Source organism: Lethenteron reissneri, chromosome 56 (assembly GCF_015708825.2).
Source record: "Lethenteron reissneri isolate LAM-NWPU_2019-01 chromosome 56, ASM1570882v1, whole genome shotgun sequence".
NCBI classification, from domain to species: domain Eukaryota; kingdom Metazoa; phylum Chordata; class Hyperoartia; order Petromyzontiformes; family Petromyzontidae; genus Lethenteron; species Lethenteron reissneri.
Window position 1 is genome coordinate 2,400,421 of NC_083834.1, and position 105,715 is coordinate 2,506,135.

The 105,715-nt window shown below is 50.2% G+C and overlaps 1 protein-coding gene across 1 annotated transcript; it reads right to left on the reverse strand.

Annotated features, from left to right (window-relative positions):
• Nucleotides 1–21,390: 21,390 nt before the first annotated feature.
• Nucleotides 21,391–85,094, reverse strand: LOC133357015 (alpha-2,8-sialyltransferase 8E-like). The gene is made up of 10 exons (XM_061574756.1): nucleotides 84,997–85,094; nucleotides 66,680–66,757; nucleotides 65,298–65,384; nucleotides 38,661–38,802; nucleotides 33,841–33,953; nucleotides 26,811–26,903; nucleotides 25,552–25,669; nucleotides 25,288–25,422; nucleotides 21,637–21,720; nucleotides 21,391–21,534 (listed from the first exon to the last, which is right to left on the reverse strand). Exons 1-10 carry the CDS (start codon nucleotides 85,092–85,094, stop codon nucleotides 21,391–21,393), a joined length of 1,092 nt encoding a protein of 363 aa, XP_061430740.1.
• Between the last annotated feature and the right edge of the window lie 20,621 nt (nucleotides 85,095–105,715).

Consider the following 105,715-nt stretch of genomic DNA (forward strand, 5'->3'; position numbering starts at 1 on the left):
CGTTTTCAGCCGAACTTTTGAGGAGCACCTCCAGCGACTGAGGGCAGTGTTTCTCAGGATGCGTTCCGCGAAGCTTAAATTTAAACCGGCTAAATGTTTTCTGCTTCGGGAATCGGTCAGGTATTTGGGCCATATCGTTAGCCGTTCGGGGATCTCGACGGACCCTGCTAAGACGCAATGCGTCGGCTCATGGCCAACACCGACCTCTGTTACTGAAGTCCGCAGCTTCATAGGATTTGCCTCCTATTACCGTCGTTTTGTCAAACAGTTTGCCACCATAGCCAGGCCCCTGCACGCCTTGACGGCTAAAGGGGTGCGGTTTCACTGGGGGCCGGAGGAGGAGGCCGCGTTCTGCTCCCTTCGTGACGCCTTGGTGCAGGCTCCCCCCTTGTGTTACCCCGATTTCACGCAACCGTTTGTGCTCGACACGGATGCCAGTAACACGGGTATCGGGGGAGTGCTCTCACAGGTGGTCGGGGGGGTCGAACGGGTGGTCGCCTACGGTAGCAGGGTTCTGTCCCCCGTGGAACAACGCTACTGCGTGACACGGCGTGAATTGCTGGCGATTGTGTTTTTTATACAGCAATTCAGGCCGTATCTGTATGGCCGTCACTTTACGGTTCGCACGGACCATGCGGCTCTCCAATACGCTATGCGGGTGGCGCAGCCATCCGGCCAATTGTCCCGATGGTTGGAGGTCCTTCAGGACTACCAATTCACGACGATTTACCGCAAGGGGTTGCGCCACTCGAATGCGGATGCATTGTCACGGTTGCCGACGCGTACGGAATGCGCATGTCAGTTGGGATCGGCGCGGTGTAAACCTTCTGTCGATGTCCCCGCGGAAGTGGTGCTAGCCGCCACGGATACTACGGGGGTCGACGCCCCCACGGGGAGGGACTCACTGTTAGCATTGCCTCTCATCGAGTGGGGCCGTCTGCAAATGGCCGACAGCTCCCTACTCGCGCTACGTCGGAAGGTTAACGTTCCCGAGGGCGGGGAAACGCGGGTCGGTTCCTGGGTGTGCAGACAGGGCCTCTTGATGAAGTGGGACTCCATGTCCCGGCGTCACATGCTTGTGGTGCCGGTTGCTGTACGGGGTAAGGTCGTCCTGGCTGCCCATGAACGACTCATGCATCTGGGGTTTCACAAAACGCTCGCCCTCATTCAGCGAGACTACTATTGGCCTGGGATGGGCAGTGACGTGGCGAACATTCTTAAGGGGTGTGTAGGGTGCGCTAAAAGAAAACCGCCACCAATAGCGGCTAATCCGCCGCTTCAATCCATTCAAGTTTCGCGCACGAACGAATTGGTCGCGCTAGACATCTTGGGGCCCTTTCCCACTACACCTCGGGGAAATAAGTTCCTGCTGGTTGGCGTAGAGTACTTCACCCGCTGGCCCATGGCGTGGCCACTCGCCAACCAGTCGGCTGCGGCAGTGGCGGACGCCTTTGTCCAAGGTTACGTTTTGGACAAAGGCGCCCCCGAACGCTTGCTGACGGATCAAGGGAAAAACTTTTCGAGTGTTTTGTTGCGCGAGGTGTGCGACCTGTTGGGTACAAAGAAAGTACGTACCTCCCCGTACCACCCGCAGACTGACGGTATGGTTGAACGTCTGAACAGGACGATTACGTCTATGCTGTGCCAACAGGTATGCGACGACCAGGTGGATTGGGACTTACAGGTACCGGGGGTACTAGCGGCCTATCGGATGGCACCCCATGCGGCGACGGGGTTTTCTCCATTTTTTCTGATGTATGGGCGGGAGGCTGATCCGGCCATGGACGTCCAACTGGGGATTTCACAGCCACGTGCAAAATCTAAATTGGCAGACCACATTAAGTTTAACATCGCCAAATTGGCTGAGGCGCGAGAGGCTGCGAGATTGAATTCACGCTCTCGGCAGATCGCGAACGAGCGATTGCATGAACGGAAGGTGCATACGCACAATTGGGAACCGGGCGATAAGGCCTGGCTGCATTGTCCACACGCACCGTTGGCTACGTCCCCCAAACTGTTGAGACCATGGAGGGGACCGGTGGAAATTGTGCGGGTTGCACGACCCCAGAGTATACAGATTAAATGGGGAAAACGCCGTTGGTACGTGCACCCCTCCCGACTGAAACCCTACGCGGCGCCGCGTGACCCCGGGTTGTGCCGTGACGACCGAGCGTGTGATGTGACCGTCGACTCGGGGAGGGATGTGTCGCAGGTTGATCCTCACGTGTCTCCACCTGACCCACCCCCAGGTGTCTCGGACCTGACGGCTGTTGACCGTCGGGAACCGGAACCCCGCGGCTCGCGCGGAGCCCCGATGCCTGGCCCATGCCTTCCTGAACGGCCGGCGCCGCCGGATGGCCAACTGCGTCCTGTGCCGTACGACGGTCCGGCAAGGCGGACTCGGGCAAGGACGCAACACTTTTCATGAAAAAAAAAAAGAAAATTTTTTTTTTGTTTTTTTGTTAAAGCCCGACTTCGTTGCCGGCTTCCCCCTCTGCCGGGGTAATGTCCCGTTCAAGGGACGCTCGGACATTGGGACGCTGCATGAGTCGGAGAGAAAAGAAGAGAAAATGATTAAAGAAATTTTTTTTTATTGTTACTCTTTCCGCATACACAGTATCGTTGCCACTCGCCGGATTGTGCATGTTGTTCTTGTTGCGGGTGTGGCGGTTGCTGGGTTTTGCGGATTGCGGTGTTCATGTTGTGTTGTTAGGGTTTGTGTTATGTTACGGGGCACACATGGGAGTGAAGGGGTGTTGTATGTTTTATTAGCAGCCGGGTCGGCTGCGAGCTATGTGGTAGGGGGTGATGTAGTGGTGGTATTGACGTGCGCCGGCAGTGATGGATCACGGGGCACGGGGTTGGGCACGCGGTGTGGGCGTGGCATGGACGCGCGCGCCGGTGGTGAGGCGCGCTCACACAAGCTGGGAAAAGAGGATCGTAGCGAGTGCGCAGTGATTGGTCAGATAAGTGGGTACTCTCAGCGACGTCCGCAGGAGGGGTATAAAGGGGGACGCGCGAGAGCACTCGTGGTCAGTGTTAACCAGTGAAGACCGAAGATGGGGTGGAGGAGGTAGGGGCCCGAGACCCCTAGTCCCGCCGTCCTTGTGGGGACCGGGGCCCTGTGTGGCTCGGAGCCGAGACTGGGGGGACCGTAGTCCGACGCCCGTGTGGGTCGGGACGGTGGTACCCAGAGCCGAGACGGGCACCCCGGCTGGGTGTGTCCCGGAAGGCTACGGGGCGTAAGAGCCCGTGTCAGTACAGCTGAGTGGGTGTTGGTCACCCGTGTAGCTGAGTGGGTGTTAGTCACCCGTGTAGCTGAGTGGGTGTTGGTCACCCGTGTAGCTGAGTGGGTGTTAGTCACCCGTGTAGCTGAGTGGGTGTTGGTCACCCGTGTAGCTGAGTGGGTGTTGGTCACCCGTGTAGCTAAGTGGGTGTTGGTCACCCGTGTAACGAAGTTGTAGCTGAGTGGGTGTCCGTCACCCGTGTAGCTAAGTGGGTGTTGGTCACCCGTGTAACGAAGTAGGGTGTTAGTCATCCGTGTAACTACAAGTTGGTGAAAATAAAGAGTGTGCTACCCGTGAAGTCGTCTCCTGCCGAGTTACTACTTTACACTACTATACAGTCAGTAGATACTACTACGGTCAGTAGCTACTAAAGTCAGTAGACACTACTATAGAGTGAGTAGATACTGCTACAGAGTTAGTAGATACTACTATAGTCAGTGGATACTACTGTAGTGCTGAACTTTACGCGGACAACTTCTTCCTTTTCTGTCGTCACTTTATTTTATCCAACTCAGCACATTCGCCACCATTCTCCAGCGCGTTCTCGGCTCGCTCGCCGCGCTCCACCGGCCTCACTCGCTCCGTTCCTCCCTTTCTCTCTCCGTCTCTCCCGACTCCCCTCTCTGCTTCTCCGTCCCACTCCGACTGTCTCTCTCGTTCGGCTTCTCCGTCTCACTCCGACTGTCTCTCTCGTTCCCATTCCACTGCTAGCCTATCCATCCTCTCGTCACCTCCTCTTCCCTTGCTCCACCGCTACCCTATTCTACCTCCCATACCATCCTATACTTCCTCTCGCATCTTCTTCTTCTGCTCCGACCGTCTCCGTCCAGCTCCCAGCACAACTCCCCATCTCACTCTGACTCATACTCTTAGGTTTTTCGGTAAAGTCACATAGATAAAATAAATAAATAAAATAATAGAAATAATAATAGAAATAAAATTATAAATCACGACGTTTCGGAGGCAAAACAAGTCTCCATCATCAGGTGGGACCGTCACAGCTAGATTTATTTCTATAATTTTTATTTTTATTATTTATTTTTATTTACGTGACTTTACCGAAAAACCTAAGAGTATGAATCCTTGCAGTCAGGAAAGTTCCAAATCTAGAATGAATCACTCCGACTCCCCCGTATTTATCCCCGTCCCTATTAATTTCCAATTAAATAACTGGCATCCCCCCCAACGCCCCGCGCCCCCGGCCCCCGCCGCCACCTGTCCCCATTCCCAGACTTAAAGTCACCACCCTGTCCCTGACAACAACCGGCCAATCACTGCCCTGCATCCATAATTGCCTAACGGGCCGTCTCCGTCTTTCCCGTTGTCCCCCAGCAACACCAGCATGTCCCGATACGACCCCACTATTTCCAACCCGCACGTGTTTACAATTACCCCCCTTGGCGCGTGTTAAACCACTACACTACTATAGAGTCAGCATATACTACTATAGAGTTAGTTGTTACTACTATAAAGTCGGTAGATACTACTGTAGGGCGAGTAAATACTACTACGGTCAGTCGTTACTACAGTCAGTAAATTGTCGCTTCGCCAGCCTGTCGGCGATGAGCGGCGTCGGGGAGAGCAGCAGATGGAGGCAGAGGACCCGCAGCTCCCAGCAGTTCGTCCTCTTCCGCCTCAACCTCTTCCTTCGACGGAGGGTCCGGTGGCTTTCTCTTCTTGAGGTGCTTGGACATTTTAGTAGAATCGTCCAAACGGTCTCAAGAGATACTTCTGACACCAATGTAATAAAGGTCGTTGAGGCGACTTCTGGAATCCGGTCTTTTATTCACTTTTAATTACAGCTCTCCTTCACGCTGCTGACCGTTCAGTGTGAGAGGGATAGAGAGAGACGTGCAGCCACGTGGCAACTTGGAGCCCCGCTCTCGCGTGGCCTCCTCCTCCGTTCGTTCCAGTTCTGACCACGTATTGTTCGTCTGCACCCCTATTTAATACCCGGGTCACGTGGTACGTTTCCACCAATCCTGGTTAGCCTCTATGGAATATTCCAGACTCCCTCGTAGTCTCCCGGGACCACGCCCCTGACTCATCTCCCCATTGGCTGTGGCCAAAGCCAGCAGAACCAATCCTCTACAAACAGCTGTCACCTTTCCATTACGTCAGGGCCACGCCCCTAGGCTTCCCCCCATTGGCTATGGACCAGGACCGGCAGAGCCAATCATCATGAAGAGTTGTGATACGTCAGTGAGCCAGATATATCCTCACATTACAATAGTGTGCTGATCTGGTGATTTCGAAACATATGATTAAGCCATGTTTGTTTAAAGTACAGAGTTAGCCTGATAACTTTTATCTCAATTGTTTTACGGTTGTTATTTTGCATACAGCATTGATATACGGCGTTTTTTTCAGGAATATTTTGCTGTTTTTTCCTGGATGTTTCTGTCGCGCGTGGTCACTTTAAGATATTCTTTGTTCATGTTTTAGTTTGTTGCGATTGCACCTGAGTCAAGAGCTGCATGGCTCACAGGGCTATACCAAAATGAATGAAACTGAAAAACGCACTATATAAATGTTAACTACAATAACAGGACTTGCATAAGAGAGCTTATGCAAGTCTTGTTATTCCTCCATTGAAGAGACGGAGACCACACTGGTTTATTATGTGGTCCATCATTTGGGTTCACAGTTCCATTGCTTATTTAGTATTACAGTTTTTATTCTCCTAAACACGTTAAATTCATACACAAATACTTTTTACATACATTACACTTTTTTGTGTCTGTGTATATATATGTAAGGTTTTTAAGGGAAGTTTTGAAATATATTTTTCACCCGGGCAACGCCAGGTACTTCCCGCTAATTTTCTATAATTAGTAAGCTTAAGCAAATAAAAAATAACACTTACTACCCAGGGAAAAAAATCGTGGTACATCGTGAATATGTACGATCATCAAACATTGCTCAACCTCTATCATATTACCTAATAATTAATACAAATTAGTAAACAGTAATATCTATGTTTTAACGGAGCTATTAATCTGCGCAACTCACGTTGAAGCTTGTCCACGGGAATGAGATTCCCCCTCCCCCGCCGTCGCGTGTGTTGCCAGGGGCAACCCACGGTCAGCGTTTCGCGCATGCGCGCATGTGTGCTGTCGCGCTCTTAGCTGCGCGGGGAAATAATTAAATAACGTCGAATAGCACTAAATCGTGATTTTGACCACTTTAAAGGTGACGGATGGGTAAACGGAATGGCCTATTCCTCCCGCGGGGCTCGGGGCGTGCCGCCCAGCAATTTTTTTTTCTATGTAAACCCCACCGTCCGAGAGCCAAATCCCTCGCAAGCGCGCGTCCACACAGGGACAAACAGAGGGACAGACATAGAATGACGTTTATAGGTAAGACTAGCGGGAAGTACTTCTCTTAAAAACCTTACATCTACATACACAGATACTAAGTTATTGTGAAAGCCCGGTGGGCCGTTTGTCCATTTCTCCACCAACAAAATTATAAGATGCTTGCACAAGTCCAAAAAGTAATAGAAAGTTGGGGGGTAAATAGTTGATGTAAAAGGTTTCCGAAAATTGTGGACCCCCCCCCCCTCAAAAAATATATTTACCTCCACGCAGGCATATATACCTACACACCCTACATACAACAGAGGAAGTAGTATCTCTTGACTCTGTAGTAGTATCTACTGACTGTACAGTAGTATCTACTGAGCCAGAAGTAGCCACTGACTGTGTAGTAGTATTTAGTGACTGTAGTAACGACTGACCATAGTCGTATTTACGGCTAGTAGATACTACTAGTATCTACCGACTCTATGGTAGTAACAACTAACTATAAAGTAGTATCTGCTGACTCTCTAGTAGTATCTACTGACTGTACAGTAGTATCTACTGAGCCAGTAGTAGCCACTGACTGTATAGTAGTATATACTGACTGTAGCAGTATTGACTGACTGTAGTGATATATACTGACTGTTTTAGTATCTACTAACTATATATAGCAGTATCTACCAACTCGATAGCAGTATCTACTGTCACTACAGCAGTGCATACTGACAGTGGTGGCACCTGCTATGACTACAGCAGCGCATACCGACTTTGTTGGTACCTGCTTTCACTACAGCTGTGCATACTGACTGTGGTGGTACATGCTATGATTACAGCAGTGAATACTGTGGTGGTGGTACCTGCTATGATCACAGCAGTGCATGCTGTGGTGGTGGAACCTGCCATGATTACAGCAGTGCATACTGACTGTGGTGGTACCTGCTCTGATGACAGCAGTACATATTGTGGTGGTACCGGCTATGATTACAGCAGTGCATACCGACTGTGGTGGTACCTGCTTTCACTACAGCAGTGCATACTGACTGTGGTGGTACCTGCTATGATTACAGCAGTGCATACTGACTGTGGTGGTACCTGCTATGATCATAGCAGTGCATACTGTGGTGGTACCTGCTATGATTACAGCAGTGCATACTGACTGTGGTGGTACATGCTATGATTACAGCAGTGCATACTGACTGTGGTGTTAGCTGCTATTGTAGTAGAGTTCACGACTCTTGGACGCCGGAGTTGGAGGCACACGGGTTTATTACACACAGCACGGTTGTGGCATACAACACTAGAGGGGGTGTCGGCCCCCTCACCCGGCTAGCTGGGGATACACGCGCTAGCTACTTCTAGCCTGCCTCCTAGTCCTCCTCTAACGGGCTAGGGGAGGCTATCTGGCCCGACACTGGTAAGTCGGGCCCGGTACCCTGAGTCCCAGACCAGCTCTGACAAGAGCACCGGCTCTGGATCTCGGGACCACGCCGCTGGCTCGGTCCTATTCGGCCCTGATAAGGACGGCGAACCAGGGGAGTCCAGGGCTCTAGCTAAGACGTCTTCAGTCTTCACTGGTTAGCTTAACATAACTCCCGAGCCCTCTGACACATCCCCTTTTATACCCAACCCCCCGCTGAGGGGTGGGGCCCCAGGGGATCATAACTCCGAATCAGCCCCCCCAGTGTGCCTGGCGTGGACGTCGTAGAGAGCACCTCCCCGTGCACTCACGTAGCCCCGCCCACTGTGTTTGTTTGCCATAAGCTGCCATGCATAACGGGCTCTCTCTCTAACACCCCTACATCACCCCCCCCCCCCCCCCCCCCCGCTTAGCTTGCAGCCGTCCCGGCTGCCAACATACAAAAAAAATGACAATAAAAGTGCATTTACTCCCTGACCGCGCGTGTGCCTCACTATTTTTCAACAATAACAAGAACAACAACAAGAACACAACAAGAACGCAACAGCGAGAAGAGAAAACAACCCGACGCACCCCCCCCCCCCCCGAATAAATACGAATTCCGTAAAAACAGCCTATATACAATTTGCAGGGAACCCACCACACACACAACACATGGCGAACCCAACATATGTACATCCAATGAGCAGGGAACACACCACCCACACAACACACAATGAACACAACCTATGTACACATCTTCCGGCCTCACAACAGTCTGCACATTTTAGCGCGCGTCCTTGCAGCGGGCCCCTCACACGGGGTAACCCCGGGTGGCGGACCGTCAGGTGGCAACTGTCCGTCTCTGAGTGAGTCCTCATCCGACGCCGCGTGACCCTTGGCATCCCCAGGAGGGGTGATCGGGCGTGAGCCCATCACTCCTGATGCACCTGGAGGTGGCACAGCCGGCAAGGCATCAGGTGAGAGCGACGGAGACGGACCCAGTGAGTCAGTCGACCCCCCACATGTTTGGCCACGCGTGTGTGAAGTGGGGATGTGTACCGCAACGAAGGGTTTTAATCTAGAGGGGTGCACGAACCACCGCCGCTTCCCCCATTTGATGCGCACGCACTGCGGTCGCAAAACCTCGACCACCTCCACAGGGCCCCGCCACGGCCGCACCAGCTTAGAGGAGGTTGCAAGTGGCACCTGGGGACAGTGCAGCCATGCCTTGTCCCCCGGCTTCCACTGCAGCATGTGCGCCCGACCCAGTCTGAGCCGCTCATTTGCTTTCTGACGGAGGTCAGAGTTTTGCATGGCAGCATCCCGTGCCTCTGTTAATTTGGCCAGATTAAATTTTACATGGTCAGCCAATTTAGTTTTACCCTGCGGCGCGGGGATCTGCAGCTGGGCACGAACAGGCGGGTCAGGTTCGCGGCCGTACATGAGGTAGAAGGGGGAAAATCCCGTAGCTGCATGGGGGGCCATCCGGTATGCCGCCAAGACCCCTTGAATTTGCAGGTCCCAATCGGTCTGTGAGTCCGAAACCTGCTGTGACAACATTGACGTGATGGTGCGATGCAGACGCTCGACCATCCCGTCAGTTTGCGGGTGATACGGGGAGGTACGAATTTTATTCGTGCCCAGGAGCTCACAGACTTGTAGGAGTAGTTTGCCGGAAAAATTTCTGCCCTGGTCGGTCAGCAGCCGCTCCAGAGCACCTTTGTCCAGGACGTATCCCTGAACAAAGGCCTCCACGATGGCTGCTGCCGACTGGTTGGCAAGGGGCCAGGCCATAGGCCAGCGTGTAAAATACTCCACACCAGTCAACAAATATCTATTGCCCCTGGGGGTGGCGGGGAATGGGCCCAAAATATCCAGCGCGACAAGCTCGTTTATTCTGGACACTTTGATTTAATGCAAGGGTGGGTTAGACTCCCGTGCTGGCAGTTTTCGTTGCGCGCACCGAGGGCATGACCCCAATAAATCCCCGACATTCCTCGTCATGCCAAGCGAGGGTCTTTTGGGTCCCCAGGTGTAGGAGGCGCTCATGAGCGGCCCACACCACCTTGCCCCGCAACCCAGAAGGGACCACCAGCCGGTGTCGATGGGATTTCCCGTCCCAATGTATCAGCAGCCCTTGCACCATTTCCCATGCGTCGGTATCACCCCTCCCCCGCCCAGCACCGCCGACGCGACGACGCCACCCGAGGAGGGAGGTATCCTCCATCTGGAGGCGCCCCCATTCAGTGACGGGCAACCCCAACAGGGAATCTTTTCCCTGTTGTGCGATCGAATTAGTAATCAATGTTTCGTCGTTGTCGGCGGCCGCCAAGACCAGAACCGATATGTCCCCTGGAGGCCTGCAACGTCCAGACCCCAGGAGGCATGCACATTCGGAGGTGGTTGGCATGCGTGACAGAGCGTCCGCATTGGTGTGGCGAACGCCCTTACGGTAGGTGGTTTCAAAATCAAAGTCCTGGAGAATCTCCAACCATCGAGACAATTGTCCCGATGGTTGTTGAACTCGCAGGGCGTACTGTAGTGCCGCATGATCTGTGCGGACGGTGAAATGCCGACCGTACAAATATGGGCGATACTGTTGGATGAAATAGACAATTGCCAACAGTTCCCGATGGGTGACACAATATCTTTGCTCCGCAGGAGACAACACCCGACTACCGTACGCGACCACCCGTTCCACGCCGTCAACCACCTGGGAAAGCACGCCCCCAATACCCGTGTTGCTCGTATCGGTGTCAAGCAAAAAGGGCTTAGAAAAATCGGGGTAAACCAAGGGAGGAGCTTTTACCAGAGCGTCCCGAAGGGAGCGGAAAGCAGCCTCCTCCTCCTGTCCCCAGTGGAACCGAACCCCTTTTGACGTTAAAGCATGTAGGGGTTTCGCAATCGTCGCAAAATCCGTGACAAACCGTCGGTAATAGGACGCGAAGCCAATGAAACTCCTGACCTCTCCCACCGAGGTGGGAGTCGGCCAGGAGCTGACGCACTGCGTTTTGGCGGGATCGGTAACAATACCCGAGCGTCCCACGATGTGTCCCAAATAACGCACCGATTCGCGTAACAAATGACATTTTTGGGGTTTGAATTTCAAATTACCAGCCCACATCTTTTGGAAAACCGCCCGCAACCTCTGGAGATGTTCGTCAAATGTTTTACCAAAGACGATAACGTAATCCAAATAAATCAAGCACGAGTCCCATTGCAATCCAGCCAAAACTAATTCCATCAAACGCTGGAAAGTTGCCGGCGCTGAGTGGAGTCCCATCGGCAACCGGTTGAATTGGAACAGGCCGTGCGGTGTACGGAAAGCAGTTTTAGGCTTTGAATCATCGTCCAGAGGAAGCTGCCAGAATCCCGAAAGTAAATCTAATGTGGAGAAGAATCGTGCTCCCGCCAAGGCGTCAAGCGATTCGTCCATCCGTGGGAGCGGGTATGCGTCGGCCACCGAAATTTTGTTAAGGCGCCGAAAATCAACGCAAAACCGCAACGAGCCGTCCTGTTTCTTAACTAGGACGATCGGCGCTCCCCAAGGGCTGGTGGAAGGAGAAATTATGTCGGCGGCTAACATGTCATCAACAGCCGATTTGACATGGTCCTTTTCGGCGGGACTTAACCGAAAAGGATTCTGGCGTATTGGCGCGCTGTCACCCGTATCAATATGGTGACGCAGCAGGTGAGTGCAGCCCAAATCGTATTTGTCCCGACTGAAAACGTCGGAAAATTCCCGCAGTAGTGTTTTAAGTTGTTGACGCTCTGAATTTGACAGGTCCGTCGATCCCTGCACAAAGCGCCTCGAGCCACCCTTCATCGCTGTCTGAATGTGGTCGCGGCGCAGGGACAGCGCTCACGTGATTTGCGACGGGTTCCTCACAGGGCACCGGCGTTGCGTGAGCAAGCACGGTCCCCTGTGGGACCACCACCGTCTGCGAGCCCACATTGAGGACTGCGATGAAGGGGTCTCCGTCCCCTCTTACTATGGTCTGGGCCGGAAGTAAATGAGGTCCACTAACCCCGGCCCTAGACGGCCCCAGCAGAACCCCCTGGGCCCCAATGCCCTTAGGGAAGGGCCGCCGAAGTTTCAAAGGAATCAACATTTGTGCCCCCGGAGGAACGCGCACCGTTCTATCTACGAACGCCGGCACCGTCGCGAACGCCGTCCGACTCGTAACGGGGGATGGCAGAAACGCCATGCGTCGGCCCGACGGGAGCTCAATGCATCCCTGGTCGATTAATATCCTAATCGGCATTCTGGCCAGGAAGTAAGTGCCCAGCAGGCACGGAACCGCCAGCGAGGAGGAAACAAAAATCGGCCCAGACAATTTAATATCCCCGATACAAATTTGGGCTCGAATTTGTCCAATGATGCCAAGTGAGCCCCCTTTAGCAGCATAGAATGGCACGTTAACGGGCATCAAAGGACGGCTCTGGACAGGGAGAATATTGTAAATTAATTCCGAAATAATGGTCGCCGATGCTCCCGTATCGACCAGGATGCGCACCTCAACCCCGTCGATGTGCCCCACAACGGCAGACGACCCCGACGATGCGGCTACAACGCGATGGGCCAACACGGACCACTGGCTGGGTTCGATATGAGTACCCAGAGTGGTGCGTGTTGGTGCGATGGTGCGCGATATCGGCCCCCCATTCGCTGCGGTGTTTGAGTGTGTGACGGGCGTGTGCGTGGGCCAAACATGAGGGGTGCCGCGACTCGCCGGGTTATGATGAAGGAGGTTGGGAAAAGGGCCGGCGTCCCGTCGAGGTGTCGTCCCGCGCTGCCGAGGAGAGCGGCACCCCGAGGCGACATGGCCCCGGATGCCGCAGTTGTAACAGCGCGGGAGCGCTGGCGACGACGATGGATGGTCGAGATGGCTCGAACCGCCCCGGTCCGCCCGTACTCCCGCTCCCTGCTGCCGTTGATGGTCGATGGCGCAAATCTCTTCCGCCGGGAGGGTGGCTGCAGCCACGGCACGCCCGCTCGCTGCCTTGCTGGCCTTCCGTCGTTGTGAGAGCAGGTTTGCGTGGAGGAGCCATGCCGCTTGGAGGGAGCACATCTCCGCGTCGTCCTGTGCGACGATGACGATATCCAAGTCGTCTGCCAGTAGGAGTATCTTTTCCGTAACCATGGCGTCGACACCTTCGTTGTCCATCCGTGGAAAGGCCGCCTTCGCCAGTGCCAGGAGGCTTGTGCGGTACGCCAGGGGCGACTCCTTTGCCCCCCGCTGGCGATCGTAAAAGAGTTGCCGACAGTCCGACGGCGGACCGTAGACCGCAGCCAGCAGCTGCATCGCCGTCTGCAGCGTGGAGCGCCTCTCCTTCGGTGCCGATGTTAGAGTGGCGAGGGCGTCGCTGTCGAGGAGTGCCGGCAGCGCGCGGAGAGCCTCGGCGTCCGTCCACTGCGCCATCTCCTGGTGAGCGAGGAAGCGACGCTGGAAGCCGCCCCAGTCGCCTTCCTCGCCCACAAATTCTTTGAGTGGAGGTAGTCGCTGATGTAACGCAGCGGCTGCCGCGGAAGGTCGCACTCCCTCGTCCCCCTCACCCGGCTCTGCCTCGGCGCGAACAACCGATGGCATCGCCGGTCGCACCCGTGGTGACGTTCCGTCCATTGGTGATGACGCGGCAGGTACTGTACGGCCGCCGTTGGACGCGATGCTCAGACCGGCCACGCCCTCAACAGCAGCTGCGGCGATGGCGGGATTTTCAAAGTGGTGGTCTGTCGAAATGGCGGGAAGGCGCTGTGGTCGTCGGCTGCCATCGCCCCGTGGCGGTCCAGCAGCCCCCAGCTGTGTGATGTGGTCCAGCATGGTGGCAGCGGCGTACAGCAGCTCCACCAGCTTAGCGTGCGCCTGCCTCAGCCCCTCTGTCGACGGCTCCCCATTCTCCTGTTGCTGCGGTGTGGACGCATCCGGCCCCGACTGCTCTGTGCTTTCTTCAGCCGTCCCGGGCTCCCCGACTGCAACAGTGTCCTCCCCCTCCGGTACCCTGACTCGAGCTGTCCGGCGCGTGTCCATGTTCGTAGATTTTTTTTCTTCTGACACCAGATGTAGTAGAGTTCACGACTCTTGAACGCCGGAGTTGGAGGCACACGGGTTTATTACACACAGCACGGTTGTGGCATACAACACTAGAGGGGGTGTCGGCCCCCTCACCCGGCTAGCTGGGGATACACGCGCTAGCTACTTCTAGCCTGCCTCCTAGTCCTCCTCTAACGGGCTAGGGGAGGCTATCTGGCCCGACACTGGTAAGTCGGGCCCGGTACCCTGAGTCCCAGACCAGCTCTGACAAGAGCACCGGCTCTGGATCTCGGGACCACGCCGCTGGCTCGGTCCTGTTCGGCCCTGATAAGGACGGCGAACCAGGGGAGTCCAGGGCTCTAGCTAAGACGTCTTAAGTCTTCACTGGTTAGCTTAACATTACTCCCGAGCCCTCTGACACATCCCCTTTTATACCCAACCCGCCGCTGAGGGGTGGGGCCCCGGGGGATCATAACTCCGAATCAGCCCCCCCAGTGTGCCTGGCGCGGACGTCGTAGAGAGCACCTCCCCGTGCACTCACGTAGCCCCGCCCACTGTGTTTGTTTGCCATAAGCTGCCATGCATAACGGGCTCTCTCTCTAACACCCCTACACTATGATAACAGCAGTGCATACTGTGGTGATACATGCTATGATTACTGCAGTGGATACTGATTGTGGTGGTACCTGCTATGATTACAGCAGTGCATACTGTGGTGGTGGTACCTGCTATGATCACAACAATGCATGCTGTGGTGGTGGAACCTGCCATGATTACAGCAGTGCATACTGACTGGTGGTACCTTCTCTGATGACAGCAGTACATATTGTGGTGGTACCGGCTATGATTACAGCAGTGCATACCGACTGTGGTGGTACCTGTTGTCACGACAGCAGTGCATACTGACTGTGGTGGTACCTGCTATGATTACAGCAGTGCATACTGAGTGTGGTGGTACCTGCTGTCTTGCTTCACGGCAGATGTGGAGCGTACGTTCACAGGAAGTTCCTGTTTTTTTATGCTAATTTTGGTCACGTGACCAGGAAGTTACGATTTTAGATTTCCACTGTACCACGCGGGCGTCGGCCATTACACAGATAAGTCAAGATGGCGGCACGCATCGCATCTCAGTGAGACCACAGCCGCACTTGTCCATTTTAGGAGCTTAAGAAGCATTGTCTGTACGTTTTTATATTCCTATAATATTGGCAATGCTGTTGTAATGTTGGAATGACCGTTATAGTGATGTAAATGCCTTTATGGTGCCGTTAAGTTGTTGTAGTAAATACGAGGCCTAGTTAGTAACGAAGCCTGCGACTTTCCTTATTGTGGATGTTACTTGTGATTTAGTAGGTCGAGTCAGACTTGGGCCTATGTTGCGATCATGAGAGTAAACATGACGAAGTATCTCATCCACAGTTTAGTGTTATGTGTAATGCTGTACATTTGGGGTGCAGTGGGATGAATACACGATGTGCCTGTATGCAACGCACCGGCTTGTGCTATTGTCTATTTGTTCAGTGGTAATGTGGGGGCCTGGTCCGTCCAGGATCTATTGTTATCTAAGACAATGTTCTGATGCTGTGGTGTTCATTGTGTTGGTGTTTCCGGATTATAACAGATGCTGTATCTGTGTTTTCTCACCAGTTTTACCTTGTTACAATCAATAAATGACGATTGGAGTTGGACGTTCATCCTGGCTCCGAGGGTTTATTGAACGCAAGGTTATCTACTCGACTAGCGGTGCAACGCAGCGCACAGCGAGGCCGAGATACCTCCTATGATCATAGCAGTGCATACTGACTGTGGTGGTACCTGCTATGATTACAGCAGTGCATACGGACTGTGGTGGTAGCGTGCTATGATAGCAGCAATGCATACTGACTGTGGTGGTACATGCTATGATTACAGCAGTGCATAACGACTGTGGTGGTAACTGCTATGAATACAGCAGTGCATATCGACTGTGGTGGTACCTGCTATGAATACAGCAGTGCATACCGACTGTGGTGAGACCTGCTATGATTACAGGAGTGCATATTGTGGTTATACCTGCTAAGATTACGGCAGTGCATACTGCTGTGGTGATACCTGCTATGATTACAGCAGTGCATATTGAGGTCGTACCTGCTATGATTACAGCAGTGTGTATTGTTGTCATACCTGCTATGATTACAGCAGTGCATATTGTGGTGGTACCTGCTATGATCACAGCAATGCATGTTGTGGTGGTGGAACCTGCCATGATTACAGCAGTGCATACTGTGGTGGTACCTGCTCTGATGACAGCAGTACATATTGTGGTGTACCGGCTATGATTACAGCAGTGCATACCGACTGTGGTGGTACCTGCTTTCAAGACAGCAGTGCATACTGACTGTGGTGGTACCTGCTATGATCATATCAGTGCATACTGACTCTGGTGGTACCTGCTATGATTACAGCAGTGCATACTGACTGTGATGGTAGTTGCTATAACAGCAGTGTATACTGACTGGTGGTACATGCTATGATTACAGCAGTGCATAACGACAGTGGCGGTACCTGCTATGATATCAGCAGTGCATACTGCTGTGGTGATACCTGCTATGATTACAGCAGTGCATATTGTGGTCGTACCTGTTATTATTACAGCAGTGCATATTGTGGTGGTACCTGCTAAGATTACAGCAGTGCATACTGCTGTGGTGGTACCTGCTATGATTACAGCAGTGCATATTGTGGTCATACCTGCTATGATTAGAGCAGTGAATACTGATTGTGGTGGTACCTGCTATGATTACAGCAGTGCATACTGCTGTGGTGGTACCTACTATGATCACAGCAGTGCATACTGACTGTGGTGGTACCTGCTATGATTACAGCAGTGCATACTGCTGTGGTTGTACCTGCTATGATTACAGCAGTGCATATTGTGGTCATACCTGCTATGATTAGAGCAGTGCATACTAATTGTGGTGGTACCTGCTATGATTACAGCAGTGCATACTGCTGTGGTGGTACCTGCTATGATTACAGCAGTGCATACTGACTGTGGTGGTACCTGCTATGATTACAGCAGTGCATACTGTGGTGGTACCTGCTAGGATTACAGCAGTGCATACCAACTTACTACAGTGCCTTTGGCTGTAACGGTTCCACCTGAAGACAGAAGCTTGTGTTGCCTCCGAAACGCCGTGATTTAATTTAGTTCTTTTCATTTTTTTTTTACCTACGTCACTTTACCGAAAAAACTAAAGAATATCTATGGAGAGATTTGACTCTATGGGTATCAGTGTTGAGTCTATGAGTAGTGTTGAGTCTATGGGGAGTGTTAACTCTATGGCTAGCAGTACTGAGTCTATGTACAGGGGTAGTTGATTCCAGTGGAAGGGTACAAGAAGGGAGAAAGATATAAAACATATTACAGAATTGCCATATATATTTCCACCATGAAACAAAGATAACCGTGATCACACCGAAAAACAATCATCATCATAATCATCCTTTACACACCGCGAAGAAAGTAATAAATTACGTTTCTGTATATGCGCAAGTTGCACACCTACTTTGGAGATTGTAAAGTTTACATGTGAGAGAGGGCATTGAGGGGATTGTAAACAGAAAGACTAAATACCCTGGATCACAACTTTCGTGGTTGTTGTGGTTGTTGTGTCTATGTTCATATATCTGGATGGCTTCATTTACAAATCTCTCTCTCTCCCCCTGCCGCCGTTTTCCCCTCTTGTCTCACGAGCAGCCCCTTTCTTATTTATGCCCACCCCCTCTCTCTCCCCCTGCCGCCGATTATCGTTAATGCAGTCGTTTGTTTCTCAGTCCTTTGACTCTTGGGCTACGCCCATTTCTACCCTTTAACAGGTCCCTGCGGGGTGGGCTGGTAGGAACGAATAACCAAAGAATATAAACATAATGTATTATTACACTTGTTTAGCCAGGAAAGCCTCACTGAGTCTAAAGGTTTTTGTAGGGTCCTGCCAAGTGTTTGCAGTAGGGGGCGATGTTGCTACATAAAATGTTTTAATTATGAATGTAAAAGCTTTAAATTTAAATGTTTCTATTTTAAAACATCAGGGAATGTAACATTGTTAAACATTAACTCCCTTTCACACACGCGGGGGTACGATACGAAGAAAGAGTTTGAGGCCTAGTTCTAGGCTTTAGGCCTAGCTGTAGGCTTTAAGCCGCTGTGAATTAATTTTTAATTTAAATGTTTTAATTAAAAGCTATCTCAGGGAATTATAAGGGAATGTTACACTTTTTTAGCCAGGAAAGCCTCACTGAGTCTAAAGGTTTTTGTAGGGTCCTGCCAAGTGTTTGCAGTAGGGGGCGATGTTGCTACACGTAATCGGACATCGGACGGACGGACGATATAATCTATTGTAGGCTGGTTCACTTCGTTCCTACCAGTAAAAGCAGCCTGCATCATCAGCTTGCCTCCTCTTTTTTCTGCCTGAGGACGATTGCTTGCATTGCGATCAGAACGTCGTGATCTATTTTTATTCTGCCTACGAGACTTTACCGAACGAACCAAAGAGTATTTATATTCATATTTCTATTATTATTTAGTGATCGCTTTATTGATAATTATTCTGTGGTTTGTTAATTCATAAGCTATGTGCTGGATATCAGTAAATAATGTTCTATTGATTACCTGAAAGGTTCTATGACTTTCTTATTGGAATTGTTTTACTTTTATTATAATAACTTTATTTATTTAATTTAACAATTGTTCTATGTTTGATTGTTCTATTTCAATTAAATTATTTTAATAAATAGATGTTGGAAGCAATTCACATCGTTTAAGTTCTCATCCTTGCATTATAATATATAGAGCAGTTCATATTTTGATGGTATCATGTGGTAATACTCCATCACATTTTTTAAATCTATTACACAGTGAATATTGAACTGAAGCTTGACTTCAATCTCACATCAAATCGCAATCGCAATATCTGTCAGAAAAATCGCAAGTAGATATTTTCTCCAAATCGTTCAGCCCTACTTCATTCCGTCTGTCACACAAACTCCGCTCGTCATCCTCGCAAGCGGCGGCGGCTCCTGGCAAAGCCGTCGAACGAAGACGGCGATCATCGCATCGTCGCCACGTGGCGCTTTCAGACGCGCTTCTGGTGCCGTCTGGAACGCTCCTTCCTTGCGACATTAGGAAGCCACTGGGAGTTGTGGCACTTTCAAATCATCATCTAGATTGGCAAACTAATTTCTTTAGAAATTCTTGTTGTTGTGTTTAGTTTGCTGTCCTTCCTTCCCCCCTACACCTCCTATTAGCGCGGTTGGCTACGTACGGTGGTGGGAAAGAAGTTCAACATATTACGTACGAAAAATCAGAACAGACTTTACCCTTTCTGCCAATATAACAGGAGGTATCTATTTGGTGTTTGAACCAAATAGATACTTATCGCAAGGAATCAAGCACTGCATTAACCACAAACAGTACTTGTGGTGAATATGCAAACAAACGTGCTCTGATAATGCATGGGCGTTATCTTTGAAACTGATTGGCCTACACCAGAGACGGCAGCCTTCTGCTGTCTCTGATGTAGTCTCACCACCAGTGTCAGACCAGAGAACGCCAAAAAGTGAACAGCACAAAGAAAATGCACGTGTATTATAGTATGTATAGCTCGGGGTGATATGCTTTCTCATGGGATACCTTTTGTGCCAGTATCAAAGTATGAAAAATAATAAAAGATGTTGACCCTTTCTGGCAATAAAATAGGAGTTGTGTTAAGATGTTCAAACACCTCCTAAATAATCACCGAACGTCATTTATATGAGTCATGCTGCCAGACAACACGGCGGGAGGCAGTAGTGTTCCCAAAGAATGTCGCATTAAGGAAACATGGCGTTGTAATAAATAATATATAATGCAGGGGGTAAAGCATGGTCTGCGATAACGTGCGTGAGATGCGTACGCAGGGCCCAAGGAAGATTGAGGATGCACGGTGGGTAGCATCTAGAAGCATCCAGCAGCATCCCAATGCCTTGTTGTGACTCTAGGTAGCATCTCGAAGCATCCAGTAGCATCCCAATGCCTTGCTGTGACTCTAGGTAGTATCCAAAAGCATCCAGCAGCATCGCAATACCTTTATTGTGGGACACTAAACCGAGGCAACCATACGACCGCTTATCCCCACTCGCGCGACCGTAGTTCCGTTCGCTCGATTTCGTCATATATCCCATTCGCATCCACCCTATATCGCGTTATAGGGAGAATGGACTGTGCTTTAAAACATCGTAAAACAATTAGGTTAAACTCACGAACACTGGTTGCCTACTTCCCAGCCAAATGCCCACCACTCCTTGAGCCTCGACTGGTTTTATTGACCAGTATACATCTGTGAGCTTCATAGCTCATCGGATTCCTCCTCTGGTAAAAATACATTTTATGATTCTAGCAATGTCAGGGTCTTGTGAAATTTCACCCCGAGTGAAAACTGTCAGGCCGAAACGAATCTCAGTGTCATGGAGAATTCTTCGACCAGGCGATTGATATCTTAGGCCTGGCAAAACTCCTACGGCGAGTTCTCTTGGCAGCTGGCTGGCTGGTGACAAGAAGTAGGTGCGCATTGCTACGCCGTGTAAATGCAAACTACAAATTGTAAACTCTGATTTCCCTTCAGCCCTAGGTCCGAAGGAAGCCACAGATCAAAGCTAAACCCGCACACATTGAGTCCCTTCTAGGCCTGACGAAGACCTTAGACCTCGTAAACGTCTTTAAAAGCCTCGGAGAGAGAAATCGTAGCCCTCCCCCCCTCCCCCCGGCAGGAACGCGGGAGGGGCAATGTGGGTTCTGGTGGGCGAACGTGGGTTCTGGAGGAGGAACGTGGGTTCTGGAGGGAGAATGTGGGTTCTGGAGGAGGAACATGGGTTCTGGTGGGGGAACGTGGGTTCTTGGGCAGAACGTGGGTTCTGGTGGGAACGTGGGTTCTGGTGGGGGAAGGTGGGATCTGGAGGGGGAACGTTTGTTCCGGAGGGAGAACGTGGGTTCTGGAGGAGAAACGTGTGTTCTGGTGGGAATGTAGGTTCTGGAGGGGGAACGTGGGTTCTGGTGGAAACGTGGGTTCTGGAGGGGGAACGTGGGTTCTGGTGGGAACGTGCGTGCTTGGGGGGAACGTAAGTTCTGTTGGGGCAACGTGGGTTCTGGTGGGAACGTCGGTTCTAGTGGCAACGTGGGTTCTTGGGGGTATCGTGGTTTCTGGTGGGAACGTGGGTTCTGTAGGGGGAACGTGGGTTCTTGGGGGGTTCGTAGGTTCTGCTGGGAACGTGGGTTCTGGTGGGAACGTGGGTAACAACCAGCCCCCCCCTTCCCCCCGGGCGCTGCCACCACCGCCGCCACCACCGCCGCGCTATCACTGCCCCCTGCACGCGTTCACGTGCAGGCGGAGCACCCCGCGGCTGTGCAGCCTCAGCAGTTCCGCGAACTCGCTGGGCATGTAGTGCCCCGACTTGGGCTGCTGGTCATCGTAGTAGTGGTGGGGCAGCTGGCGGCCCAGCTGTCGGTCAACAGGGGCGGCCGCGGGGGCCACGGCGGCCTGTGCCCCCTTCTTCCTCTTCCTGCTCCTCTTCGGCTTCCTCCTTCTCTCGTCCTCCTTCACCTGCGCCGGGGTGGGCAGGTCGTGCACGAACGGCCAGAAGCCATAGACGTGCACCTCGTTGCATAGATCCATGGCCACACTCGTCTGGGGGGGGAGGTGTGTGAGTGAGGAGGGGGGAGATAGGGGAGGATGGGAGATGTTTTGGGATAATTTTATGGGAGTGTGCACATTATATTTAAACTATTAATCCATTTTTAGCTGGTAATAATAATGCGAATGTATAATGTGCATTACATCTGAGGATCCCAATGCGTAAGGAATCACTGAGATGTTACGTAGTTCTTCTTTCAGAAGCCACTTGGCTATCATGAATGATTTCTCAATGAAGTGGTTTATTATTACGTAGGTATAAATAAATTAAATCACGACGTTTGAGGTGCAACAAGGACTGAATCCAAATGTACTAACTTTGGTAAGGCACTGCCTTACCAACACATACTTCACTGGGAATGGTATATTCTACAAACAAAATTAGGGTACCCCAATAGGTTTTCCCTTACTGACAGTGGTAGCGAATGTTTTCATGGACAAATTTGAAACAGATGCCATCCAGACATCCACCCTATGTCCTTCCTTGTGGAAGAGATATGTGGATGACACGTTCATAATCTGGCCACATGGCCTGCCAGCACTTAACCAATTTCTCAACCACGTCCATTCCATACACCCGTCTATTAAATTCTCCATGGAAGTGGAAAAGGATGGAAAGCTACCATTCCTGGATGTTTTGATCGAGAATAGACCTGATGGCTCGTTGGGACATTCGGTCTACAGGAAAGCCACCCACATGGATGCCTATCTAAAGCCTGACTCCCACCACCATCCAGCCCAGAAGAATTCCCTCATCAAAACACTACACCATAGGGCCCGTTGCATCTCCGACCAGCACCACCTAGCCAGTGAGTTGGAGCACGTACACCAAGCCCTCAGGATGAACGGAAACAACCTTCTGAGGATCCAACCAAAACCATCACTTTACCATACATATCAGGGGTTACCAAAAGGATTTCCAAAATCTTAAACAAACACAAGATCCAGGTTCGTTTCAACACAGGACACAAACTGAGGTGTGGTTGCAGCAGCAGTTACATTGGGGAACCGAAACGACATGTCTCGGACCGAGTTCGTGAACACAAGGCAGATCTGGAAAACGGTAGGACCAATACTTCTACCGTTGCCGCTAATTGTTTTAACACTGTGGGCTCACACGAAATTGATTTTTCCAAGACAGAGGTACTCTGCAAACCTACCAGCTACCTTCAGAGATTTGTTCATGAAGCCATCCAGATATATAAATACAGACACAACTTTAACCGAGAGGATGGGTACAAACTGAGCAATCATTGGTAGGACGTTATTAACCAGGTAAAGTCTTAACTGACTGTGATGTTTCCATCCTACCTGCCTATGTCAGCTGTTATTTCCGACTGTCTGTGTCTCTCTCTCTCTATGCCTCTCTCTTAGTTCTCTCATGCTCACATGTCCTTTGCATTGCACTTTCATGCCTTTGGATTGCACTCTCATGCTCACATGTCCTTTGGATTGCACTCTCATACCCCCATGCCCTTTGGATTGCACCCGTTGGGTTGCACTCATGCCTTTGGATTGCACCACTCTTCGATTTTAAATTAACATGCTAATCTCTCACATTAACATAGCCACTTCCATGCCCTCCTCTAGGAGGCCGCTTTGGATTACACCTCTCTTCGATTTCACATTAACATGCTAATCTCTCACATTAACATAGCCACTTCCGTGCCCTCGTCGAGGAGGCCGCTCTCCTATCTTACAGTTACATGCTCATTTCTCACATTAACATCACTAGCCCTGGCAACTTCTTTATGACCCTTGGGCTACACCCATTTCAAACCTTTTAAAACCGTCTGCCTTAGCAGCAGACTATGCTTTCCCACCTGATGACGGACGCTTGTGTTGCGCCCGAAACGTCGTGATCTATTTTATTTTATACCTACGTGACTTTACCGACAGAACCAAAGAGTATGGATTCCTGCAGTCACGAAAGCTTCAAATCAAGATTGGCTTATTATTATTATCATCATCATCGTGTGGAACTTTACATCAGCAACTAAATTTTTGAAACGTGTGTTGTTGATTTATAATGTGGAGGGGAATACCCGGAGAACCCCGAAAAAAAATATTTGTGACCACGGAGAGGGAGAGAGGCACGCAAATTACGATTATACAGCAGGCGTCAGGATCAGGATCAAAGCCTCCTGTACAACAGGCGAGGTAGTTGGCTTCTCCTAGCCACCGTAGCGGTGGACTCATAAAGAAATGCTTAGACTTACTTAGGAGGGAAGATGCAAGGGGAAGTTGGGAGACAGGGGAAGACACAAGGATACACAGGGATATATAGGGAGACATGGGGAGACACGGGGAGACACATGCTGCTCCCTCTGCATCTGCCAGAGCTGCACCTTGACTCAAAACTAGTTGATCTTATATCTTGATTTGTGCTTTAGTATTAACCACTATCTGATTGTGCTACCACCACACCTGCCCGTTTTGGCCTGTGGTCGATATTTTGATACGCATGTTGATTTTATATGTGGCACATTAGGAATTGACCACTCTTTTAATTATCTCCTCGTTCAGCAATGGAGTAAAGTGTGGTTTTGTGAAGGTCCCTTATGTGCTGTGCAATACATCAATGCTCGTGTGTACACAAGCATGCGATACTGAGTCGGGCCTGTAGGTGGCTGTCAGGGTTATTGAGTAACGGGACCTGTCCACCAGTCACTCTGTTTGTGACGCACGTGCTGTTGCATTTTACAGGTAAAGGACCCAACTATGTTTTTTTACAGTACATATATAGTACAGATAATGGGTGTAAGATACCGATATAAGTGGATGGTATAGATAGACATACAGCTTAGGATTAAAGGAATATTCGAATAGGGCAGTGTAAAGGTTATGATTAAAGACAAAGATGGTTTATCAGTAGTGGAATTGGGTTTAAGGGAAACTGTTGTTGAGTAACCTGACCTGTACACCAGTCACGTGGTTAATGGCGACTCAGTATGACACACGTGCTTTTGCATTTTACAGATTATTACAATTAATGTGTTAGCCCTCGATTTGGACCACCTGCCCACGTCCTTAATTTCGAGTGTGCAATATGTAGGTAGGAGGACTACCTTCGTTGAATTTATACCATAATGTATTGCGATGCTCTCTCCAATTGGGGCGAGTTTTTACTCAAAAAATAAATTGAATGAATGAAACGAAAAGGGAGACGTGGGGAGATGCAGGGATACACTGGGAGACACGGGAGGCAGTGGTGTAGACACGGGGAGACACTGGGAGACACGTGAGGCAGTGGTATAGACACAGGGAGACACTGGGAGACACGGAAGACAGGGAGGCAGAGGTGTAGACACTGGGAGTCACTGAGAGAAATGGGAGACGCTGGGAGACACCGGGAGACACAAGCAGGCAGAGGTGTAGACACTGGGAGACACGGGGAGGCACTGGCAGACACTGGAGACCCTGGGAAGCACTAGGATTACACTGGGAGGCAGGGTGTAGACACTGGGAGAAATGTGGAGACGTGGGGAGACACTGGAAGAGACTGGGAGACACGGAAGACATTGGGAGACACTGGAGACTGTTCCTGTGGCGCATCGTTACCATAATGAGGCCCGAGGTGAGGTGCGACTCCTTGACGCCGCGTTCCATCCAGAAGCGGGAGATGGCCCTCATGTAGGAGGGGTTGAAGAAGGCCACGCGCTGCTGGGACTCAAAGTCTTCCAGGGTAAATATGGCCTTGGGGGCATGGGAGGAGGAAGGGGGGCAGGGGTGTGAGGAATCGCTGCCGCGTGTGATCCAGAATGGACACGTGGTGCACAGGTGGACACTGGTGGACACGGTGGATGTGAGTGGGCCCGTGGTTACCCTGTATGCGAGCGACGTGAATGCAGACACGGTGAAGGCGGGGATGAGAAGGATGCTGGCGCCGTACGAAGACATCTTCCTGATGAACTCCTTTCTTCTCCCGATCAGGGACTCGAATCTACATACACACACACATGGGGTTACACACACACGGGGTTACACACACATGGGGTTACACACAAACACGGGGTTACACACACGGGGTTACACACACACACAGGGGTACACACACACACACGCGGTTACACACTTATAAATGCACATGGGGTTACAAATAGAAATGCAAATATTCCCCGTAAAGCCTTAACAGACTTTTGAGGCAAGTGCTGTTAGTGAGCAACTATGAAGGCTGGCACGGCACACCAACACCACAGCCAGGCCGCCTTTGTGTTTACTACACACCACACCCAGGTACTCATTTGAGGCCGAGTTGATCTAGGGGAGACGCCCAGAATCGGTTCAGATAACCGCCACTCCGAGTTGGTGGCGGCGTCACCAGGGTTCGACAGACCTTGTAGTGCGAGGGCGGGGGGCGTGGCCCAGGGCGGTCGGCCCCCGATTCGTTCACCCACCTACCTCCTATTGGAGGAGGGAGGATGTCTCTACAAATCCGGCCGTCCCACCTGATGAAGCCGGTTGTAATTGCTTTTGAAACGTCAGACTCAAAGTTGTAAATGTCATGGATTTGCTCTCCAACACACCAGTGCAGCTGTACTTGTGACGAATTGGCTGAGTTATGTTCGCGGGACACTAAAACTGACTAACTGGTTGTGTCGGGTGGTGGCGGGTTTAATGACACAACGTTTATATTAAGGCGATCTAGCCCAAAAAAATTACTATCATGAAAGACAAAGATTCCCCCGTGTGTAGCCTTTGAGGCACGTGCTGTTAGTGAGTCAGCAATTGTGAACGCCGGTGGTGCGGGCACACGGGGCGGGATGGTTCGGCCTTCAACGCACCTAGGGCCGCCTTTGTCTCCCCAATAGCAACGTTTAGTACACACATGGCACACCGGTGTGTTCACTTGAGGCTGAGTCGACCGAGGCAACACAAACGACAAAAATCCGCCAATGTTGGGGCAAGTGCTGTTCGTGAAGAGGAGCAGCAATTGTAAAAGCCAGTGGAACGGCACACTGGCTGGGTGGGTTGGGCCAGCGCCATGGCCGGGGCCGCCTTTGTCTCCACAGTTGGCGTCATTTTCTGCACACTTGAGGCTGAGTCGACCATCGGCACGCGACCATGCGCACTCGCTCGCTCACCGATTGATGAAGATGCTCGGGTTGGAGGTGACGATGTCCGTTTTGCTTCCCACATCGTCCTGGAAGTCGCCCCCCACGGGAGGGATGTTGCATCTGGTGGACAATGAAGGGGGTGAGCCTCAACCCTGCCCACACGTCTAGAGTTCAACCCTGTCCACATGTCTAGAGTTCAACCCTGCCCACATCTAAAGTCAACCCTGCCCACACGTCTAGAGTCAACCCTGCCGATGCGTCTAGTCTTCAACCCTGTCCACACGTCAGGAGTCAACTCTGCCCACATTTATAGACACTCACTCCCTCCCTCCCTCCTTTTCTTTTTACTTTTTAACGATCAGACGGAACTTTGCTTCGTTCATCATGTAGTTTTTTTTGCTTGCTTATGTGCCCCCTTTTTTAAATCAAAGATATAACGCGGGTTTCCCGTATAACATAAGTCCCATTATGTGCTATTGTGTCCATAGACACCAACAAAAAAAAATCACCCTCAAAAACCCATTACCAGATCTCCTGCTTTCATCAGATTATACAAAGCACCCTCGGTAGCCCAACGCGTCGAGAAATATGCGACACCCCCCGTCAACTGAGCGTACCGAAATTCCAGCCAAATTATGGCAGAAACCAGGGCCTTGAAGATGCGGCAGTGGCTGGAGAAGCCGCTCCCCTTCAATTGCGCATTTCCTGGCCCTATAGATGGCGAGTTTGGCGTTGTTCAGGATAAAGTTCGTCAACCCCTCTATATCCTTGGTACCCTCGTTCCCCCTATATCCAAAAATAAGAATTGTGGGTGAGAAATGAAGATTGAATTTCAGTAAAATATTGCGTAACAACTTATAGAGTGATTCCAGGCTTTTGCAATGTATGTATTGATGCGCCACTGTTTCGAGCTCACCACAGAATCCGCATTCAGGATTTGTGTCTGTGAAAAGTGCCAGAAATGTGTTCGTGGTCACAGTCCCATGGGCAATGCTCCAGCTAAGATCACCATGGCGCTTGTATGATGGATTAGAGTAAAACAGCTCCCAATGAGGCCTCAAACGATCACTGCAGGGCATGGTGTCCTTCCAGGCGTAGCCTTTACGCGATGTTATTATTTGTCGGTGGTGGAAATCGACCATTTGGCCGTACAGCTTTTTCCGGTGTACACCCGAGAAGCACCCCTCCTGGTCATTCCCCGAGGTGTGCCCCCCGTGCTGCTGTGAGGAAGAGAGGTGAGTGTGCTCCCGTGTTGGGACGACATTCAGCTTTGATAGCAATGGGCCACTGCCGGCCGACTCATCACCAACACTCACGGCAGGCACGCTCCCCACTGTTGTTGAGAAGGCCCTTCGTACCTCATTCACAAGTTTTGCGGCGAGTCTCACCGAGTGCATTTTGGTCATTGCAGCTATCTCGGCAGGGAGAAACCACCGCCCCTCCGTGCCTGGTCTCACCAAATCGCCCACCCTCGTGAGACGTGCGTCCACCATGCGGTTCTCCATGGCAGGGCCCACGAGAGCAGGTAGTGCCATGTTGGGGTTCCGTAGCAGCGGCTCGTGAGCGAATTCAGATGCTGACCGGGGTGTATTCAGTCGGGCGGTGACGAGGAAACCCCAAGTATGTAGGACACTCCTGTAGAAGTGGGGAATCTGTGCGAGTGGAATACCTTTAATGTCCATAAAGAAAAGCTGCTTGCTGCACTGAAAGCCCCCGACATTTTTGAGAAAAAAAGATGCTGTGGAACACCACATGGGTGATGGGGCTGTGTAGAGGAACCTCTGTACGGCTTGTAAACGAAATGTAGAAAGTTGGCTCTGTACACACACCAGACCTTGCCCGCCTTCCCGCAGTGGCAAGGCCAAGATGCCAGCAGCCACACGGTGCTTCCTCTGTGACCAGAAGAAGGCAGCTATCAGTCGCTGAAGTTTCGATATCAGCTGTGCGGGTGGAGTGAGGGAAAAGAAGCGGTGCCACAAGGTGGATGCAACCAACTGTTTCATCACCAGGGTTTTCCCTCTGAACGTGAGAGACTTGCGCAGGCGCCCCCAAGGCTCCAGTCGTTTCCTCACCTTCTCTTCCAAGAAATCCCAATTTTCCTGCAATGGTTTATCTCCAGGCCCCAGGAGCACGCCGAGATGGTGCATACGCTCTTTGCTCCACGTTATCGTTTTGGCCAACTCAGGGAACTGGGCTTCGTCCCATTTCCCAACAAGCAGCCCACTGCACTTCTCCCAGTTCATCCTGGAGGAGGACGCACGGGAGTAAACCTCTTGGCACTCGTGCAGCCGTTGGATGTCATCAAAACTTAGTAAAAAATAGGAGGATGTCATCGGCATACGCCGTGAGGGTCACTCTCATACTGGGCTCCTTTAGAGTCAATCCGGTGAGTCGGCGTCGGAGTAGGTGCAGAAAAGGCTCCACGACGAGGATGTAGAGCTGTCCTGACATAGGACAGCCTTGCCTGATACCTCTTCTGAAATCTATAGGAGCAATTAGTCTACCATTGACTTTAACCAGACACTGGGCGATGTTGTACAGCAGACTAATCAAACCTATGAAGCGATTCCCAAAACCAAAAACTTTTAGAGTGCCAAGAAGATACCGGTGATCAACCCTGTCAAAGGCTTTCTCTTGATCAAGGGAGAGAAAGGCAAGCGGAAAGTTCAAATGCTCCGACAGACTGATCAAATCTCTGACCAGGAAAATCCGATCATGGATGGTCCTCCCCGGAACAGTGTATGCCTGGTCATCGGCGATAACCGTAGCCAACACCCTCTTAAGCCTTGCCGATGCAGCTCTCGCGAGAATCTTATAGTCTGTGCTCAGCACTGAGACTGGACGCCAATTTTTGAGGTGCCTGAGGTCGCCCTTTTTTGTAATCAGTGTGAGCACGGCTCTCCTCCAGGACTGAGGCATCACGTCGGTCTCCACTGCTTCATCCAGAACGGCTTTGTAGTCTTTAGGTATGGAGTGCCAAAAATGGTGATAAAACTCCCCCGTCAGGCCATCAATCCCTGGGGATTTGTTCTTGGCCAGGGCACTCACTGCCATGTCCAGGTCGCTTTGCTTGACCTCTTCTTCCAGAAGGTCCCGGTCCTCTTCACCCAAAGTAGGCAGGTCCTTCCAGATTTCATCCTGGGGCCACTGTGGAAGTGTGCTCTGGAGAGAAAAAATTTCCATAGTACTTTGCTATTGTTGAAGCTATTTGATTATTGTTTGAAAGAAGGAACCCCTTGTCATCAAATAAATGCTCCATAGCTTTACGTCTACCATTCTGCTTCCCTAACGAGAAGAAAAGTGTCGAGCTTGAGTCCATATCGAGGGTATCTTTAAAACGAGAGCGTACAAATGCCCTTTTGCCTTTTCTTTCTGCAACCCTTTTAGACATTCTAGGGTCTCCACATATTCCTGCAGTAGGCCTAGATCGTTCCCAATCTTCTGCCTTTGCTCTAAAATATGAACCCTGTTCTCCAGCTCACAAATTTCTTGGTCGATATTTTTCGTGTTTCCCCAGGCATACAACTGACACAGTTTTTTGATGTGTACTTTCCCTATGTCCCACCATTGTGCTAAGCTATTAAACTGATCTTTCTTTCCCTGCCACTCCACCCAGAAGCCTCCAAAAAGATCAGTGGAGGTGGTGTCTTGCAAAAGGACATTATTGAAATGCCAGTATGCCGATCCCCTTGGGACTCCTTCTATTTTCATTTCAAGTAGTATTAGGCAATGATCGGTCAGTGGTGCTGCCTGAATACTGGACGACACTGCACTATTTACAAGGTCTTTCAAGATGTAAAAACGGTCGATCCTTGACTGCGACAGTGTTCTGTCAGCTCGGGTTCGTGTAAAGGTGAAACCTTGCTGCTTTGGATTTTTGCCTCCGCCACACGTCTTCAAGACTGTACGTGCGGAGCACATGCCGCAAGGTGTTCAGGACCCCGCTTTTGCACTGCTCGGTGCCAGTGCGGTCGAGGACATCGAGTGTACAGTTGAAATCTCCCCCCAACATCAGACACTCGTCATTCGGGATGGTTTTGAGATAGTACTGTAACTCATTGGAAAAAAAGCAGTTTTTACGCATCATTGATGGGTGAATATATGTTATTGAGGTGGACAGAAATGTCATTAAGTTTGATCATTACATCGAGGGCTCTTCCCGGTACCACCTCAACTTGGTTAACTATGGTGGGCGTAAACCCCGGTGCAAATAGCGTTGCCACTCCTGAAGAATAATGAGTAAGGTGACTGAAAAACAAATCAACTTTCCATTCCGTTTCCCATTCATTCTCCTTGCTGGTCGTAAGATGCGTCTCCTGCACAAAGAGCACCGAGGCTTTGTGTTCTTTTGCGAGAGAATGCACAAAATGTCTCTTGAGTGGACCACTACACCCATTTATATTATTTAAGAGCTTGTCTCTTGGATTTTTCCTCACTTGATACAGTCAATTTAGCTGTGACGGTCCCACCTGATGATGGAGAATTGTGTTGCCTCCAAAACGTCGTGATTTATTATTATTTCTATTTTTTTACCTACGTGACTTTACCGAAAAAACCTAAGAGTATGAATCCTTGCAGTCACGAAAGCTTCAAATATAGAACCATTTATATTAATTGCCGCTATCCGTAGCATTACGTGTCAGTGGAGTTGTCGCCAGGTGTGTTTTCCTTCCACATAGTTAATTGTCCCAGGAAGTACCTGATCCTTTTCCTTTCCTTTCCAGACGACGACTTTCTCTGTTTCTTCAAGTCCCCCTCAACATAGAGTAGGGAGGTTATTATTGCATCCACATTTCGCCACCTTGACAGAGCTGCAGTCACCCTTTCTTCTGAACCATGCACTTCATCTAAAAAGTTCCATAGCTCTGACTGTGAGAATTTTGGTGCCCCTTCAGTCAGCTCAGCAGATGTCAGGTTCGCCCCACTTCCTGTGCTGAGGGTTTCTTCCAACTCCTCTTCTTGGCTTCCCCCCTCAGCCCCCAGGCTTTGAGGATTTTCAGTCGCCGTGGTATCCTCCGTCAATGCTTTATCGTCTTGGTCACCTGCAGTTTGGTCAGTGGGGCCTTGTTTGGGCTCCTCCGTGCTCTTGGCTGCTCGCGTTTCCTGGGAGCCCTCGGCCGCCTCACCGGGCGTGCCGTCGAGGTCTGAAGTGCGACCCTCTTCACTTGTTTCCTTCGCCACTTCACAGATTGCGGTCTCCCCTGCTTCCACTTCAGGCTCCAGATTTTCATCAGGCATCCTGCGCTTGAGCTTGGTTCCTGCACGGGGCTTCTTCCCTGTGCGTGTCCCACCTCTAGGGGCATCTGGGGTGGCGCAGACCCCGTCCTTGCCACCAGTGCTCTCCGCATCTCCCCCAGGCATCGGTGCGATGTCCGACTCCAACTCTGGGAGATCCTTAAAGGGACTGACCTCATCCCCACTGGACTCTGGAGACAATGAAGCTAAGTCCTCCACAAATTTCCTCTTCAGAGGTCTGGCTGTTAATGATGGCTGGGTGGCTGGCGGAGCCTCAGTCTTCATGGCAGTAGCTTGTGTTGGAGTGAGACCTACCGCCATCTCGCGTGATCTCCGTGGTGAGGGACCCTCTCCTGAGTCACTTGTTGGGTGTGCTTCTTTATCACCCTTTCCCACCATTGCCTCGCTGTTGGATTGGGCATTTGCTGTCTTCGGGCAGTGTTTTTTTAACATGCCCCTCTGCTTTGCATAGGTTGCATTTTAGCACGTCCCTGCAGCAAAACAGCCTATGGGCCCTTCCTCCATTCATGACCACAAAGGAGCCCTCCTCAAGCTGCCCATTGGGCACCAGTATGTAGACCTGCCTTCTAAAAGACAAGATATGCCATAAGGCAGGATTTTTGAGGCCCAAAGGCACACGCTGAAGGTTGGAAGTCAGCGTGCCCAACTTAGCCAGGTGATCTTGGATGTCTTTATCGGGAATGTAGGGGGGGACGTTGGATACGATTACGCGTACCGATGGTGATGAAAGTGGCTCCAAGCTGAGGTGCCAATCGCCAACCATCAGCCCCTTCTCCATGGCGGCGTTTGCCACCTTTTCGGACTCCATGAAGAAAACCACCCTTCCACTCACCTTGGAGGCGTACCTTATCGATCTTCCAGGCACGATGGCGCCCAGCGCATCCAAGTAAACTTCAATCGGGACATTGGTGGAAGCCAGGCAGCGGATCCCAGCCTCGCGTGGAGGCTCCAGCTGCTGCTACTGCGGGCGCCTTGCAGGCCCCAGAGACCGACCTTGCGTAGGCACGGTAGCTTTCGCGTATGTTGTTGCGGTGGACATCTTCACGTGTGTGAGATGTCATACACAACAACTAAAACAAACCTCTCTATTTTCTAAAGCCAGGAAAAAAATTCCAAAAAAAACAAGAAAGATTTTTTTGTTATATAAAGATGGTCAAACCTGTGTTTTGACCACCTTCTCCTAATTACTATTACTGCTGCCCACCCAAAGCTCCCCTGGAGAAGGTACACTTATTTTAAGTCCTCGGTTTTTTACAAGAGGAGAAGAAAAAACGAAAACGTAGAAAAAAAGCACACCAATAAAAATAAAATAATGTAAACACGCTCGCAACACAAAACAAGAGGGGTCTAAAGGGGATGTCTGCACTGGACCCACACCGGCCGGTGTGGTACAGTGCGAACACGTGTGTGTAACACGTGGGAGCACACCAGACAAAGGAACGGAAAAAAACACGAAAAAAAAATCACAAAACTCAAAGATTGCTTGAGGACCAAAGGAACCCAAGATCGAAATAAAAACAAAGAAAAGCGTGATTATGAAATCAACTATCAAATAAAAGTGGAGGATTGTGCGGAGAACAATACACTGCAGAGAGCACAGCCGCGCCCTGAACAGTGAAAACAACAGAAAAGAACAAAGAAATAAAGATAAAGGAAGTCTAAATAAACAAACAAACTGATCACAAATGTGTACAAAGCAAGACAATTACTGTTGGTGAAAAGAAATCCCGAAAAAGAAGGTGAGAAAAATAAAGTTTTAGAGGTAAAGCTTTGGGTGAAACACGCCTCCCTCCCCACTCACCGGATCACAAAGTCAGCTGCGTCGATCTGGGAGCCGCAGGAGCTGTTGGTGAGGATCCCTCCGTTCCCCACGACAGCGCAGCGAGGGTAGCGCCCACTCCGCTCGGGGAACTCCTGCGGCCACATCACCATCATCAGCCGCCATCATCATCATCAGCAGCCATCATCATCGGCTTTCATCATCAGCAGCAGCAGTCATCATCATTTGCCATCATCATCAGTGATCACTCGTCATCATCATCATCGTGACCAGCCATGCTGTAGGTTGGTAGCTGGTGTAGCCATGGGTGGAGGTGGCACTGGGAGAGGGGTATCGGTTGGAGACCCATTGACCAGCTCGCTTCCCTAACGAGCGTTGAACGCATATTCGTGACAGACAGGCGTCTTCTGCAAAGGAGCTACTACATAGCAGCTAAGTTGGGCCTTCCTGTACCCGGGAACAATTTAAAAAACAATCTAGTTTTAGTTTTAGATGATTTTAAAACCTCTGCTGTACTTCGTATTCCGGTCTGTTTTTTTATTGTTGGTTGTTGTAACTTTCTGACCTATCCCTACAGGACATCATTGGCGAGATGTTGACTACCTCGCCTGGTGGACAGGAGGTCGTGGGATTGATCCCGACCCTGACGCCTGCTGCTGTATATTTCGAGTTTGCGTGTCTCTCTCTCATCATCATCATCACGGTGGCTAGGAGATATTAACTACCTCGCCTGGTGTACAGGAGGTCATGGGTTCGATCCCGATCCTGCTGTATATTTGGAGTTTGCGTGTCTCTCTCCATGTGGTCGTGTGGATTTTTTTCCGGATCCACCGGGTTTTCCCTCCACATTTAGAAACGTGCGTTTAGAGTATTTGGCTGATATGAATTTCCACGTGGTGATGATGATAAGCCCACTTCGTTGAGCTACGTTGCAGCTCAGTGTGGCCTTACAAGATAAATAACCGAAAAACTAAAAAATAAATCTTTATATTCGTTTACTATCCTGCCTGCCCCGTAGCCTCACGAGGAGCGATGGTCCCTCGATTAGCGTGCTACGAACCCGGCGACCCGAGTTCGATTCCCGCTCACCGCCACCAATACTGGTGATTATTATTTGAACCGGTCGTGGACCTCCCCTAGGTCGACTCAGCCTCATGAGTGCCTGGTGCGGTGTATAAAACATCGCCACTGGGGGAACAAAGGCGGCCGGGCATGGTGCTGGCCACCCACACCCTCGTGTGCAATGCCGACCTTCATAGGTGCTCGCTAACAACACTTGCCCCAACAGTCTTTTAAGGCTACATGGGGGATATTTGTGTGTGTTTGTAACTGTGTGTGTCAATGCAGCTACGAACCCGGAAAAACAACCCCCTACCTCCTCGCGGTGCCGGCAATGCCCATTGGCCTCTCCCCTCATGGCGTCTGTGATCACCACAGTGGCTAAACGGGGGCTCTGGACGGGTGCGAGGGGCTGGTAACCCCTCCACCTTCAATTCATTACCAGGAAACTACGAATTAAACATAAATATGTAACAAATAAGCTTGTGCCGGAGGCCCCGGGGGGACAGGCGTCTATGACGTCTCCTGGCCAAACCCCAATTTGCGGAGCCAGGAGATTGAATCTTCACCCTCGGGGCTCCTCCAGAAACAATGAAAAGCCACTACGGATGGCCACGTGGAATGTTCGAATGCTCACTGCAGAGGAGAGGCTGCCACTCCTTTGTCGGGAGCTGGACCGGTCCCGCCTGGATCTCTGTGGCATTCAGGAGGTCCGGTCGACCGGTTCTGGCTCCTGCCACCATGAGGGGTGGACAGTCCTCTACTCGTAGCAGGAGAATGCCAAACAACAGGGTGTGGCTCTTCTTCTGAACCAAAGAATGAAGGGGGCGTGGGAGCGTGGCGGTGAGGTGTGGGAAGCTGTAAGCCCCAGGATACTTTGGGCTCGCCTTCCCATCAACCGGAGGCGAGGAATGGTGGTCGTGGTTACTTATGCCCCCACCGAAGACGAACATCCGTGGAGGGATGCAGGCAAAGCCGTTGAGTCAGATGCCTTCTATGACCTCCTGTCACAGGTGCTGGCAAAAGTGTCCACTCGGGACAGAGTCATTTTGTTGTGTGACTTCAATGCCCGAGTTGGTCATGATGCTGGCACCTGGACTGGAGTGATTGGAAGGCATGGGCCAGATCAGCTCAATAACAATGGTAGGAAGCTGCTAGATTTTTGTGCAGCCCATGGGCTTGTAATTCCCAACATGCTCTTCTGGCATCGGCGCATCCACACAACATCATGGATGCATGCCGGGTCCAAGCAAGGACATCTTCTGGACTACATAGTGACGGACCAGCGAATGCGAGCCCATGTCCTTGACACTAGGACTATACCGTGGAGCTGATCTGCCCTCTGACCATCGACTAGTCATCTGTAAGATGCGCCTGCCATTCTTACACTCCGGTGGTCGGTGTACACCCAGGACCCCATTCCAACCTAAAGTGACCTGGTCTCAGCTAGCTGATGAAAGTTGCAAACGAGAATTTCATCATCGCTTGCGGCTGGGGTTGGCATCATCCCCCACTCCTCCTGATGTCGAGGGTAAATGGGCGAGGTTTAGGACTGTGACGCATGCAGCTGCAATGGCTGCTTTGGATATGCGGTCCAGACCTCCCCAGAGACCCTGGCTGACAGGAGGTGTTCAGGATATTTGAGAAAAAGAAGCGACAGGCCCACTCTCATCGACTACAGCATCCCACGTCAGAGAATGAGGAGGTTTACCGCAGCCTTCACTCGGAGGTTCGGAGAGCCGTAAGTGGCTGCAAGGATGGGTGGTGGTCGCGGGTTGCTGAGGAGATGAAGTCTGCTTCAGTGGCCCGCGATCACAAATCACTATTTAACTCCATCAAAAAAGTAACCTGCAGTGCCAGACCTATTACCATCATTAGGGAAAAAAACGGTTTGCAGATTTTCTGAGCATTTCTGTGAGGTCCAGAGGGAGGGGAAATCCCTTAGCCAGCAAAACATCATGGCACAAAGTGGGGATGACCCTGCTGAGGCTACGGTGCCTCAAATATTGGAAGAAGTCACCCCCTGTGTGTGGCTGGCTGAGGTGCCATCTGTTGAGGAAGTACTGAAGGCGATCCGGGGTCTGAGACCAGGAAAGGCACCGGGCAGAGATGATCTCCCAAGCGAAATGCTGAGGGAGGGTGGCGTTTGTGCACAGACTGCCCTATATGACATCATAACAACATACTGGACCACTTGACGGGTTCCACCGGATTGGAAGGATATCCTGGTGGTCCCCCTCTTTTAAGAATGGGGACCAAACAGACTGGAACAACTACAGGGACATCTCACTCCTCAGTGTGCCGGGAAAGGTCCTGGCAAGGATTATTCAACATCGCCTTGCTAGGCACGCTGAGGAGAGGCTTGCGGAGCCCCAATGCGGTTTCCCTGTACACATTGGGGTGCGACAGGGATGTCCTCTGGCTCCCAAATTATTTAAAATCTTTGTTGACCACGAAGTTCATGAAGCCTTCAATAGCTGTACTGGGGGAATTTCCAATTGGTACAGATATAATGGGAGGCTGATCAATGCCCGGGTGCGATCAAGGGATGGCTCCCTATTGTTCAGCCACGTTATATATGCCGATGATTTGGTAATAGCTGCTCATTCAGAGGAGGAGTTGGAGACGCTGCTGATGAGACTGTTACGTGCCACTAAGAGGTGGGGCCTTACCATAAGCCCCATCAAAACTAAGCACCTGCCTGGGTATTTTGTACCATCGGACAGTCCACCCCCACAACTCCCAATCGGTGATGGGGCAGTTGTGGAGAGAGTGGAGAGTGTCCCATACCTGCGTAGTGTTCTTATGACCGGCTCCAGTTTAACAGCAGAAGTCTTACCCTGAATCAGTCGAGCGGCAATATCTTTTCATCGGTTACGTAACGCTCTGTGGAAGCGACCTGGTCTGTCGCTCCGCATCTAAGCTTCAGGTCTTCTCGGCCACAGTCATTCCCTCCCTTCTCTATGCTTGCGAAACGTGGACCCCCCTAATGGAGCATCTTCGCCGGTTAGAAACATTTAGGCTGGCCTGCCTACGATCCGTACTGGGATTAACCAGGCAGGATTGTGTGAGGAGTTCACAAATCCTTGAAAGATCTGGGCAAAGTCCCATCGGTGAGCTCCTCCGGCAGGCAAGGCTGCATTGGCTGGGTCATGTAGCCCGCATACCTAGCCACAGCATGCCTAAACAGCTTTTGTTCGCATGGATCGAGGGGGCTAAACGGGCGCAGCACGGGCTAGAGAAGAGATGGAGTGATGTGGTACAGGAGGACGTGGAGCTGAGTGGACTTGCCGATGACTGGTACCAGTGGTGTCAAGATCGGCCTCTGCGGAGGAGGCTCGTGAAGGACGCTACTGAGCATTTGGAGGCGGTCGCCCTCCAACAACAATGGAGGGTGGAGGAGCGACGCTCACAACAACGAGCGGAGCGCCAGGTGGCTAAAGCACAGCAAGTTGGCACAGTCGGGGGCACAGGTGGTGCATCAGCCAGTCATCTCGGTCATCTCAGTCAGTCGACCCGTGGCACCTGGGTCTGCTCCGTGACCTCCTGCCAGCGGGCGTTCGACACTTCACGTGGCCTCAAGGTGCACATGGCCTGGCACAAGCGTCGTGGTGACGTCACCGCCACTTAGTGGCGAATGGCGGTTGTTGTTGTTGTGTGTTGTGTCACTGTTTGTGTATCACTGTGTTTGTGTCACTGTGTGTCACTGTGTGTGTCTCTGTGCGTGTGGTAGGCGCGTGATAGCACTCCCACCCCCAACCCCACCACCCCCAGGGTGGCACCTTGAGGAAGAGATCCATGACTTTAGCGTCCACCACGAGCGTCTTCCTCCTCTGGTTGAAGACGATGCTCGTGTTGATGGGCGAGTTGCTTTGCGTGATCACCACCTGGCTCGCTCCTCCCGTTGCGTTCGTGTGAGTCGACCTGAGACCAGAGCGATGGAGATGCAGAGAGAGACATCGGAGAAAGACATCGGAGAGAAACATCAGAGAGAGGTGGAGACATAGAGAGAGAGGGAGACATGAGAGAGACAACAGAGAGACAGCAGAGAAAGATACATTAGAAAAAGACATCAGGGACAGACGTCAGAGAGAGACAGAAGAGAGAGACATCGGAGAAAAACATCAGAGAGAGGTGCGGATATAGAGAGACGCAGAGTGAGAGACACAGAGAGAAAGAGACATAGAGAGAAAGACAGAGAGAGTGAGACAAAGAAATATATACAAAAAGACATTAAAAGAAAAAGAGGGAGACGGAGAGAAAGACAGAGAGATCTAGAGACATAGAGAACGAAGCACAAAGAGATATAGAGAGACATTGACAGAGAAACTCAGAGACAGAGAGAGAAACGGAGACAGAGAGATGTAGACAGAGAAACAGACAAACAGAGCAATGCAGAGAGAGATAGAGAGAGACATTGCTAAAGAAAGACAGAGACACAGAGACACAGAGAGAGATGGAGACAGCCGGAGAGATGGAGAGACAAGGAGAGAGAGACAGCCACTTCAGCCAGTACTGGAGATGCCTGTGGGTGGTATCCGCTGTGAGCTGCGTCACGTGGTGCGTGCTTTGTTTGTGGGCCCTCGCGGAGGCTCCGCGACCTGCAGCTCGCGGCCAGGAGAGGGCGACTCCACGCCAGGGAGTGGCCACGGGCGAGTGCCGTAACACTGCTCCACAGGAGGTAAAGGGGATTTTTGTTTAAACTTTTTTGAAACTAAATTTTTGTTTTTACAAATTTTTTACTGTATTTTTTTGTTAAATGTTTTTACAGTTTTTTCGCAATTTAGTTTTACATTTTTTTAAAGAGTTTTTGTTAAGTATTTTTACAAAAATTTAGACGTTTTGTTTTACTATTTCTTTCACTATGATAAAACTATTTTTTTACTGTTTCTTTTTACTATTTTTAAACAAAATCAAACAATAATAAAATTCGACGTTTCGGTTGCAACCCAAGCAACCATCATCAGGTAAGAATTAATGATAAAACACAGACACGGAAACAACACAGGCAGACAACATGCAGAGAGAGACACACAGACACACCGAGTGTCTGCTTATGTTGTTTCCGTGTCTGTGTTTCCTTGGTGTGTGTCTCGCTCGGTTTGTCTTTGCGTGTGTCTCTCTCTCTCTGCATGTGTGTCTGCCTGTGTTGTTTCCGTGTCTGTGTTTTATCTTTCATTCTTATCTGATGATGGTTGCTTGTGTTGCAACCGAAACGTTGTATTATATTATTATTATTTGATTTTATTTTCTACGTGACTTGACCGAAAGAACCAAAGAGTAATTCCTGCAGTCACGAAAGCTTCGAATCTAGTTTATTTTTAAACACTTACTTCACCTGGAATGGTACTTTCTACAAATGAAATGAAGGTACCCCCATGGGTTCCCCCTTATCACCAGTGATAGCGAATTTTTTCATGGAGAAATTTGAAACAGATGCCATCCAGACATCCACCCTACGTCCTTCCTTGTGGAAGAAATACGTAGATGACACCTTCGTCATTTGGCCACATGGCCTGTCAGCATTGAACCAATTTCTCAACCACATCAATTCCATACATCCATCCATCAAATTCACAATGGAAGTGGAGAAGGATGGTAAGCTACCATTCCTGGATGTTCTGTTTGAGAAAAGGCCTAACGGCTCGTTGGGACACTGTCCACAAGGAAGCCACCCACACAGATTCCTATATAAAACCTGATTCCCACCACCATCCGGCACAGAAGTCCCTCATCAAAACACTACACCATAGGGCCCACTGCATCTCCGACCAACACCACCTAGCCAGTGAACTGGAACATGTACACCAAGCCCTTAAGATGAATGGGTACTCGGACTGCATTATTTGCAAAGCTGTTTCTCCAACCATGGAGAAACAATCTCCTGAGAATCCAATCAAAACCATAACTTTACCATACATAGCAGGTGTGACCAAAAACATTTCCAAAATCTTAAACGAAAAAAAGATCCAGGTCCGATTTAATACAGTACACAAAATCCGTGATCTTATCCCATCTGTGAAGGAGGTCATTCCTGACATGCAATACCCTGGAGTCTACAAACTGAGTTTTACCTGCGATAGCAGTTACATTGGGGAAACGAAGCAATATGTCTCGGACCGTATTCGTGAACACAAGGCAGATCTGAAACATGGCAGAACCAATACCTCTGCCGTAGCTGACCATTGTTATAACGCTGTGGGCTCACGTGATATTGTTTATTCCGAGACCAAGGAACTCTGCAAACCTTCAGGCTACTATCATAAGGTGTGTTCATGAAGCCATCTATATATATAAAATCGTGAATCTGTCTGTCTGTCTGTGTGTCGCCGGACCATACGCACTTTCATTGGACGAAATGTCAGGGATTTGCGACACACGATTGGTCCGGCGGTTGCCTCTGCATTGCGACACACGATTGGTCCGCCGGTTGCCCCTGCATTGCGACACACGATTGGTCCGGCGGTTGCCCCTGGCAACGGCTAGCGACGCATTCGCCATTTTTAATTCCCGTTAAAAATAGGCGCACGCATTAACACGCGACTCTGATGTTAATTCATCACAGTTTCACGTCCTCTTCAGTCCCCTCCCACCCCAATGTGTTCTATTACTGTTATAGGCTCCCTAGATATTTAAATAATAGCGATTAGACACTATTATTGTAGCGCGAGGGGGGGGGGGGGGGAAGCCACCCGTACCCTGCCTCTGCCGGGTGGGAAATTTAGGCGAGGCCGGAGGCTCTGCACGCTACTAGGCCTCGACACCCACCACGCGAGTCTGAGGTAGATTCATCAAACTTTCACGTACTCTTCACTCCCCCCCCCCCAACACAATGTGTGCAATTTATATTACTTTCAAACCCTACGCGCCAATAATCTATTCTTTAAATGGTGACTGTACAAATAGTCATTAAGCTGGGTGAGCGTACTGACAGTCTATAATGTATACTGTAGCCTGCTTATTAAATTGCCTGAGTCTACTGGCAGTCTATTATGTAGACTGTAGCCTGCTTATTAAGCTCCGTGAGCGTACTGCCACTCTATCATGTAGACTCTAGCCTGCTTATGAAGCTGAGTGGGTGTACTGGCAGTCTATAATGTAGACTGTAGCCTGGTTATTATAATCGATTCTTTAAATGTTCTTTGTACAAATAGTCATTAAGCTGCTTTAGCGTACTGCCCGTCTATTATGTAGACTGCCGCCTGCTTATTCAGCTGGCTGGGTGTACTGCCAGTCTATCAGGTACACTGTAGCCTGGTTATGAAGTAAAGTTAGTCAATTTGTAACACGTACGCCGATTCCCACTCACGGCCACCACCGGTGACGATTATTTCAACCCGACCTGGGCCTCCCCTAGGTCGACTCAGCCTCACACGAGTAACTGGTGTGGCGTATTAACATCGCCACTGGGGAGACAAAGGCGGCCGGGCGTGGTGGTTCCAAGTCCCGGGCGAAGCCGGGTCATGTGTATGTGTGTATGTGTTTATGTGTATGTCTGTGTGTCTGTATGTATGTGTGTATGTGTTTGTGTATGTATGTGGGGTTTTTTTTAAGTGTTTATGTGTATGTCTGTGTGTATGTATGTATGTGTGTATGTACGTGTGTGTATGTGTTTGTGTGTATGTATGTGTGTGTGTATGTATGTGTGTGTATGTATGTGTGTTATGTGTGTGTCTGTGTGTCTGCATGTATGTGTGTGTGTGTATTGTGTATGTGTTTGTGTGTATGTATGTGTGTGTTTGTGTGTATGTGTATGTCTGTGTGTATGTATGTGTGTGTATGTGTTTGTGTGTATGTGTGTGTATGTATGTGTGTGTATGTGTTTGTATGTGTTTGTGTGTTTACGCTCGCATTACACAAATGTGTTGCAGGTCTAACGCGTTCCTCGCGCAGCATTGCCGCTTTATTATTTCAGTCGTTTACTGCCGTACGCACCCTGAAAGTCGTGTGTGTCTGCAGCAAGCGCGTGTATGTGTACCTATGGACGCGTGCAAGTGTGTTGTGTAGGGGGAATGGTAGTGTAGTGGTTAGCGTGCTGTCTGTGTGTGTGTGTCTGTGTGTGTGTGTCTGTGTGTGTGCGTGTGTGGTGTGTGGGGAGCGGTAGTGTAGTGGTTAGCGTGCTGTCTGTGTGTCTGTGTGTGTGTGTCTGTCTGTGTGTGTCTGCGTGTGTCTGTGTGTGTGTCTGTGTGTGTGTCTGTGCGTGTGTGGTGTGTGAGGAGCGGTGGGTGTAGTGGTTAACGCTACGCTGCGCTACGAACCCCGCGAACCACCGGTGACGATTATTTGAACCTCCCCTAGGTCGACTCAGCCTCAAACGAGTAACTGGTGTGGCGAATTAACATCGCCACTGTGGAGACAAAGGCGGCCGGGCGTGGTGGATCCAAGTCCCGGGCGAAGCCGGGTCATGTGTATGTGTGTATGTGTTTATGTGTATGTCTGTGTGTCTGTATGTATGTGTGTATGTTCGTGTGTGTATGTGTTTGTGTGTATGTATGTGTGTGTTTGTGTGTATGTGTATGTCTGTGTGTATGTATGTGTGTGTATGTGTTTGTGTGTATGTGTGTGTATGTATGTGTGTGTATGTGTTTGTATGTGTTTGTGTGTTTACGCTCGCATTACACAAATGTGTTGCAGGTCTAACGCGTTCCTCGCGCAGCATTGCCGCTTTATTATTTCAGTCGTTTACTGCCGTACGCACCCTGAAAGTCGTGTGTGTCTGCAGCAAGCGCGTGTATGTGTACCTATGGACGCGCGCAAGTGTGTTGTGTAGGGGGAACGGTAGTGTAGTGGTTAGCGTGCTGTCTGTGTGTGTGTGTCTGTGTGTGTGTGTCTGTGTGTGTGTGTCTGTGTGTGTGTCTGTGTGTGTGCGTGTGTGGTGTGTGGGGAGCGGTAGTGTAGTGGTTAGCGTGCTGTCTGTGTGTCTGTGTGTGTGTGTGTGTCTGTCTGTGTGTGTCTGCGTGTGTCTGTGTGTGTGTCTGTGTGTGTGTCTGTGCGTGTGTGGTGTGTGAGGAGCGGTGGGTGTAGTGGTTAACGCTACGCTGCGCTACGAACCCGGCGAACCGAGTTCGATTCCCGCTCACGGCCACCACCGGTGACGATTATTTGAACCTCCCCTAGGTCGACTCAGCCTCAAACGAGTAACTCGTGTGGCGTATTAACATCGCCACTGAGGAGACAAAGGCGGCCGGGCGTGGTGGATCCAAGTCCCGGGCGAAGCCGGGTCATGTGTATTTGTGTATGTGTTTATGTGTATGTCTGTGTGTCTGTATGTATCTATATATATAAAATCGTGAATCTGTCTGTCTGTCTGTGTGTCTGTGTGTCGCCGGACCATACGGAGTTTCATTGGACGAAATGTCAGGGATTTGCGACACACGATTGGTCCGGCGGTTGCCCCTGCATTGCGACACACGATTGGTCCGCCGGTTGCCCCTGCATTGCGACACACGATTGGTCCGGCGGTTGCCCCTGGCAACGGCTAGCGACGCATTCGCCATTTTTAATTCCCGTTAAAAATAGGCGCACGCATTAACACGCGACTCTGACGTTAATTCATCACAGTTTCACGTCCTCTTCAGTCCCCTCCCACCCCAATGTGTTCTATTACTGTTATAGGCTCCCTAGATATTTAAATAATAGCGATTAGACACTATTATTGTAGCGCGGGGGGGGGGGGGGGACACGCCACCCGTACCCTGCCTCTGCCGGGTGGGAAATTTAGGCGAGGCCGGAGGCTCTGCACGCTACTAGGCCTCGACACCCACCACGCGAGTCTGAGGTAAATTCATCAAACTTTCACGTACTCTTCACTCCCCCCCCAACACAATGTGCAATTTATATTACTTTCAAACCCTACGCGCCAATAATCAATTCTTTAAATGGTGACTGTACAAATAGTCATTAAGCTGGGTGAGCGTACTGACAGTCTATAATGTATACTGTAGCCTGCTTATTAAATTGCCTGAGTCTACTGGCAGTCTATTATGTAGACTGTAGCCTGCTTATTAAGCTCCGTGAGCGTACTGCCACTCTATCATGTAGACTCTAGCCTGCTTATGAAGCTGAGTGGGTGTACTGGCAGTCTATAATGTAGACTGTAGCCTGGTTATTATAATAGATTCTTTAAATGTTCTTTGTACAAATAGTCATTAAGCTGCTTTAGCGTACTGCCCGTCTATTATGTAGACTGCCGCCTGCTTATTCAGCTGGCTGGGTGTACTGCCAGTCTATCATGTACACTGTAGCCTGGTTATGAAGTAAAGTTAGTCAATTTGTAACACGTACGCCGATTCCCACTCACGGCCACCACCGGTGACGATTATTTCAACCCGACCTGGGCCTCCCCTAGGTCGACTCAGCCTCACACGAGTAACTGGTGTGGCGTATTAACATCGCCACTGGGGAGACAAAGGCGGCCGGGCGTGGTGGTTCCAAGTCCCGGGCGAAGCCGGGTCATGTGTATGTGTGTATGTGTTTATGTGTATGTCTGTGTGTCTGTATGTATGTGTGTATGTACGTGTGTGTATGTGTTTGTGTATGTGTGTGTGTATGTATGTGTGTGTGTATGTGTTTCTGTGTATGTATGTGTGTGTATGTATGTGTGTTATGTGTGTGTCTGTGTCTGCATGTATGTGTGTGTGTATTGTGTATGTGTTTGTGTGTATGTATGTGTGTGTTTGTGTGTATGTATGTGTGTGTATGTGTTTGTGTGTATGTGTGTGTATGTATGTGTGTGTATGTGTTTGTATGTGTTTGTGTGTTTACGCTCGCATTACACTAATGTGTTGCAGGTCTAACGCGTTCCTCGCGCAGCATTGCCGCTTTATTATTTCAGTCGTTTACTGCCGTACGCACCCTGAAAGTCGTGTGTGTCTGCAGCAAGCGCGTGTATGTGTACCTATGGACGCGCGCAAGTGTGTTGTGTAGGGGGAACGGTAGTGTAGTGGTTAGCGTGCTGTCTGTGTGTGTGTGTCTGTGTGTGTGTGTCTGTGTGTGTGTCTGTGTGTGTGTGTGTGTGGTGTGTGGGGAGCGGTAGCGTAGTGGTTAGCGTGCTGTCTGTGTGTCTGTGTGTGTGTGTCTGTCTGTGTATGTCTGCGTGTGTCTGTGTGTGTGTCTGTGCGTGTGTGGTGTGTGAGGAGCGGTGGGTGTAGTGGTTAACGCTACGCTGCGCTACGAACCCGGCGAACCGAGTTCGATTCCCGCTCACGGCCACCACCGGTGACGATTATTTGAACCTCCCCTAGGTCGACTCAGCCTCAAACGAATAACTGGTGTGGCGTATTAACATCGCCACTGGGGAGACAAAGGCGGCCGGGCGTGGTGGATCCAAGTCCCGGGCGAAGCCGGGTCATGTGTATGTGTGTATGTGTTTATGTGTATGTCTGTGTGTCTGTATGTATGTTCGTGTGTGTATGTGTTTGTGTGTATGTATGTGTGTGTGTATGTATGTGTGTGTATGTGTTTCTGTGTATGTATGTGTGTGTATGTATGTGTGTTATGTGTGTGTCTGTGTGTCTGCATGTATGTGTGTGTGTATTGTGTATGTGTTTGTGTGTATGTATGTGTGTGTTTGTGTGTGTGTGTATGTCTGTGTGTATGTATGTGTGTGTATGTGTGTGTATGTGTTTGTGTGTATGTGTGTGTATGTATGTGTGTGTATGTGTTTGTGTGTTTACGCTCGCATTACACAAATGTGTTGCAGGTCTAAGGCGTTCCTCGCGCAGCGTTGCCGCTTTATTATTTCAGTCGTTTACTGCCGTACGCACCCTGAAAGTCGTGTGTGTCTGCAGCAAGCGCGTGTATGTGTACCTATGGACGCGCGCGCGTGTGTTGTGTAGGGGGAACGGTAGTGTAGTGGTTTGCGTGCTGTCTGTGTCTGTTTGTGTGTGTCTGTGTGTGTGCGTGTGTGGAGTGTGGGGAGCGGTAGTGTAGTGGTTAGCGTGCTGTCTGTGTGTCTGTGTGTGTGTGTGTCTGTCTGTGTGTGTCTGCGTGTGTCTGTGTGTGTGTCTGTGTGTGTGTCTGTGCGTGTGTGGTGTGTGAGGAGCGGTGGGTGTAGTGGTTAACGCTATGCTGCGCTACGAACCCGGCGAACCGAGTTCGATTCCCGCTCACGGCCACCACCGGTGACGATTATTTGAACCTCCCCTAGGTCGACTCAGCCTCAAACGAGTAACTGGAGTGGCGTATTAACATCGCCACTGGGGAGACAAAGGCGGCCGGGCGTAGTGGATACAAGTCCCGGGCGAAGCCGGGTAGTACAGCTAGTTCCAGGTAAAATAGGTGTTGGTGAGGCAATGCCTAACCAGCGCAGGTACATCAGAATTCAATCCATGTTGGACTAAGTCCTCAATTATTGTTAGGGTGTCCGGTACTGGGACTTTGGTAAACAACGATATTACATCAAAGCTGACGAGGATGTCATCAGGAGATAGTACCATGTCCTTAACCATAGAGACTAATTGGGTTGAGTTGAGCACTGCCGAAGAGATCTTGCCTGTGAAGGGGAGCAGAGTATCTGATAGAAAACGGGCTAGTTTGTACGTAGGAGAGTTTATCGTCGACACGATGGGTCGTAGCAGGGTGCCTTCTTTATGGATTTTGGGAAGACCATAGAGTCTGGGAGGTCTTGCCGCCGATGGTTTTAGAGAGGGACGTTTGCTTGGTTCGATTAGGGAAGTCGAACTCGTGATGATACTGTTGGTTTTTGTCGTTAGGCTTTTAGTGGGATCGTTTTTAATTTTGGAGTAACTCCCATCATTAAGAAGGTCCAGGATTTTGTTGTTGTATGAATCTTTATCACAGAGCCCATGGCATTTCTGACCAACACCACCTAACTGGCGAATTAAGACATGTACATCGGGCCCTCAGGATGAACGGATACTCTGACCGCACTATCCGCCAAGCTGTTTCTCCCACCACACAGAAACAGCCACATGAAACTCCGACCAAAACTATCACGTTACCATACATAGCAGGCGTGACCAAAAATATCTCCAAAATTCTAAACAAAGATAAGATCCAAGTCCGATTCAGTACAGTGCATAAAATCCGTGATCTGATTCCATCTGTGAAGGATGTCGTTCCTGACTTACAGTATCCTGGAGTCTACAAATTGAGTTGCATTTGTGGTGATTGCTACATTGGAGAAACGAAACGTCATGTTTCTGATCGTGTCCGCGAGCACAAGTCAGATCTGAAACACGGCAGAACTGATTCTTCGGCCGTTGCCGATCATTGCTACAACTCGGTGGGCTCTCATGAAATTGTCTTTTCCGAGACCAAGGTTCTCTGCAAACCTCCTGGCTACCATCAAAGGTTTGTACACGAAGCCATACAAATATACAAACACAGACATAATTTCAACCGTGATGATGGGTACAAACTTAGTAATCATTGGAAAGATGTTATCAACCACGCAAAAAAGACTTAATTACACATTTTTGGACTATCTTATCTGACAGGCACTATTTTACTTCACTTTACCGAGTGTTAACATCCCCAGTGTTTAACAGTACTCTCTTCATTGTTCAGCCAGCACTGGTATAAACATGGGCATTTTCGTTCTTTTCTATCATGTGTATCAACAGGTGCTTGTACACACACATGTCCACGTACACTTGCACCCCACACTCTCTTTTGGCCTCTCCTCCCCCTCTCTGTCCAATGCGTTGGCGTGTGCAGCAGTAGTTGCTTGCGCACAACCACGTCCACGCCGCCGACTCTCGTGTGCCGCGTCGTCCATCCTTTTGGCCCCGCCCCCCTCCCCCTCCCGATGCGTTCTACGTGGCACTTCGTGCCTACTTTGAGCCCCGCCCCCCTCCCTCCCGATACGTTCCATTCATTGGCTACCACATTCTGATGAGCTCCCCCCCCTCTCCTCCCCCCTCAACTTGCTTTTAAGGGATTACATCTTGAATCATTGCCTCACTTGATGCAGCAAATCTGGCTGTGACGGTCCCACCTGATGACGGAGACTTGTGTTGCCTCCGAAACGTCGTGATTTTTATTTTATTTTACTTTTATTAATTTTAATGTTTTACCTACGTGACTTTACCGAAAAAACCTAAGAATATGAATCCTTGCAGTCACGAAAGCTTCAAATCTAGAATTATTTTATTATGTTTTATTTTTATTATTTTATCTCCCTTCTACATGACTTTACCGAAAGAACCAAGAAGATGAATCCCTGCAGTCACGAAAGCTTTAAATCGAAATTTACTTCTACCTATGTAACTTCACCGAAAGAACCAAAGAGTATAATTTTTTGTTCACGTAAACATTTTATTTTAAACAGTATTTCTTTACAATTGTTTTACTATTTTATAAACATAAAAATGTAAACGGTTTTTTACTTCTTTTTCCAAAATGCATAAACTGTTTATTAACCTTTTTTTTTTACAATTTGTCAAGTTTTTCACAAGTTTTTTCGTACGATTTTGAAATAATTTCTTTACAACTTTTAAAAAGTTTTTGTTAAAAACAATTTACATAAAAAAATATAAAAAAATCTGTTTTGTAACTGTTTTTTTACAATTTTTTGAAGCTGTCTTTTTTTCTATTTTTGTAATGTTTTTTTAAACAAATTTCTGAAACTCTTTTTTTATTATTTTAACGAATTTTGTAACAATTCTTTAGCAAAAGAATTACGATGCATCTTTTTTACTATTTTGAAACCTTTTTTTTAAACAATTTTTACAACTTTTTAAAATAGTTTTTTTACTATTTTAAAACTATTGTTATTTTTGTACTATTTTAAAACTATTTTTGTAACAATTGAAAGCTATTTTTTTGAGCGATTTTTTGTTATCTTATCGGGTGTAAGGCCCCACTGAGCTGCTACGCAGCTCTTTTTCAGAAGCGACCTGGCTATCACAAATGATAGCTCCAAAGAAGTGGGCTTATCATCATCACGTGTGGAGATTTATAGCAGCAGCCAAATGCTCCAAACCGGTGGTTTTTATCCCGTGTGTGCACGCACCCCCTGGGAGTGTAAGCTGCCCTTTCTGCAGGCTGCAGGGGTGCAACGTGCAGGCTGCTCTAAACGCACGTTTCTAAATGTTGAGGGATAAAACCGGAGGACCTGGAGCAAAATCCATGTGACCACGGGGATAGAAAGAAAGAGACGCGCAAACTCCAAATAGACAGCAGCAGGCGTTAGGGTTGGGAAAGAACCCACGCCTTTCTGTAAGCCAGGCGAGGTAGTTAACATCTCACAGCCACCATTATTATGATGAGAGAAAGAGAGAGACACGCAAACTCCAAATATACTGCAGCAGGCTTCGGGGTTGGGAAAGAAGCCACGACCTCCTGCATACCAGGCAAGGTAGTTAACATTTACGAGCCACCATGATGATGATGAGAGAGAGAGAGATACACGCAAACTCCAAATATACAGCAGCAGGCGTCAGGGTTGGAATCGAACCACGACCTCCTGTATACTTCGCGAGGTAGTAAACATTTCGTCACCGTGGCGCCACACGATTTCCAGGACTAAAAACGAAACGACAGCCGAGGAATGGAATGGGTCCGAGTGAACGTCCAACCGAGGAAACGGAGCAAAGCTCAGTACCGTGTTTCGACATTCATCGTCTCATCAGCAGTCAGGCTTTGCTTGAGCCACTGCTGGTGATCTGCCCAGATGTTTCTAGGACCGGACTGGTTTCATCAATCACTGACTCATCAGCAGTAAACCTTTTCTTGTGCCACTGCTGGTCATCTGCCAGATGTTTATAGACACGGGCCGGTTTAATCATTCACTGACTCATCAGCAGACAGGCTTTGCTTGTGTCACTGCTGGTGATCTGCCAGATATCTATAGGCACGGACTGGTTTTTTTTTATCATTCACTGACTCATCAGCAGTCAACCTTTTCTTGTGCCACTGCTGGTGATTTGGCAGATGTTAATCGGTTAGGGCCCTCCCTGTGAGACGTGGGTTCAAGTTCCACAAATCCTCTGCAGTCGTAAACAACGCACAGAATCATGACGGGAGTCGCCGTGGGGATATAATAATCAGCTAAATTAATCATCAGAGAATTCGCATCCTTTCCGTATTTTGTCTCTCACGCGTAAAACAATCCCGAAGATTTTTTTTGACACATCCGATCAGCCGGCGACAGGACAAACTGGAAAAAAGTGAATTTCGTTTTAAACTTTAAAAAACATTTGACGACAAATCTCCCCTGCAACCCTGGCACTCGCGAGTTCTGCTGAACGAGGCTGAGTCTAAGATTAGAACTCGGATTGAATAACGGAGTGGCGGTGTATTGAACCACCTGACACAGATTCTCTCTCCCCTCCCTCCCCTCTCTCCCCTCTCTCCCCTCCTTTCTCTCCCTACCTCCCTCCCCCTTCCCTCCCTCCCTCCCCTCCCTCCCATCTCTCCCTCCCAACCTTCCCCCCTCCCCTATCTCCTTTTTTACGATCAAAAAAAGCAGAAAGACCCTCTGTTATTCGGCACTTTGCTTCGGTCACCAAGTCGTTTTATTTTTGTAGCTTTTATGTCCTTCATTTTTATTTAATAAAACATGACAAATTCACACCGTTTCCCCTGTAACACATGCCCCAGTGTACCACTGATACAAACAACACACAAAACAGCACCCTAAAAAAACTCGTTCCTAGATCGCCTCCGTCAGCAGTCACATTACATAGAGTAGTAAGTACCCTCTGTAGCCCAACGTGTCAACCAAGGATGGGACGGCCCCCGTCAACTGGACGTAGCGAAATTCCAGACAAATTGTGGCAGAAACCAAGGCCTTGAAGATGCGACAGTGGCTGGATGAGCCATTTGCCTCAATAGCATCGTTTCCGGTGCCCCACAGTGTCGCATTGTCTCGTGACGAAGTCCACCAAGCCCTCTGGAGCTTTGGTGTCCGCATTCCCCTTGTATCCAACGATAATAATCGCGGGGGGCGTCCCCTCGACTCTCTGCTCACAATCATTAAGGGCCTTCATGATAGTGGGCAGGCCCGGGTAAAGCTACGTGGCCAGCTGCCCAGGGCCATTCCTTGATCACCTTGGGGTACGACATGGATGTCCTCAGGCTCCTACGTGATTTAACTTTATCTTTGACCACGTAGTTCGAAAAGCTTTCTATGGCCGTACCGGAGGAATTTCCATCTGGTGCGGTCGAGAGATGGCTCCCGATTGGTCCACCATGTTATGGTGATGGAGAAATTGTGGAGCGAGTGGAGAGCTTTCCATACCTGGGCAGTGTGCTTATGACCAGTTCCGGTTTGACAGCAGAGGTCTCACTCCGAATCAGTCGGGTGGCATTAGTTTTTCATTGGCTGCGTAACACTGTGTGGAAGGTACCTGGTCTGTCGCTCCACACGAAGCTTTGGGTCTTTTCGGCCACAGTCATGCCCTCCCTTCTCTATGCTTGTAAAACGTGGACCCCCCTAATGGAACATCTACGCCAGTAATATACATTTAGGCTGGCCTGTCCACGATCCATCCTGGGTTTAACCAGGCTGGATTGTGTGAGGAGCTCACATATCCTTGAAAGATCTGGACACATTCCTATCAGTGAGCTCCTCCAGCAGGCAAAGCTGCGTTGGCTGGGCTATGTAGCCCACATTCACAGCCACCGCATGCCCAAGCAGCTTCTGTTTAGCCGGATAGAGGGGGCTCAACGGACACGTGCAATAGTAGAATTGGGTTTAAAAGAAACCGTTATTGATTAACCAGGCTGGTACACCATCACGTGGTTAATGGCGACTCGGTTGAGGATTGCTGTGTATGACACACGTGCTGTTGCATTTTACAGATTGACCACGATAAATCTGTTTGCCTTCCATTTGGAGCACCTGCCCACGCCCTTCATTTTGAGTGTACAACATACACACACAGACAAAAAAAGAAGACAAAGATCCCCCGTATAGCCTTAACAGAATGTAGGGGCAAGTGCTGTTAGCGAGCACCTATGAAGGCCGGAACGGTACACGAGGGGGTGGGTAGCCAGCACCATGCCCGACCGCCTTTGTCTCCCCAGTGGCGATGTTTACACCGCATTTTGAGGCTCAGTCGACCTAGGGAAGGCTCAGGACCAGTTCAGATAATCGTCACTGATTTTGCTGTAAACAGGAATAGAACTCGGGTCGCCAGGTTCGTAGCACAGCATAGCGCTAACCGCTACACTCCCGCTCACACACACAGACATACACACGTGGGGGCACACAGACACACGTGGGGGCACATAGACACACACGGACACACACAGAAACACTCGGACACATACGAACACACACGGAAACACACAGCCACACGCTAAAACACACAGACACACAGACACACACACAGACACACACGGTTACACACAAAAACAACCGCCATTCGCCAACTAAGTAGCGGTGAGGTCACCACGATGTTTGTGCCAGGCTATGTGCACCTTGAAGTGTCGAAAGCCCGCTGGCAGGAGGTCACGATGCAGACCCAGGTGCCAAGGGTCGACTGACTGAGATGAATGGCTGATGCACCACCTGTGCCCCCTACTGTGCTAACTTGCTGTGCTTTAGCCACCCGGCGCTCCGCTCGTTGTTGTGAGCATCGCTCCTCTGCCCTCCGTTGTTGTTGGATGGCGACTACCTCCAACTGCCCAGTAGCGTCCTTCACGAGCCTCCTCCACAAAGGCTGATCTTGACACCGCTGGTACCAGTCATCGGCAAGTCCACTCAGCTCGACATCCCCCTGTACCACATCATTCCATCTTTTCTTTAGCCCGTGCCGCGCCCGTTTAGCCCCCTCAATCAGGCCGAACAAAAGCTGTTTGGGCATGTGGTGACTTGGCATGTGGGCTGCATAGCCCAGCCAATGCACCTTGCCTGCCGGAGGAGCTCACCGATGGGACTTTGCCCAGATCTTTCAAGGATTTGTGAGCTCCTCACACAATCCTGCCTGGTTAAACCCAGGATTGATCGTAGGCAGGTCAGCCTAAATGTTTCCAACCTGCGAAGATGTTCCATTAGGTGGGTTCAAATTCGCAAGCGTTGAGAAGGGAGGGAATGACTGTGGCCGAAAAGACCTGAAGCTTCGTGTGGAGCGACAGACTAGGTAGCTTCCACACAGCATTACGCAACCGATGAAAAGATAATGCTGCTCGACTGATTCGAAGTGAGACCTCTGCTATTAAACCGGAGCCGGTCATAACCACACTGCCCAGATATGGGAAACTCTCCACTCTCTCCACAACTGCCCCATCACCAATTGGTAGTTGTGGGGGTGGAGTGTCCGATGGTAAAAAAAAAAACCCTTGCAGGTGCTTGGTTTTGGTTGGGCTGATGGTAAGGCCCCACCTCTTAGTGGCAAGCTCCAGGTTTAGCAGCAGCTCCTCCAACTCCTCCTTTGAGTGAGCAGCGATTACCAGATCATCGGCATACATAACATGGTTAAGCAATAGGGAGCCATCTCTTGACCACACCCGGGCATCGATCAGCCTCCCATTATATCTGTACCAGATGGAAATTCCTCCAGTGCAGCTATTGAAGTCCTCAAGAACTACGTGGTCAAAATAGATGTTAAATAATATGGGAACCAGAGGACATCCCTGTCGCACCCCAAGGTGTACAGCGAATGGCTCCGACTCCCGACCACGTAGTTTTACCTGGGCCTGCTCACCATCATGAAGGTCCTTAATGATCGTGAGCAGAGGGTCAGGGAAAGCATGAAGAACAACCCAGAGCCCAGGCCTACTGATGGCATCGTAGGCCTTGACCAGGTCAAAAAAGCAGAGATGTACGTAGGTCTTGTTAGAATTCCCTACACTTCTGCTGTAGCAGATGGACAGAAAATATGGCATGCGTGCAGGACCGCCCTTTCCTGAAACCACATTGAGGCTCAGCAAGCCTCTCCTCAGCGTGCCTAGCAAGGCATTACTGAATAATCCTTGCCAGGACCTTTCCTGGCACACTGAGGAGTGAGATGCCCCTGTAGTTGTTACAGTCTGTGCGGTCCCCTTCTTAAAAAGGGGGACCACCAGGGCATCTTTCCAGTCCTGTGGAACCGGTCCAGTGGTCCAGACTGTTGTTATGATGTCATGTAGGGCAGTCTGTGCACAAACGCCACCCTCCCTCAGCATTTGGCGTGGGAGATCATCTCTGCCCGGTGCCTTTCCTGGTCTCAGACTCTGGATCGCCTTCAGTACTTCAACAGATGCCACCTCAGCCAGCCACTCACAGGGGGTGACTTGCCTCCGCAGGTTCATACCCACTTTGTCCCACGATGTTTCCCATGTCGAGGGATTTCCCCTCACCCAGGACTTCACAGAAACGCTCAACAAATCTGCAAACCTGTTCCTGAGGGTCGGAGATTGGATCACCGTTTTTTCCCCTAATGATGGTAATAGTTTTGGCACTGCAGGTTACTTTTTTGATTGAGTTAAATAGGGATTTGTGATCCCGGTCCATTAAGGCAGACTCCATCTCCAAAGCAACCCGCAACCACCACCCATCCTTGCAGCGCCTCACAGCTCTCCGAACCTCCGAGCGAAGGGTGCGGTAAGCCTCCTCATTCTCGACATCTGGAGGAGTGAGGGACAATGCCTACCCCAGCCGCAAGCCATGATGAAATTCTCTCTTGCAACTTTCATCAGATAGCTGAGACCAGGCCACCTTAGGTTGGAATGGGGTCCTTGGTGTACACCCACCACCGGACTGGAAGAATGGCAGGTGCATCTTACAGATGACAAGTCGATGGTCAGAGGGCAGATCAGCTCCACGGTAGGTCCTGGTGTCAAGGACATTGGCCCGCATCCACTGATCCATCACTATGTCGTCCATCAGATGTTCTTGCTTGGACCTGGCATGCATCCATGATGTTGTGTGGATGCGCCGATGCCTGAACAGCATGTTGGTAATTACAAGCCCATGGGCTGCACAAAAATCAAGCAGCCTCCTACCGTTGTAATTGAGCTGATCTGGCCCATGCCTTCCCATCACTCCAGACCAGGTTTCCAGCATCATGACCAACTATGGCATTGAAGTCACCCAACAAGATGACTCTATCCCGAGGGGCCACTTTATCAGCATTTGTGACAGGAGGTCATAGAAGGCAACTCATTGGCCTTGCTTGCATCCCTCCATGGGTGTTCGTCTTCGGTGGGGGCATAAGTAACCACGACCACCACTCCTCACCTGTAAGCCTGGGGTTTACAGCTTCCCACACCTCACCACCACGCTCCCACGCTGCCTTCATTATTTTGATCAGAAGAAGAGACACTCCCTGTTGTTTAGTAGTCTCCTGCCCCGAGTAGAGGACTGTCCACCCTTTATAGTGGCAGGAGGCAGAGCTGGTCCACCAGACCTCCTGAATGCCACAGAGATCCAGGTGGTACTGGTCCAGCTCCCGACAGGGGAGTGGTAGCCTCTCCTCCGCAGTGAGCATTCGAACATTTCACGTGGCCATTCGTAGTGGCTTTTTCATTTCTGGAGGAGCCCCAAGGGCACATATTCAATATCCTGGCTCCACCAAACGGGGTTTTCCAAGGAGACATTATAGACGCCTGTCCCCCCGGGGCCTCCGGCACAAGCTTATTAATTAGATGTCTTAGATGTGGTTTAGTGGTTATTTATTGAAGGTGGAGGGGTTACCAGCCCCCCGCACCCGTCCAGGGCCCCCCAATTAGCCGTTGTGGTGGCTACAAATGCCCCGAGGGGAAAGGCCAATCGGAAATGGCCCTCCCACCATGGCACTGTCCACGACAATGTTGCCCGTCCGGCACCACGAGGAGGTAGACACACATGGACATGCACGGAAATACACTGACACACACGGTCACGCACAGACACACACGGAAAAACACTGACACACACAGACACAAGCGGACACACGCGGACACACACGGAAACAAGCTGACACACACACACAGACACACACGTAAACACACAGACACACACGGACACAAGTGGACACAAGCGGACACACGCAAACACACATAGTCACACGCAGGCACACACAGACACACGTGGACACACGTGGACACACACGGACGCACATAGACACACACGGCCGCACACAGACACACACGGATACACACGGCTGCACACAGACACACACGGGCCTACAAACCCAGCCGACTCACTGTGACGCAGGGCGCAGCTGCATTGACACCACGCATTACGAAATTGCCTCGGGCCGCCAGGGACCAAAAAAAAACACTTATTAATATTGCTGTTGTCGTTGTTGTAATTCATCCATCTTCGTCACTCCGTTTGCTGGGATAAAAGGTCTCTGTTACGTATGTAACGCTGAACTTCTTTCGCGCCGTACGTAGACGAACGTTGCTAAGCGGAGGTGCTCGGGGGGGGCAACAAACCAAACACAACAACAAGCAGTTATAAATAAATTCGTTTTCAATGTAGTATAGTGGTGTAGTGTATAGTGTAGTGTATAGTAGTGTATAGTGTAGTGTATAGCAGTGTAGTGTATAGTGTAGTCTATAGTTGTGTAGTGTATAGTGTAATATATAGTGTATTGTACAGTAGTGTTGTAGTTAGTGTATGCACGTGTAAGTATGTTGAACTATTTTTGCACCGTGCATAGCCAACAGTGCTTATCGGAGATGCGGGGGGAAGGACAACAAACTAACCACAACAAAAAGCAGTTCTTAATAAATGAGTCTATCAATCTAGATGATGATTTCAAAGTGCAGCACAGCTCCCAGTGGTTTCCTAATATCGGTAAGGAAGGAGCGTTCCAGACGGCCGCAAAAGCACATCTGAAAGCGCCGCGCGACGATGATGATGATGCGTTGACCAGCTTGGGTTGAGCAGTTGTATCGATTGGACATTTTTTGCCCGTATCAAAATGATGAATTAAAAACATAAAAAGATGATTTACTGCTTTTCTGGCAATACTCTTTGGTTCTTTTGGTAAAGCCACGTAGGTATAAAATAAAATACATTAAATCACGACGTTTCTGGCGCAACACAAGCGTCCGTCATCAGGTGGGACAATCACAGCAAGAAACAATGGCTGAAGTGGGCAACGGGGGCTGCTGCAACAAGAGGCCATATAGGCAAGAGAAGGGGGGGGGGGGCCAGGGAGGAGAGACAGGGAGGGTGGGGGTGTGGGGTAGGGGGAGTGGATGATACAATAAGACTCAAGCACGGCAGAAAATGCTGGGGTGGGGAGGGGAATTGGGCGGGGCTAGGAGTGGGAGGGTTAGGAGCCAGAAAGGAGATACAGGGAGTGTGGGGCAGGGAGGACACAAGTACGACAAAAAAATGCCGGGGAGGGGAAGTGGGTGGGGCTGAGAGTGGGAGGGTTAGAAAACTAGAGATGCGGATATGAAGGCAGGCCTGGTTAATAACATCCTTCCAATGATTGCTCAATCTGTATCCATCTTCCCGGTTGAAGTTACATCTATGTTTATATATCTGGATACACCTATCGCAAGGCATCGAGTCTGCATTAACCACACGTAATTATGGAAAACTGTGTGAACAAACATACTCGGATAATACATGTGAAGTACCGGTGAGGACGCTTGACACCGAGGTTGAGGCACACGTGTATTTATTTTACAGTACAACAGTGGGCATATAACACTCGAGGGGGTATCGGCCCCCTCACCCGTATAACTGGGGATACACCCCTAGCTATCCCTGACCTACCCCCGAGTCCTCCACTAACGGGCTAGGGGAGGCTGTCTGGCCCGACACTGGCGAGTCGGGCTACGGTACCCGGAGTCCCAGAGTGCTGACTCTGGTTCACGGGACCACGCCGCTGGCTCGGTCCTGCGCGGCCCTGACAAGGGCGGCGTCTCAGGGGAGTCCAGGGCTCTAGCTACCCGGGTCTTCAGTCTTCCCTTCTTCGTTCTAATACTGAGCCCCGAGCTCTCTCTGTCATCCCCTTTTATATCCCCCCCAGGATCACAACCCCGGGCAGCCCTACCCCCAGGCTGCCCGATGCGGACGTCGTTGCGGGCACCCCCCCGTGTACTCCCGGAGCTCCGCCCACTGTGTTTGTTCGCCGTTTGATACTATGTACAAACAGCCCCTCGATAACAGCCCTACACATGTGTGGCACATTAGGAATAGGTCACTCCTTTAATTATATCCTTGTGCAGCAAGGGAGTAAAGTGTGGTTCTGTGAAAGTCCTGATGTGCTGTGCAGTGCATCAATGCATGTGTGTACAGCAGCATGTCATGACTGAGTTGGGCCTGTAAAAGGTGGCTGGCAGGGTTATTGAATAACCGCACTTGAACACCAGCCACATGGTTAATGGCGACTTGGAAGAATTGCTGTGTGTGACACACGTGCTGTTGCATTTTACAGGTAAAGGACCCAAAGGTTATTTTTGATCGTTATATAAATGTTCTAGACTTGTTCTAGACTTGTTCCAGACTTTAAGCTTGGCTTTGAATTGTTCATTTCTGATATATGCAATTAGAGGGGTTTAAGCACTGTGCATTGTAAATGATGACACACTGTAATTACATACTGTTATTGTAATTCTCTAATCCTAATACTGTTTAGTCTATAACCATGTCCATGCACCCAGAGAATGACTACTTGCAATGCTATTGAGAATAGAACACATGTAAAGTAGTAAGTTGTACAATGGTGACACGTACAGTACGTATACTGTACACATACAGTACAGATAATGGGTGTAAGATACCGATATAAGCGGATGATATAGATAGACATACAGCTTATGATTAAAGAAATATTCGAATAGTGATGTGCACATGTTATTGTTAAAGACAAAGATGGTTTATCAGTAGTAGAATTGGGTTTAAGATAAAACTGTTAATGATTAACCGGACGTGGAAACCAGCCACATGGTTAATGGCGACTCGGATGAATTGCATTTTACAGAGTGACCGTGCCGTTATTCACAAGATTGCTATTAACCACAATAAAATGTGTTTGCCCTCGATTTGGAGCACCTACCCACGTCCTTCATGTCGAGTGTGCAACATATATTGGCGAGCCTGGCAGGAGAGTTTCCCAGAGTTCACTGACGGGAATCAACTCTTCCAATGAGACGGACCAAGCAATTGTAAAGGTAGCCTATATAAAGACGGTCTTCACATCATGGCACTGGAACAGCTGCAGGACAAGGGCAGTACTGCTTTGAATCAGCTGCAGAAAGCCCAGCTCATGGAAACATGCAGATATTTGAAGTGTTTCCATGATGATGAGACTGGTCAAGATAAAAGCAGACGGGGTTTGATTCGTATGGCAGAAAGAGTACTCGATGAAGTTGAAGACCAATAAGAAGATGATGAGGCCTGTGCATATGTTCAAAACCTGCTGTTTTTCATTGAAACAATACAGCAGAAAGACAAAGACAGCAATGGAACAGGGCAAACACTGCCACTATCAAAATTATCTGAAGATATGAATGGTGAAATACAAGAGTCACAAGAAGAATCCAAAAAAACCCTTGAGGAAAAGAAAACCTCAAGTGAAGGTGGAACAAAAAACACAGCAGCATTGAATCCCATACGAATGGCCAGACTAGGAAATGTGCCGGAAGTCATAATACGGAGAGAATTCAGGATCTGCGGGCAGATTGGTGAAAGAGGGCAGAAAGACAAGTTATCTTACATTAATCTGATACACCAGATCGACACAGGAACCCGTAAGGGCCATGCTGAGTCTGACATCATTGAGGCAGTAGTCAGAGCAATCAGTCCTGGTCTAAATTTGAGGGACATGCTATAAATAAAAACTGATCTGACTATTTAGAAGTTAAAAATCATTTTGAAGGGACACTATAGACAAGAAAGCACATCTGATCTCTATGAGAAGTTGATGAACATCTCTCAGGAGCCAAGAGAAACTGCACAAAACTTTCTGTTCCGAGCTATCGAATTAAAGGACAGGCAATTATTTGCATCTAAAAAAAAAGGAGCTGATGACCAGTACAATCCAGATATGGTACACAGGAAGTTTCTGAGATCGATTGGCACAGGATTGCTCAGTGACTCTATAAAATTCCAAATTAAGCCCCATCTGGATGGCATCACTGTCACTGATGAGATGCTGATTGAAAAAGTCAATGAAGCAGCCAACTTGGAACTTGAGAGACAAAACAAGCCCGAGGTGGTCAAAGGCAAGGGGTATCTTGAGGGCAGCCAGGCCCACGGGGCCGAGGTGCAGCCCAAGGGCGAGGCGAGGACCAAAGCGCAGAAGGCCAAGAAGAACGTGCTGCACAGGGTGCAGGCAGTGCACCACCGCAAGGTGCACACCTTCCCTGCGTTCTCCCGGCCTTACATGCTGTGGCTACAGCTTCAACCCAAGTACCCAGGCAAGAGCACACCTACGCGCAACAAGATGGGCCACTACGCCATCATCAAGTTCCCACTGACGACGGAGATGGCGGTGAAGAAGAAGCCCTACAACATGCTTGATCAAGACAAGATATAAGCTGTGGTCATATGGTTGTTAGTTGTTTAAGATGTTTTTGTTTGTTAGTGTTGTGTTTAATATGTTAAGAAGGAGTCATTGCCTAAAATGAGAAAAAAATGGTGAGGAAAAGGTTTCAAGTATGTTGGTAGGCCGATAAGTAAGTACCTTAAAGCTAAATTCTACAGGGCATTGACAAGCTGTAAAGATTTTATCTTGACAGGTACTGGGAAAAGAATCCTAACCATTTCTGGTCAGTAAAATGTGAAGCATGGTTTATTAATACCAGATTATCTGGTAGTTCCAAAAGCATAATACAATGCTTGGGCTCCTATCTCTTCGTGCACAAAGAGTTGGAGCTCACCCCAAAATAGAGAGCTTTTGGAGTGGCGCTATCTTGGAAGGGATATGATCCCTAGAGAAATAGTTTTCACGATTTCATAAACTCCTTTCATGACCAGTTTAAGGAAAAACACTGCAAAATGTTTGCAAGGAAAAAATGGAGTGTCGAGACGACACTCATTATGTGGGGGAGAGTGTGGCACATTAGGAATAGATCACTCTTTTAATTATATCCTTGTGCAGCAAGGGAGTAAAGTGTAGTTCTGTGAAAGTCCTGATGTGCTGTGCAGTGCATCAATGCATGTGTGTACAGCAGCATGATGACTGAGTTGGGCCTGTAGGTGGCTGGCAGGGTTATGGAATAACTGCACTTGGACATCAGCCACATGGTTAATGGCGACTCGGAATAATTTCTGTGTGTGACACACGTGCTGTTGCATTTTACAGGTAAAGGACCCAAAGGTTCTTTTTGATCGTTATATAAATGTTCTAGACTTGTTCTAGACTTTTAGCTTGGCTTTGAATTGTTCGTTTGTGATATATGCAATTAGAGGGGATTTATCACTGTGCATTGTAAAGGATGACGCACTGTAATAAACTAATGTCATTGTAATTATCTAACCATAATACTATTTCGTATATAACCATGCCCATGCACCCAGAGTATGACTACTTGCAATGCCATTGAGAATATAACACATGTAAAGTAGTAAGTTGTACAATGGTGACACGTACAGTAAGTATACTGTACACATACAGTACATATAATGGGTGTAAGATACCAATATAAGTGGATGGTATAGATAGACATACAGCTTAGAATTAAAGGAATATTCGAATAGTGATGTGTAAATATGATTGTCAAAGACAAAGATGGTTTATCTGTAGTAGAATTTGGTTTTAATAGAAAACTGTTAATGATTAACCAGACGTGGACACCAGCCACATGGTTAATCGCGACACACGTGCTGTTGCATTTTACAGAGTGACGGTGCTGTCCTTCACAAGATTGCTATTAACCACAATAAATGTGTCTGCCCTCGATTTGGAGCACCTGCCCACGTCCTTCATTTCGAGTGTGCATCACATGCCTTGTTTTTGAAACTCACTCGCCTATGCCAGAGACAGCATCCTTCTTTGTGGCCTTGTCCCACCAGTGTATGCCATGGTGGCGAGATGTTAACTCCCTCGCCTGGGATGCAAAGAGTCGTGGTTTCAAACCCGACCGTGACGCCTGCTGCTGTATATTTTCAGTTTGCGGTGTCTCTCTTCCCCATGGTTGCGTGGATTCTTCTCCGGGCCCTCCGGTTTTGCCCTTCACATTTAGAATCAACATCACGCGTTTAGAGTATTTGGCTGCCATAAATATCCACACGATGATGATCATAATGATCCCACTTCGGTGAGACATGATTTGCGATTGCCAGGTCGCTTCTGAAAAAGAGCTATGTGACTCAGTTGACGGTCTTACACCTGGTAACATTAAAATAGTACAAGCTAGAGGTAGGGGTTTAAAAAACCGGAAAGCCACTGACGCAGCCACCACCCACCCACTCACCCACCCACTCACTCACCACTCATTCATTTAGGGTATTTGGCTGATATAAAATTTCCACACGGTGATGATGATGATGATAAGTCCACTTGGTTGATGGCCACGTGGCTTCTGAAAAAGAGCTACAGAGTAGCTCAATTGGGTCTCACCTGGTCAAAATGAAATAAAAAGTTGAGTTTATGTTTTAGCACCAGACTGGAGAATGCCAGAAGCCAAACAGTGCGAGGGCGACGCGGGTATGAGAGTATTAATATTAATAGTATTAGTAGTAATAGTATTAGTAATCGTATTATTAGTAGTAATAGTAGTATTAATAGTACTAGTAGTATTAATAGTAGTAATAGTGTTAGTAGTAATAGTGTTAGTAGTAATAGTATTAGTAGTAATAGTATTATGAGTAGCAATCGTAGTATTAGTAGTAATAGTAATAGCAGTAGTAAGAGTGTTAGTAGTAATAGTATTAGTAGTTGTAATAGTATTAGTAGCAATAGTATTAGTAGTAATAGTATCAGAAGTAATAGTATTAGTAGTAATAGTATTAGTGTAGCGACATCGCTGCATGTCGCTGTGTGTGGTCAGCCTAGGAAAGGCAAGACATGCAACGTATTGCCACCACGGACACCGTTGATTGCGGATGCAGTACCGGCCCTAGTGGAGTTAATAAATGTGTCGCCTCCAACGTTAAGCCTTAGTCTCAGTCTGTACCCACTACAATAGTATGAGTAGTAATAGGTCGCATTGAGCAGCGTGATCAGCGTGGATGGAACTTCGGGTTTTTCTTGCAGCTGCTCCGTGAGTGGCGATGTGAGAGTAGCCATTTGCAGGACTGTGCCTTTTAAAATGTATCTGTCTAGTCTTGATTGAATCTTTCGTGACTGCAAGAATCCATACTCTCTGGTTCTTTTGGTAAAGTCACGTAGATAGAAAATATAATAAAAGAAACATGACGTTTCTGTCGCAACACAAGCGTCCGTCATCATCACCTGCGCTTACTCGGAGTGATGACGGACGCTTGTGTTGCGACCGAAACGTCGTGTTTCTTTTATTTATTTATTTGTCTACGTGATTTTACCAAACGAACCAGAGAGTATCTATCTCTCTATCTATCTATCTGTCTTTCTGAGATCTATCTGTCTATCTGATATTTATCTATCTCTCTATCTATCTGTCTGATATCTATTTGTGTATCTGATGTTTATCTGTCTATCTATCTATCTCATATCTATATGTCTGTCTTTCCGACATCTATCTATCCACTAGATATATCTCTGTCTATCTACTATTTATCTATCTGTCTATCTGCTATGTATTGATATGTCGATCTGCTATATATCTGTCTATCCGCTATCTATCGATCTGTCTATCTGCTATATAGCTGTCTATCCGCTATCTATTGATGTGTCTATCTGCTATCTATCAATCTGTCTATCCGCTACCTATCGATCTGTCTCTCTGCTATCTATCAATCTGTCTAACCGCTATCTATCGATCTGTCTATTTGCTATCTATCTGTCTATCTATCCGCTATCTATCGATCTGTCTATCTGATATCTATTGATATGTTTGTCTGCTATCTATCTGTCTATCTGATATCTGTCTATCTGTCTACCCAATGCACCCACTACCGGCTCACTCGGTAGCAACTCTCCGGCCCACCCATTGCCGAACGCTCGGTTCTGTGCATGTCAATGAAACATAAAAAAATGAAGAGCTTCACGGCTCACCGGATTCCTCCGTGCGACTCCATATCCAAAGGAGTCGTCATCCTGGTGCGGTCTCAACCAATCAAAACGAATACCGCGACTCCCCGTGTCCCTCCCAGTGTCTGCCCCGCACCGCCCCCGCCTGCCCCTCCCACCCTCCACCCCCCGCCCCCACCCGCCCCCACCCGCCCGCCTGCCCCCCCACGCCCCCCCGCCCCCCCCGCTTGCCCGAGTTCCACTCTTCGTGTCCTCCCCCCGGCGACCCCCTCTCCCCCCCCCCCCCCCCGGTGTTCGACTCTCCCCCGCCCCATGCCCGCGGCCACCAACGCAGCTGAACGCGATCAGCAGAACCACGAGTATCCTTAGGGGGGGATACAAAGGTGGCCGGGCGCCATGAGGGCAGGCCACACCATAACGTCCACCCACCCCGCCGTCGTGCGTGCCGGGAGTGAGACGCCTTACCGGAAGGCGTCGATCTCGGTGCGGTTCTCGAGCCAGGGACAATCGCGAACCTTCAGAATCGTCTCCACCACCAACTGCTCGTTGAACCTAAGGCAGGAGACAGAGCGGGGTCACCACCACCAACCCCCTCCCCGCGTCCATGGAGACTGTTGTTGACCTGTTGGTCTACTGACATGTTGACCTGTTGGCATGTTGACATGTTGATCTGTTGGTCTGTTGTCATGTTGACCTGTTGGTCTGTTGACATGTTGACCTGTTGACATGTTGACCTCTTCAACCATTGACATGTTGACCTGTTGACCAGAGGCGGCTCATATCATTGCCACTGCAGGTGGGGCTGGTTTATGAGTCACCTCCGAAGAGACTGTGTCCAAACGAAATACAAAACAGAGCCCCGTCGCGTTATCGGCATTGCCGTGAAAGTGAAAACTATCACTGTCTTGCCTGCCAACGGTGGGGCGCTCGTACGAAACGGCACAACGAAGCACTCAAATGCTGTTCCCATGACCCCTCACATCCACACACCACACAAACCTCTTTGACTCTGGCAAAACGCCCAAAGAGCAATTCGAGATCAGCTCACACAACTCGACAAATTTTAGCCGAGGTCAAGTGAAACAGAAAAGTGCATTATACTGTGCACATCCACAGAGCCAGGCCTTTCTGGCGTACCAGCTCTGGCTAAACGTCCTCACGGCATGCTCTTTCTCCGGTCGCCTGAGAGCTGGTTGTGTCGATTTTTTGGTTGATCGAGAACCCAGCCGCTTGACACTCGACTTCACCTGCATAGTCATCCTTTTCCAATGGAATATTTCGCAGTGACTCCCACAGCGTTCGTTCCTCATTCTTGGTTCGCTGCACCAGCTGCCATCTCCATGGCTGTTGTTTGCTCCTTAGAGCGTGTATGATGTGTTGAGCTGCTGCATTTGCACGGTGCAACCTCGCGTTGTCACGTCGTTTCACTACAGCCACGGGTGCCTTTTTCGCCGCCTTGAATGAGTCTCAAAACGGCGATCCATCACCGCGCATATTTCCGGTCACCCGACCCGACAGCGGCGTCGGCGGCCGCCTTGTGACTGGTGATCTGCCGAACGAAGCGGGCCACTCCCGGTCGCTCAGCGAACGTCGGTCACCTTGCTGTGACCCTTCGAGTGCCGCTGCCCCGGGTGAGCATGGCCGAGTGGCGCTCCCCCTGTTGCTCAACCGGTGAGTGTGGCTGAGTGCTTAACGTCCTACCGCACTGACACCAGCGTGGAACCCGCGGCCCCCACGGGAATCACGGAGCGCCCAGCACGTCAAAGTTGGCCTAAAGCTTCAGTCGACAACCACAACCCCCCCCCCCCACCCCACCCCATCCGGCTGTTGAACCGATGTGTTCTCACGTCTTTGGCGGAGGGTCGCTGGCAATGCTCGTCAAGATTTGCCGGCACTGAGGGCTCAGTTTGACTTTCGCCTTCGGTCTGGGAAAAGAGGAAACGACGGAGATGGGTTTAACACGTGGTAAGCTTTCGTGAACAAATATCATCCATTATCCAGGTTTGTTGAGTTAGGTCGCGTAAAAACAGGGTGCTTCAAAAAAATGTTAACACTTAAGAGAATTTGCAACAATACCACAAGAAACGTGCCTCCAGGGCTCTGGAGATCACGTGGAGAAGATTTCAGGCATGCGTTGACAACGATGGCGAACAAGTGGGAGACTCTTTGCCTTTTTGAAGCTTTTAACACACATTTGTTATCATGTTACAGTGTATTATCCACTCTTTTGACATTAAAAACAATAGTCCCATATAAGTGTTAAAACATTTTTGAAGCACCCTGTACATAAAAGTGTCGTTAAACCCGCCACCACCCGACACAATTAGTGTTTGTCACGTAAACAGAACATGCCAATCCCTTACTAGTGTAGTAGCGTGGTTGGGCACGGCATACATTTCCCATTCATCCTTACCTGTAGTAGCAGGCATGTGTCCATAGGGGGTGGTATAACGAATGGGTGAGATGAATTGGCTCGTTGGCCAAAAAGGGCTGCCCAGACCCCAAGAGAGGGCCTGGGGGGATATTCCAGAGCCCCCTAGAGAGTTCCAGAAGGGAGGCGTGGCTAAGGGCGGAGACACCCTGAAACCGGTATAAAAGCTGGACCTCTGGACGGGTCCGGCAGTCATCGTCAAGCTGAAGACTGAAGACCTGCTTAGGCTAGGACCCTGGGACCCGCAGATCCGACGTCTGTCTGAGTGGACCAGTGGTCGGACCCTGGGAACCCCCGGGACCCAACGTCCTTCTAAGGGCCGGGACTGAGTGGGCCAGTGGTCGGGACCTGAGGACCTTGGCTGGGTCGTGTCGGATAGCCTCCCCTAAGGCCCCTTAGCCGGAGGGCCGAGAGTACGTAGCCCAGTCGATAGGACACACTAGCCCAGAGGCGATACCTCTCCAGGTATCAGATGGAGGGGCCACTACCCCTTTGTGTTAGGAATTGTTACCGTTGTTATTTTAATAAACCTGTTGGCTCTACAAGCCGTCTCTACAAGCCGTCTCTACTCTTCTTGAACCCACTACACTAGTATAGCACACCGGTGTGTTGGAGAGCAAAGCCACAACCAGAGATCGGTTACAGATCCGGCATCAATCACTGGGCTCACTCCACCCGCCCGCTGACAACCGCCAAAAATTAGACCCATAGACTTACATAGAGACCCACAGATCCACACTGAGACCCATAGACTCACAGAGACCTGTCGACTCACATAGAGACCCATAGACTCACAAAGAATCCCATAGACTCACATAGAGACCCATAGACTCACAGAGAGATCCATAGACTCGGAGATCTATAAATTCACACAGAGGCCCATAGACTCCCACAGAGACCCATATATTCACACCGAGTTCTATATATTCAGGTACAAAACGCTACTCACAAAGATCTCTATACATATGTAATAAGAGCCTATGTCGGATTCACGTGGTGATCGGCTGTGCCGGTCCCGCTTTACAGCCAATGGGGGGAGAGCCTGGGAGCATGGCCTCGGCGTGATCACGGGATGTCAGCTAGGTGATTGGTTTTGCTGGTCTTGGCCTCAGCCAATGAGAAGACAAGTCAGGGGCGTGGTCCCGGGAGTTGATGGGGAATCTGGAACATTCGGCGCAGGCTATTGAGGATTGGCTGGAGTGTACCACGTGACCCAGGCGTTAAATAAGGGGAGAGAGGAGAGACACGTGGTCAGACACGGAAAGAAGAGAGAGAGAGGCTACGTGCGAGTGGGGCTCCGGGTGCCACGCGGCGGTGTATCTCTGGTGGCTGTCTGCTCGCTTCCCGTTGCCTGCCAGCAACGGGGAGTGTTTGTGAACTGCAAAGAAGTGAAATAAAAGGACCGATTCCACAAGCCGTCTCCAGCGTGTTATTACACAAAGGAGGCATCGTCACAGCAAAGATTCACCTCTCCGCTCCTCCTGACGGAATTGTGTGACTTAAACTAAACTGTATCTTACCAGGTAAGGCCCCACTGAGCTACATAGCTGTTTTTCAGAAGCGACCTTGTTAACGCAAAAGATATCTCGCCGAAGTGGGCTTATCATTACATGGTCATGAAAAATCTAAATGCACGTTTCTAAATGTGGAGGGAAACCCCAGAGGATCCGGAGGAAAATTCATGCGACCACGGGGAGGGAGAGAGACACACAAACTCCAAATATACAGCAGCAGGCGTCAGGGTCGGTGATCGAGCCAACGACCTCCTGTATACCAGGCGAAGGAGTTAACATCTCCTAGCCACCATGATGATGATGAGAGAGACACGCAAACTCCAAATATACAGCAGCAGGCGTCAGGGTCGGGATCGAGCCCACGACCTCCTGTACACCAGGCTAGGTAGTTAACATCTCCTAGCCACCATGTTGACAGAGAGAGAGTGAGACACGCAAACTCCAAATATACAACAGCAGGCGTCATGGTTGGGATCGCACCCACGACTTCCTGTGCATCAGGCGAGGTAGTTAATATCTCCTAGCCACCATGATGACAGAGAGAGAGAGAGAGACACGCAAACTCCAAATATACAACAGCACGTGTCAGAGTTGGGATCGCACCCACGACCTCCTGCATACTAGGAGAGGGAGTTAACATCTCCTAGCCACCGTGGCTTGGGGAAAATGGTGGGAGTTACCCACGTGTTTCACCCCACCGCGGCTACGCAACATGTCAATTGCAAACGAACTGGTGGTGATGGAATCCGTGAACAGTGCTGGGTGGACTGAGTTCGCGGCTGTGGCGGTGGTGGTGGTGAAGATTTAAGACGCTTGGAATGCTGCTTCAGCTGGGTTGGCGAACTGGGTCCTGGGTCTTGTCCCAGAGTCTGGGTGTGTCTTTCCCGCTCAGCGGAATTCATAAATGTCGGAGACGTGAAGCCAACATAGTTGAGATAATGGGGTTTTGAGCCCTGGGTCTGGGTGTCTCTCTCTAATACACAGTTCATAATGGTCATGTCGGAGACTCTGAACCAGCACAGCTGAGATCATGAGAGTTGAACCCAGGGTCTGGGTGTCTCTCCTCTCTTTCTCTCACACACAAACAGGGGGTTCATGATGGGCGTGTGGGAGACGGCAGTTATTAAATTCGGAGTTTTAAAAGTGCTGGCGCACGTATGTGTGCGTGTGGGTGCATGTGACTGTCATGACTGCTGGCACCTAGTCTGGAGTGATTGGAAGGCATGGGCCAGATCAGCTCAATAACAACAGTAGGAGGCTGCTAGATTTTTGTGCAGCCCATGGGCTTGTAATTACCAACACACTCTTCCGGCATCGGCGCATCCACACAACATAATGGATGCATGCCGGGTCCAAGCAAGAACATCTGATGGACTACATAGTGACGGACCAGCGGATGCGAGATCATGTCCTTGACACCAAGACCTACCGTGGAGCTGATCTGCCCTCTGACTATCGACTAGTCATCTGTAAGATGCGCCTGCCATTCTTCCACTCCGGTGGTGGGTGTACACCCGGGACCCCATTCCAACCTAAAGTGGCCTGGTCTCAGCTGATGAAAGTTGCAAGTGAGAATTTCATCATCGCTTGCAGCTGGGGTTGGCATTATCCCCCACTCCTCCTGATGTCGAGGGTAAATGGGCGAGGTTTAGGACTTTGACTCATGCAGCTGCATTGGCTGCTTTGGGTACGCGGCCCAGACCTCCCCAGAAACTCTGGCTGACAGAGGAGGTGTTCAGGAAAGTTGAGAAAAAGTGACAGGCCCTCATCGGCTACAGCATCCCACGTCAGAGAATGAGGAGGCTTACCGCAGCCTTTGCTCGGAGGTTCGGAGAGCCGTAAGGTGCTGCAACGATGGGTGGTGGTCGCGGGTTGCTGAGGAGATGGAATCTGCCTCAGTGGCCCGCGATCACAAATCACTATTTAACTCCATCAAAAAAGTAACCTGCAGCGCCACACCTGTTACCATCATTAGGGGAAAAAACGGTGATCCAATGTCCGACCCCCAGGAAGAGGTTTTCAGATTTGCTGAGCATTTCTGTGAGGTCCTGGGGGAGGGGAAATCCCTCAGCCAGGAAAACATCATGGCACAAAGTGGGGATAACCCTGCTGAGGCTGCGGTGCCTCAAATATTGGAATAAGTCACCCCCTGTGAGTGGCTGGCTGAGGTGCCATCTGTTGAGGAAGTACTGAAGGCGATCTGGAGTCTGAGACCAGGAAAGGCACCGGGCAGAGATGATCTCCCAAGCGAAATGCTGAGGGAGGGTGGCGTTTGTGCACAGACTGCCCTATATGACATCATAACAACAGTCTGGACCATTGTACGGGTTTTGCAAGGATTGGAAGGATGCCCTGGTGGTCCCCTTCTTTAAGAAGGGGGACAACACAGACTGTGACAACTACAGGGGCATCTCACTCCTCAGTGTACCGGGAAAAGTCCTGGAAAGGATTATTCAACATCGCCTTGCTAGGCACGCTGAGGAGAGGCTTGCGGAGCCCCAATGCGGTTTCAGGAAAAGGCGGTCCTGCACAGATGCTATATTTTCTGTCCGTCTGCTACAGCAGAGGTGTAAAGAATTCCAACAAGACCTACATCTCTGCTTTATTGACCTGGTCAAGGCCTATGATACCATCAGTAGGCCTGGGCTCTGGGTTGTTCTTCGTGCTTTCGGAGTCCCTGACCCTCTGCTCACGATCATTAAGGACCTTCATGATGGTGAGCGGGCCCGGGTAAAACTATGTGGCCGGGAGTCAGAGCCATTCCCTGTACATCTTGGGGTTCGACAGGGATGTCCTCAGGCTCCCACATTATTTAACATCTATTTTGACCACGTAGTTCGTGAAGCCTTCAATAGCTGTACCGGGGGATTTGGTACAGATATAATGGGAGGCTGATCGATGCCCGGGTGCGATCAAGGAATGGCTCCCTATTGGTCAACCACGTTATGTATGCCGATGATTTGGTAATAGCTGCTCATTCAGAGGAGGAGTTGGAGATGCTGCTGCTGCTGAGACTGGAGCGTGCCACTAAGAGGTGGGGCCTTACCATCAACCCCACCGAAACTAAGCACCTGCCTGGGTATTTTGTACCATCGGACACTCCACCCCCACAACTCCCAATCGGTGATGGGGCAGTAGTGGAGAGAGTGGAGAGTTTCCCATACCTGGGCAGTGTGCTTATGACTGGCTCCAGTTTAACAGCAGAGGTCTCACTCCGAATCAGTCGAGCAGCATTATCTTTTCATCGGTTGCGTAACGCTGTGTGGAAGCTACCTGGTCTGTCGCTCTGCACGAAGCTTCAGGTTTTCTCGGCCACAGTCATTCCCTCCCTTCTCTACACTTGCGAAACGTGGACCCCCCTAATGGAACATCTTCGCCGGTTGGAAACATTTCGGCTGGCCTGCCTATGATCCATCCTGGGTTTAACCAGGCTGGATTGTGTGAGGAGCTCACAAATCCTTGAAAGATCTGGGCAAAGTCCCATCGGTGAGCTCCTCCGGCAGGCAAGGCTGCGTTGGCTGGGTCACGTCGCCCGCATGCCTAAACAGCTTTCGTTTGGCCGGATCGAGGGGGCTAAACGGGCGCGGCACGGGCTAGAGAAGAGATGGAGTGATGTGGTACAGGAGGACGTGAAGCTGAGTGGACTTGCCGATGACTGGTACCAGCGGTGTCAAGATCGGCCTCTGTGGAGGAGGCTCGTGAAGGACGCTACTGGGCAGTTGGAGGCAGTCGCCCTCCAACAAAAACAGAAGGCGGAGTAGCGACGCTCACAACAACGAGCGGGGCACCGGGTGGCTAAAGCACAGCAAGTTGGCACAGTAGAGGGCACAGGTGGTGCATCAGCCAGTCATCTCGGTCATCTCAGTCAGTCGACCCGTGGCACCTGGGTCTGCCCCGTGACCTCCTGCCAGTGGGCGTTCAACATTTCACGTGGCTTTAAGGTGCACATGGCCTGGCACAAGCGTCGTGGTGACGTCACCGCCACTTCGTGGCGAATGGCGGTTGTTGTTGTGTGACTGTGTGTGTGCATGTGTGAGTGCGTGTGTGTGCGTGTAAGTGGGGAGCGGTAGTGTAGCGGTTAGCGCGCTGTGCTACGAACCTGGCGACCAGAGTTCAATCTCCGTTCACGGCCAATCCCGGTGACGATTATCTGAACCGGTACTGGACCTCCCCTAGGTCGACTCAGCCTGAAATGAGTACTTGGTGCGGTGTATTAAAACATCGCCACCGGGGAGATAAAGGCGGCCGGAGTGGTACTGGCCACCCCACCCCCTCGTGTGCCTTGCCGGCCTTCGTAGGTGCTCGCGAACAGCACTTGCCCCAGAGTCCGTTGCAGGCTACACGGGGGACCTTTGTCTGTTGCCCTGTGGACTCACCCAGCGCTCTGGGGCTCACCATCGACCGCCGTCGCCTCGTCTCGCCTCCTCTCCTGGTGCGTGCGAGGCGAGAAACATACGGGGCACTGGGGTCAGCTGCTGAGTGCGGCAGGCGTGGGATTACACAGTTATCGTCATCAACCAGCCAGGGTCAATCCACTGCTTGATGAAGACCTCCTGCCCAAGCCTCATTCACCTCCATCATCATCAACCAGCCAGGTTCAATCCACTGCTGGATTGAGGCCTCCTGCCAAAGACTCCTTCACCTCCATCATCATCATCATCATCAATCAGCCAGGTTCAATCCACTGCTGGATGAAGACCTCATTGCCCAAGCCTCCTCCATCTCCATTATCACCGAGTCAGGGTCAATCAATTTCCTTAAAACTGCATTAAACTTTAGTTTGTTGTCCTTCCCACGCACCTCTGAATGGGCGCTACAGCGCAAACAAGTTCAACGAACACACAGATCCCAGATTATACCTGAACATGTCTTCATCATGCAAATATAAAGGATTTATGTTTGGAGAGCGGGTGTTGGGTGGGAGGGGTGGCATTGAATCAGGGTAGTTGAACCGAAGTTTACTTTTTGTAGTTGAACAATCGCGAGCAAACAACAAAGAGAGTGATTTATGAATTAGCGCCCGAGACGATAACTGAAAATCGTTGAGCGTCGACGCCGTCGTCCGAAGTCGACGACCGCGACGCTCTCGTCCACAGCCACCGCGGAGACGCACCCAGCCAGAAGGACCCGTGGAGGCCCCAACACACACACACGTGCTGGTGGTGGTGATCACCCCAACACAAACACACACACACGTGGTGGTGGTGGTGGTCACCCCAACACACACACACGTAGTGGTGGTGAACTGCACTTTGACAGAGGGTTTAGTGAGATAACCCTCGATGATTCTGTGTGCGATGCGGTTCGCCACTCGTACCCCGCCCACCCCCCCCACCACCCCTCCCCACCACCACCCCCCACCACTACCACCCACAACACCCCCCCACTACCGCCCACAACCACTTCCCACCCCCACCCTCCCCCCCACCACTACCACCCACACCACCCCCCACCACCACCTTCCCACCACTACCACCTACAACACCACCCCACCACCACCCCACCACCACCTCACCACTACCCCCCCACCCCCCCCACCACTACCACCCACACCACCCCCCCACTACCCCCCACCCTCCCCACCACCACCCCCCCCCACCACCTCCCCTACACCCCTTCGCACCCCCCTCCCCCCACGTTTTTCCCATCCGCTTTCGCGGCGCTTTCGCGCGCGCGACCCGAGTTGTCGAATGGCGTCGGTGTCGTTCGAAGTTACGCCACGTCGCCCGTAAACCCTGGAGAGTGTTGAGGGAGGGGAGGAGGGGGGGGGCATGCCGAGGCTCTGCTGCGCTGTTCGCTCGGCGGAACACATCCGTCCGCAATAAACCCATCCCCAAACCCCCCCCCCCCCCCCCCAGGGATGACAACATCTCGCCTTTTTTTTTAGCTCTCACTCTGCCATGAACTGGAAACTCGGCGTGCGTGGCTTTGCGAGCTGTCGAACAAGCGCAGACTGTCGTGAGCTCACTCGGCGCTCGAAAAAAAATTACTAAAAGACAAAGACCCCCCCCCCCCCCCCGTATTGCCTTTAACAGACTGTAGGGGCAAGTGCTGTAAAAGAGCACTTTCGAAGGCCGGGACGGCACACGAGGGGGTGGGTGGCCGGCACCATGCACCGCTGCCTTTGTCTCCCCAAGTGGCGATGTTTACACACCGCACCAGGCACTCATTTGTTGCTGAGTCGACCGAGGGGAGGTCCAGGACTGGTTCAGATAATCGTCACCGGTGTTGGCCGTGAGCGGGAATCCAACTTGAGTCGCCGGGGTAGTAGCGCAGCGCGATAACCGATACACGACAGCTCCCCACTCACTCACACACTCACTCACTCACTCGCTCACTCGCTCGCACACTCACACGCTCACTCACTCACGTACTCACTCACTCACTTGCTCGCACACTCACTCACTCGCTCGCATACTCACACGCTCACTCACGTGCTCACTCATTCACTCGCGAAACTTGTGGGAAGTTGCCAGGGGTGGGAGAGTGGACGTGCCTGGTGGTGCTGTAAGACGTCACGCGGCATGTTGGACATTGCTCTGCAACGACAAAGCAAACCAGAGCATCGTTAGTCCCCCAACTCACCAACCCACTCACCCACCCACCCACTGCTCACTTTCTCATGTACTCACTCTCCCACCCACCCACCAACCAACCAACCCACCAACCCACTCACCCACCCACCTGCTCACTTTCTCATGCATTCACCCACTCACTCACCCACCTACCAACTCACCAACCCCCTCACCCACCCACCCACTCACTTTCTCATCCACTCACTCACCCACCCACCAACCCACCAATCCACTCACTCACCCACCCACCTGCTCACTTTCTCATGCACTCACCCAATCACCCACCAACTCACCAACCTACCCACCAACTCACCAACCCACTCACTTTCTCACTTTCTCACCCTCTCACTCACTCACCCACCCACCAACTCACCAACCCACCCACCCACTCACCCACCCACCCACTCACTTTCTCACGCGCTCGCCCAGCCACTAACCCACCCACCACCAACTCACCAACCCACTCACCCACCCACCCACTCGCTCTCCAAACCAAATTACCTGTGCGCAGACGACGACGCGTTCAGACGCCCACCCCACCCCACAGCGCTGCGATTGACATTTTAACAGAACACAAACAGATTTATCAAATCGAATCTTTACTACCCTCCACGCACGCACCCACAAAGATAAAGATCCCCCGCCGCAGGTGTAGCCTTGAGAGACGTGTTGGGGCAAGTGCTGTGAGTAGCAGCAGCACCCGATGAAGGCCGGCAAACTGTGGTACACGAAGGGGTTTCGATCCCGACCCTGACACCTGCTGCTGTATATTTGGAGTTTGTGCGTCTCTCTCTCATCATCATCACGGTGGCTAGGAGATGTTAACGACCTCGCCTGGTATACAGGAGGTCGTGGGTTCGATCCAGACCCTGACGCCTTCTGCTGTATATTTGGTGTTTGCGTGTCTCTCTCTCTGCCCGTGGTCGCCTGTGTTTTTCTCCGGATTCCTCCGGGATTTTCTCCTCCAACATTTAGAATCAACATCACGCGCTATGCAAATAGTTGGCTGCGGCTATTAATATCGACACGACGATGACGACGACGATAACATTGATAAATCATTGGTTGATAGCCAAGGTCACTTTTGAAACAAAATGAGCTACGGAGCGCAGCTCAGTAGCGAGGCCCTTACACTCTGGTGAATAAAAAAAGGAGTTTAAATAAAAAAAACCCGGAAAAACAAAGTTTTTCACTATAAATCCTTTATATGCGTGGCGGCTAGAGTCTTCTCGTCCTCTGGCTTGAGATGGCTGCCACCTATCGGTCAGATGATTGTCTGCCAGTATTAAGCAATTGGTAATTAAATATTTAATGTGTTTTCCCTAAACAGTGTAAAATTTTGGAAAAAATTTTCACGAACATTAATTGTCTCGCACAACGAGTCTGTGTGGAAAATGTCAGCACGATTGGATCACGGGAAGTGGGTTAAAAAACGACCGAAAGATTTGCACGGTCGTAAGCAAGCAAGCAAGCACGCACGCAAGCAAGCACGCAAGCAAGCAAGCAAGCGAACTTAATATAAAGGATTTTAAAAAAACCGTTCTTCTTTCTAAGACAACCGGGAGGGAAACGGCGCCACCCATGAACATCTTTGACCGGCACCGCCCGGAATTCGGGAGCGAAGCCACCTCCCAATTCTCGTTGATTCACGGATTGATAGTCCACCACTGGCTCCATTCATTCATTTACTCACTCCAGTCGCTCGCTCCATTAATTCACTCCAGCTCCTCGTTCGCTCGCTCGCTCCATTAATTCACTCCATTCACTCGCTCGCTCCATTCATTCACTCCATTCACTCGTTCGCTCCATTCATTCACTCCAGTCACTTGCTGCATTCATTTACGCCATCTACTCGTTCGCTCGCTCCATTCATTCACTCCAGTTACTTGCTCGCTTGCTCCATTCATCCACTCCAGTCGCTCGCTCCATTCGTTCACCACAGCCACTCGTTCACTCGCTCCATTCATTCATTCCAGTCACTCGTTCGCTCCATTCATTCAATCCATTCATTCGCTCCATTCATTCATTCCAGTCACTCGCTCGCTCTATTCATTCACTCCGTATTTATCTCTTATCGCTACTATAACACCGAACTACCCCTCGGCAACCACCCCTCTCCCTCTCCTCCCCACCCCCCACAGGTGTCACAGGACGTTACGCGAGCGTGAGAAAAGTTCAGAAGAAGTGGTTATCGCAAGACGAGGTGTAATAACTCGAGACACGGCCACTGAGCTACAGCGCTATCTTTGAAGTCCGTTTAACGCGTAGTACGAGTAGGAGTAATTGGAATTGTTGTAGGATTAAGAATTGTAGTAGTAGGAATTGTAGTGGTAGGAATCGTAGTAGTATTAATCGTAATAGGATTAGGAATTGTATGTGGGAATTGTAGTAGAAGTCACCCCCGGTCAACCTGTCAGCTGAACTCCGGTCACCCTGTCAGTCACCCCCAATCAGCCACCTCCTGTCACCTCGTCAGCCGCCCCTGGTCACCCCATTAACCTCCTCCGATTACTCCGTCAGCAACCCCCGGCCACCCCTTCACCGCGACACCGTTACGCAATCAACGATCCCACCTGCACAACGACGTCGCTATTTTGGACCCCGTCGCTAACGGCATTTGCCCCAACAGTCTTCTAAAGCTGCTTGGGGGATCTTTTTCTTTGTGTCCGTGTGTGTGCAGAGGGAGTGGTGGGGTAGCGGTTGGCGCGACTGCGTTATGAGCCCCGGTCACCCGAGTTCGATTCCCTGCTCACGGGGGTGACAATTATTTGAAGCGGTTCTGGGCCTCACCTAGGTCGACTCAGCCTTAAATGCGTGCCCGGTATGGTGTGTGTAAACATCGCCACTGGGAAGACAAAGGCGGCCGGGCGTGTTTTCTGGCCACCCACCCCCTCGTGTGCCGTGCCGGCCTTGATGGGGCGCTCGCAAGCAGCACTTGCCCCAACAATCTGTCAAGGCTACACGGGGATCTTTGTCTTTGTGCGTTTCTACGTGTGTGTGACAACCCCCTACCTCCTCGCGGTGCCGGACGGGCAACTCTGTCGTGGACAGTACTGTGGGGGGTGGGCCAATGCCGATTGGCCTCTCCCCTCATGGCGTCTGTGACCACCAGTGGCTCAACGGGGGATCTGGATGGGTGTGAGGGGTTGGTAACCCCTCCACCTTCAATTAATTACCACTAAACCACGAATTAAAAATGTAACTAATAAGCTTGTGCCGGAGGCCCCGGGGGGACAGGCGTCTATGACGTCTTTTGGCCAAACCCCAATTGGCGGAGCCAGGAGATTTAATCTTTACCCTCAAGGCTCCTCCAGAAACAACGAAAGACCACTTCGTGTGGCCACGTGGAATGGTCGAACACTCACTGCGGAGGAGAGGCTACCATTCCTCTGTCGGGAAGTCCTCTACTCGGGGCAGGAGACTGTCAAACAACAGGGTGTGGCTCTTCTTCTGAACAAAACAATGAAGGGGGCGTGGGAGCGTGGCGGTGAGGTGTGGGAAGCTGTAAGCCCCAGGCTACTTTCGGCTCGCCTTCCCATCAACCGAAGGCGAGGAGTGGTGGTCGTGGTTACTTATACCCCACCGAAGACGAACATCCATGGAGGGATGCAGGCAAGGCGGATGAGTCAGATGCCTTCCATGACCTCCTGTCACAGGTGCTGGCTAAAGTGGCCACTCGGGATAGAGTCATCTTGATGGGTGACTTCAATGCCCGAGTTAGTCATGATGCTGGCACCTGGTCTGGAGTGATTAGAGGGCATGGGCCAGATCAGCTCAATAACAACGGTAGGAGGCTGCTAGATTTTTGTGCAGCCCATGGGCTTGTAATTACCAACACGCTGTTCAAGCATCGGCGCATCCACACAGCATCATGGATGCATGCCAGGTCCAAACAATAATATCTGCTGGACTACATAGTGATGGATCAGCGGATGCAGGCCGATGTCCTTGACACCAGGACCTACCGTGGAGCTGATCTGCCCTCTGACCATCGACTTGTCATCTGTAAGATGCACCTGCCATTTTTCCACTCTGGTGGTAGATCTCAGCTAGCTGATGAAAGTTGAAAGCGATAATTTCATCATCGCTTGCGGCTGGGGTAGGCATTGTCCCTCACTACCCCAGATGTCGAGGGTAAATGGGCGAGGTTTAGGACTGTGACTCATGTAGCTACAATGGCTGCTTTGGGTACGCGGCCCAGACCTCCCCAGAGACCCTGGCTGACAGAGGAGATTTTCAGAATAGTTGAGAAAAAGCGACAGGCCCACTCTCATCGGCTACAGCATCCCACGTCAGAGAATGAGGAGGATTACCGCAGCTTCGCTCGGAGGTTCGGAGAGCCGTAAGGCGCTGCAAGGATGGGTGGTGGTCGCGGTTTGCTGAGGAGATGGAGTCTGCCTCAGTGGCCCGCGATCACAAATCAATATTTAACTCCATAAAATAAGAAACCTGCAGCACCACACCTATTACCATCATTAGGGGAAAAAAACTGTGATCCAATCTCCGACCCTCAGGAACAGGTTTGCAGATTTGCTGAGCATTTCTGTGAGGTCCTGGGGGAGGAGACATCCCTCAGCCAGGAAAACATCATGGCACAAAGTGGTTATGACCCTGCTGAGGCTGCGGTGCCTCAAATATTGGAAGAAATCACCCCCTGTGAGTGGCTGGCTGAGGTGCCATCTGTTGAGGAAGTACTGAAGGCGATCCGAAGTCTGAGACCAGGAAAGGCACCGGGCAGAGATGATCTCCCAAGCGAAATGCTGAGGGAGCTTGGCGTTTGTGCACAGACTGCCCTATATGACATCATAACAACAGTCTGGACCACTGGACGGGTTCTGCATGGATTGGAAGGATGCCCTGGTGGTCCCCCTCTTTAAGAAGAGGGACCACACAGACTGTAACAAATACAGTGGCATCTCACTCCTCAGTGTGCCGGGAAAAGTCCTGGCAAGGATTATTCAACATCGCCTTGCTAAGCACACTGAGGAGGGCTTGTGGAGCCCGAATGCGGTTTCAGGAAAGGGCGGTCCTGCATAGATGCCATATTTTCTGTCCGTTTGCTACAGCAGAGGTGTAGGGAATTCCAACAAGACCTACATCTCTGCCTTATTGACCTGGTTAAGGCCTATGATACCATCAGTAGGCCTGGGCTCTGGGTTCTTCGTGCTTTCGGAGTCCCTAACCCTCTGCTCATGATCATTAAGAACCTTCATGAGGGTGAGCGGGCCCAGGTAAAACTACATCGCCGGGAGTCAGAGCCATTCCCTGTACACCTTGGGGTGCGACAGGGATGTCCTCTGGCTCCCACATGATTTAACATCTATTTTGACCATGTAGTTCGTGAAGCCTTCAATAGCTGTACCGGGGAAATTTCCATTTTGCACAGATATAATGGGAGGCTGATCGATGCCCAGGTGCGATCAAGGCATGGCTCCCTATTGGTCAACCACGTTATGTATGCCAATGACTTGGTAATAGCTGCTCATTCAGAGGAGGAGTTGGAGACGCTGCTGCTGAGACTGGAGCCTGCCACTAAGAGGTGGGGCCTTAACATCAGCCCCACCAAAACTAAGCACCTGCCTGGGTATTTTGTACCATCGGACACTCCACCCACACAACTCTCAATCGGTGATGGGGCAGTTGTGGAGAGAGTGGAGAGTTTCCCATACCTGGACAGTGTGGTTATGGCGGGCTCCAGTTTAACAGCAGAGGTCTCACTCCGAATCAGTCGAGCGGCAATATATTTTCATCGGTTGCTTAACACTGTGTGGAAGCTACCTGGTCTGTCGCTCCGTACGAAGTTTCAAGTCTTGTCGGCCACAGACATTTCTTCCCTTCTCTACGCTTGCGAAACGTGAACCCCCCTAATGGAGCATCTTCGCCGGTTAGAAACATTTAGGCTGGCCTGCCTACGATCCATCCTGGGTTTAACCAGGCTGGATTGTGTGAGGAGCTCACAAATCCTTGAAAGATCTGGGCAAGGTCCCATTGGTGAGCCCCTCTGGCAGGCAAGGCTGCGTTGGCTGGGTCATGTAGCCCGCATGCCCAGCCACCGCATGCCTAAACAGCTTTTTTTCGGCCGAATCGAGGGGGCTAAACGGGCGCAGCACGGGCTAGAGAAGAGATGGAGTGATGTGGTACAGGAGGACGTGGAGCTGAGTTGACTTGCCCATGACTGGTACCAGCGGTGTCAAGATCGGCCTCTGTGGAGGAGGCTCGTGAAGGACGCTACTGGGCAGTTGGAGGCAGTCGCCCTCCAACAACAACGGAGGGCGGAGGAGTGACGCTCACAACAACGAGCGGAGTGCCGGGTGGCTAAAGCACAGCAAGTTAGCACAATACGGGGCACAGTTGGTGCATCAGCCAGTCATCTCGGTCATCTCAGCCATTCGACCCGTGGTACTTGGGTCTGCCCCGTGGCCTCCTGCCAACGGGCGTTCGACACTTCCCGTGGCCTCAAGGTGCACATGGCCTGGCACAAGCGTCGTGGTGACGTCACCGCCACTTAGTGGCGAATGGCGGTTGTTGTTGTTGTGTGTGAGGAGCGGTAGTGTAGAGGTTAGCGCACTGCACTACGAACCTGGCCACCAGGGTTTGATTCCCGCTCATGGCCAACATCAGTGACGATTATCTGAACCCGTCCCGGGCCTCTCCTAGGTCGACTCGGCCTCAGCTGAGCACCTGGTGCGGTGTGTAAACATCGTCACTGGAGAGACAAAGGCGTCCGGGCGTGTTGTTGGCCACTCACCCGCTCATGTGCCGTGATGGCCTTTATAGGTGCTCGCGAACAGCACTTGCCCTTACAGTCTGTTAAGGCTATACGGGGGATCTTTGTTTTGTCTGTTTGGGATGAGAGCCGCACAGGTGGTGCATCTTCCAGTTATCTCGATGAGTCAACCCAGGGCACCCTGGCTCTGTCCCCGTGACCTCCTGCCGGCAGCGAGCCGTCGACGCTTTCCACGTGGCCGCGAGTCTGCTCCGCGGTGACGTCACCGTCGCGTGGTGATGAATGGCGCCCGTTGGCATTGGATGGGAGCGGTGGATGTGGTGGTTGGCGCGGCGCTCCGAAACCCGCGGCGACCCGAGTTCGATTCGGCAACGCGAGTTCACCCACCCCTCCCCGATGAAGTTTGGAGAGAGGCTGAACGGAGTTCGTGACAAGTCGCGGGCACGCGCCTCCTTGTTGTGGACGCCCCAACGCAGAAGATCAAAACCCACGGGGGGGGGGGGGGGGCGGGGTGGTTTGATTTTCCACGAAAGCTGCTCGCGTTGTCCAACCTCCAAACCGCATTGTCCACTGCACACAGCCAATGGCAGCGGCAGCAGCAGGTAGCTGATGCCACAAATGGACAGTAAAAAACGACGCTCTCTGGCAGTGTGAGGTCTGTGCGTCATCCAGAACAGGGCCGTAAGTACAACGCGAAACGACGCCCCCAGAACCCTATTATTATATTTATTATTATATTTTGGTACTGGCAAAGGAGGTATAATGATGTAGTTGCTTACCCCGAGCCCTCGTTACTTTGATAGTGCATTGTCTTTGAGCTGTTCGCCTTTTGGCGTCCTCTGGTCTAGGTGCTAGACGAGGCTCAAAAGAAATCCGTCTCTGGTGTGGACCAAACAGTTTCAAGGGCAATGCATATATTATCAGTGTGTTTTTGTTTGCATATTGACCACAAGTATTGTGGTTAATGCAGACATGATTCCTCGTAAAAAGGTTTCAGTTTTGTTGTCAGAAAAAAGGGGAAAACCCTATTATTATATATAATCTTGTTGTAACTGCTCTCTCGTTGGTTCAGCAGTTCCACTGCTGGATTATATTGTTTCCGCGTGAGGACGACCGCTTGTGTTGTGATCGAAACGTCATGATATCTTTTATTTTATACCTACGTGACTTTACCGAAAGCTCATGACTCGTTTGCATCACACACCGAGTCATAATCTCAACAACATAGACGCATAGATACTCATAGAGATGCATATAGACTCATAGAGATACATAGGAGATACATGGAGACTCGGTTAAACGTGGACTATTTATTGCCCAATCCAGCTGACTTAAGAACGTAATTAACTAACAAAGAACCCCCGTATAGCTTTAACAGACTGTAGGAGCAAGTGCTGTTAGCGATTCACACTTAAGTCTTGACTTAAAGCTTTCGTGACTGCAGGAAACAGAGACTCATCGAGATACATAGATATATATAAAGACCAATAGAGATACGTAGAGACTCATATAGATACTTAGCGATGTATAGAGACTCATACAGACTCATAGAGATACATAGAGACCCATTGATATTCATAGACTCGTAGAGATATATAGAGATGCACTTGGATATATAGACTCATAGAGATGCATAGAGACTCATACAGACACATAAAGATACATTGAGACTGGGCTAAAAGTGGGCTCGGTATTGCCCAATCTTGGCCAGCTTGCTAAACAAAAGTATTAACTAACAAAGACACAGGTCCCCCGCATAGCCTTCACAGACTGTTGGGGAAAGTGCTGTTTGCGAGCACTTAAAAAGGCCGGCACTTTGGCACACGAGGGGGTGGGTGGCCGCACCACGCCCGGCCGTTTTTGTATCCCAAGTGGCGAAGTTTACACACCGCACCAGGTACTCATTTGAGGCTGAGTCGACCTAGACCCAGGACCGGTTCATGAAATGGATGGAGGTGTTGGCCTTGAGCAGGAATCAAACTCATGTCGCTAACCGCTACACTTCTGCTCCCGCTAATCTAAGACGATCAAACACACACGCGTCAGTTCCTCATGAGATTTCAGTGTGTGTAAGTGGGTGAGTGAGTGGCTGATTGAGTGAGTGGCTGAGTGAGTGGGTGGGTGAGTGAGTGGGTGTGTGAGTGGGTGGGTGAGTGAGTGAGTGCGTGAGTGAGTGCGTGAGTGAGCAGGTGTATGAGTGGGTGAGTGAGCGGCTGTGTGAGTGAGTCGGTGAGTGAGTGAATTGGTGAGTGAGTGGGTGAGTGAGTGGGTGGGTGGGTGAGTGAGTGGGTGGGTGGGTGAGTGGGTGAGTGAGTGAGTGGGTGAGTGAGTGGGTGAGTGAGTGAGTGGGTGAGTGGGTGGGTGAGTGGGTGAGTGGGTGGGTGAGTGGGTGGGTGAGTGCGTGAGTGGGTGGGTGAGTGGGTGAGTGGGTGGGTGATTGAGCTTGTGGGTGGGTGAATGAATGAGTGAGTAAGTATTTATGGGTGAGTTAGTGGAGTAAGCTCATGACTCGTTTGCATCACACTCCGAGTCATAATCTAAACAACATTCAACTCCCACAGAGGTTGTGCACAAGGTGAGTATGGGAGAGAGAGACGCTGAGACTACCCGCTGGTTACGACTATAAGCGAGGGAGCGAAGTTGTACGCCTGTGTGTTGAACTTATTTCGCATCTCACGCAGCCAACAGTGCTAATCGCGAAGGACAAAATATTTCTGGATAAGCGGGTAACAGAACCAGCATAGTTCTCGATAAGAGGGTAACACGTGATAGGAGGGTTCTGGATAAGAGGGTAACACGGGGCAGGAGAGTTCACGATAAGAGGGTAACAAATAACAGGAGCGTTCTGCGTGACCGAGGGCAGTACTGGCGAATTGGTGATGGGCAAAATGTCGCGGAGTTTGCTCGCTCGCTTCACCCGCATTGGAGAGTCGGAGACTTGTAGTAGACGTAGCAGATCCCCAGGGACAGGAACACGGCGAAGATGAAGAGTACGGGAGATCGAGTCGTCAACATGGCGTCGCGTGGACGAAGTCCCCAGGGAATCCTCCTCCTCTCTCTCTTATCACCTCGGGAGCGTCGTCACCCCGCGTGGGTGAGTGGCGGGAGAGGGGAGTTGGGGGAGTTGGGTGTCGGTGTGAGGTTGGAGAGAGGAGTGAAGTTGTAGAGGGAGTGTGGTGGTGGGGAGGGGAGCGAGTGGCTGAGATGTTGCGGAGGGGGGTGGGATTGATTTTGGTGGGAAAGGTGGGTGAGTGGGTGGGGTGGGTGAGTGGCTGCGATGGGGTGTGTGAGTAGCTGCGATGGGGTAATAATAATAGTAATAATAGTTCAATTTATAACGAGCGCAAATTTGCGGACATAATGGCCGTAACTCAGAGGCGCGGAGCCAAGCTCAGAGTCGCTCGAAAGCATGATTGTAGAGGTGAGTTTTTAAGTCTATCTTGAAGGAGGCGATTGAGGTGATGCTGTGAATGTGCAGAGGGATATCGTTCCAGACTGTTGGGGCTGCCACCGAGAAGCGGCGCATAGACATGACCATCCTGGATCTTGGTATCAAGAGGAGGTCGTGAGTCGCGCTGCGCAGGCATCTGCCGTGTGCTGAGTTGCAAGTTAATAATGAAGAAAGATACGGCGGACAGACAGATATGAAGGCAATTGTGGCAGAGGCAGGCGATCTTGTATGTGACCCTACTGGCGATGGGTAGCCGGTTGAGAGCACAGAGACAGGCTAGTGAGTCGAGACGGGGATGAGTGTGGGCAATGACGACGCGTGCTAGGTTTTTTGTAGTCTTTGATGTTTCTTTAGGTTGCCAGCGGAGGTCCGGACTAGGACAGAGTTGCAATAATCAAGGCGAGACCCAACTATGCAACATGCCAATGTGTTGGCAATTTCAGTGGAGATGAAATGACGTAGGTGTCTGAGAGCCTTCAGGTGAAAGTTATATGAACTGATTATATGGTTGGTTTGACGGTCGAAGGATAAAGTTGAATCTAGGATGACACCAAGGTAGCTAAAGTGGTCGGTGAACCTGATGCTGTGACCGAAGATGTGTATGTGTGCTGGGAGTGCTGATGAATTGAGACGTTGCTTGGTACCTAACATGATGGCCACTGACTTTTTCGGATTAAGGGCTAGGTTGTGTGCAATTAACCATTGTTGCAAGGCGGTGGTACATTCCGAGAGCCTCTAGAATCCAGATGCATTGCTAGAATCGATGGCGGTGAATAGAATAGTGTCATCCGCGTATGAGTGGTGCTTAACACCGAAGCTTGCGATGAGCCGGCCGATCGGGAAGTGTAGGCTGTGAAGAGCAGGGGACCTAGTACAGAGCCCTGGGTAACCCCGCATAATGCTCTTGTTTCAGGCGATATGGACATGCCCACCCTGACTGAAGATTGCCGGTCAAAAAGGTACGAAACTATCCACTTGAGTGCTGGGCCACATATGTTGTGATTGTGGTATCATTACTGTGTGCACACGTATGACGTCACTGTGCCCGGAAGCGTTACAACCATGTGGGTCTACACACACACATGACGTCATCCCGGCTGGAGGCGGGAATGACGTCAGGGCCGTTGCTGGACGCGTGACCTGATCCCAGTGGGGGCCGGGGGTCCAGGGGGACCTCGGGGGGCACGTGGACAGCAGGGGGGGCTTCTAGAGGGTGCTCGAGGGGAGGCGTTGCCAGGGTGGGGCCCGGGCACGCCGAGGCCCATATAAGCAGCCGCCTCAGGAGGTTCGGGGCTGTTCGTGCGGAGAATGAAGACGCCTCGTGAAGCCGGGTTGTGTGACACTGCAGCAGCCGGCATTGTTCAGCTATTGTAGCGCAGCGGGGCATGTGCAGTGAACATGGAGGCGGGTGGGGTTGGGTGCAGGGATCTGCTGCCACCCAAAACTCGGGCGACGCCAAAGTAATAATGGAAAAAAATATATAAAAAATGTAATGGAAGATGAAAGTAAGAAGATAGGTGGTGAGTGAAGAAGGACGTGGGTAAGGTACGAGGTGTGGTTAGAGTTGATAAACTGTGAGAGCGATCCGGGACTGCAGCCAGCTGCGGCGCTGTGGGTGAGTATCTGTGAATGGGTGGGTGAGTATCTGTGATTGGGTGGGTGAGTAGCTGCGATGGGGTTGGTGAGTGGCTGCGATGGGGTGGGTGAGTGGCTGCGATGGGGTGGGTGAGTGGCTCTGATGGGGAAGGTGAGTGGCTGTGATGAGGTGAGTGCTACGGATGGCCACGTGGAATGTTCGAACGCTCACTGCGGAGGAGAGGCTGCCACTCCTTTGTCAGGAGCTGGACCGGTACCACCTGGATTTCTGTGGCATTTAGGAGGTCCGGTGGACCGGTTCTGGCTCCTGCCACCATGAGGGGTGGACAGTCCTCTACTCGGGGCAGGAGACTGCCAAACAACAGGGTGTGGCTCTTCTTCTGAACAAAAGAATGAAGGGGGCGTGGGAGCGTGGTGGTGAGGTGTGACATGTGGCAGGGCGCCGCCATCTTGGGCGCGGCCGCGAAGGAATCGGGGGAGGCCGCCATTTTGTCCCCGCCGCGTGGTGCAGCTGCGTCCGGGGGGTGGCGGCGGCGGGAGTCGCAGCCACCGCATGCTGACTATTAAAGAATTCTGCGCTGGCGGGGACTGGAGTGCGTTCGCTTGGTGCTTCGAATCAGCCGTCCGCTCCGCCAGGTGGACGGAGGAGGAGGCGTTGGAAGCCCTGCCGACGCTCCTGGATGATGCATCCTTGAAGTTCTTCTGCTCCATTCCGGCTGAGAAGAAGGCGACGCTGCGGGGGGCTTTCGACGAGATGGCGGAGGCCTACGAGCCTCCATCCGACGCTCACCATAGGTTCGTCCAACGCAATCGTGCGCCGGAGGAATCGCCCGTAGCCTACCGTGGTGCTCTGATTGCCCTGGCCATGGCCACGTACCCAGACACTAATCCCGATTTGCTGGAGCCATTGATACTCGGCAAGATGTTGGAGCTGTCCACAGACCTGGCCATCCCTATGCCCGTGTGTGGCCACGAGCCGTTAACCTCCCGGTTAGCGGCCAAGTGCCTCGACGCACAATTCAACTTGCGCCACTGGGCGCAGATGGCCGTCTGGACGGGCGATCCGGCCGTTGATGGGGAACCCGTAGGATGGGCACCGTCGTGGGTTGTCCTCACTCTGGACGACGTGGGGCCTGGCGACCTCACTGCTGCGACGGGTCATTGGGTTTCATGGAGGGGAGCGATGACACGCTCGGCGCCCTCATCGGTGCCTCGCCAGGACGTCGGGGGGGCCAACCAGCGGGCCGACATGGCATGCTATCGATGCGGCCAACTCGGCCACTTCACGCGTGACTGTCGGGGTCGACCTCGTCCACCTCCTCGTCCGGAGTTCCCGCCGGAGGACACGCCGTCGACGTCGGGAGATGACCCTTGTCAGGCAAGTCGGTATGCATCGGACACCCGGCAAGGCCTGTCACTTCATTCATAATTGCCTGCGTGTGATTTTGGGGCCCGTACTGCTGGGGGGTCCGTCGTCGGGTCGCATCGTACGCAGTGGCAGAAATTGGCTCGTCGAGTGGTCGCAGCCGTGATGGGGTCCTCTACCGTGCCGGGCTCTATTCAAGGGGTGGATGTGCGGATTTTGGTAGATTCGGGCACGTCGGCCACTATCATCTCTGATATAATTTTCCATCTTCTGTCCATTCCTGCGTCGAGGGTACGTCCGGCGTTCGATGCATGTATTGCTGATAACGGGGGTTGTATGGGCATTGTGGGCCAGGTTGATGCACACATTTCCATTGGGGACTTATCAACTTCGGGGACGGTGTTGATTTCCAGGTCCCTCGCTGTACCTTGCCTGCTGGGTACCGATTTCCTTGCTAAAATGCCGATAAAAATTCTGGTGGATCAGGGTTGCATTGAGTTGCCGGCAGGACATAGGGTGTCCTTTTTGCCGTCACCATGGGCCCGTTCAGAACCGGTCCTTTCGGTGCAGGCGCTGGCTGTTGAAATTCCTCTGGGATCACAAATGCTCGTTCCCCTGTGCTATTGTAAGCCCGTGCCTGGTGATGACGAGGCGGTGGGCGTGCTGCTGTCGCCATCCTACACTGCGACCAGCGGCCTAGTGCTGGTTGCAGCTCAGACGATTGTTCGGCCGGGTCAACCCCCATTTTTACAAGTTCTGAACGGGGTGCAGAGGCTGATCGTCAGGGTCTTGCGGCGGGGGTTACAGCTTCAGGATCTCCGAGTTGTGTCAGGAGAACACGTCCCTGACTACACACCCGAAGTCCGCGCTCCGTACGCTGTTGTCAAAATACTCTGATGTGTTTAGCAAAAATTATTTCGACCTGGGGCGCACTTCGCTGCTTTCCCATCACACTGATACCGGGGAAGCTACCCACATACGTATGATTCCGCACAGGTTGAGCCCCTCGGAAAGGGATTATGTTCGTGATGTGGTGGACGACATGCTGGCCGCTGACATAATCTCTCCATCCAATAGCCCATGGGGTGCTCCGGTTGTTCTGGTGTAAAAGAAGGATGGTAGCCTTCGGTTTTGTGTTGATTTCCGGAGACTGAATAAGGTATCTGTGGCGGACGCATACCCCCTGACGCGTATGGACGATTCCCTCGATGCCTTGTCTGGGGCGATATTTTTTTCGACCCTCGATCTTTCCTCTGGGTTCTGGCAGCTCCCCCTTGACAAGTCATCGAGGGAAAAGACGGCGTTCCGTACGCCGCAGGGGCTCTTTCAGTTTAATTGTCTCCCCATGAGATTGAACGCTGCTCCCACTAAGTTTCAACGGTTGATGGAACTGGTGTTGACCAGGCTCCAGTGGGACACCTGCCTGATATATTTGGACGACGTCATTGTGTTCAGCTGTACGTTCGAGGAACACCTTCAGCGATTGGAGGCCGTTTTTGCTAGGATGCGTTCCGCTAATTTGAAACTTAAGCCCAAAAGTGCCACCTCTTGCAACACTCCATGCGCTATTTGGGTCACATTGTCAGCCCAGACGGAGTGGCCACGGACCCGGACAAAACGGTGTGCGTTTGGGATTGGGCTACTCCTACCTCGCTGGGGGACGTACGCCGATTCGTTGGGTTCGCATTCTATTACCGTAGATTTGTGCCAAATTTTTGCTTCGATCGCTAGGCCGCTGCACCTCCTCACAGCGAAAAATCAGAGGTTCAAATGGGGGCAGAAGGAGGAGAAGGCATTTTGCGGCCTACGCGATCGATTGGCGTCCGCACCGACGCTGGATTACCCTGATTTTTCATTGCCTTTTATTTTGGATACGAACGCCAGTGATACGGGCATTGGTGCTGTCCTATCTCAGTGTAAGGGCGGCGTCGAACGCGTTGTGGCATACGGAAGTCGCGTTCTCTCTCCAGCGGAGACCCGCTATTGCGTCACCCATCGGGAATTGTTGGCTATCGTTCATTTTGTTCGCCAATATCGGCCTTACCTATACGGCAGGAGGTTCATGGTGCACACGGACCACGCGGCCTTGCAATACTCTTTGAAAGTCGACCAGCCCTCGGGACAGCTGTCGCGATGGTTGGAGACTTTACAGGAGTTCTCGTTTGATGTTCAATACGGTAAGGGTTCTCGTCACGGTAACGCGGACGCGCTCTCTCGGCTGCCGCATGTTTCCACCTGCGTGTGTGCCTCGGGCACAAATCGGTGCACGCGGCCCCCTCAGCCACTTCGGCCTGTCATGTCCGTGGTGGATAAGTCCGCGGACTCGACCTGTTCTGAGCCGGCTGATTGGGTTTTGAACTTGCCGCGTTCCATTTGGGTCCGTGAACAATTCTTGGACGATTCACTTGCAGCTTTGCGGGGTCAGGCGGGCAAGTCTAAGGGGTGCCCGTCGTCGGATGGGGTGCCTGGGGCGGCTCTCCGGGAGGGATGGCTGGTGTGGAGGGAAGATTTGCGAGGCCGTTGGCGCTTGGTCGTTCCGTTGCCGCTGCGGTATGAATTGGTTCGGGTCCTGCACGCTGAACAGTTGTTGCATCTTGGTGTGCAGAAGACCTTGTTGACATTGCAACGCGACTATTTTTGGCACGGAATGACGACTGACGTCGTCGAACACATTCGATCGTGCTCCGAATGTGCTCGTCAGAAACTGCCTAAACAGCCTTATGTTCCTCCGTTGTGTTGTATTTATGCCCCTTTTTCCAAATTATTATTACTAGTAATTCGGCCAATAATATTAATAATAATACAAATATATATACAGTGAGGGAAAAAAGTATTTGATCCCCTGCTGATTTTGTACGTTTGCCCACTGACAAAGAAATGATCAGTCTATAATTGTAATGGTAGGTTTATTTGAACAGTGAGAGACAGAATAACAACAAAAAAATCCAGAAAAACGCATGTCAAAAATGTTATAAATTGATTTGCATTTTATTGAAGGAAATAAGTATTTGACCCCTCTGCAAAACATGACTTAGTACTTGGTGGCAAAACCCTTGTTGGCAATCACAGAGGTCAGACGTTTCTTGTAGTTGGCCACCAGGTTTGCACACATCTCAGGAGGGATTTTGTCCCACTCCTCTTTGCAGATCTTCTCCAAGTCATTAAGGTTTCGAGGCTGACGTTTGGCAACTCGAACCTTCAGCTCCCTCCACAGATTTTCTATGGGATTAAGGTCTGGAGACTGGCTAGGCCACTCCAGGACCTTAATGTGCTTCTTCTTGAGCCACTCCTTTGTTGCCTTGGCCGTGTGTTTTGGGTCATTGTCATGCTGGAATACCTATCCACGACCCATTTTCAATGCCCTGGCTGAGGGAAGGAGGTTCTCACCCAAGATTTGACGGTACATGGCCCCGTCTATCGTCCCTTTGATGCGGTGAAGTTGTCCTGTCCCCTTAGTAGAAAAACACCCCCGAAGCATAATATTTCCACCTCCATGTTTGACGGTGGGGATGGTGTTCTTGGGGTCATAGGCAGCATTCCTCCTCCTCCAAACACGGCGAGTTGAGTTGATGCAAAAGAGCTCCATTTTGGTCTCATCTGATCACAACACATTCACCCAGTTGTCCTCTGAATCATTCAGATGTTCATTGGCAAACTTCAGACGGGCATGTATATGTGCTTTCTTGAGCAGGGGGACCTTGCGGGCGCTGCAGGATTTCAGTCCTTCACGGCGTAGTGTGTTACCAACTGTTTTCTTAGTGACTATGGTCCCAGCTACCTTGAGATCATTGACAAGATCCTCCCGTGTAGTTCTGGGCTGATTCCTCACCGTTCTCATGATCATTGCAACTCCACGAGGTGAGATCTTGCATGGAGCCCCAGGCCGAGGGAGATTGACAGTTATTTTGTGCTTCTTCCATTTGTGAATAATCGCACCAACTGTTGTCACCTTCTCACCAAGCTGCTTGGCGATGGTCTTGTAGCCCATTCCAGCCTTGTGTAGGTCTACAATCTTGTCCCTGACATCCTTGGAGAGCTCTTTGGTCTTGGCCATGGTGAAAAGTTTGGAATCTGATTGATTGAATGCTTCTGTGTACAGGTGTCTTTTATACAGGTAACAAGCTGAGTTTAGGAGCACTCCCTTTAAGAGTGTGCTCCTAATCTCAGCTCGTTACCTGTATAAAAGACACCTGGAGCCAGAAATCTTTCTGATTGAGAGGGGGACACATACTTATTTCCCTCATTAAAATGCAAATCAATTTATAACATTTTTGACATGCGTTTTTCTGGATTTTATTGTTGTTATTCTGTCTCTTACTGTTCAAATAAACCTACCATTAAAATTATAGACTGATCATTTCTTTGTCAGTGGGCAAACGTACAAAATCAGCAGGGGATCAAATACTTTTTTCCCTCACTGTACCTGCTATGATGACAGAAGTATATACCGAGTGTGATTGTAACTGCTATGATGAGTCTCTGCCTCGCGGCCACATAGTTTTACCCGGGCCCACTCACCATCATGAAGGTCCTTAATGATCATGAGCAGAGGGTGAGGCAATCCGAAAGCACGAAGAACATCCCAGAGCCCAGTTCCTACTGATAGTATCATAGGCCTTGACCAGGTCAATAAAGCAGAGATGTAGGTCTTGTTGGAATTCCCTACACCTTTGCTGTAGCAAACGGACAGAAAATATGGCATCTGTGCAGGACCGCCCTTTCCTGTAACCACATTGGGGCTCCGCAAGCCTCTCCTCAGCGTGCCTGCCAAGACGATGTTGAATAATCCTTGCAATGATGTTCCCGGCACACTGAGGATTGATATACCCCTGTAGTTGTTACAGTCTGTGCGGTCCACCTTCTTAAAGAGGGGGACCACCAGGGCATCCTTCCAATCCTGCGGAACCCGTCCAGTGGTCCAGACTGTTGTTATGATGTCATATAGGGCAGTCTGTGCACAAACGCCACACTCCCTCAGCATTTCGCTTGGGAGATCATCTCTGCCCGGTGCCTTTCCTGGTATCAGACTCCGGATCGCCTTCAGTACTTCCTCAACAGAAGGCATGTCAGCCAGCCACTCACAGGGGGTGACTTCTTCCAATATTTGAGGCACCGCAGCCTCAGCAGGGTTATCCCCACTTTGTGCCATGATGTTTTCCTGGCTGAGGGAATTCTTCTCCCCCATGACCTCACAGAAATGCTCAGCAAATCTGCAAACCTGTTCCTGGGGGTCGGAGATTGGATCACCGTTTTTTCCCCTAATGATGGTAATAGGTGTGGGGCTGCAGGTTACTTTTTTTGGAGCTAAATATTGATTTCTGATCGAGGGCCACTGAGGCAGACTCCATCTCCTCAGAAATCCGCGACCACTACCCATCCTTGCAGCGCCTTATTGCTCTCTGAACCGCCGATCGACGGCTGTGGTAAGCCTGCTCATTCTCTGACGTGGGATGCTGTAGTCGATGAGAGTGGGCCTGTCGCTTCTTTTTCTCAAATATCCTGAAAACCTCCTCTGTCAGCCAGGGTCTCTGGGGAGGTCTGGACCGCGTACCAAAAGCATCCATTGCAGCTGCATGAGTCACAGTCTTAAATCTCGCCCATTTACCCTCGACATCAGGAGGAGTGGGGGACGATGCCAACCCCAGCTGCAAGCAATGATGAAATTTTCGCTTGCAACTTTCATCAACTAACTGAGACCAGGCCACTTTCAGTTGGAATGGGGTCCTATGTGTACACCCACCAACGGCGTGGAAGAATGGCAGGCGCATCTTACAGATGACTAGTCGATGGTCAGAGGGCAGATCAGCTCCAAGGTAGGTCCTGGTGTCAAGGACATGGGCACGCATCCTCTGATCCGTCACTATGTATTTTTCGATTTAAAGCTTTCGTGACTGCAGGGATTCATCTTCTTGTTTCTTTCGGTAAAGTCACGTAGAAGGGAAGTAATAAAATAATAAAAATAAAACATAATAAAACAATTCTCACGACGTTTCGGCTACAACGCAAGCAGCCGTCTTCAGGTGAAGAATGAGACACTACCAAACTAGGAGCTTATATATAAGCTGCATTGGGGGTTGAAGAGCGCCTTAACAAAAAGAATGTGCATGTGAAGAGGAATTTAGCATATTCATGGAAAATGCGTAGGCGTTGGGCGGGGGGGTGTCAAAGTCATATTATGCCCATGCATTATGCAGGATCAGCAGCAACCAAGGGGGGTGCAGGGATTAGCAGTAACAAAGGAAAGGAATGTTATTTTATTACTTCCCTTCTACGTGACTTTACCGAAAGAAACAAGAAGATGAATCCCTGCAGTCACGAAAGCTTTAAATCGAAATTTAACCGCCTCTACGGGGAGGGTTTCCACATAACTTTGAGATCCTTCAACAAGCTCCGGGATAAGAAGGCTCAGCTAATCGAGTCTCTCACCTTTCTGAAGAGATGCCGCGACTCTAAGGTAATACCAAACGCATTTACACTAACATCTGCTGCTGTAACTTCTTCTAATGCGAAACGAATTCTGTCTAGAACTAGCTTAGCTCTTATCTCAGAGAAAATCAGACTTACGCGCACCGAACTAGATCAGTTAGACAAGACACTCTACAAATCACACTTATCTTTGAGTGTAACAATGTCCACATCGGATTGGGAACATGTGGAAAAAATGACTGCCTCTTCAGCTGCCGCTATGTCGACTAAATGTAAGGACAACTTGATTTCCAAATTCAATCGCCTCTCAAACAAGAAACCGGACCCACACATTGAAAAGCTAGATATTAACAAAGTCGTAATTAATCGCAGTAACAGTCCTATTTCTGAAGGTTTGAAATCCGTTTTAGCTAAAGGACTAAACTTTGCAGTTACACCTAGACACATACCAGTTAATGATATAATTGCTCGAGTAGATGTAGCTCTCAAGGGCTTGAGTCACATCGCTGCAGACGTAGCAAGATCTGAAATCTCTGTAACCCTCAAAAACGCTAAGATGCCAGCTAGCAACATCAGCAAAGAGGAGCGTTTTGAATTAGCTCAATTAAAAAAGAGGGATGACATTGTCATCCTCTCAGCCGACAAAGGCAATGCCACTGTCATCATGGACAAAATAGAATACAACAACAAAATTCAAGAACTATTAAACGATGGCAGCTATACAAAAATAAAAAGAGACCCCACCAACAGCCTCGTCTCCAAAACCAACAACATCATTTCTGCTTCAACCGCATTAATTGATCAGACCAAACAGTTCTCGTTGAAACCTTCTGCAGCCAGACCACCAAGATTGTACGGCTTGCCAAAGATACATAAAGAAGATACACCTCTTCGTCCCATTGTCTCTACTATCAACTCCCCCACTTACAAACTGGCTCGTTTTTTGTCCGAAATCCTACGGCCTTTCACTGGAAAAACCACCTCTGCAGTACTAAACTCTACTGACCTGGTATCGACAATCAAGGGGATTGCCCTGTCCCCAGACGACCTGCTTGTCAGTTTTGATGTGGTTTCCTTGTTCACCAAGGTACCTGTGCCTGACACCATCGCAATCATTGAAGACTTGGTTCATCAAGGACTGAATGCTGGGGTACCCCCCCTGGTGAAACACTGCTTAACCAATACATACTTCACCTGGAATGGAACCTTCTACAAGCAAATTGAGGGCACCCCAATGGGCTCCCCCCTATCTCCGGTTGTAGCCAACATCTTCATGGAGAAATTTGAGACGGACGCTATCCAGACTGCCACTCTACGCCCGACCTTATGGAAGAGGTACGTAGACGACACTTTTGTCATCTGGCCACATGGCCGGCCTGCTCTAGACCAATTTCTCGACCACATCAATTCCATACACCCAGCCATCAGATTCACCATGGAAGTCGAAAATGATGGCAAGCTACCCTTTTTGGATGTCCTAATCAAAAGGAGACCTGATGGTTCAATGAGCCACTCTGTCTACAGGAAAGCCACCCACACGGATGCTTATCTAAAACCGGATTCCCACCACCATCCATCCCAGAAGAATTCCCTCATCAAGACTCTATATCATAGAGCCCAATGCATCTCCGACCATGAACACATTTCCAGTGAACTCAAACACGTACGCCAAGCTCTTAAGGCAAATGGTTACTCCGACTATACAATCCGCAAAGCCATCACTCCAACCATCAAGAAGGATCCTGTTGAGGAGCCTTTCAAGACCATCACCTTACCCTACATTGCTGGAGTCACAAAAAAGATCTCCAAAATCCTGATTAAACACAAGATCCAGGTCCGATTCAACACAGTACATAAAATCCGTGATCTGGTACCGTCCGTAAAAGATGTGGTTCCAGACATACAGTACCCTGGCGTCTACAAACTAAGTTGCCTCTGTGGTAGCAGTTACATTGGGGAAACCAAACGACATGTCTCGGACCGCATCCGTGAACATAAAGCTGACCTGAAACACGGTAGGACAAACACCTCAGCCGTGGCAGATCACTGTTACAACTCAGTGGGCTCACATGATATCGACTTCTCCAAGACAGAGGTTCTCTGCAAGCCATCTGGCTATCATGAGAGATTCGTTCATGAGGCGATCCACATATACAAACACAGAGACAATTTTAACCGAGAAGATGGATTCTGGCTCAGCAATCATTGGAAGGACGTAATAAACCATTTCGATACACATTAGGGTGTGTAGAATAATACATAGTGTTATATTAAATGTATAAGATATAGGTTGGTTTACAGCAATACAGTATATAATTTAATGTTGGGTTTATCTATGGCAGTATATAGTACGGTATATGCTCGTGTGATATAAGAGAATAAGGTTTAGATGGAAGCATATTATAGAATTTTTACGAGGTAGAATTGTAATGTATTACTTGCTGTTAGTAACTCAGCTTATTATAGAGTATAGTAAGTATACTGATGGTGCGATGCAGTTTATACTTTAGTTTTTTATGTAGTTTATACTTTAGTTTTCTACGTGGTTGTTGAGTAACTGCAGCTACATATCATTAACATTCCTTTCCTTTGTTACTGCTAATCCCTGCACCCCCCTTGGTTGCTGCTGATCCTGCATAATGCATGGGCATAATATGACTTTGACACCCCCCCGCCCAACGCCTACGCATTTTCCATGAATATGCTAAATTCCTCTTCACATGCATATTCTTTTTGTTAAGGCGCTCTTCAACCCCCAATGCAGCTTATATATAAGCTCCTAGTTTGGTAGTGTCTCATTCTTCACCTGAAGACGGCTGCTTGCGTTGTAGCCGAAACGTCGTGAGAATTGTTTTATTATGTTTTATTTTTATTATTTTATTACTTCCCTTCTACGTGACTTTACCGAAAGAAACAAGAAGACGTCACTATGTAGTCCAGCAGATGCTCTTGCTGTTACGTGGATGCGCCGATGCCGGAAGAGCGTGTTGGTAATTACAAGCCCATGGGCTGCACAAAAATCTAGAAGCCTCCTACCGTTGTTATTGAGCTGATCTGGCCCAAGGCTTCCAATCACTCCAGACCAGGTGCCAGCATCATGACCAACTCGGGCATTGAAGTCACCCAACAAGATGACTCTGTCCCGAGTGGCCACTTTAGCCAGCACCTGTGACAGGAGGTCACAGAAGGCATGGGACTCATCGGCTTTGCCTGCATCCCTCCAAGGATGTTCGTCTTCGGAGGAGGCATAAGTAACCACGACCACCACTCCTCGCCTCCGGCTGATGGGAAGGCGAGCCCAAAGTAGCCTGGGGCGTACAGCTTCCCACACCTCACCGCCACTCTCCCACACCCCCTTCATTCTTTTGTTCAGAAGAAGAGCCACACCCTGTTGTTTGTCAGTCTCCTGCCCTGAGGAGAGGACTGTCCACCCCTCATGGTGGCAGGAGCCAGAACCGGTCCACCGGACCTCCTAAATGCCACAGAGATCCAGGCGGTACCGGTCAAGCTCCCGACAAAGGAGTGGCAGCCTCTCCTCCGTAAGTGAGCGTTCAAACATTCCACGTGGCCATCCGTAGCACCCACCCCATCACAGCCACTCACCCTCCCCATCAGAGCCATTCACCCACCCCATCGCAGCCACTCACCCACCCCATCGCAGCCACTCACCCACCCCATCACAGATACTCACCTACCCCATCACAGGTTCTCACCCACCCCATCGCAGCCACTCACCAACCCCATCGCAGCCACTCAACCACCCAATCACAGATACTCACCCAGCTGATCACAGATACTCACCCACCCCATCACAGGTTCTCACCCACCCCATCGCAGCCACTCACCCACCTAATCACAGATACTCACCCACAGCGCCGCACCTGGCAGCAGTCCCGGATCGCTCTCACAGTTTATCAACTCTAACCACACCTCGTACCTTACCCACGTCCTTCTTCACTCACCACCGCTCTTCTTACTTTCATCTTCCATTACATTTTTATATAATTTATTTTGTTTTATTATTTTCATTATTACTTTGGCGTCGCCCGAGTTTTGGGTGGCAGCAGATCCCTGCACCCAACCCCGCCCGCCTCCGTGTTCACTGCACATGCCCCATGGCGCTACAATAGCTGAACACTTCCGGCTGCTGCAGTGTCACACAACCCGGCTTAACTATCGCGTCGCACAGCTGAGGGGCAGTGCGGGCAAACGCGGCCTGCTGCTCCGACTCACGAGGCTGAAGGACGCTGGCTGCATTGTTCATGCAGCGCGGCTTAACAGCCGCCCCGGGTACGGTTCCTGCCAGCAACGTCCTCACAAGGCACCTCTTCCGGCACTATCAGCGAGTGCGAGCTTGGCGTGCCCCAGCATCGCCAGCAAGTGGGAGCTCGACGTGCTCTATCCATTGTTCACCACCATCAGCGAGTGGGAACGTGAAGCAGACTGTCATCTCCTCAACACGAGAGAGTTGGCTTGCCTGCTGCCCAGCACCACCAGTGAACGGGAGCTCTGCGAGGTTCGTCCACCCTGCTGCATCACCTGCGAGCTGGAGCACAGCGCGTGGTCAGTTAATCCCCTGGACCTCGTGTTCTTCTGGCTGCTCCATTGTACGCCCCGCCTGCGTGGTTCTGTACGCCCGTGTACGCGCTCAACGAGTGTTTACACGGGCGTGTTTGCATCCGCTACGTACGGGGAAGTGCTTGCTGACGGCGTGGAGCTTGGACAATGCCACCTCGACTTGATGCTCAGGGCATCAGAGCCGCTGATTGGAGTCCACCCGAATCCGGGCCCATTCATCAGCACCATCGGTGTAGCATGGGCTGATATAATAGGGCTACGACATGCACCATCTCTTCATCGCCTGCACCTGGAACCCGCGCTCCTGAGGATGCTCTCTGTCCTCGGGCTTCTCCGAGGTGAGCGTCGGAGACTGCATCGGCACCGTGGTTGCAGAGGTCAACCTCGAACCAGCCATCTCCTCTATTCCCTCGACGCCTCACCTCTACAGATCTTCAAATCCACCTTCACACATCCACCTCGGCTTACTCAACGCACGCTCCATCACCAATAAATCAGCCCTGATTCACGACACCATCTCGAACCACCACATCGACCTTTTGCTCATCACTGAGACCTTGTGCAGGCAAGACTCCCCGCCAGCAATCTCTCTGGAAGTTGGGCCCCCAGGATAGAAGTTTCTTTATAAACCTCGTGCAACTAACTAGCGGGGAGGTGGCTTAGCGGTCGTTTACAATGCACACTCGAAATATAAAGAGCTCTATCTACCGTTGGCTCCCGCCACGTTCGATGTCCAGTGCGTATCCCTCTCTACTAACAACGAGTGCTTTTCCATCATTTCTATCTATTGCCCTCCAGATGACAGCATCAATACCTTCTTAAACGAGCTTTCGGAATTCCTATATTTGATTCCTAACCCATCTCACAGGCTCGTGCTTACAGGTGACTTAAATTGCCCCAGCAATACCCCAGCCTCCATCGATAGTCACCTTGAGTCAACTTTGGCCTGCCATAACCTGGTCATCACAAACTCAGGCCCCACCAGAGCTTCCTCAACAAATGTTGAGAGCATGCTCGACCTGGTTCTGGAACCTGACCAGCAATGACGCATCACTGCACTGGGAGTTTTCCAAACTGGTTACTCCGACCACCGCCTCATATTTTTTTCCCTCCAAATTCCCAAGCCAATCACCATCAAATTCACCTGCAACTCGCGTAATTTCAAGGGTATCGAGTTTCATGCTTTACGCCACCTCCTTGCAAATTCGCCTTTAATGTTATCCCCATCATCGGATCCAACCGTCTGCGCTCTCCAACTAGAAGCTGACATGAGGGCGGCGCTGGACAAACTAGCTCCACTAAAATCACGAACCGCTAGGCAGTCTTCCCACGACACTCACTGGCTCTCAAGAGACTGCGAGCATTGCTAAGCGAACCAGGAGGCGCTTTGAAAGTATCGCATCCCGCAGTGGTCTACCTGCTGATCGACTTGCTTACAGAGTCGCCTGCAGGAAAACTAACAAACTGATCCTAGTCTCACGTTCCTCCTACATTGAGGAACGCATCAAACAAGCAACCGGAAACCGCCATTCTATGGAAAACCCTCAAAGATCTTCTACATCCTGCTAGCACCATGGTCCCTCACCTTAGCGATGCCCTTGCCTCACTGAAACTTGCCACCACTTTTAATACTTACTTCATCAACAAGCTAATCACCATCGCAAACTCGTGCACGTCTACTCACACATCGCACCATTGTACCCCGCTCAGGTTACCTGAAATTGTAAGCACTCACCCAGACACTCTTCTAACTACGCTAAAGCCGGTGTATACAAAAGACGTTTTTTCTTTAATTGAATCACTTCAATTGAAGTCATCTCCACTCGACGTGCTCCCAGGTTCCTTGTTCAAGCAATGTGCTCTGGAACTCGCCATCATGATCAGGAACATCGCAAATGCCTCATTCTCTATGGGGTGTTTTCCGTCTAACCTCAAACCTGGCCTGGTTTTTCCCTTGTTAAAGAAACCAAGTCTCGACCCGGATGACCCATCTAGTTATCGTCCCAACACTAATCTCTCGAACCTCTATAAACTCCTTGAACGACTAGCCCTCGCCCAGCTAAAACCACACCACCTCCTACGCAAACTACTGTTGCTTCCAGTCAGCTTACCGTCAAAACTACTCCACAGAAACAGCACTCACTAGAGTGCTCGATGACATTTTAACGATCATTGATTCCAGCTTAACTGTTGCACTTGTAAGTCTGGACAATTCGTCAGCCTTCGACACTATCAACCACTCGCTCCTTACTTCCCTCCTGAAATCCGACTTCGGTATATGCGGCTCAGCACTCAAGTGGATAGTTTCGTACCTTTCTGACCGGCAATCTTCAGTCAGGGTGGGAATGTCCACATCGCCTGAAACAACAGCATTATGCGGGGTTCCCCAGGGCTCTGTTCTAGGTCCCCTGCTCTTCACAGCCTACACTTCCCCGATCGGCCGGCTCACGGCAAGCTTCGGTGTTAAGCATCACTCATACGCGGATGACACGATTCTATTCACCGCCATCGATTCTAGCAATGCATCTGGATTCTAGAGGCTCTCGGAATGTACCACCACCTTGCAACAATGGTTAACTGCCCACAACCTAGCCCTTAATCCGAAAAAGTTAGTGGCCATCATGTTAGGTACCAAACAACGTCTCAATTAATCAGCACTCCCAACACACATACATATCTTCGGTCACAGCATCAGGTTCACCGACCACTTCAGCTACCTCGGTGTCATCCTAGATTCAACTTTATCCTTCGACCGTCAAACCAACCATATCATCAGTTTATGTAACTTTCACCTGAAGGCTCTCAGACACCTACGTCTTCTCATCTCCACTGAAATTGCCAACACATTGGCATGTTGCATAGTTGGGTCTCGCCTTGACTATTGCAACTTCGTCCTAGTTCGGACCTTCGCTGGCAACCTAAATAAACTTCAAAGACTACAAAACAACCTCGCACGCGTCGTCATTGCCCACACTCATTCCCGTCTCGACTCACTAGCCTGTCTCTGTGCTCTCAACTGGCTACCCATCGCTAGTAGGGTCACATACAAGATCGCCTGCCTCTGCCACAATGCCTTCATATCTGCCTGTCACCGTACCTTTCTTAATTATTGACAACTTGCAGCTCAGCACACGGCAGATGCCTGCGCAGCGCGACTCACGACTTTCTCTTGATACCAAGATCCAGGATGGTCATGTCTATGCGCCGCTTCTCTGTGGCAGCCCCAACAGTCTGAAACGATATCCCTCTGCACATTCGCAGCATCACCTCAATCGCCTCCTTCAAGAGATACTTAAACATTCACCTCTATAACCACGTTTTCGAGCGACTCTGAGCTTGGCTCCGCGCCTCTGAGTTGCGGCCATTACGTCCGCAAATTTGCGCACGTTATAAATGTAACTATTATTACTATCATTATTACCCCATTGCAGATACTCAGAGGCGTAGCTAGGATATTTTGCGCCCGGGGACGAACTATAAAATTGGCGCCCCCCCCCCCCCCGTTTAATCACATTTTCCTATGAGACGATCTTGTCCCATTGAAGCACGCAAATACGACATAAGTATAACCCGTAAAAACAAAGCTTTCACTATAAATCCTTTATATGCGTGGCAGCGAACTTAATATAAAGGATTTAAAAATATATTCGCCTGTGGAGGACGCGGGGATCGATCCCGAGACCTTTGGCATTGGAAGCGAGAGCGCTACCAACTGCGCTACTCCACCACGGCCTGTGGAGGGGTTACGCTCTGGGCTCTTACACTCTGACGTTCAGCCAAAGCCATGAATGCGTTCTATTTGAATATATGTAAAATAAAACAATTTTGCCTAAAAAGTGTAAAATTTTGGGAATTTTTTTTTCACGAACAATAATTGTCTGGCACAATGAGTCTGTGTGGAAAATGTCAGCTCGATTGGATCACGGGAAGTGGGTTAAAAAACGACCGAAAGATTTGCACGGTCCTAAGCAAGCAAGCAAGCATGCAAGCAAGCAAGCACGCGAACTTAATATAAAGGATTTAACAAGTAAACCCGTAAAAACAAAGCTTTCACTATAAATCCTTTATATGCGTGGCAGCGAACTTAATATAAAGGATTAAAACATATATTCGCCTGTGGAGGACGCGGGGATCGATCCTGAGTCCTTTGGCACTGGAAGCGAGAGCGCTACCAACTGCGCTACTCCACCACGGCCTGTGGAGGAGTTACGCTCTGGGCTCTTACACTCTGACGTTCAGCCAAAGCCATGAATGCGTTCTATTTGAATATATGTAAAATAAATAAAATTTGCCTAAAAGTGTAAAATTTTGGGAATTTTTTTTTCACGAACAATAATTGTCTGGCACAATGAGTCTGTGTGGAAAATGTCAGCTCGATTGGATCACGGGAAGTAGGTTAAAAAACGACCGAAAGATTTGCACGGTCCTAAGCAAGCAAGCAAGCATGCAAGCAAGCAAGCACGCGAACTTAATATAAAGGATTTAACAAGTAAACCCGTAAAAACAAAGTTTTTCACTATAAATCCTTTATATGCGTGGCAGCGAACTTAATATAAAGGATTAAAAAATATATTCGCCTGTGGAGGACGCGGGGATCGATCCCGCGACCTTTGGCATGGGAAGCGAGGGCGCTACCAACTGCGCTACTCCGCCACGGCCTGTGGAGGGGTTACGCTCTGGGCTCTTACACTCTGACGTTCAGCCAAAGCCATGAATGCGTTCTATTTGAATATATGTAAAATCAATTTTTTTTGCCTAAAAAGTGTAAAATTTTGGGAATTTTTTTTTCACGAACAATAATTGTCTGGCACAACGAGTCTGTGTGGAAAATGTCAGCTCGATTGGATCACGGGAAGTGGGTTAAAAAACGACCGAAAGATTTGCACGGTCCTAAGCAAGCAAGCAAGCACGCAAGCAAGCAAGCACGCGAACTTAATATAAAGGATTTAACAAGTAAACCCGTAAAAACAAAGTTTTTCACTATAAATCCTTTATATGCGTGGCAGCGAACTTAATATAAAGGATTTAAAAATATATTCGCCTGTGGAGGACACGGGGATCGATCCCGCGACCTTTGGCATGGGAAGCGAGGGCGCTACCAACTGCACTACTCCGCCACGGCCTGTGGAGGGGTTACGCTCTGGGCTCTTATACTGTGACGTTCAGCCAAAGCGATGAATGAGTAATATTTGAATATATGTAAAATAATTTTTTTTGCCTAAAAAGTGTAAAATTTTGGGAATTTTTTTTTCACGAACAATAATTGTCTGGCACAACGAGTCTGTGTGGAAAATGTCAGCTCGATTGGATCACGGGAAGTGGGTTAAAAAACGACCGAAAGATTTGCACGGTCCTAAGCAAGCAAGCAAGCACGCAAGCAAGCAAGCACGCAAGCAAGCACGCGAACTTAATATAAAGGATTTAAAAATAAGTTTCAATTTGCTGAAGGACCGCTCACAGCTTGCAATTGAAACTGCTATTGTTAATACAATTTGCAGTGAAATTCGCAAATTCGGAAATATGTCGTCTCCATAAAACACAATAAAACAAAGAAGATCCAAAGGAGTTTCTAGTAGAACTTCATTCCGGTTACTGAGCAGAATTTTGCAATCTCCAATTTCTGTGAAAAGTTCGTGGCCATTGATGTCGGTGTCATAGAAATTTCCAAAATCTGTGCAATTTCGACGAATTGCATCGACATCCGTGTCGGATAGACGAGTTTTGACGTCCAGCAGAAATCCAAATTTTGTGTTCAGGTCTTTTAGTCGTAAAAACCGTGTTGACATCTCCTGTTGAAGTCGATAAAATACGCTCTTCATAATGCGCACAATTTCTTCTTCTGCTGAAAGTCCTGCATCTCTTGCCAGTTCTCCTGGCATCTTCCGACGTCGTCTAATTCTTCTGTCCACATCGATCCCCCAGGCTGTGCATCTTGTTTTGGCGTTTTCTACAGCAACTTGGCTCAAATCATCACGAAGCTTGACAAATTCATGCTCCAAAGATTCAAGATCAGTTGCTGCTTCCTTGAAATTCATAGTAGGATCCTATAAGCGCTTCTGAACACGATCAATTTTTCCAAGAATGACATTCCAGAAATGTAATAAAACTATGAAATTAAAATTTAATACGCATGCATGTAACTGTTCTGCATCACTTCTGGTTTCAGGCGTCATAGTTACGTTCTCCGATAATTTGTCTAGCAGCCCTACTAGTTCATCC

Excerpts from the sequence above, each read along its gene's own strand:
- LOC133357015 (XM_061574756.1), bottom strand. The coding sequence starts at position 85,094 with ATGTTGACGACTCGATCTCCCGTACTCTTCATCTTCGCCGTGTTCCTG. Across the intron at positions 25,423-25,551 it reads TCACGTCGCTCGCATACAGG|GCCATATTTACCCTGGAAGA; the intron begins GTAACCACGGGC and ends CATGCCCCCAAG. Across the intron at positions 21,721-25,287 it reads TCACCTCGGGCCTCATTATG|ACGAGTGTGGCCATGGATCT; the intron begins GTAACGATGCGC and ends CTCCCCCCCCAG.